Below are 144,179 nucleotides of genomic sequence, written 5' to 3' on the forward strand. Positions count from 1 at the left end.
TTTAAGCTGAACTTTTATCAACTTGATAAGGATTCAGCTTAAAGGCTATGTACACCTTTGGGGTAATTTTTATCATTACATTGTACTCATTTTGAGCTAAAAATCATTTTTTCGGTTGGTCTTTATTAAAAATATGGAGTCCTTTTCTCTGTACAGAGCTTAGATGCTCTACTAGCAGGATCTGAATTTTCTCTCCACTCCGTCAGGCAGGGAGCTGACAGGTTCCTTATCTCTACTCTCAGACCTTATAGACACTCATCAAAGCTCAATCCTTAACTTACTGATAAGAACATGTTTTAAATAAGTGTTTAGGACCTCTTAGTAATTTAAAGATAAGGTTTATTAGATGAAGAGCACAAAGTAAAAGTAGGATGCACATCGCTAGAAAAACAGTTTAACCCTTTGTGACAGACTAAATAAAAAAATTATCTTTAGCCCCAAATGAGTAAAAGGCAATCGTAACAAAAAATGGTTCCCAAAAGTGTACATAGCCTATAATAGAGTTTTTATAAGTTCTTGGACATGAAGACATAAGGGATACATACCGAGCTGTGGAACAGCTTCTCAGACAGATATTACTGTCAAGGTGAGATCAGTCTGTAGTATATGAAAAGCTGCATGGTGCAGAGGACAAATGGTTAAAAATGTTTCATAAGGAATAGGATCTATTGGAAAATAAGTGCTACGCTATTGTCACGGCCATGGTCATGGTCGTGACTCTTAAACCGCAAGCTGTTGCCTGCGGTTTGTATTTAGGTGTTCAACCACAGGTGAGGGCCGCTAGTGTGCTGCCTCACTTGTGGTTGCCGCGGGCAACAAGTTATGTTGTATTGTCGCAGTAGATCAGCCTGAGCTGTTGCTAGGCAGCTTGCTGCAATCTGCATGCGGTTGCACTTGGCAACTTGGTTTGTATGTGTGCACTTTCCTTGTCTGGTGTGCACGGGGTTTATTTGTGTGTATTCGACTACTTGGGCCTATAAAGCCTCAGTGTATAGTGCAGGTCAGAGGGGTGCTTCAGCCATGCTTTGCTGGAGACACCCTCCTGGTAATTCCACCGGCCAGTGGGGGCCACCCTTGTGGTCATACTGTCACGGCTGAGGACGGGGAAAATCCTCAGCCGTGCGATGCCCAGAGATGTTAAGGCTGCTCGGCCAGGACGACAGAATAGGGAGCAGGTCATCTCCTAACACATCCCTAAACCGTCTCTAACTCCTAGCTGCATGGGCCGACCTTGAAGGTAGGGGGGCCCATGCCCAGGAACCTCGGATCCCTACTCACCCTCCGACCGGTCCCTGAACTAGGAGTGAGGGTAAGACGACCTGTTCCTTCTGGACACGGAGGAACAGGAGTCTCACTGGCCAAGCTGCAATGAATGGGGAACAAATGCAACATACAGATATGGCAGGTGTACTAAAGCAGATCCAAGCCTACCTGCCACAGCCACGCTGACTGGAACCCGTGCATGACAACTGATGTCCACAAAACACTAAGGGACACAGCACACAAGACATATCACACAGGTAACCAGGACATCCATACACTGCAAAGAATAGGCATGACACACAAACACATCCACAGAACATTGTGTATAAAAATATATAAAAATAATTTTATGACCACAAGGGTGGCCCCCACTGGCAGGTTGAATTACCAGGAGGGTGTCTCCAGCAAAGCATGGCTGAAGCACCCCTCTGACCTGCACTATACACTGAGGCTTTATAGGCCCAAGTAGTCGAATACACACAAATAAACCCCGTGCACACCAGACAAGGAAAGTGCACACATACAAACCAAGTTGCCAAGTGCAACCGCATGCAGATTGCAGCAAGCTGCCTAGCAACAGCTCAGGCTGATCTACTGCGACAATACAACATAACTTGTTGCCCGCGGCAACCACAAGTGAGGCAGCACACTAGCGGCCCTCACCTGTGGTTGAACACCTAAATACAAACCGCAGGCAACAGCTTGCGGTTCAAGAGTCACGACCATGACCATGGCCGTGACAGCTATAATAAAAAATACTCTCAAAGGTCCCCCTAGCGTTTAGTTTGATTTATTTTATTCACTTATACAGTGCCAAAATATCCTGCAGATCTATACATAGATTGTTATTGCTTACAGTCTAAATTCCAAATGTTTTTTTCTTCTTTGGTATGTGTGAGTAAACTTGAGGAAACCAGCACAAACATTGAGAAAATATACTTAGTTCATACAGATGTTGTCCTTGGTCAGATTTGAGCCCAGGACCTCAGCGCTGCAAGGCAACAAATGGTACCAACTGAGCCACTATGCTGCATTTCGTTGTCTCATGTTGCCATTTTTAACTATTATTACACTATTAGTTTAGTTCAAATTATTTTATCTGAACAGTAACAAACCAGGTAAAGATATTTTTCCACCTAAAATACTTGCAAAAAAGTAAAGTAAGAAAGAAATGAGCAAGTATTGAAACAGTTTAGAGTAGGGCTGCAACGATTAATCGATGTAATCGATTATATTCGATAACTGGATTCGTTGTCGACGAATCCAGTTATCGAATAATCGCCGATTCGTTGCTATGCGGGCGGGCGGTCGCTGCATCTTTATTTTACCTTTTTACAATGACGCTCCTGTAACAGCCAGGCAGAGCGGACGGCGGCGTAACGTCACTCACTCACGTGACACGCCTGCTCCGCCTCCTTCATTCATGAAGTGGGCGGAGCAGGTGCGTCACGTGAGTGACGTTACGCCGCCGTCCGCTCTGCCTGGCTGTTACAGGAGCGTCATTGTAAAAAGGTAAAATAAAGATGCAGTGATTAGTCCGACTTATAAGCATTGGGGCCGGGGCTGTTATGGGGAGGGGGGTCTGTCTATGGCACTGCTATGGGGAGGGGGGAGGATCTGTCTATGGCACTGCTATGGGGAGGGGGCTCTGTGTATAGCACTGCTATGGGAAGGGGGATCTGTGCACTGTTATGAGGAAAGGGATCTGTGCACTGTTATGCCCATAACAGTGCACATATCCCCCTCTCCATAACAGCGCCACCCACAGATCCCCCTCTCCATAACAGCGCCATCCACAGTTCCCCCTCTCCATAACAGCGCCACCCACAGATCTCCCTCTCCATAACTGCGCCGCCCACAGATCCCCCTCTCCATAACTGCGCCACCCACAGATCCCCCTCTCCATAACTACGCCGTCCACAGATCCCCCTCTCCATAACAGCGCCGCCCACAGATCCCCCTCTCCATAACTGCGCCGCCCACAGATCCCCCTCTCCATAACTGCGCCACCCACAGATCCCCCTCTCCATAACTGCGCCACCCACAGATCCCCCTCTCCATAACTGCGCCACCCACAGATCCCCCTCTCCATAACTGCGCCACCCACAGATCCCCCTCTCCATAACTGCGCCACCCACAGATCCCTCTCTCCATAACTACGCCGTCCACAGATCCCCCTCTCTATAACTATGCCGTCCACAGATCCCCCTCTCCATAACAGCGCCATCCACAGATCCCCCTCTCCATAACTACGCCGTCCACAGATCCCCCTCTCCATAACTACGCCGTCCACAGATCCCCCTCTCCATAACTACGCCGTCCACAGATCCCCCATAATAGTGTCGTCCACAGATCCCCCATAATAGTGTCGTCCACAGATCCCCCATAAGTGTCGTCCACAGATCCCCCATAATAGTGTCGTCCACAGATCCCCCATAATAGTGTCGTCCACAGATCCCCCATAATAGTGTCGTCCACAGATCCCCCTTAATAGTGTCGTCCACAGATCCCCCATAATAGTGTCATCCACAATTTGTTTTAATATGGCCTTTGAACATCATTTTTCTAGTAAGATCATATAAACCTCTCTGTTTTGTAATTTTGTCGTTTTTCCCGATTAATCGATTAATCGTAGAAATTAATCGGCAACTAATCGATTATTCAAATAATCGTTAGCTGCAGCCCTAGTTTAGAGTCTCCCTTCAGAAGTAGAATCCAGTGTCGCTTCCCTGGCAGACAAGGCGTCTGTCTCACTGTTACAAGGTCAAACAAGGTGGAAGAGAAAACTGACATTCCTCTATAAATGCCTAGTGGGATGTATAATTGTACATAATTCAAAAACTTGGGCATACAGAGAGAAGCATACAGGTCAGGAAAATATTGTGCATTTTATCTGTGTAATGAGGGTTCATACTCCTTGAGACAACAGCGACTTCAAGCTGTGGTCCTATTTCAGACCTCTACAACAGTGCAAATTAAACCAAGAGAAGGAAAAGAAAGCAATCTAGTAACACTATTTCATCCCTGCGGAGTAAAATATATGGTGTGGAAAACCTTATCACAGATTGTTTCAAAAGTCTGCAAAGTGTTTAAAGCAAGAAAATGAGAGGGTATATGTGATATCAAACGAATTTTAGAAATTCTCTAAATATTTATATTCAAAAGAACTGTAAAGAATGACTCGAAGAAGATACATCGGACCAATTATTTCTGAACCTCAGCTTCAGTGGCGTACCTCCAATAGAGGCAGACCACGCAGCTGCTATGGGGCCCCTGGGGGAAGGGGGCCCGCAGTGGAGGATAGGCCCCGCCCACTAATTACACTTGTATGGCTACCTGAGAAAGTAAGAGGTGGAGAAGGACCTTTGGTGATGTCATCAACCATGTGACCAGTGCAGGAAGCCAATGAATAGCAGAGCAGCAGAAGTCTAAAGGACCTTTGGTGATGTCATCAACCATGTGACCAGTGCAGGAAGCCAATGAATAGCAGAGCAGCAGAAGTCTAAAGGACCTTTGGTGATGTCATCAACCATGTGACCAGTGCAGAAAGCCAATAAATAGCAGAGCAGAAGTCTAAAGGACCTTTGGTGATGTCATCATCGTGTGACCAGTGCATAGGACTGGTGAAAGACCTGTGGCATATCACTGTGAGGGGGCGGAGCTTCTGTGTGGTGCCTGCTGGAGGAGAGGTTAGTGGTGTTCTGGGATAACCCATAACATCCTAGAAAAGCTGGGAGTTGTAGTTTTGTCGTATTATATGTTTCTCAATGTAATTTAAACGTATGCCCTAGTACAGGCTGGTAATGCTGGGAGTTGTAGTTCTCTCTTATACCCCCTGGAATGTATACTAATGCCCCATAATAAGTCTGGCCATACTGGGGGTTATAGTTATTTATTTTTAAAGCTCTTACCTGGTACAACTAGATGATGTCCTATAATCTGGACATGCTGAGAGTTGTAGTTCTCTTTTCTTAGGCTGGATTCTCATCACAGTTTAGTTTTCCGTTTTGCATGCAGGACTTTTTTCTGTCTAAAATAACGGATCTCCGACAGAAATGGCATAAACGGATGCCAAATGTGCAGAACTGATGCTTGAAATACAGGATCATTTTTTTTCTTTATTTTTCTGTTCATCTGACGGATCAGAAGAACTGAAAACTAAACGGTGATATGAACCCGGCCTAATACTCTGTGTAATGTCTGCTTGTATCTGATCATAACAGCCTGGACATGCTGGAAATTGTAGTTCTCTCCACTTTCACCTCTCCCTGTGTTGCTCCCTAATTTCCAATAATAATCTGGTGATGATGAGACTTGTAGTTCCCTTGTCACTATTATAATGTTCTGCAGCAGCTGAGGTGTGTATTACTTGTTCACTTCTGTGCTGGTGACGGTCGCTGTTCTGCTGTCATAGGAGCAAATCAACGAAAATCACTGCAGTTCCGGATCTTGCACTTCATGGACGACAACACCTGACGGTTCCCGCTGACTATGATGAGATGTCAGGTTTCCATCTTCCAGGCTATAAAATTGTGTCCAGCATTTATGACCTGATCCACGAATGAGGCCCCAACACAGATGTGAACGAAGCTTTATATGTTCTGCAGCAGCTGAGGTATGCATTAGGAGGTTCTGACAGTTCATAAGGCAAGGGGGGATATGGTGGCACTGGTATACTATTATGCCAGCACCACCATAGCCCACCCCCCCCATGAGCTGTGCCTGTGTGCTGCTTATAGTGGACAGTGCCCTCAGACAATGAATGGGGACAATCAAAAGTGTTTTTTTTTCCGGTATTGAGACCCTATGACGGATCTCAATACCGGAAAATAGAAATGCAAGTGTGAAAGTAGCTCCTAATGTCTACACGGCTGCAACTGCTGGGGGTATGGCAGGGGAGAAGCCAGGGCAGGTGGTGGGATGGGCAAGTGGATGGAGTTAGTGGGGCCCCAATAAGATTCTTGCTATGGGGCCCAATGATTTCTATGTACGCCCCTGTTTCTAACATTTAGAAATAGCTATGATTCGAGGACTTCTTATACATAAAAGTTGCATTTGTTGTGTATATGAAAGTTACATTTGTTCTCATCCTCGCTGGAAATTGTTTGTGACTAGAATTAGAGGAGGGGCTCCTAGACATTAACATGTTGAAAAATAATTCTACAATTGTTTGTATATGACTTGTTATCTACTGCTTAGCTACAACTATCTGCGAAAAATGCTTGTTGGCAGGTGAGGAATAAAAATGTATTTTTTAGAAAAATATGGTATCCTACTATCCACCAATAAGCGTACCAACATTATAATTTTATGCATAAATCAGCAGTACATAAGAATACATCAATAAGCCATAACATAAATACCACCTACTTAATAATTACCTCTCTAGTGCCATCAAAAGTGCTCAGGGCCCTTCTAGATATGGACTAGACAGGACCTTTGCAGGTGTGCTTCACACTGAATCCACAAGGGAGCTGCTCTAAAGGCTCGATCTCTAGCCCTTATCTCAGAACTTCTGACAACTTATAATCATGAATTTAAGCTGAATTCCTCTCGAAACTATAAGAAGTTATCTATAATCAGTGCTTATGAGCTGTTAGGAAAGTATAGATAAGTGCTACAATCGAGCCATCAGAGGAGCTCCCTGACTGATTCAATGTGAAGCAGAGTGCCTTTTTATTCTAGTCTGCACATACACTGAAATAGAAACCTGGAGAAAAAAAACTGTTAAACATTTTTAACCACTTCCAGCCGGCCATTTGCCCCCCTTCCTGACCAGGCCTAATTTTGCAAATCTTACATGTGTCACTTTATGTGGTAATAACTTTGGAACGCTTTTACTTATCTAAGCCATTCAGAGACTGTTTTCTTGTGACACATTGTACTTCATCTTAATGGTAAATTTTATTTAATATGTTTTACCTTTATTCATTAAAAAATATCCAAAGTTAACGAAAATTTGAAAGAATTCACTGTTTTCTAAATTTTAATCTCTTTGTTTTTAAGACAGATAGTGAAGCCTCATAAAATATTCATTAATTAACATTCCTCATATGTCTACTTCATGTTGGCATCATTTTGGTAATGTATTTTAATTTTTTTAGGACGTTGGAAGGTTTAGAACTTTAGAACCAATTTTCGATTTTTTTTTTCACTATTGATTTCTCCTGTAACTGGGGCTGACATAGTAGCCCCAGTTACAGGGGAAATATACCCCCGAGAGAGGCTGTACAGCATTATACTATGCTGTACAGCCTCAGTGCAGGGCTGATTGAGGTCTATGGAAGACCCAACAGCTCCTGCACTCTCCCGGCCCGGCGGTCACATGACCACCTGGCCGGGACAGGAAGCGGCACATTGCTTTCTTGCTGAATACACAGAGCTAATTCAGCGCTGTGTATACAGCGATCTAGAAGGCAGGGACACCCAGGAACAGTCCCTGCCTTCTCTCTGGGGTGCCCTGCTGTCACTGACAGCGGGCCCCCTGCTCAGCAGCTGCATGATTAGCATGCAGCTGCCATCTCTGAAAAGACATTCAGAAACGTCCGATCAGAGATAAACCCGACCGCTCAGGATGTTTATAGTCAATGGGCGGTCGGGAAGTGGTTAATAAAGACCAGATGAAAAATTATTTTAGCCCAAAATGAGTAGAATGGAATAATTTTAAAAAATTACCCACAAAGGTGTCCATAGCCTTTAAGTCCTGTACATTGAAAGGGGTGGACCCACTCCTGGTTTGACTACTGATGCAAAATACTGAGTGTGAAACTTAAAATTATTCAAATATAAAAAAGTATATATCTCTTTCTCACTGGAAACTCCAACTCAGTAAGGGCAAAAATGGTACCAGAAAGAGCATATCTAAATAGAAATTGTGGAAGGAAAAATAGTACATATAAGAGAAGGCATGCCAAGAGATAGAAAAATACCCATCATAAACTATGCAGATGAGAGGCATGTAATTTCTGGCAGGACTACATACGTCTACAGTTGCATAAAGAGTGAATAAATAAATAATGCTGCCTTAAAAGCTATGTACACCTTCAAAGGTATTATTTTTATTTATTTTTCTGATTGCATTTTACTTATTTTGGCTAAAAATAATTATATTTTTTTCAATTGGTCTTTATTTAGCTTTATTGAGCTGTTCTGTTACAAAGCGTTAACTGTTTAGCTAGCTGTGTGAATCAGACTTTTTACTTTCACATTGTGCTGGTCAATAACCCTATCCCAATCTCTAATTTACTGAGAGATCATAAACACACATGTATTACTGCACATAATAGTCCAAGATCATGGTGACAGATTCCCTTTAACAATATAATCTCTTAGGCACAGCATCAGGTTGGTGTTTGTTTAAGTATATGTCACCACCAGACATCTGAGAAGCTCTGACAGACGTTCTTCAGAACCTCCTCCTTGAGGTTCCTTTTGTTTTGCTTTCGTTTTCTCATCTCGTTAGCCTCGCTCAGCTGTCATGTAGTTGCACTGATTGCATCCCTTTAAATCCCTTCCCATACTGCATCACTTTGCGGTTTATACAACTTCCTGGAGTGTGTGCATGCTGGATGCTACTACTGAGTCTTCTACAGATAAGTTTTGTTCATTCATTTGTGTTTTCCTGTTTGCTGGATCCCAGGTGACCCTGACTCCCTCCGTATCAAGTGTAGGGAGCCGGTGGTCGTGTTCTCTCACTATTATAGGGTGTTCAGGTGTTATACAGTCGAGGAACGAGGATATGCGATCATCTACCATTGAGATTTTTGCATAGGCTGAGCAGTTAGGGAGAGAGCCAGGTCTGTTGCAGGGCTCTCCCTTTGGTTCCTTAGTTTTGGATCTAGTCAGTCGGATCTTCATTTTGTGTCTTCTAGTTTTCTGTACACCTTCCGTGACAGTATAAATATGAAAGTGAACCTGTTACCATGAAAATGTAGTGTAAGCTACAGGAAGCATGTTGTAGAGCAATAGAAGCTGAGCAGATTGATATACAGTTTTTTGGGGAAAAGATTCAGTATAATTTCTGCTCATTCTGGGCTTTAAAGTCAAGGAGGCGGTCCTATCAGTTTTTGATAGCCTTCCCTCTATGACATACGTTATATACTTCAAAGCCCAGAATGAGCAGGAATTTAAACTTATAAATTACAAGTTTTACTGACTCTTTTTCTGCAAAACTATACTTCAATCTGCTCAGCTTCACCTGCTCTATGACAAGCTGCCCATAAATTAATTTGCCTTTTCATGGTGACAGGTTTCCTTTAAATGACCTTTTTAATCTTGTGATTCTAAGAGGGATTGTTTCCTGTGTGACACGTCTGGGGTACATATTTAGAATGCAGCTATTAGTAATTTTTTGTATCACTTGCATTAAAAGAACATCAAATATTTTTTTGTTTTGTAACCTTGATTTAATACTAATTTTTTATTTAAAAACATTTTTGTTTCTTCTCTTTTACAACCCTGTGAGGAATATGGATCATTATTTAATGGCAGCCATGATTTTTATCTGATTCACCTTGGCCAGTGTACATGCAAAATAAGTTCTCACTTCAACACTTGGCTTGTCAGATAGCAGAGGTAGTGAACTCCACAGGGGTCCTGGCTTCAAGCAAGCCACTTGTTTACAAATTCACATGTCCTCCAATCAGCCAGGAGCCAAGCTGGTGTATCAGGAACAATCTCTCAGCCCTTGCCCAGATCTATCATTTCCCCTTAGACATCATGAAACCGGCAATTTATTTTAAGGAATTATGAATCGCCCGGCCATCACAGGCACAAACCGGATCCATATTTGTGTCCCTGTGGCCACGATAAACAGGCCCGTGGTCATAGTCTGGTGGTAGGATGCCAGGGAAGAGAGATATACATATCTCCCCACAGACTAAATAATGGTACCATGCTTGGACTCTACTTGTAGCCAGAACCCAGGCGGATCTGTTGGTCCCAGAACCATCTCCCTGTGAACTTCTGGTCTGGAGCTATGAACCCTAAAGTGTTTTGTGGGTCCTTGAGCTGCCGGGATCAGCAGGGAGGGGGGTGCCCTTCCCAGAGGTTGGAAGCGCAGGGGACGGCTACAAGCGGGGGGTTCTTTTTCTGAAAGGGGGTCACATCGTGCCATGTGTTTGGAGAGACCTTGAAACTGCTGACATCACTGCCCCCACGTGACCGCAGCCAAGGACTATTCCACCATCATAATCCAAAGGAACATTCATCTACCCGGTAACTGACTTGTACTCTGTGTAATCCTATTTGTACCATACTACTTGTATTCGTAACCTCAGACCACTGTATAGATTCTTTGTATATAGTGTATTATCTAGTGTGCCCTTAAGGCGATTAAACATATAATTGAATCTTGTGCTGTCTTGTATCTCGATCCGTATTTTGGCCTAGTTATAAGCTACCGGGGGAAGCTGGTGGCAGATTTCCCGGGCTGAGGAAGCACTGTTTCACTGGGGCAGTGACCAGGTTCCCTCGGCTTGTTGCCTCTCTGTGCCCATGTGGACAGGAGGAGTCGGTGTAAACTTTACCAAGACTGACCTTACTCGCCCCTCCAGGAGGGAGTAATGTCACGCCTTGGTAACCAGTGACCATACCTTATCTTGTGAGCTCGACGTAGTTGACGTCAAGCGGGCACGAGGAGTGGTATTCCTTACAAACCCCAATTCCCATATTTTATTCACAATAGAACATAGAACACATATCAGATGTTGAAAATTAGACATTTTACCATTTCATGAAAAAAAATTACTGTATTTTTCACCCAATAAGAAGCACCTGCCCATAACACGCACCTAGGTTTTAAAGGAGGAAAATAAGAAAAAAAAAATTTCATTGGACCTCAGTTCAGACCCCCAATGTTAATCATACCTCAGTTCACAGCCCCAATCAGACTCAGAATGTTACTCAAACCTCAGGACAGATCCCAAATATTAATAAGTCCCCCAATCAGACATCAGATTAGACTTTCATATTAATAAGTCCCCCAATAAGGCCTCAGATCAGACCTCCATGTCAATGCCACCCAATCAGACCTCAGATTAGACCTCAATAAGTCCCCCAATTAGACCTCAGATCAAACCGCCATGTAAATGACCCCCAGTCAGACCTCCAAAAGCCCCCCAATCAGACCTCCATGTGAATGAGCCCCAATCAGATCTCTATAAGTCCCCTAATCAGATCTCAGATCAGACCTCCATTTGAATGACCACCATGCTCAGATCAGATGAAAAAACAAATCACCTCTCCTTACGCCAACTCTGCTCCTTTCATGCAGCACTCTTCTTCTTATTCTTGATGCGTGTTGTGACCCAAAGAGCGCAGCATGGGTTGCAAAGCGCAGATGTCCTTGCACTGTGCGCGGTCACAGCACAGTGAGCGACAAGACCAATAAGTGGTGAGTACAGAGCTCAGGAAGAGCTGCATTCACCACTTCCCGATCTTGCTGTCCTAATGAGCGGGCCCCTAATGGAAGCGGTCATTAGTATTCAGCCCATAAGATGCACTTATATTTTCCCCCCACTTTGGGGGGGGAGAAGTGTGTCTTATAGGGTGAAAAATACGATAACTCATGTAGAACATGACTGGTGTAGGAAGGAACAAGGGGTCGTCATTGATGGGCTTTATGTGTCACCGAGGTTCCTGACCTCAGTGAGGTAAGAGACTTTTTTTCCCCTGAAATGTCATTATTGCAGTCTGACACTTCAGCTGGATAGCATGGCTGTAAAGCTGATCCGGGACGGCTCTTACTGGGAGTAGCCAAAGTGCTGGGTGGGTGTTTACTCCCCACGTTCCAGGCTGGGTCTTATAAAAAGAAGTCAGCACTGTCAGGTGGGGTGGATTATCTTCCATATCACAGTGAAGCGGTGGAGTCTCTGTGTTTTGGGATCTGAAGATGTGTGCTATGCTAAAGGGCTGAGAGCCGCATGCTGGAAAACAGGCCCCTAAAGCCTGCTGGCTACCACTGATGAAAAACTGCTAACAAGGTGAATGTTTTGTTCTGTGGAGTTTCCATGGTGTGAACGAACACCAAGACTGTGAACTGTCATTTTGTTTTGCCTTCTCTGTGAATAAACACTGAACTGTTTAAGTTAAAGACTTTGTGGTTGCCTCTATACTGTGTCAGCTAACCTGCCTACCAGAGCAAACTCCCACAATTGGTGGAGGATGCGTGCAAATGCAGTGAGGTTGGCCTGAAGGCCAAAAGGTTTTTGTTTTTCCCGGGCACGGGTGTGTGTTCTATATTAAGCCGGCAAGTTTACAACCCGCGTCCACTGACAAAATGGAGGCGGTCATGAAAGCAGCAGCAGGAAACCAACCAGCTGCTATTACAGCATGTGATGGCATTACAAGCGGCAGGAGCATCTCCGAAACGTCCATGATGTCCAGAAAGCTGCCCCTGCAGACAACGTCGAGACCTATCTGGCAGTGTTCGAAAAGGTGGCTGTGAGGGAGAAGCTACCCCGAGACCAATGGGCTGAGTTTGTTGCTCCGTTCCTGGCATCCGGACCTCAGCAGGTGTTTTTTGACACCTTTTTTTAAAAGGTGAGATTCTGGCAAAACTGGGGGTGAATTTGTTTGTCCAGGCCCAGCGGGTGCATCAGTGGGAATTTAACCTGGCTGAACTCGCTAGACCGCAGTATTATTATCTGCTACACAGTTTGCAAAAATGGCTGCAGCCTGACATATTGACTCCCACTGCTATGTTGGATCGGCTGTTTGCGGATGTGTTTTGGAGGGCTTTGCCGTACCCTTTCCAGCACTGGATCGGCCAGGTGTCTCCGGATAATCCCTTGAAGATGGTCGACCTGGTGGAGTGCTACGAGGCCACCATAAATCTGCAGGGGGGTTCTTTTGGGAGGGGGCCAACTAAACCCCGGAAATCTCCACTCCCAACCCGGCGGCTGCTGCCATCCAAACCCGCCCGGGACGTAACCCCTGCAGACCCATCCCCGGTGGTCTGCTGGCGATGTCACAAGCCTGTCCCCATCAGGGTGAATCCATGGATACCAACTATGGCTACCGCTACTCATTGTATGCCAGGAAGCTGTGCGGAGGGAGCATATTGAACAGTTGAACACTGAACTGTTTAAGTTAAAGACTTTGTGGTTGCCTCTATACTGCGTCCGCTAACCTGCCTACCAGAGCGAATCCTCACACTAGGTATAAAAAGTCATGTGACAGTCACATGACTGGGTCTAAAAAAAAGAGAGGTAGAGAGGTAGAGTCTTATGGAAGCAAATATGAGCAGATGTTCACCAATCTACAAATAAAAACTGCTTCTGAAAATTGTGGCGATTCATTAATCTGGAAAAATCCATGTGTGCAAGAGACAAGGCTGACTGTCAATATTGAATGTTCATGATCTATGGGCCCTCAGGTGGCACTGCATTATAAACAGGCATGATTCTAAAGTAGAAATCACTTCATGGGCTCAGAAACACTTCCAGAAATCATTGTCTGTCAACACAGTTTGCTGTACAATCTACAAATGCTTAAAGGCTATGTACACCTTTGAGGCAATTATATTTATGATTGCATTTTACTCATTTTGGGCTAAAAATAAAAAATGTTCTACCTGTTGTGACATAGCAAGGGGTTTTGTTTGGGCAGGCAGGTATTTTCCTCCCAACATGGGCGGCTGGGCTGATTTCCAGCCAGATGAGATCAAATACTGAACAGGAGTTTAAGTGCCGGTCCGGGTTTTGGCAGCACCTGGCTGTCCTTTAAATAGGCAGCTGGGCTCAGCAGCTGAGTCTCTGTATTGGGATCTAAAGCATGGTGCTGTTCTGGAAGGCTGAGAGCCGCATGAGGACTGCACGCTGAGAAACAGGCCCCCCAAAGCCTGCTGTGAACTGCCGGGGATAAAACGGCTAGAAAGGTGACGTGACTGTTCTATGGACTTTGCATTGTGTGAATTTAACACCAAAACTGTATTAAGTCGTTTTTCTTTTGCCTTTTGTGTGAAATAAACACTGACATTTTGATTTACGAACTTGTTTTGCCTCTGTACTGCGTCTGCTTACCCTGCCTACCAGAGCAAATCCTCACACTGTGTAAAGCCTACTTTCACTTTCAGAGATAAGTAGAATGTTAGGTTAGCTGGCTGATAGGGCAGAGAGAAAGTATCCATAAACTCAAGCCCATGATGATTTTTCGCTCATATTGAGTACAATGCAATAATAAAAAAAAAATGCCCCCAAAGGTGTACATAGCCTTTAAAGCTGCATCATTCAAAGAAGCCATATGCCAGAATGATCCAGAAACACTGTCACCTACTCTGGGCCAAAGCTGATTTAAAATGGACTAAGGAAAAATGTAAAACTGTTCTACATAATCAGATGAATCAAAATTTTCTATTATTTTTGGAAACCACACATACTGTGTCTTGTGGACTCCATCGTGCAGTGTCACCCATCAAGTTCACAATTTGTTCTAGAGCAGTGGTGGAATCTCAATGAAATGGAAAAGGAGAGCCTACACTACTCACAAAAAGTTAGGGATATTTGACTTTCAGGTGCAATTTATGGAAAACATAAAAAGTTCATGTTATAGTGATAATGCTGAGGCATGGCATCCCTCTCTTCCTGAAGGGCAGCCCTCTGGTCATTGAGGTTCTGGCGTAGAGTTATGAGGCTCTATAGGACAACTCAGCTGATCCCATAGGTTTGCAATGGGATTCAAGTCTGGAGAATGTGCAGGCCACTCCATTTGAGGTACCCCAGTCTCCAGCAGCTGTTTCTTAATGACACAATGTGAGCTGGCACATTGTTGTCCATGAAGATGAAATTAGGCCTGTGTTGTTCATGCAGATGCACAATTACTGGATTAATGATGTTATTCAAGTAGTATGGATTTGTTACTATACCATTCAAAAAGTGTAGTACAGTTCTGTATTGACACACTGTAACACCACCACAACGCACCACCAAAGGCTCATCTAGTAACAACAGTGGTTGATGCATATTGCTCTCCTTGACATCTCCAACATCACTGGCAGCCATTATTTCTGCTCAGCGTGAATTGACTTTCATCAGTGAACAGCACTGAGGCCCACTGGTCCATTATCCAGTGTTGATGCTCCCTGGCCCATGCAAGACGATGATGCCTGTGCCTGGTGGTGTGGTCAGGTACCCTTGCAGGTCGTCTGGCATGCAGACCACTCTGACATAAATGGTTTTGAATGGTCTGACTTGACACCTGGGTGTCTCTCACCTCCATTAAATGTGCCTGTGGCATTCATCATCTGGTTCGGCAGGGCATTGTTCACAATCAAGTGGTCATCAGTGTGGGATGTGGCCAAAGGATGTCCACTTGTATGCCTTTCTGTGACTCTTCCAGTCTCTCTATTGCAACCTGCTGATGACACTCTGTGACACTCTAAGCTCAGAGGCCACTTCTGTCTAAGAAGCCTCGCAATAGTGAGGTACTGTTGATCAATTGTTAGATGTCGTCTTGTTCTAATTATGTCAAAATTTAAACAGCATGATGAGGAGGACTGTTTAAACACCAATTCTAATTTAACCAGGAAATTTATTGGGCGATTCATGGATGAAACACCTGTTGTGAATTTTGCCATTAAGCTCCTTGTTAGCAAATTGTGCAAAAAGTACTGAAATATTAAACAGTTGGACATGTGCATTCAAAAGTTTAGAGAAGGTCACATTAAGTTCACCTGTAAAGGTTAGAGAGGATTTTAGGGTTATCCTGAAATTTCAACCACAAACCAAATATCCCTAACTTTTTGGAAGTAGTGTATGGTGAAGCAACAACTGAGCAGAGATGAGAAAAAAAATATTATTATTTGGAGAATGAAAGGAAGACTTTTAGGACTTTATTTATTATTGATTTATTTGCATCTTGATAAATTTGGCAATCATTAATATTTGTTTAGTCCCACAGGTCCCAAGTTTGTTTTTCATAATTTATTTTATTAGCATTTTTATTAGTTAAGAGTATTCATTTTGCTTTCAAGTTGTCTGAGCAAAAATGGTATGCTTCACTATGAACAGTGTGCAATTAAGTGACAGCGGAAATAAAAAGTATTTTCAAATTGGTACCTAATTATATTGCAGTCAAAGTCATGAATAAATAACTTGTTCCTCACAAACAGTTTTTTCATACCTTATGTTCACTTACGATTAAAGTTGAATAAAATTAAAAACGCCTGTAAAGTCCCTTTTAAGAATGCAAGTCATACAACACAAACTCAGAGAACACAGCAAAGGAAATTAGATTCAAAATGGGTATTCCAGGTGTAGCAAGTTATCCTCTATCCACAGGATAACGGATAACTATTGTTGAGACCTCCACCGAACATGAGAATGGGAATCTCAAATCCTACAGGGTCCCTTAAATGAATGGAGCGGCAGGTCAAGCATACACACTGACACTCGATTAATCTCAAATTGTCTATGGTAGTTTTGGAAATAGCCGCATGGCAGTAGCAGCAGTGTGAATGCTCGATCTGCCAATTTTTTCATTTTGGGGGACCCTGCTGGGTATGAACGTCCCGTTGTTATAATTGGTAGGGGTCCTCAAAGTAGGCCTCCTTACCATCTAATAGCTATCCCTTATCCTGAGGATAATTTTCAATAGTTACAAATGCTAAAATGAGTTTAAAAAAAAGTAAAGAAAAAAGTAAAACTAATGTCATTAAAGGAGTTCTATGGTCTTGACATCTAGAGCTGATTTGAGCACTAAGAAGTAGATGCACTAAGACTAGTATTTAAATCCGCCATTCGCTGATTTAAGTGCTGATGCAAATTAATCTATATGTACAATGTACAGTGCCCTATGCCTTACCGAATTGCCGGTTATGCAATAAAAACATGTGCTAACTAATATATGTTATTAATGTACCTATTTCCATACCGTGCACCTTATATATGGTTTTAGCTGGTCTTATTATAAATTATACTTTATGTTTGAAATGGGGCTGCTATTTATTGTCATACAGAGTGGGTCACTATTATAAGTTACCACTGACATCCGCTGCTGATTGCGATGATTTACATGCAGCAATTGAGCACACAATTGTTGGGAAGGAAACCTTTCTTCCCCAAAAATTGCCTGCTCATTAGTGGAGATAAAGAGCTGCATTTACATGCAGCCATTACCTCCACAGTATGAGGGCGATGATGGCTGCTGCTATCACTCATCCTCATATAGCTGCATACAGTTCATCCCACAATACATGTCAACCAGAAGGGGTTAAACTAATTGTAATGTTAGACAAAAGGAACCTAATAATACTGTTATTTAACTTTAGCACTACAGTTATCTCAAGGCACCTTTACATGGGCCAATGAACGGGCAGTTATCGCAAAGTTGCATTCATAGGTAAAGGTACCACCTGACGAATATGCAAATGCTCATTTATCGGGTGAAAGCATCACTGGTGCACACTCCTAAATGATCATTTTTGGGTAGCAGATCATGCTGTCTAAACAGCAAACTGCTGCCTAAAGTCAATGAATATGTATGGGAACAAGTGACCACTGTAATGATTGCTGGCCCTCATACAGAGAAGATGATTGCTGCATATAAATGCAGCTCTCACTTTCTGTGATGAGCAGGCAAATATCGGGTATGATTGGATTATTTCCAATTATTGCCTTCTCTATCTGCCCATGTAGAGGGTCCTTTTGGAACACAATTGCCCATACAATTACTTGCATATTAGCAAGATTCTCAGTGACCTGACGTATGTCTTATTTTGGAGAATTGATAGATAGAATTGTGAAGGATTGGCTGATCTGTACATATAAAACACGAAAAGAAAAGTAACAACAGGAACCAAATGAACTCCATTATATACAAAATATATTAAATACTGCTTTAATATCATTATTATATCCTATAAAAGCATTTATATTTTAGATGGTTGACATGCCATAAACATCCCACCACTGGGATCTCCACCTGTAAGGCTACTTTCACACTAGCGTTATTTATTTCCAGCATTGAGTTACGTCCTAAGGGCTCAATATCGGAAAAGAACTGATCGGTTTTATCCTAATGCATTCTGAATGGAGAGAAATCCGTTCAGGATGCATCAGGATGTCTTCAGTTCAGTCTTTTTGCCTTTTCTGGACGAAGATGATACAGCAGCATGCTGCGGTTTTATCTCCATCCAAAATTTCGGTACACTTGACGGAATGCCAGATCCGGATTTTTTTCCCATTGAAATGCATTAATGCCGGCAAAACGGATCCGACATTGCAGTCAGACCGCAAAAAATGTGAAAATAAATAAATGCCGGATCCTTTTTCCGGATGACACCAGAGAGACGGATCCAGAATTTCAATGCATTTGTCAGACGGATCAGGATCTTGATCCGCCTGACAAATGTCATCAGTTTGCATACGTTTTGACGGTTCCGGCAGGAAGTTTCAGCGATGGAACTGCCTTCCGGAATCCTCTGCTGCAAGTGTGAAAGTACCCTAAGCAGAACAATGATCCTTTAACTTCTGTCTTATAAGCTGAGGATAAGAGGTGTCTGGGCATATGAATAGCCTCCTCATTGAAGTAAATAGAAGTATGCTTGCCTTTGCAGGTCTGCCCGAGAGTGGGGGTTTGCCAACCCTTTTAAGGTGCCCATACACATTAGACAGAAGCAGGTTTTGAACAATCATCTGGTGTTTGAACATTTTGCAGACACAGCCATACACATTTTAGTCCATATTGGCCATAACAATTCATGCTATGGTTTTAGTGGATACTATATCACCTAAATGGTGTGAGGAGGCTTATAGGCCAAACAACGCTCTTCTGGAACTCTGGGAAGAGGGTATGCAAATGAACTCTTAGTAAGCTCTGTCTCTAATGCCACCAGATGTAATGCAGCTATCCTATAAGTCAATGTTCAACCTTTTAAATGGACCTTGAGAAATGGCTTGGATAATAATTAAGCCACCACCTCACCTGAGACAAGGCATGTCTCAAGGCCTGTTTAAAAAGGCAAACTTTGACTTATAGGATAGCTACCTTACATCTGGTGGCATTAGAGGCAGAGCTTGCTAAGAGCTCATTTGCATATACTCTACCCAGAATTGCAGAGGAGCATTGTCTGGCTCCTCACACCATTTTGGTGTTCTCCATAAGGAAACATAGTAACACCAAATACTGATCTAGTCCTCTCAGCCAATTAAGTGCCTCTGCAATGGTGATGGATAATCATCCGAAAACAGCAGATGAGAGGCTGGTTTGATTATTATCCAAGTCATGTCTCTTGGCCTGTTTAAAAGGTTGAACATTGACTTATAAGATAGCTGCCTTACATCTGAGGGCATTAGAGGCAGAGGTTGCTAAAAGCTCATTCGCATACCATCTTCCCAGTTCATAATATTGGGTGACAGACTAAAGATCTTTGTGGGAATATCCTTTTAAAGCAAGCTCTTTTGTCTATGAATGTTTTCTCTTTGACTAAAGGCCTTCTATCCAAATGTTGGTCAAAAATTTCAAATATGGCCAACTACTTTTCAGATGATGATGGTCCATCATTAGTCAGCTAAAATTATCATTTGACAATTCACCAGATGAACAATAATTTTTGTTGAAATCCGTGCAATGAACCAACATTCATAGCTAATCCCTTCTGTTAAACAAAAAGAAAGGCATACAACACCCTTCAGTAAAGCCAAAAATCCATGTGCGCCCCTGCAGGAGCTGTGTCCAAATGGCTCCTTAGTGGAACAAAATAAAGAAATGGAGGCAACACCAATAAACCAGTGAAGAAAAAAAAATTCTTTTAGTGCATGTTGTGGCAGTCCAAATGCTTTTTAATCCCTTTTGTTAGCTATAGATTTACTGTGTATGACTATTACAGGTCACTGTTACTGTCAGGTCTAATTTATTGCTGTGGACTTAACCATGCAGTGCCCCAAGATTCAAGTAGTGGCACCATGACAGAGTGGGAAGGGTGGCAGCAGTGGCAATAACAGCGACAATAGTGGCCCCATGACAGAGTGGGGAGGGTGGCAGCAGTGGCAGTACCAGTGACAGTAGTGACCCCATGACAGAGTGGGGAGAGTGGTGGCAGCAGCAGTGGCAGTAACAGTGACAATCATGGCCCCATGACAGAGTGAGGCGGGTGGCAGCAACAGTCTTTACTTCTGACGGATAAAAAGAACAAAAAATAAATGGTGATGTCAACACGGACAAAAAGGGACAATAGTGGCCCCATAACAGAGAGGGCATGGGGGCCAACAGCAGTGGCAGTAACAGGGACAATAGTGACCCCATGACAGAGTGGGGAGGGGGGCAGCAGCAGTGGCATACAGCACAAGAAGGTGGTAGATCCCAGTAGTAGCAGAACCCAAAAACAACAGCGTGCATATCCTTTTAAAAATTTAACACGAAAAGCCCCATTGTAGGAATGGCAATAGTGGTAAGCAGGCGGATGGCAGTATCAGAATGGTGGAAACAGCATGTAGCCAGAAGTAACAGCCCATTTTGCTAAATATTCCGGTGTGGCAGCATATTAAAGTATGATCATAAGGAGCAGACTGATCTATTCTGTTGCATCAGGCACCTGCGTCTGGAAATCTGGGTTGATCCCTGCCTGATTCCTCTTTATGAAGGTTAGTCTCTCAACATTTTGGGAGAAGTTCTCTTAGAGGTAACAATGCCCCTTCCGCACTGAACACCCGCTCTGATGCCACATTACTGGCTGGGCAGGAAAGCATGCTCATGGCAAACTCGGCCAGTTGTGGGCACACTTCAAGTGTGCATTCCCAGTAGTCCAGGGGATCTTGGATTATGAGTGACAGGGTGCAGTCCAAGTTCAGATGGGTGGAAACATCACATATCAGGTGATATTGGAGAATATAATTTTGCCTTTGCAGCTCAAGGAGGGCGTGTTTTGCATGGTAAGAGTGGCTGAAGTGCATGTACAGTTTCTGGGAAATTTTTGACAGCTCTTGCAGTTCAGTGGAAGACTTGAGGAACCGGGAGACAATAAGATTGAAGATGTGCAACATGCGGGGCGCATGGGTCAGCCCTCCCTGACATAGCGCAGACATAATGTTTTTCCCCTTATCAGTAACCATGGTTCCTATCTCCAGTTGGCAAGGAGACAGCCAGTGTTCGATTTCTTTATCGATGATGTCGAGCAGTTCTTCCCCAAAGTGGCTTTGTTCACCAAGGCTGACCAGGTGCAGAATCGCATCACAACGCCTAGCTTTGCATAGGTGATATGCTGGAGGATCACTGTGAACTGTGCCTATAGGGAATGGTGAGCACAAGGTGGAGGATGAGGAGGCAGCGGAGGACATTGCCGCAGAAATCCCAGCATTACAACATTGAGGCAGCATTGCCATAACCTGGTCAAGTTGCTGGTGTGCCTAGGCAGGAGCCACATTTGCCCAGTGGGCTGTGAACGATATATATATTGTCCTTGGCCATAGTTATAAGTCAATACATCACCGCTGAGCATCAGAGCAATAGAGGACATTAAAGTTGATTGTCAAGGAATGACAGCTTCCATTCTGCTGATATTGTCGAGCCCTGACTGCTGGAGAGGGGGTGCCGGCCGGTGGGAGATGCAGAGGTTGCTGCATCAAACTGTAACACTAAATGATTGGCACGGTTTTCCCATGCCACTTTATGGAGACGCTCCATGTGTTAACGCAGAGTAGTCATGCAAATATTAGCACCCTGGCCGTGCTTCACTTTTTGCCTACATATCTTGCATACCGTCACGCTAACATCCCCCAGCAACTTGCTGAAAAAAATCATATATTAGATGGCCCTTTAATACTAAGGTACAGTAATTTTATGTATAAACTAACAAATTAACTGGGATTGTGGCAGCAGTTCAACAAGATACACACGGTGATTACACTTAATCTGCACTGTCCTTGCAGTCTCCCTATGCTCTCCCTATTCTCTCCATACAGTGTCTAAAAACTCTCTCTACAATCTCCCTACAATGTCTCTGCACTCTCCCTATACTCTCCCTATCCAATATTCTTCAATAAATAGCTTTCTGAAACACTGTCCCTAGCTCATAAGCGCTTGTCACCTATTTCCATAGGCTCAGCTCAAAGTGAAATGGCAGAGACCACTCGGGATGAGGCTTTTATAGGGCTGTGACATCACAGGGCATGGCTATCTGCTGATTGGCTGGCTGAACGGCATTATGGCTCATATAGCATTTCCAGGCTTCTTACTTTTACTTTGTAGCATGTGCAGCAGCCATTTTTGAAAAAAACGATTCCTTAACTCAGAGGACGAGGAAATTCAGATTCATGGCAAATCAAATTTTTCCTAAACTTCAGATTAAATTCCACTTTGGATGCTTCCATTTGCTGAACAATAATCTGTTCCAGTCTTATAGTTAACAATTACACTATTCTTATTGACGCCTTATGTACTGGTGAGTACAATGGGGGAGATTTATCAAACTGGTGTAAAGTAGAACTGGCTTAGTTGCCCATAGCAACCAATCAGATTCCACCTTTCATTTTCCAAAGGAGCTGTCAAAAATGAAAGGTGGCAACTAAGCCAGTTCTACTTTACACCAGTTTGATAAATCTCCCCCAATGACTTTTACACAACCCGTTCCTGAAACTTTCCTGACCAATCACTAACCTCTTAGCATGCAAACAGCTGTGGATCACCTCAACAGTTCTGCTGATCTGAACGCTGATATTAATTCTTTAAAGGTCTGTGACTGACTGAAGAAACCTCTGAAGTTAACATAGGAAGCATAACCATAGCAATCTATATTATCTGCATCCTCCATGAGTTTCCTCCTTCCTCTCATAGCCAGAACATTTCTTCCCATTTACACATTACAAATTAATAGCATGCCGGACTTAGCATATTTCCTAATGACCACGAGAAAAGTTATGCACATAATTGTACGAGCCCGAGACATTTTGAGGCGTTTTACAAATGCCGTCCGGGATGTTTATGTTAATGATAGGCCATTACTTTACCCTATTTTTTATTCTTCTGATGGCAAAAGAAAATGTAGAAGCAACAAATGTTTCAGTGGCAAAACTGAAAAGTTCTTATAATTTTGGCAAAAGCTTTCTTGGACTTAATAAGTGTAATGCCTGCGTTGGAACCTCAGCCTGCAAGAAGTTCTTTAAGGAAGAGATCAGGTCAGAATTTTGTTGTATCAAAATGTGTTCATATTTGTGAGATAAATGCATAGATAGATAGATAGATAGATAGATAGATAATATATAGATAGATAGATAGATAGATAGATAGATAGATAGATAGATAGATAGAGAGATAGAAGATATATAAATTAGATAGATATTAGATACTATACATATATAAAGATAGATCTGTAATAGATAGATAGATATGAAATATATAGAAGATATATAAATTAGATAGATAGATAGATAGATACTATATAGAAAGATAGATCTGTGATAGATAGATATTATATATATATATATATATAGATAGGTAGATAGATAGATCTGTGAGATAGATAGATAGATAGATAGATAGATAGATAGATAGATAGATAGATAGATCTGTGAGATAGATAGATAGATAGATAGATAGATAGATAGAAGATATATAAATTATGTAGATATTAGATACTATATATATATATATATATATATATATATATATATATATATATATAAAGATAGATCTGTAATAGATAGAAAGATAGATAGATAGATATGAAATAGATAGAAGATATATAAATTAGATAGATATGAGATAGATAGATAGATAGATACTATATAGAAAGATAGATCTGTGATAGATAGATATTATATATATATATAGATAGGTAGATAGATAGATCTGTGAGATAGATAGATAGATATGATGTCATCTTGTACTGTGATATCACCCTGTGCATTATTCCTGTACTCTTACTATGCACATTATATCTGTTATGTGACATCATTGTGTCAGCTTTATTTTCCTGGGGCAGCACAATGTACAGTACTCCACTATCATGACATCACCATTTGCACCATACTTTGACAGTAGCATTGCTAGGTGTTTTTACTGTGATGATACTATGTGCATTATCACTATGCTGTAGCATCATTTTTCTTGCTTTTTGTTATTTTGTGCATTATCCTTGTTCTTTAGAAAAAAAATAGACATGGGATAGATCGCAGACCAAGAGAATAAGCTTTTCATGTTTTGAACTCAATTGGAGCTGTTTGTAGTCATCACATGAAAACCTTTCTTTTTCTGGTGGTTGTCAGTGAATATCCAGTTATGTCAGAACCTTCCAGCTCCTAATTTCCCAACACGAACTGTAGCTGGATATTTCAACTATCGCACTTCCTGCTATTAGGACATAAATTATAAGACAGAAATAGGTACTTGACATTGTAAATCTGGCATGGATCCCGTGTCAAAAATCTGCCAGCAACAGCGTGGAATCTGACTGCTGTTATTTTCAATGGGAGACCACTCTGTTCATGTGGAATAGGTTTAAAGCCACGGCCAAAACAACAGCACAGTCTCACTGAAAACAATGGGAGGCAGTTTCTGCGCCTTACTACATTGAAGTGATTAGTCCATACTCTATTGCAGTCAATGGGGAAAAGCTAAAACGAGCTAGCAGGTTTTTGTGCTTTTTGGTGTAGTTTTTGTCTCCAGCGACAGCTCGGCCAACTGAACTGGAATTGTGTTTTTACAGCGGACTTTAGACATGTGAACATACCCTTTGACTTTCCTTAAAGGGGTTGTGTCAATTCAGCAAGTGGCATTCATCATGTAGATAAAGTTAATACAAGCCACTTACTAATGTATTGTGATTATCGATATTACCTCCTCTGCTGGCTTGATTCATTTTTCCATCATACATTGCTAATTTCCATGGTTATGACCACCCTGCAATCCATCAGCGGTGGCCGTGCTTGCACACTGATGCTGTGAGGAGAACATGTTATCTAAAGTGCAATCCTTGTGATAATAGTAGGTGTAGAATTTGGTGCACAGTATATAGCACTATTGTTCTATTGCCCACAGAAGACCATTGCATTGATTAGTGTAATTTGTACGTGCAGCAGTATTTGTCCAGCCGATTCTCTGCATATTTGCCGGATTTCGCCGGATCTCTGCCAGTCCCATTAATATTTAATGGGGCGGGTGGGCATTCAGGCGGCATCTGGCTGGACCCAGAACAGCCTTCCAGAGCTTTCAAATGCTAGTGTAAAACTAGACTTACATGAGCATAACTATAGGCAGATCAGCCATAGCACTTACTACGGGCCCAAAGGCGGGGGGGGGGGGGTGGTTGGGCATTGACAATCACTTGCAATAAATATTGTACCTTTTTGCGGGGAATCAACATGCCAACTTTTGGGTATTGTGTGGGTTTTCTCTCTGACAGTTAAAACCAGTTAAAACCATTTAGTAACACATAACCTTTTCTTATCATCTCTTTTTTATTTTCTGAACATTATTATGGGGGCTGCCATCTTGCCTGAACAGCATTTAGAAAGAATTAGGAAAATTGCTTTACGGCAGCCCCATGACCCATAGACACAATGGTCAGCAGGGGACCTCAGTGACGCCTATGGGAGAGTTTTCTAGACATGTTCTATGACCTGTGCAGAGGTCATTGTACAAGGGAAGAATAGATAAGCTCTGACGATCACCTATTGTGAATGGTGGATCCTGTCTTATCTGTAGGGATGAGCGAACTCGAACTGTATAGTTCGGGTTCGTACCGAATTTTGGGGTGTCCGTGACACGGACCCGAACCCGGACATTTTCGTAAAAGTCCGGGTTCGGGTTCGGTGTTCGTCGCTTTCTTCGCGCTTTTGTGACGCTTTCTTGGCGCTTTTTGAAAGGCTGCAAAGCAGCCAATCAACAAGCGTCATACTACTTGCCCCAAGAGGCCATCACAGCCATGCCTACTATTGGCATGGCTGTGATTGGCCAGAGCACCATGTGACCCAGCCTCTATTTAAGCTGGAGTCACATAGCGCCGCCCGTCACTCTGCTCTGATTAGCGTAGGGAGAGGTTGCGGCTGCGACAGTAGGGCGAGATTAGGCAGATTAACTCCTCCAAAGGACTTGATTAACTGATCGATCTGCAGCTGTGGATCATTGAGCTGCTGATCCTCAATTGCTCACTGTTTTTAGGCTGCACAGACCGTTTGTCAGTCTCATTTTTCTGGGGTGATCGGCGGCCATTTTGTGTCTTGTGGTGCGCCAGCACAAGCTGCGACCAAGTGCATTTAACCCTCAATGGTGTGGTTGTTTTTTGGCTAAAGCCTACATCAGGGTGAAGCTGTCACACCAAGTGCATTTAACCAGCAATAGTCTGTTCATTTTTTGGCCATATACAAAATCAGGGGCAAGCTGCGCCTGTCACCAAGTGCATTTAACCCTCAATGGTGTGGTTGTTTTTTGGCTAAAGCCTACATCAGGGTGAAGCTGTCACACCAAGTGCATTTAACCAGCAATAGTCTGTTCATTTTTTGGCCATATACAAAATCAGGGGCAAGCTGCGCCTGTCACCAAGTGCATTTAACCCTCAATGGTGTGGTTGTTTTTTGGCTAAAGCCTACATCAGGGTGAAGCTGTCACACCAAGTGCATTTAACCAGCAATAGTCTGTTCATTTTTTGGCCATATACAAAATCAGGGGCAAGCTGCGCCTGTCACCAAGTGCATTTAACCCTCAATGGTGTGGTTGTTTTTTGGCTAAAGCCTACATCAGGGTGAAGCTGTCACACCAAGTGCATTTAACCAGCAATAGTCTGTTCATTTTTTGGCCATATCCCAGTCTAATTCTGTCACTAAATCCATACCGGTCACCCAGCGCCTAAATACTAGGCCTCAAATTTATATCCAGCTAAATCTGTCCCTAGTGCTGTAGCTGGGCGAGTTATTTAGTGTCCGTTCAAGCACATTTCTTGTTCTGGGTTGAAATACAATTCCCAATTTAGCAATTTCATAATTTAGTGGTTCCTGCTATATCAGAGCTATTTGAAATCTATCCCAAAAAGGGTATATAATATTGAAGGTGCACATTGGGTCATTCAGAATAACTTCACACACACCCGCTACTGTGTATTTCCAAGTCTAATTCTGTCACTAAACCCATACCTGTCACCCAGCGCCTAAATACTAGGCCTCAAATTTAAATCCCTCTAAATCTCTCGTTACCCACCGCTGTACTGTTGTTGCTGGGCAAGATATTTAGTGTCCGTCAAAGCACATTTTTTGTTCTGGGTTGAAGTACAATTCCCAATTTAGCAATTTCATAATTTAGTGGTTTCTGCTATATCAGAGCTATTTGAAATCTATCCCTAAAAGGGTATATAATATTGAAGGTGCACATAGGGTCATTCAGAATAACTTCACACACACGCTTCTGTGCATTTCCAAGTCTAATTCTGTCACTAAATCCATACCGGTGACCCAGCGCCTAAATACTAGGCCTCAAATTTAAATCCCTCTAAATCTCTCGTTACCCACCGCTGTACTGTTGTTGCTGGGCAAGATATTTAGTGTCCGTCAAAGCACATTTTTTGTTCTGGGTTGAAGTACAATTCCCAATTTAGCAATTTCATAATTTAGTGGTTTCTGCTATATCAGAGCTATTTGAAATCTATCCCTAAAAGGGTATATAATATTGAAGGTGCACATAGGGTCATTCAGAATAACTTCACACACGCTTCTGTGCATTTCCAAGTCTAATTCTGTCACTAAATCCATACCGGTGACCCAGCGCCTAAATACTAGGCCTCAAATTTAAATCCCTCTAAATCTCTCGTTACCCACCACTGTACTGTTGTTGCTGGGCAAGATATTTAGTGTCCGTCAAAGCACATTTTTTGTTCTGGGTTGAAGTACAATTCCCAATTTAGCAATTTCATAATTTAGTGGTTTCTGCTATATCAGAGCTATTTGAAATCTATCCCTAAAAGGGTATATAATATTGAAGGTGCACATAGGGTCATTCAGAATAACTTCACACACACGCTTCTGTGCATTTCCAAGTCTAATTCTGTCACTAAATCCATACCGGTGACCCAGCGCCTAAATACTAGGCCTCAAATTTAAATCCCTCTAAATCTCTCGTTACCCACCACTGTACTGTTGTTGCTGGGCAAGATATTTAGTGTCCGTCAAAGCACATTTTTTGTTCTGGGTTGAAGTACAATTCCCAATTTAGCAATTTCATAATTTAGTGGTTTCTGCTATATCAGAGCTATTTGAAATCTATCCCTAAAAGGGTATATAATATTGAAGGTGCACATAGGGTCATTCAGAATAACTTCACACACACGCTTCTGTGCATTTCCAAGTCTAATTCTGTCACTAAATCCATACCGGTGACCCAGCGCCTAAATACTAGGCCTCAAATTTAAATCCCTCTAAATCTCTCGTTACCCACCGCTGTACTGTTGTTGCTGGGCAAGATATTTAGTGTCCGTCAAAGCACATTTTTTGTTCTGGGTTGAAGTACAATTCCCAATTTAGCAATTTCATAATTTAGTGGTTTCTGCTATATCAGAGCTATTTGAAATCTATCCCTAAAAGGGTATATAATATTGAAGGTGCACATAGGGTCATTCAGAATAACTTCACACACACGCTTCTGTGCATTTCCAAGTCTAATTCTGTCACTAAATCCATACCGGTGACCCAGCGCCTAAATACTAGGCCTCAAATTTAAATCCCTCTAAATCTCTCGTTACCCACCGCTGTACTGTTGTTGCTGGGCAAGATATTTAGTGTCCGTCAAAGCACATTTTTTGTTCTGGGTTGAAGTACAATTCCCAATTTAGCAATTTCATAATTTAGTGGTTCCTGCTATATCAGAGCTATTTGAAATCTATCCCAAAAAGGGTATATAATATTGAAGGTGCACATTGGGTCATTCAGAATAACTTCACACACACCCGCTACTGTGTATTTCCAAGTCTAATTCTGTCACTAAACCCATACCTGTCACCCAGCGCCTAAATACTAGGCCTCAAATTTAAATCCCTCTAAATCTCTCGTTACCCACCGCTGTACTGTTGTTGCTGGGCAAGATATTTAGTGTCCGTCAAAGCACATTTTTTGTTCTGGGTTGAAGTACAATTCCCAATTTAGCAATTTCATAATTTAGTGGTTTCTGCTATATCAGAGCTATTTGAAATCTATCCCTAAAAGGGTATATAATATTGAAGGTGCACATAGGGTCATTCAGAATAACTTCACACACACGCTTCTGTGCATTTCCAAGTCTAATTCTGTCACTAAATCCATACCGGTGACCCAGCGCCTAAATACTAGGCCTCAAATTTAAATCCCTCTAAATCTCTCGTTACCCACCGCTGTACTGTTGTTGCTGGGCAAGATATTTAGTGTCCGTCAAAGCACATTTTTTGTTCTGGGTTGAAGTACAATTCCCAATTTAGCAATTTCATAATTTAGTGGTTTCTGCTATATCAGAGCTATTTGAAATCTATCCCTAAAAGGGTATATAATATTGAAGGTGCACATAGGGTCATTCAGAATAACTTCACACACACGCTTCTGTGCATTTCCAAGTCTAATTCTGTCACTAAATCCATACCGGTGACCCAGCGCCTAAATACTAGGCCTCAAATTTAAATCCCTCTAAATCTCTCGTTACCCACCGCTGTACTGTTGTTGCTGGGCAAGATATTTAGTGTCCGTCAAAGCACATTTTTTGTTCTGGGTTGAAGTACAATTCCCAATTTAGCAATTTCATAATTTAGTGGTTCCTGCTATATCAGAGCTATTTGAAATCTATCCCAAAAGGGTATATAATATTGAAGGTGCACATTGGGTCATTCAGAATAACTTCACACACACCCGCTACTGTGTATTTCCAAGTCTAATTCTGTCACTAAACCCATACCTGTCACCCAGCGCCTAAATACTAGGCCTCAAATTTAAATCCCTCTAAATCTCTCGTTACCCACCGCTGTACTGTTGTTGCTGGGCAAGATATTTAGTGTCCGTCAAAGCACATTTTTTGTTCTGGGTTGAAGTACAATTCCCAATTTAGCAATTTCATAATTTAGTGGTTTCTGCTATATCAGAGCTATTTGAAATCTATCCCTAAAAGGGTATATAATATTGAAGGTGCACATAGGGTCATTCAGAATAACTTCACACACACGCTTCTGTGCATTTCCAAGTCTAATTCTGTCACTAAATCCATACCGGTGACCCAGCGCCTAAATACTAGGCCTCAAATTTAAATCCCTCTAAATCTCTCGTTACCCACCGCTGTACTGTTGTTGCTGGGCAAGATATTTAGTGTCCGTCAAAGCACATTTTTTGTTCTGGGTTGAAGTACAATTCCCAATTTAGCAATTTCATAATTTAGTGGTTTCTGCTATATCAGAGCTATTTGAAATCTATCCCTAAAAGGGTATATAATATTGAAGGTGCACATAGGGTCATTCAGAATAACTTCACACACACGCTTCTGTGCATTTCCAAGTCTAATTCTGTCACTAAATCCATACCGGTGACCCAGCGCCTAAATACTAGGCCTCAAATTTAAATCCCTCTAAATCTCTCGTTACCCACCGCTGTACTGTTGTTGCTGGGCAAGATATTTAGTGTCCGTCAAAGCACATTTTTTGTTCTGGGTTGAAGTACAATTCCCAATTTAGCAATTTCATAATTTAGTGGTTTCTGCTATATCAGAGCTATTTGAAATCTATCCCTAAAAGGGTATATAATATTGAAGGTGCACATAGGGTCATTCAGAATAACTTCACACACACGCTTCTGTGCATTTCCAAGTCTAATTCTGTCACTAAATCCATACCGGTGACCCAGCGCCTAAATACTAGGCCTCAAATTTAAATCCCTCTAAATCTCTCGTTACCCACCACTGTACTGTTGTTGCTGGGCAAGATATTTAGTGTCCGTCAAAGCACATTTTTTGTTCTGGGTTGAAGTACAATTCCCAATTTAGCAATTTCATAATTTAGTGGTTCCTGCTATATCAGAGCTATTTGAAATCTATCCCAAAAAGGGTATATAATATTGAAGGTGCACATTGGGTCATTCAGAATAACTTCACACACACCCGCTACTGTGTATTTCCAAGTCTAATTCTGTCACTAAACCCATACCTGTCACCCAGCGCCTAAATACTAGGCCTCAAATTTAAATCCCTCTAAATCTCTCGTTACCCCGCTGTACTGTTGTTGCTGGGCAAGATATTTAGTGTCCGTCAAAGCACATTTTTTGTTCTGGGTTGAAGTACAATTCCCAATTTAGCAATTTCATAATTTAGTGGTTCTGCTATATCAGAGCTATTTGAAATCTATCCCTAAAAGGGTATATAATATTCAAGGTGCACATAGGGTCATTCAGAATAACTTCACACACACGCTTCTGTGCATTTCCAAGTCTAATTCTGTCACTAAATCCATACCGGTCACCCAGCGCCTAAATACTAGGCCTCAAATTTATATCCCGCTGAATTTGAATACAATACATTGGGCCAAATAATATATTTGTTGTTGTGGTGAACCATAACAATGAGAAAAACATCTAGTAAGGGACGCGGACGTGGACATGGTCGTGGTGGTGTTAGTGGACCCTCTGGTGCTGGGAGAGGACGTGGCCGTTCTGCCACATCCACACGTCCTAGTGTACCAACTACCTCAGGTCCCAGTAGCCGCCAGAATTTACAGCGATATATGGTGGGGCCCAATGCCGTTCTAAGGATGGTAAGGCCTGAGCAGGTACAGGCATTAGTCAATTGGGTGGCCGACAGTGGATCCAGCACGTTCACATTATCTCCCACCCAGTCTTCTGCAGAAAGCGCACAGATGGCGCCTGAAAACCAACCCCATCAGTCTGTCACATCACCCCCATGCATACCAGGGAAACTGTCTCAGCCTCAAGTTATGCAGCAGTCTCTTATGCTGTTTGAAGACTCCGCTGGCAGGGTTTCCCAAGGGCATCCACCTAGCCCTTCCCCAGCGGTGAAAGACATAGAATGCACTGACGCACAACCACTTATGTTTCCTGATGATGAGGACATGGGAATACCACCTCAGCATGTCTCTGATGATGACGAAACACAGGTGCCAACTGCTGCGTCTTTCTGCAGTGTGCAGACTGAACAGGAGGTCAGGGATCAAGACTGGGTGGAAGACGATGCAGGGGACGATGAGGTCCTAGACCCCACATGGAATGAAGGTCGTGCCACTGACTTTCACAGTTCGGAGGAAGAGGCAGTGGTGAGACCGAGCCAACAGCGTAGCAAAAGAGGGAGCAGTGGGCAAAAGCAGAACACCCGCCGCCAAGAGACTCCGCCTGCTACTGACCGCCGCCATCTGGGACCGAGCACCCCAAAGGCAGCTTCAAGGAGTTCCCTGGCATGGCACTTCTTCAAACAATGTGCTGACGACAAGACCCGAGTGGTTTGCACGCTGTGCCATCAGAGCCTGAAGCGAGGCATTAACGTTCTGAACCTGAGCACAACCTGCATGACCAGGCACCTGCATGCAAAGCATGAACTGCAGTGGAGTAAACACCTTAAAACCAAGGAAGTCACTCAGGCTCCCCCTGCTACCTCTTCTGCTGCTGCCGCCTCGGCCTATTCTGCTGCTGCCGCCTCGGCCTCTTCCTCCGCCTCTGGAGGAACGTTGGCACCTGCCGCCCAGCAAACAGGGGATGTACCACCAACACCACCACCACCACCTCCGTCACCAAGCGTCTCAACCATGTCACACGCCAGCGTTCAGCTCTCCATCTCACAAACATTTGATAGAAAGCGTAAATTCCCACCTAGCCACCCTCGATCCCTGGCCCTGAATGCCAGCATTTCTAAACTACTGGCCTATGAAATGCTGTCATTTAGGCTGGTGGACACAGACAGCTTCAAACAGCTCATGTCGCTTGCTGTCCCACAGTATGTTGTTCCCAGCCGGCACTACTTCTCCAAGAGAGCCGTGCCTTCCCTGCACAACCAAGTATCCGATAAAATCAAGTGTGCACTGCGCAACGCCATCTGTAGCAAGGTCCACCTAACCACAGATACGTGGACCAGTAAGCACGGCCAGGGACGCTATATCTCCCTAACTGCACACTGGGTAAATGTAGTGGCAGCTGGGCCCCAGGCGGAGAGCTGTTTGGCGCACGTCCTGCCGCCGCCAAGGATCGCAGGGCAACATTCTTTGCCTCCTGTTGCCACCTCCTCCTTCTCGGCTTCCTCCTCCTCTTCTTCCACCTGCTCATCCAGTCAGCCACACACCTTCACCACCAACTTCAGCACAGCCCGGGGTAAACGTCAGCAGGCCATTCTGAAACTCATATGTTTGGGGGACAGGCCCCACACCGCACAGGAGTTGTGGCGGGGTATTGAACAACAGACCGACGAGTGGTTGCTGCCGGTGAGCCTCAAGCCCGGCCTGGTGGTGTGTGATAATGGGCGAAATCTCGTTGCAGCTCTGGGACTAGCCAATTTGACGCACATCCCTTGCTTGGCGCATGTGCTGAATTTGGTGGTGCAGAAGTTCATTCACAACTACCCCGACATGTCAGAGCTGCTGCATAAAGTGCGGGCCGTCTGTTCGCGCTTCCGGCGTTCACATCCTGCCGCTGCTCGCCTGTCTGCGCTACAGCGTAACTTCGGCCTTCCCGCTCACCGCCTCATATGCGACGTGCCCACCAGGTGGAACTCCACCTTGCACATGCTGGACAGACTGTGCGAGCAGCAGCAGGCCATAGTGGAGTTTCAGCTGCAGCACGCACGGGTCAGTCGCACTACAGAACAGCACCACTTCACCACCAATGACTGGGCCTCCATGCGAGACCTGTGTGCCCTGTTGCGCTGTTTCGAGTACTCCACCAACATGGCCAGTGGCGATGACACCGTTATCAGCGTTACAATACCACTTCTATGTCTCCTTGAGAAAACACTTAGGGCGATGATGGAACAGGAGGTGGCCCAGGAGGAGGAGGAGGAGGATGAGGAAGAGGGGTCATTTTTAGCACTTTCAGGCCAGTCTCTTCGAAGTGACTCAGAGGGAGGTTTTTTGCAACAGCAGAGGCCAGGTACAAATGTGGCCAGCCAGGGCCCACTACTGGAGGACGAGGAGGACGAGGATGAGGAGGAGGTGGAGGAGGATGAGGATGAAGCATGGTCACAGCGGGGTGGCACCCAACGCAGCTCGGGTCCATCACTGGTGCGTGGCTGGGGGGAAAGGCAGGACGATGACGATACGCCTCCCACAGAGGACAGCTTGTCCTTACCCCTGGGCAGCCTGGCACACATGAGCGACTACATGCTGCAGTGCCTGCGCAACGACAGCAGAGTTGCCCACATTTTAACCTGTGCGGACTACTGGGTTGCCACCCTGCTGGATCCACGCTACAAAGACAATGTGCCCACCTTACTTCCTGCACTGGAGCGTGATAGGAAGATGCGCGAGTACAAGCGCACGTTGGTAGACGCGCTACTGAGAGCATTCCCAAATGTCACAGGGGAACAAGTGGAAGCCCAAGGCCAAGGCAGAGGAGGAGCAAGAGGTCGCCAAGGCAGCTGTGTCACGGCCAGCTCCTCTGAGGGCAGGGTTAGCATGGCAGAGATGTGGAAAACTTTTGTCAACACGCCACAGCTAACTGCACCACCACCTGATACGCAACGTGTTAGCAGGAGGCAACATTTCACTAACATGGTGGAACAGTACGTGTGCACACCCCTCCACGTACTGACTGATGGTTCGGCCCCATTCAACTTCTGGGTCTCTAAATTGTCCACGTGGCCAGAGCTAGCCTTTTATGCCTTGGAGGTGCTGGCCTGCCCGGCAGCCAGCGTTTTGTCTGAACGTGTATTCAGCACGGCAGGGGGCGTCATTACAGACAAACGCAGCCGCCTGTCTACAGCCAATGTGGACAAGCTGACGTTCATAAAAATGAACCAGGCATGGATCCCACAGGACCTGTCCGTCCCTTGTCCAGATTAGACATTAACTACCTCCCCATAACCATATATTATTGGACTCCAGGGCACTTCCTCATTCAATCCTATTTTTATTTTCATTTTACCATTATATTGCGATGCTACCCAAAGTTGAATGAACCTCTCCTCTGCCTGTGTGCTAGGCCTAAATATATGCCAATGGACTGTTGCAGTGGTGGCTGACATGAAGCCTGATTCTCTGCTATGACATGCAGACTAATTCTCTGCTGACATGAAGCCAGATTGTCTGTTACGGGACCTCTCTCCTCTGCCTGGGTGCTGGGCCTAAATTTATGACAATGGACTGTTGCAGTGGTGGCTGACGTGAAGCCTGATTCTCTGCTATGACATGCAGACTGATTCTCTGCTGACATGAAGCCAGATCGTCTGTTACGGGACCTCTCTGCTCTGCCTGTGTGCTAGGCCTAAATATATGCCAATGGACTGTTGCAGTGGTGGGTGACGTGAAGCCTCATTCTCTGCTATGACATGCAGACTGATTCTCTGCTGACATGAAGCCAGATTGTCTGTTACGGGACCTCTCTGCTCTGCCTGTGTGCTAGGCCTAAATATATGCCAATGGACTGTTGCAGTGGTGGGTGACGTGAAGCCTCATTCTCTGCTATGACATGCAGACTGATTCTCTGCTGTCATGAAGCCAGATTGTCTGTTACGGGACCTCTCTGCTCTGCCTGTGTGCTAGGCCTAAATATATGCCAATGGACTGTTGCAGTGGTGGGTGACGTGAAGCCTCATTCTCTGCTATGACATGCAGACTGATTCTCTGCTGACATGAAGCCAGATTGTCTGTTACGGGACCTCTCTGCTCTGCCTGTGTGCTAGGCCTAAATATATGCCAATGGACTGTTGCAGTGGTGGGTGACGTGAAGCCTCATTCTCTGCTATGACATGCAGACTGATTCTCTGCTGTCATGAAGCCAGATTGTCTGTTACGGGACCTCTCTGCTCTGCCTGTGTGCTAGGCCTAAATATATGCCAATGGACTGTTGCAGTGGTGGGTGACGTGAAGCCTCATTCTCTGCTATGACATGCAGACTAATTCTCTGCTGACATGAAGACAGATTCTCTGTTACGGGACCTCTCTCCTCTGCCTGTGTGTGTGCTGGGCCTAAATATATGCCAATGGACTGTTGCAGTGGTGGCTGACGTGAAGCCTCATTCTCTGCTATGACATGCAGACTGATTCTCTGCTGACATGAAGCCAGATTCTCTGTTACGGGACCTCTCTCCTCTGCCTGTGTGTGTGCTGGGCCTAAATATATGCCAATGGACTGTTGCAGTGGTGGCTGACGTGAAGCCTCATTCTCTGCTATGACATGCAGACTGATTCTCTGCTGACATGAAGCCAGATTCTCTGTTACGGGACCTCTCTCCTCTGCCTGTGTGTGTGCTGGGCCTAAATATATGCCAATGGACTGTTGCAGTGGTGGCTGACGTGAAGCCTCATTCTCTGCTATGACATGCAGACTGATTCTCTGCTGACATGAAGCCAGATTCTCTGTTACGGGACCTCTCTCCTCTGCCTGTGTGTGTGCTGGGCCTAAATATATGCCAATGGACTGTTGCAGTGGTGGCTGACGTGAAGCCTCATTCTCTGCTATGACATGCAGACTGATTCTCTGCTGACATGAAGCCAGATTCTCTGTTACGGGACCTCTCTCCTCTGCCTGTGTGCTAGGCCTAAATATATGCCAATGGACTGTTGCAGTGGTGGCTGACGTGAAGCCTCATTCTCTGCTATGACATGCAGACTAATTCTCTGCTGACATGAAGACAGATTCTCTGTTACGGGACCTCTCTCCTCTGCCTGGGTGCCGGGGCCTAAATATCTGAGAATGGACTGTTCCAGTGGTGGGTGACGGGAAGCCAGATTCTCTGCTATGGAACCTCTCTCCAATTGATTTTGGTTAATTTTTATTTATTTAATTTTTATTTTAATTAATTTCCCTATCCACATTTGTTTGCAGGGGATTTACCTACATGTTGCTGCCTTTTGCAGCCCTCTAGCCCTTTCCTGGGCTGTTTTACAGCCGTTTTAGTGCCGAAAAGTTCGGGTCCCCATTGACTTCAATGGGGTTCGGGTTCGGGACGAAGTTCGGATCGGGTTCGGATCCCGAACCCGAACATTTCCGGGATGTTCGGCCGAACTTCTCGAACCCGAACATCCAGGTGTTCGCTCAACTCTACTTATCTGTCATTCTAATCCTGCCTTTACTGATATCACCTCTGTGTATACATAAGCTAGTAACTATGTTGATCTGTACAGACCAAGAAGTGGCTCCTATTAGTGGCCAGCGCAAAAATGCAGGATTTTATGGAAAATTAAAAATAACATCACCAAATATTCTTTAAAAATATGTTAAACATAAAAACATAATTTAAACATTAGGTCATTTTCTGATGACACATTTCCTGTAATTTTTGCTACTTATGCTACTAATTTTCTAATATTAGGTAGTGGGTATCTCAACTTATTTCGCTATGGTGCCCTATGAATCATAGTTACACCTCTGAGGACTTTGTTTCACTTATTTGTTTCTTTATGACTGAGCCACCTATGTGAGATCTGTTTTCAGGGACTGAGTACCCCAACTGTGTGGCTCACCAGACGAACCTTGAGTTAAGACATTCACATTGACAATATTGCAGACATTCTTCTTAGCAGTGCTCATTTTTATTGGACAATGCCAGTATAATTTTTCAGTATGAAACATATACCAGAAAATACTGGCAATTCCATTATATCTTGTTTCTCCTCATTAACTATGTCTCTTCTCTGTCTCTTCGTTGCTCACAAGGTTGGGGACCTGTGAATTCAGAGTCATAGCTAGGCTTGCCTTCACCCAGGACATAAACTCACTGTTTGCTGCCATGTATTTAAATGCCTTATCCAAGGCACAGAGTCTTCCTGGCTCCCCATCTAGCCCCCTGTCAGCTTCCCCCAGCTAAGTCCTGGTCTAGATTACTGTATCTCATTGTCAATGCAGTTTTAATATTCTAGCTATTTTCAGCTATAAGGTATTAGGAGCCTTTTTGTATAATCCTCTGGTATAAATGGTAAAATTCCAGGAGCGTCTATTGACCAAGCCTGTGGAGAGTATTTGTGATATAAGGACGCATGCAATCCCCAATATTATAAGCTTAAAAATTATGTAAAAATGTAACATACCAAGCATAACTTTATTTCTTTAGTATACTCTTAAAAATCAAAAAATGCTCCGACTGCTCCATGTGTTATACCACTGCGCTACCCACTGGGGGCCTTTTCTTCGCACTATTACAAAAAAAAAACTTAAGCTAAACTTTAACGTCAGATTGTGTACAAAACTAACAATTACCACAATTTGCTAAGTGATGTAGTTTTCTACCCTCTTTTTACACCTAAGTCTAAATCTGTAATATGTCTCTATCATATAATCTAAACTAATCTAATTTAAGATACTGTAATCTTTTCATCTAATCGCTGTTTTATAAGTGTCTATGAGTCATCTCCACAGTGATTTTAAAAAAGTGGCATTAATGCTTTTTCTACGTTGCTATTTATTATACTTGCTAATCTAAGGTTTTGTACTTTACCATTTACATTGTGGTAATGGGAACAGTGCTGGAAGGCGTGCATGTCCCACTCAGGTACCTCAGCTGGGTGAGACAGCTAAAACTCAGAGAGCAGCAGTCATCTCAGCAAAGCATAGTTTGCTAAGATAGTTTTGTTTATTAATTCTGGGCTGGATTTTAGTTGGATTGGCAGATAGGACTGGAAGTGGGATCTGCCAATCCACATCCTTCCAGGATGGGTATTCCCTTCTACTGAGGTGATCGCAGGTGAGGCCTGCTGTAATCAGGCTTGCATAAAGCAACTCCCGGTATGTCAGTCTGGGGGAGTGTTTTTGCGAAGCAGGGTTCTAGTGAGGCTCTGTGTGAGTGGTCCCAGCCCGGTTGACTGAGGGGCCACAAGGCTAGGCGATAGCCTGAAGTTTGGGGGGACCCAGCTGGAGTGATGGTCACACGGCCGGAGTTGGGAGGACTACTGGGCCACACTCCTCCATAAAGGTATTGGACTTATGACAACCTGGAGGTTGCGGGAATGTTAGGCTGAGAAAGCCGCATGTGACTACCATATGTGAACTGTGCTCTACAAGAGAGGTATTTATGTGTTTAGATAGAGCCCAGATGGGCAGGCTTTTATTTTGCACTGGTTTTGTCATTGGTGCAGTAAAGCATAGTTTTGTATGAAAATACGTGGTCTGAGAGGAATTCTGTGACAGTGACCCCCCCTAAGAGTAGACGATCCCTTACATTTGGTGGAGGATGCGGGCAGTATCCATGCTAAAAGGGCAACAAAGTGTTGCTAGGGACGACAGCAGGTGCTGCTGAAAGCTGTGCAGAGTTAAAGGGCCGGGAGCCTGTTTGTCTGGTGACAGCTGCTGCCATTCTGGACTGATTTTGCTGTATTTAAAAGTAAAGTGTGCAGTGATTTAAAGGGCCAAAGGCCTAGTAAAAGAGAGACTGAACTCTTTGAAAAAAAAATAATAATAATTTTTGTGTGGTGGTCACTATGAGGTCTGTGCAGACCCACCTGCAGCAGGACTGTGCAATGAATGCTTGTGTGATCAGAGGATCTGATACAGAAAGATCCTACGAGTTGGTGATTGGGGGAATCCCACTATGGGTCACTTTAGATTCCCACCAACAAGGGTCCCGGGTTATGCCCGAAGTACTGGACTTTCTAAAAAGGGGGCCAGAGACAGATGCCACTGACTATGGCCCTGTGCAATGGGAGCTCTTAAAATGTGAGACCCTGGAAGTGGAGTTTGTGCTCAGAAAAGACTTTCAGTTTTTTTGGCAGCTGGGGTGAAAGGGTCAGCCCCTAGAAAACACCAATTTACATTGCGCTGTATGCTAATGATAATGTTTCACACACATTGTGATGTCTTCCTCTGGCCACAAGAGGCCACTGTGTTGCTGAGTAAGAGAGAAATGAAAGTTGTTGGTTCCAGAGGATTTAGGAGGAGCGGAAGTTCCCGGGCAGAGAGAGCTGGAGTGCTGTGTCCTTGCTGAGGTCTACAGAGAGAGTCTGCTGTTGCGGGACAGAGCTACAGGGACTAGAAAGTGATTTTTTCCTGGCTGCTATGGGAAAGATCAACAGAGACTGCAAAGTGTGTTCCAGAGGAGCAAAGTGTTAAATTCAGAGAACTGTGACATGACGGGTTTCTCCTGTCAGAGCTAAACTATGTGGATGCCTGCACCTGCAATCTAGAGAGAGAGGAAAAGACTGCGCTGGGACAAGCAAGTGACCGGATCAGGAGCCAGACTGCACCTGCCTTCACGTACCAGACCAAGACAAGCAGCCATCTGCAGAACTGTGAGTAGGACATAGACCAGGAGACTGTGCATACAGGAGAATATTAGAGGAGAGTAGCTTGCATTTTGTATGTGTTTGCTGTTTAGAGCGCATTTTGTTTGGATGCAAAGTTCAGTTATCCTTCCTGTAAATTTATGTAAACCTGTTTACACTGTTTCTGTCATTCATCGATTGCACCTCTGGTGCATTGGCACAATACTGTTAATCCGATTTTCCGGACGTTATATTTTGCCCTTTAATAAAGCTGGTCTTTGCTTCAGCCTCCTTGTCTGCTGTACTGTATTTGAATCCTGCCCTGAGGTCTTTTCCTCCCCTGACCGCTACAGTGGAGAAGAGAAAATGCTACAAATTGTGTACCTGGAGTTCTGGAGGAACAGCAGATGTGTGTCGTTGCCAAGGGCAACCGTCAGAAAGAAAAGGAGGTGGAGAGCGGTGCGGCTCTCCGGAGATCCTATGTTTCCTGCACGTGTGCACAAAGTCTTAAAGGGTGCGGATAGAGTGACCGAAAAAAGACTGGAGTCAAGGCCAAGGCATTTCCCTTGGCAACTACTGCATCCTGGAAGAGGATGATGTCAACTGTAGAGATGGACGTATCGAATGTGAGAGGGACAAACCCGAGATGAAAGTGGGTAAGATCGCTCCTGTAATTGCTGGTGTAGCAGACCACGTGACAGTGAGCACAGGTCTGGAGGTTGGGCATGTTACTGACCGTGGCCCTGGTACATCAGAGACCGTGAACTGTGGTGTAAGCCGGCGGCAGTTGCTATATGCCGATCCGGGAGGTGTTGAGACACCGGGATTGGAGACTGCTAAGAAAATATGTGACATTGTGATAAATGGCAGTCCAGTTCGAGCGTTGTTGGATGCAGAAAGCCAGGGGAGCCTGGTACATGCCAACTTGGTAGCTGGGGACTATGTGCTGGACGCTCACGAGGGTAGTAAGGACTATCCAGTTGTTCTCACTAAGTGTGATACTCCAGTGGGAACTCAGACTTGTAAGTTTGGGGTTGCAAATGCGCTCATGCAGGATGTCATTTTTGGCCGTGATTTCCCCTTGTTTTGGAAGTTGTGGGGAAAGGGAATCACAAAACTCCTGCAGAACTTGTACCTTTAAGTAAAGTGACCATTAGAAACAGTGGTAATGTCAAGGTGCCAAGTGATTGTACCGAGTGTGCAGAAATGCATAATGAAAAAGTGATGTCATGTGAAATAGGTGATGATGATGATGACATGCCTTTTCTCTTGCAGGTTGTGATCAGGGGAGAACTGCCCCCTTTAGGTAAAAATGTGTATAATGAAGAAATACTGGTTGATGTTTTGATCACAGAAAGGGAAGCTACCATGTCAACGTCTTGCAAAATTAAGGTAGTTGCTAGTAGCGACCAGACAGTTATACCTGACGTGACAAGACATAAGTGGGGAGACATCAGCATAGGGTCTGAGAATTATACCCAGGCAGTGGAAGACTTCCTTGCAGGTCTGATCAACCAAAAAGGGCGTGTAGAAGAGCATGACCGACTGCTGGCAGAGGCCCACTACCAGCTGGGCGTGGCAGGTCAGTACGGCTGCAAACTTGAAGATGTTTTCGCCTGCTCCGCACAGTCCCTAGATACACTAGAGAAGGGACTAGCTGTTCTCGCAGAGCAACTGGAGAAAGCTCCAGAAGAGTCAAAGGAGGAGACTCAGAAAGAGATGAATAAACTAAAGGATCACGAGTCACAATTAGAAGTGGAAATTCTCCAACTTCAAGAGGAACTTGCAGCTTCTGATCGATCCAGACGTCATGCGGAGCAGGAAAGAGATAAGCTGGCTGATGAGGTTGCAAACAGCATCTCAGGAAAATCTGCTCTCTTCGATGAGAGTTGCAGTGATCGGATGGTGGATCTGGACCACGTGGACCACCGGAGACAAATTGTGTCTAAGTTGGAGAAGAAACAGAAGAAGTTTGACCAGACCCGGTATGCCGAAGAACGTGACCGAACGGAGACTGATGCTCGGGAGAAGGAGACCAAGGCCCTCTCCTTGGCTAGAGCCCTTATAGAAGCGCTTGAGGAGCGAGATGAATTTGAGAGGCTGAACTCAGAACAGAGATGGAAGATCTCATGAGCTCAAAGGATGATGTCGGAAAGAACGTCTATGAGTTGGAGAATTCTAAGCGTGTTCTCGAGCAGCAGGTGGAAGGAAATGAGGAATAAACTTGAAGAGTTAAAGGTAAGAGCTTCTCAAGATGACAGGTTGGCTTAATCAAAGGAAAATGAGAGCCTGTTAAGAATGGGTCTGGAGATGGTGGCGTCGTGGTGCCAGCCGAGGCAGAGAAGATGGAAGATGGTTCTGCGGAACCAGGTAATGTGGCTGATATGGATGCTTAATCCAAGAGACTCGTGGTAGTGAGTAGCCAGGACATGGCCATGAAAGACATTCCATCTGCCAGTCAATGTTTTCCAGAAAGCCAGCTGTCTGGGGAAGAAATATGAGGAGACAGACGACCAGCATGCAGATGTTGTATACTACTGCGAGATGGCTCTCCTAGAGCCTACACGAATGGGAAACAATATACTGGGTGACCCTCTGGAGGGAATGCCAGAAGACGAAGAGTCTGTTAAATATCCCGATGTGCCCAACCTCGATCAGAAAGAGGAGGAGGAGTTAAGAGTGCCAGTATATGATTCCATGTCCGAGAAGGATGAGAAGGCTAACAGAGTGAATGGAGACTCCATAGAGATAAAGGCTAAAGTAGCAGAGAACTCTGAAACTGAAGCCGAACCTGAAAAAACTCCTGCAGAACAGAAGAAAAAGATTAACCAGATGCGTTTAAAAGGAGTGAGCAGTGACGAGCATACTCTGCTGAAGGAGTTCTGCAAAGCCAAGGAGGAAGGGTCTGGACACAACCATGACAGGGAAAAACTGTGTGAAGTTCAGTCAAGAGCTGTAGCAGTCCAAGAAGGGACCTGAGCATGTGCGAGAGCCCGAGAAGAATTTAAAGAGAGTGCCTGTCGATTGGAAAAAAATATCTTCTGAAAGAAGTTTCAGAAGCCAAGACCGAAACACTGAGAGTAAAGAAAAAAGAAAGATGCAATATGTTGATAAAATCAAGAAACATAGGGAGCATGAGCGCAAGAATCAAAGAGTGCGAGGGCGTGTCATCGTCACTCGGAAAACAGTATCTGGCCATTAGTTGGCCACAGGAGCCCCTTAGGCATTTTCTACTGGGTAAAGAATCAGTGTTGGTGATAAACCAAGCTCTGCTGGCCTGGGTGTGGCAGAATAAAAGAAAAGAGGTGACACTGGCCACATCTTCCACAGGGCATGGTACGATGTGGTAAAATGCTGGTCTTAAGAAGAGGCGGGGGATATGTGGTAATGGCAACAGTGCTGGAAGGCGTAGATATCCCACTCAGGTACCTCAGCTGGGTGAGACAGCTAAAATCCAGAGAGCAGCAGTCATCTCAGCAAAGCATAGTTTGCTGAGACAGTTTTGTTTATTAATTCTGGGCTTGATTTTAGTTGGATTGGCAGATAGGACTGGAAGTGGGATCTGCCAATCCACACCCTTCCAGGACGGGTATTCCCTTCTACCTGAGGTGATCGTAGGTGAGGCCTGCTGTAATCAGGCTGGCATAAAGCACCTCCCAGTATGTCAGTCTGTGGGAGTATTTTTGTGAAGCAGAGTCCTGGTGAGGCTCTGTGTGAGTGGTCTCAGCTGGGTTGGCTGAGGGGCCACGAGGCTAGGCGATAGCCTGCAGTTGGGGGACCCAGCAACGCCTGCTGAAGCCACAGTCGCACAGCCAGAGTTGGGAGGACTACTGGGCCACACTCTCCCATAAAGGTATTAGACTTATTACAGCTTGGAGGCTGCGGGACTGTTAGGCTGAGAAAGCTGTATGTAACTACCATATGTGAACGGTGCTCTACAAGAAAGGTAGGGATGTTTTTTATGTTTAGGTAGAGCCCAGACGGGCAGACTTTTATTTTGTACTGTTTTTGTTATTGGTGCTTATGTCGCAATAATGTACAGTTTTGATGAAAATACGTGGTCTGAGAGGAAGACGATCCTTTATAACATTTTATTCTGTTCTTAAATGTTATAAATGCAGCAAGCACAAAATCGTGTTTTTAACTTTGCTTTTAAAAGTTTGAGACTAAAAATAATCCTATAACAATTTTTAAAAGTACATTACTTAAAGACATCCTGGTAGAAAAGCATTTTATTACTCATATATGCAATAGTCAATGCTGTCATGTGGCGTGTCGGTACATTCACAACTATTCCTGGTGGATCTACCCCATCCTGTTTCCATCAGATTCTTTGTGCTGTAATGGTAATGGTAATCTTCTAGATACTTTGGCTATAAAATAACTGCAGTCAGGGGTATAGCTTTATACATGGCAGGTCATTAAACCGCACTGCAGGCCCATGAACACTTTACATAGGCTGTAATGTATTGCTCCAAATCAACACTTTTTGTTTTTACATTTTAACAAAATTAGGCCCCTTGTACGCAACATCTTTCCTAGATTTTATTTTTTTAATCTAAAACATATTTGGCAGACATTTGCCAAAGTCTTCAGCATTTTAGCATAAGTTTCTGTTCAAAATCATCAATCCAACTTTTTGATATTATAGTAAAACTGAAATTACTCTATGGCTGAAATTAAGGCAATCACGTAAGATGAGATATAATAACGTTATTAAATACATAATAACTACATACTGTAAATACAGAACAGCCACAGAGTCACCATAAAAATATAACTTCAAAATAAAAATAATGAAAAATTATATTGGAGGAGGGAAGCCTTTACTCTACATACAGTAATACATATTTATATATGTAAAGGGTTTCTACCACCAGATTTTCACCTATTTAGCTGTCTGACACTAGCGATTCTGCTAGTGTCTGCTGTACCTAACCATGTTCATGTATTACCTTTGTCTGGAGCGGTTAAGCTTAAAAACATAGTTTTATTGATATGCAAATGAGCCTCTAGGTGCTATGGGGGCATCTTTTCAGCACCTAGAGGCTCCGTCTACTCACTATTTCTGCCGCCCAGTGCGCAGGCGCAGTGACTGTCGGACTGCTCCCTGCGCGTAATCGGTGCAGGTGCAGTGAAGATGCCAACGCAGGGAGCGGTCCGACAGTCACTGCGCCTGCGCCGAATACAGAGAAGCACATGGCGCAGGCGCGAGAATTCGGCCGAGAATGAGAGAAGTAGGCTGTCAATCTAGAGAAGAGGGGCGGGCTGGAGGGACGCATTGGGCGGCAGAAATAGTGAGTAGACAGGAGCCTCTAGGTGCTGAAAAGACACTCCCATAGCACCTAGAGACTCATTTGCATATGAAAAAAACAACTGTTTTTAAGCTTACCCGCTCCAGATAAAGGTAATACATTAACATGGTTAGGTACAGCAGACACTAGCAGATCGCTAGTGTCAGACAGCTAAATAGGTGAAAATCTGTAATCCAATAATTGGATCTAAAAGAGTGCAGATCCTGCATTTACGCATACATTCTACATAGGTCATGCCCACAAACATCGGTAACCTACTGCATGCAAGTCACAGTTAGTGAATACATCCTACAGCACATCCCGAAATGAATGAAGACCTCAGTCAAGATGAGTATAGTCCCACAATGCACCGAAAAATAAAGACCCAGACTGGACCGTCAAACATATAGAAACCTCAGACCAGATCTCAGAGTAAATACAAAGTCCCCGAATAAAAACAGACCAGGCCCTAAAGTAAATATAAACACCAAACCCGTCCCCTAATAGACTTCCTGAATAAAAACAGAACCCAGACCAGACCCCAGAATACAGACTGCAGACCCTGTAAAAACAAATCTCAGAATAACTACAGAACCAGACCCCCTATATCAGTGCAGATTCTTGAACAGTAGCCTATCCTAGTGGACACATTTGGGGTCATTGTACATTAAAGTTTTGTGTTATTTATTTTCACAATTGTTGCCACAAATGCAACGAAAAGCAGCAAATCCCTTTATGTGCCCTCCCCAATCTTTGTTTGCAAGGTGGTGCCCTAGCTTGTCACCTACCCATTGTCCCAGCGGTTGTTGCACAACACAATTTAGGCTATTTTCACATCTGCAGTTTCCCTTTTTTTTTCGCTAATGAGATCCGTCATAGCATCTCAATAGCGGGGGGAAAATGCTTCCGTTTTGTCCCCATTCATTGTCAATGGGGACAAAACTGAACTGAACAAAACAGAATGTACCTGAATACATTTCATGCTGTTTGGTTGGGTCCCCATCGGGGACAGAATAACACTGCAAGCAGCATTTTTCTGTCCACAATGTGGTGAGGAAAAAGACGGCTCACAATGTAAGTCAATGGGGACGGATCCATTTTCTTAGACGCAATATGAAACGGATCCGTCCCCCATTGACTTTCAATGGAGCTCATTACGGATTCGTCTTGGCTATGTTAAACACTTTACATCCGGGCCATTTCCCCCTTCCTGACAGAGCTTAATTTTGCAAATCTGACATGTGTCCCATTATGTGGTAATAACTTTGGACGCTTTTACTTATCCAAGCCATTCTGAGATGCAAAACATAGAAACATAGAAACAAAGAATGTGTCGTCAGATAAGAAGTATTAAGAACCATTTGGCCCATCTAGTCTGTCCAATATACTAAATACTATGGATAGCCCCTGGCCCTATCTTATATGAAGGATGGCCTTCTGCCTATCCCATGCATGCTTAAACTCCTTCACTGTATTTGCAGCTACCACTTCTGCAGGAAGGCTATTCCATGCATCCACTACTCTCTCAGTAAAGTAATACTTCCTGATATTACTTTTAAACCTTTGCCCCTCTAATTTAAAACTATGTCCTCTTGTAGCAGTTTTTCTTCTTTTAAATATTCTCTCCTCTTTTACCTTGTTGATTCCCTTTATGTATTTAAAAGTTTCTATCATATCCCCTCTGTCTCTTCTTTCTTCCAAGCTATACATGTTAAGGTCCTTTAGTCTTTCCTGGTAAGTTTTATCCTGCAATCCGTGTACCAGTTTAGTAGCTCTTCTCTGAACTCTCTCCAAAACGCTTGGATTAAAGCTACTGCCCCTGCCCTGCTGCTGTCACGGACAGCATACAGAGCAGTAATGTCGGCAAGGGACCAATCAGAGTGGTCCCCTGCCGGCAATCGATCCGATTGGCTAGTCTAACCAATCGGATTGCGGCAGTGTTAAAATGCCAGTTTCATGCTCTGATCTGCGCTCTGATGTGCCTGGTGCCCCCCGATCTCCCGATCTGTACCTACCCCTGAGCGCCTCCATCCCCCCCTCCCCTATGAGCCCTGCCTCTGCCATCTGTCCCCACCTGCCCCTGATGCTGTTCTTCCCCGCCACCATCCATATCGATGTATCCTGCTCCTGATGCGGTCCCCCCTCTATGCATCCTGCTCCATCTGTGCCCCCTCAATGCTGGGTGCACCCCCCCCCCCCCTGCGCGCTTTCCAGCGGTCCCCCTGCTTTATTTAATGTCGGCGTATGCTGACACTCTGCTGTAACTCCTTAGATGCCGCTGCAGCGGTATCCATGAGGTTAATAGAGGGAGGGGGCTCCCTCTATCAACCATCCGGGTTGCCGCGCTGCGATGGCAGCGCCCGATGGTTGCCGCGGCAACCTGATGCTTTGCAAAGGCGTCCGGTGTTGCCACCTAGAGGAAATCTGATAGTATTATACTTTGCAATGCAAGAGCATTGCAAAGTATAGTACAGCCATCAGCCCCACTGGATCTTCAAGATCCAAGTGAGACTTGATAAAAAAAAATATGTGAAAATGATAAAAGTAAAAATAAATAAATAAATAAAAATGTAAATTAAAAAAATAAAAAGGACACATATTACATATCACCACATCTGTAACAACCGTCTCTGTAAATATATCACATGACCTAACCCCTCAGATGAACACCATAAAAAAATAATATATAACAGTGCCAAAAAAGCCATTTTTGTCACCTTACATCACAAAAAGTGCAACACCAAGTGATCAAAATTTGCGTATGCCCCCAAAATAGTACTAATCAAACTGTCACCTCATCCCGCAAAAAATAATACCCTATTTTAGACAATCGCCCAAAAAATAAAGAAGCTATGGCTCTCAGACTATGGAGACAATAAAACATCATTTTTTTGGTTTCAGAAATGCTATTATTGTTTAAAACTTAAATAAATAAGGAGAAGTATGCATATTAGGTATTGCCACGTCCGTAACGATCTGTTCGCTAAACATGACCTAACCCCTCAGATGAACGCTGTAAAAATAAATAAAAGCTGTTCCAAAACAGCCGATTTTATAGTCACCTTGCCTCATAAAGTGTAATAATGAATTATCAAAAAATCATATGTACCCAAAAATGGTACCAATAAAAAACTCTTTCTGCAAAAAACAAGCCCCTGTACAAGGCGATACGCAGAAAAATAAAAAAAATATGGCGTTCAGAAAATGGACACACAAAAACATAATTTCTTTTTCAAAAATGCTTTATTATGTAAAACTGAAACAAACAAAAAGAGTAGACATATTTGATATCATTGCGTCCGTAACAACCTGCTCTATAAAAATAGCACATGATCTACCCTATCAGATGAATCTTGTAAAAAAATTAAATAATAAAACATTGCCAAAGCAGCCATTTTTTAGTTACCTTGCCTCACAAAAAAACGTAATATAGAGCAATTAAAAATCATATGTACCCCAAAATAGTACCAATAAAACTGGCACCTTAACCCCTATTCCAAAATAGGGTCACTTTTTGGGAGTTTCTACTGTAAGGGTGCATCGGGGGGGGGGGCTTTAAATGGGACATGGCATTTAAAACCAGTCCAGCAAAAGCTGCCTGCCAAAAACCATACAGCGTTCGTTTCCTTCTGCGCCCTGCCGTGCGCCCTTACATCAGTTTACGACCACATGTGGGGTGTTTTTGTAAAATTTAGTTTAGCTGTTAACCCTCAGTGTGTTAAAGAAAAAATGTAATAAAATGGAAAATCTGCCAAAAAAGTGAAATTTAGAAATTTCATCTCCATTTTCCTTAATTCTTGTGGAACACCTAAAGGGTTAACAAAGTTTTGTAAAATCAGTTTTGAGTAACTTGAGGGGTTTAGTTTCTACAATGGGATGATTTTGGGGGTTTCCACTATACAAGCCTCACAAAGTGACTTCAAACCTGAACTGGTCCTTAAAAAGTGGGTTTTGGAAATTTTCTAAAAAATTTGCAATTTGCTTCTAAACTTCTAAGCCTTCTAACGCCCTAAAAAAATTAAATGACATTTCCAAAATGATGCCAACATAAAGTATACATATGGGAAATGTTAAGTAATAAATATTTTATGAGGTATCACTTTCTGTTTTAGAAGCAGAGAAATAGAAAATTTGACTATCATGAAGTACAATGTGTCACGAGAAAACAATCTCAGAATGGCTTGGAGAAATAAATGTGTTCCAAAGCTATTACAACACAAAGTGACGAATGTCAGATTTGTAAATTTTGACCTGGACACTGGTGCATCAATGACCCTTGGTCATGAAAGGGTTAACATTCCCTATGTGTCTACTTTATGTTGGCATCATTTTGTAAATGTCATTTTGTTTTTTTAGGACGTTATAAGGCTTAGAATTTTAGAAAACCCACTTTTTAAGGACAAGTTCAGGTCTGAAGTCACTTTGTGGGGCTTACATAATGGAAACCCCCATAAATTACCTCATTGTAGAAACTACACCCCTCAAGCTACTCAAAACTGATTTTACAACCTTTGTTAGCCCTTTAGGTGTTCCACAATAATTAAAGAAAAATGGAGATGAAATTTCTAAATTTCACTTTTTGGGCAGATTTTTCATTTTAATAATATTTTTTCTTTAACACATCGAGGGTTAACAGCCAAATAAAACTCAATATTTATTACCCTGATTCTGCGGTTTACAGAAACACCCCACATGTGGTCGTAAATTGATATAAGGGCACACGGCAGGGCGCAGAAGAAAAGGAGCACCATATGGTTTAATAAATAATAATATAGCATTTTTAAAACAAATATTATGTTTTTGTGTCTCCATTTTCTGAATGCCATATTTTTATATTTTTCTGCCAATCGTCTGGTGCAGGGGTTCATTTTTTGCAGGAAGAGTTTTTTATTGTATTAGGTAATAAGAATCTTCACACTGGACTAACATTTAAAATTATCAGCTAAGCCTGCTGTCTGTGTGGTGATTTTTTATTTTTTTTAATGGTAATTATAGCGTCTTGGGATCCTGGTGGAGGTGCTGCTTTCTGTCCAAATATTTGGATTACTTAGCTCTGCTTGGCTGCTTTATATTTTTAGCAGCCGCCACAGATGCTAGCTAATACCAGCTCTGTTGTGCCACAGTGCTGTGGTCCTATCTATTATTGACAGTGGCTAGTGCACAGTTTCCCACAATTCCCTATCTGACTGCTGCTCAACTTTCTCCTATTAGCTGAAACACTGCAGGCTATCGCTGTTTAAAACACATGCTTTACAGCACTCTGCCCCCCGACATGTTTTGCCAATTTAACTTGGCGTCTTCAGGGGATCGGGCAGTCTGAAGACGCCAAGTTAAATTGGCGAAACATGTTGGGGGGCAGAGTGCTGTAAAGCATGTGTTTTAAACAGCGATAGCCTGCAGTGTTTCAGCTAATAGGAGAAAGTTGAGCAGCAGTCAGATAGGGATGCAGATATTAAAAGCTGAGACTTTTGCCAATATATTCCTGTCAGGAAGATATCGGAGCCCACATGCACCACGTCACGGCTCTCAGCATGGCAAGGGGTCCTACCACTACGCTACCTATGGTGTGAACAAGGTCTGAAGGTGATGTAATCCAGCTCACAGCCAAGCTTCCACACAACCGCCTAGCAGGACAACTAGTGCAATGTGAACAAAGCCAGACTGTAAGCCACACCCATATCAGACCATGTGATGGAGGCTACCAGGTGCAAAGGAGAGTGTTTAAATGCCAGGTAAAGGCACATACACTACATATAAAACAAGACAAAAACACAGAAATATAGTGGCAAATCTGGGGGAGCTGCTCAACCCCTAACACTGTAGCGTGTTTTTCATTGGGGGAGCAGCCCCACCGCATGTGGACCGCAGCAAACGACTATCCCCAGCAAAAAATATTCTGCATACGGTGGAGGATGTCGGCGCGGTCCACATGCACCACAAAGGCATCCTACACAAAACGGAGCATTGTGCGGATGAAAATATAATCATAAATCACAGAAAAAATGCACCTGGCATTTAAACACTCTCCTTTGCACCTGGTAGCCTCCATCACATGGTCTGATATGGGTGTGGCTCACAGTCTGGCTTTGTTCACATTGCACTAGTTGTCCTGCTAGGCGGTTGTGTGGAAGCTTGGCTGTGAGCTGGATTACATCACCTTCAGACCTTGTTCACACCATAGGTAGCGTAGTGGTAGGACCCCTTGCCATGCTGAGAGCCGTGACGTGGTGCATGTGGGCTCCGATATCTTCCTGACAGGAATATATTGGCAAAAGTCTCAGCTTTTAATATCTGCATTTTTGACTAGCCAGTATAGTCAGTGGCATATCCGTTTGGTGCATTTTTTCTGTGATTTATGATTATATTTTCATCCGCACAATGCTCCGTTTTGTGTAGGATGCCTTTGTGGTGCATGTGGACCGCGCCGACATCCTCCACCGTATGCAAAATATTTTTTGCTGGGGATAGTCGTTTGCTGCGGTCCACATGCGGTGGGGCTGCTCCCCCAATGAAAAACACGCTACAGTGTTAGGGGTTGAGCAGCCCCCCAGATTTGCCACTATATTTCTGTGTTTTTGTCTTGTTTTATATGTAGTGTATGTGCCTTTACCTGGCATTTAAACACTCTCCTTTGCACCTGGTAGCCTCCATCACATGGTCTGATATGGGTGTGGCTTACAGTCTGGCTTTGTTCACATTGCACTAGTTGTCCTGCTAGGCGGTTGTGTGGAAGCTTGGCTGTGAGCTGGATTACATCACCTTCAGACCTTGTTCACACCATAGGTAGCTTAGTGGTAGGACCCCTTGCCATGCTGAGAACCGTGACGTGGTGCATGTGGGCTCCGATATCTTCCTGACAGGAATATATTGGCAAAAGTCTCAGCTTTTAATATCTGCATTTTTGACTAGCCAGTATAGTCATTGGCATATCCGTTTGGTGCATTTTTTCTGTGATTTATGATTATATTTTCATCCGCACAATGCTCCGTTTTGTGTAGGATGCCTTTGTGGTGCATGTGGACCGCGCCGACATCCTCCACCGTATGCAAAATATTTTTTGCTGGGGATAGTCGTTTGCTGCGGTCCACATGCGGTGGGGCTGCTCCCCCAATGAAAAACACGCTACAGTGTTAGGGGTTGAGCAGCTCCCCCAGATTTGCCACTATATTTCTGTGTTTTTGTCAGCAGTCAGATAGGGAATTGTGGGAAACTGTGCACTAGCCACTGTCAATAATAGATAGGACCACAGCACTGTGGCACAACAGAGCTGGTATTAGCTAGCATCTGTGGCGGCTGCTAAAAATATAAAACAGCCAAGCAGAGCTAAGTAATCCAAATATTTGGACAGAAAGCAGCACTTCCACCAGGATCTCAAGACGCTATAATTACCATTCAAAAAATGAATCTCAAGCAAACACCTTACCAATTTAACTGGACAAAAATCCGAACCTACCCAAGAATATAATCTAACTACTTGACCCCTGCCATACTGATCAGTTTTAGACCTTCTGATAACAATCTCAACTTTAACATCTGAAAACTCCAAACCCGATACACTATTACGGCTCGCAGCCACTAACTCACTAACCCTAAAAGCCCCGAAAAAGGCTAACACGAAGGCTGTACGAAAAAGCAACACTTCACTTTGATCCCTACATACGTCACCCAAAACCTTGCAAAGGTCCCCCAACAAGGAGATAGAAATTGGCCCCCTAGAATCCAACTTACCAACACTTTTCCTGTAACCCTTCAACGACTGTTTAATCTGAAAAAAGGAAGATAACGGTCTCTCACCTTGCAGTTTCTGGAAAAACGAAACACCTGCCACCACCCTAGCAATAGATGAAGCCGCCAACTTTTTATTAAACAAACTAATAACAAACAATAAACTGCAACTTAAAACATTCCCTTTAATATCTTCAGAACATGCATTTATGAAATACAACCAATCCCTCCATGCGGCAGAGTAAGCTGCCCATGTTCTCGGGGCTAAAGACCTCTCAATAGCTGCAGACATCAGTCCCAAATCAAACCCCACAGATGTTGAGGACACGGGCTCCCATCCAGATCCGCCTCCGGAGCTAACTCCCGGAATCTCAGGAACTGTGAACGAGTCAAAGAATCAGCCAGCACGTTAGAAGGCCCTACAATATATTTTGCTTTGATCCATATATTAAACTTCATACAAAATAAAACTAAATGCCTTAATAACTTTACCACTACATCACATTTGGAGAGAGTATTGACCGCAAAACAAACCCCTTTGTTATCTGTGTGTAATAAGATTCTCCTATCCTTAAACTCATAACCCCAAAGAACAACTGCAACAATAACCGGAAAAAGCTCTAATAAAACAATATTCCTTGTGAGTCCATTATCCACCCAGGAAGCTGGCCACTTCACAGCTGACCATTTACCGTTCCAGAATGCTCCATAACCACAACTACCAGCCGCATCCGTAAATAACCCTAAAGCGTCTGAACTCAGAAATTCCTCCTGCCAGCAACTAGAACCATTAAATTCCTGAAGGAATTCTAACCAAACACCCATATCCTCTTTCAAGCATTTAGTCAACCGAATATGTGAATTAGGTGACCTAAGACCCCTAGTTGCAAAATACAATCGACTAGAAAAAACCCTACCTATGGGAATAACCCTACAAGCAAAGTTAAGGGATCCAAGAAGAGATTGCATCTCTTTCAGCGTACATTTCTTCTTACCCAACAAAGACCAGAGCAACATCCGGATTTTTTCCAATTTAGCCTCTGACAGGCGGAATTCCATGCGACTCAAGTCGATAACTATCCCGAGAAACTCTAAACAAACACAAGGGCCAACAGTCTTCTCCTCAGCTATTGGAATACCAAAACAAGAACAAATATCTAAAAACCTAGCTAACAGATCTGAACAAGCACTAGAATGAGAAGGACCAACAAACAAAAAATCATCTAAATAATGAAGAACACCATTAAAATTTAAATCATACTCAATAACCCACTGAATAAATGAAGAAAATGCTTCAAAATAATAACATGACAATGAAAAACCCATCGGCAGGCATTTATCAAAATAAAAACGACTGTCAAAATGAAAACCTAATGAGTTGAAACCATCTGGGCAAACAGGCAATAAACGAAACGCAGATTTAATGTCTGCCTTAGCTAACAGGGCATCTTTGCCGAAAGACCTAACTAATGCTAAAGCGCTATCAAAAGAGGCATATGACACAGAAGCCCTAGATTTATCTACCATATCGTTCAAAGAGCCTTTCTCTGGGAACGACAGGTGATGAATCAGCCTAAATTCACCAGGCTCCTTCTTTGGCACAACGCCCAAAGGAGAAAGCCTAAAATTAATAAACGGCGGCTCTGTAAAGGGGCCCTCAATCCTCCCCAAGTCCAGCTCCTTCTGAATCTTTCTACGGACTACCTCATTATGTAAATTTACAGATTTTAAATTCTCAACCCAGCAGCAGCCAACACCAGAAAAATGTGGCACTTCAAAACCATACAGAAAACCATTAAAAATTAAATCAGCTTTCTGACGGTCTGGATAAAGAGCGAGCCATGGTTGCATTTCTGCCAACTTCACTGGACTCAATGCTTTTTGCCACCTGTTCCCTAACGTTTGGCTGCTGCTGGCCCGACTGGGAGTTCCTTTTAAAGCAACGGGACATAGGATGGGTCCCCCCACAAAAGGAACATTCATGCTTAAAATGACAGTTATGCAGCGGCGACACCGGCGGCTTCGCTAGTATAGCTTTTTGTGGCAACATTAAATTTACCCAGAGCCCAATGTCCTTCACACCCCATTTAAGAGATGGATGGACAGCTAACTTTTGGCGGAACGTCTCGTCGTATTGAAACCAAGCCATCCCGCCAAAATTCCTGTAGGCCTCAATAACAATATCCAAATGCTGGAACAGTCCCGAACACAGCTCAGAATGCTTCTCCCCCAAAACCGCAGCATAAACACAAAAAGCTTGAAGCCAATTGTTAAATGATCTAGGGGGAAAGCGTTTCTTTTCATCCTCTAATTTTTCATCCTTTTTAAAAGCTCTATCTTTGGCGGACGGCAATAACGCCATTAATTCAACGTACTCCATCCGCCAAATACGCTCTTTCATCATAGCACTAAGATGATAACCCAACGGAGACACTTCACAGACTAAAGCCTCCTTCAAACAAGTCTCTTTAACCCCTGTACCCTTCTCCAACACAGGCACAACATTGTCAACATTATTAACACCAGACGGAGTAACCACCGTACTTTGACCACTGCTCCAGACATCTGAAGCCGCATGAACCGTTTGCCTGCTAGAAAACTCAGCTAGCAGCTTAACCAAATTATTTAAAACAGACGATTCAGACAAAGGGACAACATTGACATTCTCACCCATTAGCTGACCCTCCTGGCGTGGACCAGAGGCTAAAGATGATAGGTGTGGTAGTCTTCCTAGGGGGCCCGGAGATGGCTCAACCAACAGAGGTGGGAGCCTCTCAACAGGCAGCCCCTGTAGATCATTCAGGCTGCATCCCTGCTCCACTTCATGCTGCAGCACCACACTGGCAGCATCTTGATGACGTTCCCCACCAGTAATAGCACAAGCTGTATATCCTGGCTGGCCGCTCTGCCCTCCTGACTCGATGCTCCTGGAGGACCGACGGCTTCTCTGTACAGCTGCTCCTCTCTGACTGCTGCTGCGCCGACGCCCCGCCCCCGGGGGAGGAGTATAAGCGCTCCTTACCCTTCTAGCTCTTTTGCCAGGCAGCGCTGCTGACTCCTCCTCCCGGAAACGGCTGAGGGCTTCTCCGGCTGAGCACTGCTCCGGCACTCTTCTTCCAGCTGGAACCGGCCTATCTTCTTCCAGATGCGGCGGCGGCGGCTCCAGGGATGGCGGTGGTGGCGGCAACATCGGGGTCCCCAGCGGTGGTCCAGACGAACTCGGCTTTATTGTTTTATTTTTTATTTTACTCTTTGTGTTCCCAATAAGGTCATACAAGACCTCTGGGGGACATTTACCTTCACTTTTTTTTTCCCTATTGATTTCTCCTGTAACTGGGGCTGACATAGTTGCCCCAGTTACAGGAGAAATACACCCCCCATAGAGGCTGTACAGCATAATACAGCACCGTACAGCCTCAGCGCAGGGCTGATCGAGGTCTGTAGAAGACCCGACAGCTCCTGCACTCTCTCGACCCCAGCGGTCACATTACCGCTGGGCCAGGACAGGAAGCAGCATAGCGCTTCCTGATCTGTATACACATCACTCACTAAACGCTGTGTATACAGTGATCTAGGTGGCAGGGAAACCTGGGAACTGTCCCTGCCTTCTCTCTGGGTTGTCCTGTTGTCACTGACAGTGGGCCCCCCACTCTGCAGCGGTACGATTAGCGTGCAGCTGCCTTCTCTGAATGGACGTTCCAGAACGTCCATTCAGAGATAAACATCCACCCATTGGATGTTTATATCCTATGGGCGGATGTGAAGTGGTTAAAGATGATACAACCGGATCCATTCATAACAGATACAGACGGTTGTATTATCACAACGGAAGCGTTTTCACTGATCCATGATGGATCCAGCAAAAACGCTGGTGTGAAAGTAGCCTAAAAGTAAAGCATGTATGAACTGCAAAATCTTAATTAACTGCACCCAAGTGGGATTTTACACAGTGCAATCATACAAAATATACAAAATAATGCAACATACTATCCAGTTGTAAACATAACTATAACAAAGAGATACAGGCCTCTGATTCCCACCCATAGCTTTTTCTTAGTACCACTGCAGTATTGCAGGGCATTACTGTGGAGCTGAAGGTAGTAGGTTCAGAAAAGGACAACCAAGGTAATTAAATGAACTAGTGGACTTAAGTACCAAGACAGGTTGTCAATTTTGGGATTATGGGTGATCTAATTACAATGTACAAATATATGCAAATATCTTGCTAATCATCTGTTTATACCTAGGCCTGTAACAACGACAAGATGGCATCTAGGTCTAGACGAAAGAAGGTTTCACAGAGATTTTTTTACTGTAAGAGCAGTGAGACTATAAAACTCTGCCACAGGAGGTTGTGTTGGTCAATTCATTGATAAAGTACAAGAAGGGCTTTGATGCCTTGCTTTAACCCTTTCTACCCTGGGCCAGTTTTCACCTTCCTGCCATTTTTTGCAAATCTGGCATGTCTCAGTTTATGTAGTAATCCCTTTGGAACACTTTTACTTATCCAAGCCATTCTGAGACTGTTTTCTCATGACACATTGTACTCAATGACAGTGGTAAAGTTGAGTCAATATATTATCCTTTATTTATTAAAAAAAAATCCCAAATCTACAAAAAATTTGGAAAAATTCACCATTTTATAAATTAGAATTTTTCTACTTTTAAGACAGATAGTAATGCCTCATAAAATAGTTATCAGTCATCATTCCCCATATGTCTACTTTATGTTGGCATCATTTTGTGAATGTCATTTTATTTTTTTAGGACGTTAGAAGGCTTAGAAGTTAGAAGCCATTTTTTCTAAACCATTTATTAAGCACCAATTCAAATATAAAGTGATTTTGAGGGGCTTACATAATGGAAACCCCCCATAAATTACCCCATTTTAGCCACCTCATAGGAGCTTTGCCTTCCTCTGGTTGCTCTTTCTCTGCCTTCCTCAACAGAATTTTAGGTTGGACTTGATTATCCTGTCAATTATGTAACTATTTAGGTAACTATGTAACTAATAGGATCAACGGAACTGGATGACATATGCATGATCTCTACAAGCAGGCAGATACAGAGACATCTTCTTGTAGCTTTGAATAGATTTCTGGTCTGAGAAATAACACCCCCTTCTTTCTCACTAGGTTTCAGAACTGGCTTGCTCCACATCTGCAGCTTCCCCCTCCCGATCTTCAGAGTTACTTTGGGAACTATAGTGATGATGGAGAAAGCTGGAGACCTGTTGAGATATCTCGGATGTCTAGTAAGAGGCAACATGACTTGTCTGACCAAAGGATCTGCAACAGTTTCACCAAGAGAAAAACTTGCAGCATTGAAGGGATGCTAAGGAGGACAGAGAGGTTTCAGAAGTGGATGGCAGCTAAACGTCTAACCCCAGATTTAGTGCAAGTGGGTGTTCTATCTAAATGAAAACGTATCTGTAAAGAATAAATCAAGGCAACTTGACTTACTGTAGATTTCTTGAAAACGTTTCACTCGTTCTTCCAACGAGCTTTTTCATTTCTGAGTGACTGTACAAAAATTCTGGGAATAAATATGTAACTGAATCAACATCTGGTAATTATTCCCAGCATTGGGTCAAAGGTGTTGATTCCATTATCCTAATTGGAGTCAGTAGGTGATGAAGCTCGTTGGAAGAACGAGTGAAACGTTTTCAAGAAATCTACAGTATGTCCTGTTGCCTTAATTTATTATTTACAGATATACCATGACCTGGATAAATGAGAACCTTCACAGACATAAATGAAAACGGTACAGTATGTTTCACTAGTAGAGAACTGTGCATGCAGAAATTCTCTAACATGCATCTTTTCATGGATTTGCTATGTTAGTTAGTGAAGACCTGCTACTACTGTCTTCTTTTACTAGATTGCTTCAGTTCCTATATTTCTTATAGAATTACTGTATAAGAAATTCCCAAATATATACATTTTTATACTCCTTACCTTTTACAGACATTCATGCCCACTTTCTGGATTTTAGTGCTTTAAATGCCCTCCAAATCACGGCTTATATGACTGAAGACATTGGGGGTCATTTATTAAGACCAGCGCAGGCCTCTACATAATTTTGGCACATACAGCGCCTGTCTACGTGTAAGACAGCTTCCTTGCTGGCTTACATTTAGACCATCTTTTACGCCTAAAACAAGCATAGAAAATCCTACCCCGTCCACACCACTAACAGTTGCGCAGCAATCTACGCCAAAAATACACCTAATATAGGCATATTTCTGAATAATAAATAACCCCATAATTACCAGCTTTTCAAGCCATCCTGCCACAAATGTATCCCTGAGTCCTAGGTCTAAAGTATGCATGAACAGGTGGGCTTACTGAGAGGACACACACAAAAAGTCAGTGTAGTCTCTTGGTATCGTGGCCATAATTCATAAACTAAAATACAGCCAGAGTATTATTAAAACTTGCCTTGTACATGGACTGTGTAAGAGTATTCAGGTGATGCTAGGCTTGCAACAAAGGAGTTGGGAGTTATACTGTCCTCCTCATCTCAGCCAGAAGAAGAATATGTAAGCTTACAATTGTCAAGCCCTGAAGCACTAGGATAGGAGAGGTAGTGCTAGGTGTGAACTCCTGTAAGCGAATAATTTTGCTTTTTGAAGAAATTTCACATGGGCAATGTTTTCATAACAGACAACATCCGGACAGAAACCTGACCCATTCATTTCATTGGGCATATGCAAATGAGCATTGCTTTTCACTGACCATCGGTCTATTCGGGAAAAATCTGTCACCAGTGACCTACCAAATAAACCATTTTCAAGTCCCCGTTCCCGAGTTATGATTACTTTTCCTTAATATATAAATTAGGCCTTTAGTGCAATGGTGGCTTCACTTTTGCTCTTGTTGCACCCAAGCTCCCCCAATTTTTATTTTTTTGCAAATTTTTATCGTTTGCTACTATGATTTTGAAAAAAAAAAAGACTGTTCTGGCATAGTTTATTTTATTTATTTATTTATTTTAAGCGTTCACTTGATGACGTGATAATTTTATAGAGCCAGTCATTATCTATTATTATCTACTTTTTACTATTGTAAATGGCTTGATTAGGGGATAGGGGAAAGTGCACTTCCATGTATGATGGCGCGTGTGTACTACAGGAATAGGACTTGCCGAGAAGAACGTTGCAAATGTAGTGCGCACGCGCCGTCATACATGGGAATGCACACGCGTGGGATCTCAGTGCTACAGTGCTGTTAATCAAAGGAATAGGGGGCGTTTTTATTACATGAGGGGGGCACTAACAGGCAGGAAGGCGTCGGAGATGCGGTGCTCAGAAGGAATAAGCACGCCTCCGAGTGCTCCGTTTGCTCATATACATATTTATAAAAGTGCATTTTACAGTCTAATCGGACCTCAAATAAGGGATTTTACCAGTGTTTTGAGCCCTACCTGCCTATATATTTTGTAGGGTATACATGAATCAGGTGACAGAGCCTCTTAAAGGGGTTAAAGGGTCAGTTAAATAAACTTGACAACACACAGACAGCATCAGTGTGGGGTTTGATTTTCACTGATGGTTGCTTGGAGATGCTCATGCACACGACTGTTGGGTGTTTTACAGTCCACAAATCACGGATCCGCAAAATATGGATACCGGCTGTGTGCATTTCACATTTTGCATAATGGAAGGGACCGACCCTAACTGAACAGTCCTACACCAAAAAAATAAATTAAAAAAATGAACAAACAGAAAAAAATAAGCTTGTGTGCGCGAGCCCTTAACCTCTTACGGACACAGGGCGTACATATAACGCCCAGATGTCTGAGCCCTTAGGGACACAGGGCATACATGTACGCCCTGTGTATTTCCAATCACCACCACGCAGAGGGCGGTGATTGGAACAAGGTGCCTGCTAAAATCATTTAGCAGGCCCCTTGTGACAATGCCGAGAGGGGTCCAGTGACCACCCCGTATCGGCGATCGCTGCAAACCACAGGTCAATTCAGACTTGCGGCTTGCAGCGTTTCCGGGTCATTCGGATCTCCGGTGACCTGATGACCCGGAATAGGAGGGTGATCGGTGGTGTAATATACACCACCAATCACCCTCCGTAGATCCTGTGAGGTGGCAGTGACGCCACCTCTCAGGATCGCCTGTAATTGGCTGGATGGGGGGATAAAGTCCCGGAGCTCCGCTCTCCCCGCCCACAGACTCTTGTGTGAGTGAAGAGCACTCCCGACCGGGCCTGTATACTGTGTGGGGGCCTGTATACTGTGTGGTGGGCTGTATACTGTGTGGGGGGCTGTATACTGTGTGGGGGGGCTGTATACTGTGTGGGGGGGCTGTATACTGTGTGGGGGGGCGTATACTGTGTGGGGGCCTGTATAGTGTGGGGGCCTGCATAGTGTGGGGGCCTGTATAGTGTGGGGGGGTCTGTATACTGTGGGGGGGCTGTATACTGTGGGGGGGGCCTGTATAGTGTGGGGGGCTGTATATTGTGGAGTGCTATACTGCTGTACTGTATACTGTGGGGGTCTGTATACTGTGGGTGCGGTATAGTGTGGAGTGCTATACTGCTGTACTGTATAGTGTGGGGGGCTGTATCATGTTTTGTTTGGGGTGCTGTATACAGTGAGGTGTTGTATACTGTGAGGTGTTGTATACTGTGGGGGTGCTGTATACTGTGGGCTGCTATACTGCTCTACTATATACTGTGGGGTACTGCATAGTGTGGGGTGCTAAACTGCATACTGTGTGGTGCTGTATACTATAGGGTGCTATACTGCATACTGTGGGGTGCTAGGGTGCACTGTAACACTAGGGTAAGCCGAGCCCCGGTCTTCTTCCTGCAGAGCGGTGCCCACTTCCAGCCTGAGCCCAGCTGCCCAGAGCACTGATCCTGAGCTGGAGTCTTCAGACCTGGAAGTATTTACAGTCATTCACTGTACTCTACCAGATGTGTACATTTTTTGTGTGTGTGTTGTGGTGGAGGGCGTGATTGCCTGCTAAGGTGTGGGAAGGCGGGATCCAGGGGGCCCAAGTAAATTTTTGCCCAGGGTCCAATCAATATTAAAGATGGCCCTGAGGACGAGGATGACCTCACTTTCTTGTTGTCATCCTCGTTCTCCTCATCATCTAGTGATGATGATGAGCCCCCAAGGCGGCGGAGACCCTGTGGCCCACACTAGTATGAGCAGCCCTGGGGCTCATACTAGTTTTCCGGCCCACCATGCAAGTCCACCTGAGCCCCCTACCGGTAAACTTGCTTGGAGTACCCCCAGAGGATTTTGAGCCCGTGATTCCTGACTTTGTTGGCCAACCAGGAATCCAGATTCGCACAGTGGGCTTCACTGAATATGACTTTTTTAGTTTTTTTTTTCAGTGACAACTTTGTGAATCTGATGGTGGAGCAAACGAACTTGTTTGCCCAACAGTTTATTGCTCAACACCCGGGCTCCTTTTTGGCTAGGTCCGGTGGCTGGACTCCGGTCAGTGCAGCCAAGATGAGGACATTTTGGGGCCTCATGCTGCACATGGGCCTAGTAAAAAAAAACAGTGTCAGGCAGTACTGGAGTGGGGACATCCTCTACCAGACCCCACTTTACTGTATGGCCATGACACATTGCCGTTTTGAGGCCATTTGAAAATGCCTGCATTATGCAGATAATGCAGAATGTCCTCCCTAAGGGGATCCTGCCTATGACCGCCTGTACAAAATCAGTCCGGTCATCGATCACTTCGGGGCCAAATTTTTGGAGGCCTATGTACCTGGAAGGGAGGTCGCTGTTGATGAGTCTCTTATTGCTTTCAAGGGGAGACTCAGTTTCCGCCAGTACATTCCCACTAAGCGGGCGAGGTATGGCGTGAAGCTGTACAAACTTTGTGAAAGTACCTAAGGGTACACTTACAAGTTTCGTGTGTACGAGGGGTGCGATTCCCGTATTGAACCCCCAGAATGTCCCCCCACTCTGGGTTTTAGCGGGAAACTCGTGTGGGACCTTATGCACCCACTGCAAGATAAGGGTTACCACCTGTACGTGGATAACTTTTATACTAGTAGCCCCTTGTTCCAGTCCCTCGCCGCCAGATCCACGTCCGCTTGTGGGACCGTGCGGTAAAGTCAGCGAGGCCTCCCTACCCACCCACCCCCCCAGGTACCTATCCCCAGGGGTGATAGCCTAAGACAACTTGTACACATTGCGAAATGTGTAGTTTTTCAGTGCAGATTCCCATGCGGATAAACCGCAGCATAGTACAATTCCAGCAAAGTGTATGAGACTGCACAAATCTCATGTAGAGTTCACAGATTTTTTTTTGTGCGGAAATTGACCTACAGTGAGGATTTTTCACACAAAAAAGATTTGTGTGAAAAAGATTTACTCATAATAAGGGCTTGTTCACACGACCGTATGGCTTTTTCAGTGTTTTGCAGGCTGTTTTTAATGGATCAGTTTTTCCGGTTTTTGTTTCCGGTTCCATTTTGTTTTTCTGTTCCGTTTTTAGCCTTGGGCTACTTTCACACTTGCGGCAGAGTGATCCGGCAAGCAGTTCCGTCGCCTAAACAGCCGGATCCGGCAATCTGCATGCAAACGGACAGCATTTTTAGACGGATCCGAATGCGGATCTGCCTTACAAATGCATTGCAGGAACGGATCCGTCTCTCCGCATGTCATCCGGAGAAAAGGATCCGTTATATATTTTTTCACATTTTACCGCATTTGCGCATGCAAATGACGGATCTGGCAATGCGGTATTTTTAATGCATTTCAATGTAAATGTAAATCTCAATGTAACTTAATGCCGGATCCGGCATTCCGGCAACTGATCCGGAATTTTGGACGGAGATAATACCGCAGCATTGACTGAACTGAAGACATCCTGAACAGATTTCTCTCTATTCAGAATGCATTAGGATAAAACTGATCTGTTATTTTCCGGTATTGAGCCCCTAGGACGGAACTCTATGCCGGAAAAGAAAAACGCTAGTGTGAAAGTACCCTTAGGCCCCTTTCACACGGGCGAGTATTCCGCGCGGGTGCAATGCGTGAGTTGAACGCATTGCACCCGCACTGAATCAGGACCCATTCATTTCTATGGGGCTGTTCACATGAGCGGTGATTTTCACGCATCACTTGTGCGTTGCGTGAAAATCGCAGCAAGCTCTATTTTGTGCGTTTTTCACAAGGCCCCCATAGAAGTGAATGGGGCTGCGTGAAAATCGCAAGCATCCACAAGCAAGTGCGGATGCGGTGCGATTTTCACGCACGGTTGCTCGGTGACGATCGGGATGGGGACCCGATCTTTATTATTTTCCCTTATAACATGGTTATAAGGTAAAATAATAGCATTCTTAATACAGAATGCATAGCACAATAGGGCTGGAGGGGTTAAAAAAAATATAAAAATAATTTAACTCACCTTAATCCACTTGCTCGCGCAGCCTGGCTTCTCTTCTGTCTTCTTCTTTGCTGTGTACAGGAAAAGGACCTGTGGTGACGTCACTCCGGTCATCACATGTCCGGTACCAAACATGCCGATTTTTCTCACGCGCGTGCAAAACGCATTACAATGTTTTTCACCCATTGTTTTGATACTTTGGAGAGAGTTCAGAGAAGAGCTACTAAACTGGTACATGGATTGCAGGATAAAACTTACCAGGAAAGACTAAAGGACCTTAACATGTATAGCTTGGAAGAAAGACAAGACAGAGGGGATATGATAGAAACTTTTACATACATAAAGGGAATCAACAAGGTAAAAGAGGAGAGAATATTTAAAAGAAGAAAAACTGCTACAAGAGGACATAGTTTTAAATTAGAGGGGCAAAGGTTTAAAAGTAATATCAGGAAGTATTACTTTACTGAGAGAGTAGTGGATGCATGGAATAGCCTTCCTGCAGGAGTGGTAGCTGCAAATACAGTGGAGGAGTTTAAGCATGCATGGGATAGGCATAAGGCCATCCTTCATATAAGATAGGGCCAGGGGCTATCCATAGTATTTAGTATATTGGGCAGACTAGATGGGCCAAATGGTTCTTATCTGCCGACACATTCTATGTTTCTATGTTCTATGTTTCCCACAATGCCCGTGTGAAAGTGGCCTTAGTGAATAGGAATCTGTCTTACCAGAAAATAACCACTAGATGTCAGACTTAAATAAATAAAAAACTGATTTATTAAGGGATAATAAATGAGGGGTAAATTAAATATAGAATTTGCCAATACACCTGTTTTTTTTTTTCACTTCAAAAAGGCCGAGCTTAGTAAATGTGCCGCTATATGTTTAATCTCGCTCATGTGAAAGAGCACTGAGCTACATCATTTGCAATGAAAATTATAATGTTGCATTAGTTATTTCACGTAACTTTTATTTGCTTTTGGTTTTATGCGTTAATATTTGTTTTATTTCATAGCCTAAATGTTAAATAACAATTAGTAGAGCAATCATCCAAAATTATATGGTTTTCCTGCTGTTTATGGCAATATCCATGACTTATAATGACACCTAAAAAGGTATCAGTGCAAACAACAAAGCAAACAAAAAGCTTAAGCAACAACATAAACTTGGCACTATTGCCGTGAGGCTCATAAAATGCTCTGCGAAAGTTTCACTGCAAGAAACGTGTTTGAACTGATTGAATCCGCCATCTGTTAGGTATGCATATTAGATAGTTATTGTCTGTTCTCGCTATTTTGGTGAAATTCCTGATTTCACTTTTGTAAATATTTTGATTGCTCGCATTTACATCAAATTTGCTTGAGAATCTTATAGTAATTACAGAAGTAGCTAATGAGGACATGTGCAAAATGCAATTAGCATAACTTTGAGAAAAAGGAGCCTTGGCTATATAACATTTTAAGTAACATTTCCTGAAAAGGCAAGCTGTTTGCTTTCTCAGCAATTAGTCAAAGACGCATTTGATGTGATTTGAACATGACTGAAGTATTTGTTTAATAATAGTCAACATGTGGCATTAGTAACAACATATCAGGATGTGCCGGCATAGTGCCCTATAATCAATGCTCTGATTAGTCCTGTGTAGGGATGAGCGAACTCGAACTGTATAGTTCGGGTTCGTACCGAATTTTGGGGTGTCCGTGACACGGACCCGAACCCGGACATTTTCGTAAAAGTCCGGGTTCGGGTTCGGTGTTCGTCGCTTTCTTCGCGCTTTTGTGACGCTTTCTTGGCGCTTTTTGAAAGGCTGCAAAGCAGCCAATCAACAAGCGTCATACTACTTGCCCCAAGAGGCCATCACAGCCATGCCTACTATTGGCATGGCTGTGATTGGCCAGAGCACCATGTGACCCAGCCTCTATTTAAGCTGGAGTCACATAGCGCCGCCCGTCACTCTGCTCTGATTAGCGTAGGGAGAGGTTGCGGCTGCGACAGTAGGGCGAGATTAGGCAGATTAACTCCTCCAAAGGACTTGATTAACTGATCGATCTGCAGCTGTGGATCATTGAGCTGCTGATCCTCAATTGCTCACTGTTTTTAGGCTGCCCAGACCGTTTGTCAGTCACATTTTTCTGGGGTGATCGGCGGCCATTTTGTGTCTTGTGGTGCGCCAGCACAAGCTGCGACCAAGTGCATTTAACCCTCAATGGTGTGGTTGTTTTTTGGCTAAAGCCTACATCAGGGTGAAGCTGTCACACCAAGTGCATTTAACCAGCAATAGTCTGTTTATTTTTTGGCCATATACTACATCAGGGGCAAGCTGCGCCTGTCACCAAGTGCATTTAACCCTCAATGGTGCGTTTGTTTTTTGGCTAAAGCCTACATCAGGGTGAAGCTGTCACACCAAGTGCATTTAACCAGCAATAGTCTGTTTATTTTTTGGCCATATACTACATCAGGGGCAAGCTGCGCCCGTCACCAAGTGCATTTAACCCTCAGTAGTGTGGTTGGTCAAGCTATCACACCAAGTGCATTTAACCAGCAATAGTCTGTTCATTTTTTGGCCATATACTAAATCAGGGGCAAGCTGCGCCCGTCACCAAGTGCATTTAACCAGCAATAGTCTGTTCATTTTTTGGCCATATACTACATCAGGGGCAAGCTGCGCCCGTCACCAAGTGCATTTAACCCTCAGTAGTGTGGTTGGTCAAGCTGTGACACCAAGTGCATTTAACCAGCAATAGTCTGTTCATTTTTTGGCCATATACTACATCAGGGGCAAGCTGCGCCCATCACCAAGTGCATTTAACCAGCAATAGTGTGGTTATTTTTTGGCCATATCCCAGTCTAATTCTGTCACTAAATCCATACCGGTCACCCAGCGCCTAAATACTAGGCCTCAAATTTATATCCCGCTAAATCTCTCGTTACCGCTGTCCTGTTGTGGCTGGGAAAGTTATTTAGTGTCCGTCAAAGCACATTTTTTGTTCTGGGTTGAAATACAATTCCCAATTTAGCAATTTAAAAATTTAGTGGTTTCTGCTGTATCAGAGCTATTTGAAATCTATCCCTAAAAGGGTATATAATATTCAAGGTGCACATAGGGTCATTCAGAATAACTTCACACACCCGCTACTGTGCATTTCCAAGTCTAATTCTGTCACTAAACCCATACCTGTCACCCAGCGCCTAAATACTAGGCCTCAAATTCATATCCAGCTAAATCTGTCGTTAGTGCTGTAGCTGGGCGAGTTATTTAGTGTCCGTTCAAGCACATTTCTTGTTCTGGGTTGAAATACAATTCCCAATTTAGCAATTTCATAATTTAGTGGTTTCTGCTATATCAGAGCTATTTGAAATCTATCCCTAAAAGGGTAGATCATATTGAAGGTGCACATAGGGACATTCAGAATAACTTCACACACCCGCTACTGTGCATTTCCAAGTCTAATTCTGTCACTAAACCCATACCTGTCACCCAGCGCCTAAATACTAGGCCTCAAATTTATATCCTGCTAAATCTCTCGTTAGTGCTGTAGCTGGGCGAGTTATTTAGTGTCCGTTCAAGCACATTTCTTGTTCTGGGTTGAAATACAATTCCCAATTTAGCAATTTCATAATTTAGTGGTTTCTGCTATATCAGAGCTATTTGAAATCTATCCCTAAAAGGGTATATAATATTCAAGGTGCACATTGGGTCATTCAGAATAACTTCACACACACCCGCTACTGTGTATTTCCAAGTCTAATTCTGGCACTAAACCCATACCTGTCACCCAGCGCCTAAATACTAGGCCTCAAATTTATATCCAGCTAAATCTGTCCTTAGTGCTGTAGCTGGGCGAGTTATTTAGTGTCCGTTCAAGCACATTTCTTGTTCTGGGTTGAAATACAATTCCCAATTTAGCAATTTCATAATTTAGTGGTTTCGGCTATATCAGAGCTATTTGAAATCTATCCCTAAAAGGGTAGATCATATTGAAGGTGCACATAGGGACATTCAGAATAACTTCACACACACCCGCTACTGTGTATTTCTAAGGCCCCTTTCACACGGGCGAGTTTTCCGTGCGGGTGCGATGCGTGCGGTGAACGCATTGCACCCGCACTGAATCCTGACCCATTCATTTCTATGGGGCTGTGCACACGAGCGGTGATTTTCACGCATCACTTGTGCGTTGCGTGAAAATCGCAGCATGCTCCTCTTTGTGCGTTTTTCACGTAACGCAGGCCCTATAGAAATGAATGGGGTTGCGTGAAAATCGCATGCATCCGCAAGCAAGTGCGGATGCGGTGTGATTTTCACGCATGGGTTCTAGGTGACAGTCTATTCACTGTATTATTTTCCCTTATAACATGGTTATAAGGGAAAATAATAGCATTCTGAATACAGAATGCTTTGTATAATAGTGCTGGAGGGGTTAAAAATAATAAAAAAGTTAACTCACCTTCTCCTCTTGTTAGCGCAGATGCCGGTCTGTTCTTTATCTGTGGGCTAAAGGACCTTTGATGACGTCAGATCACATGCACCATCACCATGGTGATGGACCATGTGATTGGAGCATGTGATCTGACGTCACCTCAGGTCATTCAGTCCACAGCTAAAGAACAGAGTGGAATCTGCGCGAACAAGAGAAGGTGAGTTAACTTTTTTATTATTTTTAACCCTTCCAGCACTATTATACAAAGCATTCTGTAGTCAGAATGCTATTATTTTCCCTTATAACCATGTTATAAGGGAAAATAATACAATCTTCAGAACATCAATCCCAAGCCCGAACTTCTGTGAAGAAGTTCGGGTCTGGGTACCAAACATGCGCGATTTTTCTCACGCAAGTGCAAAACGCATGACAATGTTTTGCACTCGCGCGGAAAAATCGCGCATTTTCCCGCAACGCACCCGCCTCTTATCCGGGCAAAAAACATGACGCCCGTGTGAAAGAGGCCTAAGTCTAATTCTGTCACTAAACCCATACCTGTCACCCAGCGCCTAAATACTAGGCCTCAAATTTATATCCTGCTAAATCTCTCGTTAACGCTGTCCTGTTGTGGCTGGGAAAGTTATTTAGTGTCCGTCAAAGCACATTTTTTGTTCTGGGTTGAAATACAATTCCCAATTTAGCAATTTCATAATTTAGTGGTTTCTGCTATATCAGAGCTATTTGAAATCTATCCCTAAAAGGGTATATAATATTCAAGGTGCACATTGGGTCATTCAGAATAACTTCACACACACCCGCTACTGTGTATTTCCAAGTCTAATTCTGTCACTAAACCCATACCTGTCACCCAGCGCCTAAATACTAGGCCTCAAATTTATATCCTGCTAAATCCCTCGTTAACGCTGTCCTGTTGTGGCTGGGAAAGTTATTTAGTGTCCGTCAAAGCACATTTTTTGTTCTGGGTTGAAATACAATTCCCAATTTAGCAATTTCATAATTTAGTGGTTTCTGCTATATCAGAGCTATTTGAAATCTATCCCTAAAAGGGTATATAATATTCAAGGTGCACATTGGGTCATTCAGAATAACTTCACACACACCCGCTACTGTGTATTTCTAAGTCTAATTCTGTCACTAAACCCATACCTGTCACCCAGCGCCTAAATACTAGGCCTCAAATTTATATCCAGCTAAATCTGTCCTTAGTGCTGTAGCTGGGCGAGTTATTTAGTGTCCGTTCAAGCACATTTCTTGTTCTGGGTTGAAATACAATTCCCAATTTAGCAATTTCATAATTTAGTGGTTTCTGCTATATCAGAGCTATTTGAAATCTATCCCTAAAAGGGTATATAATATTCAAGGTGCACATTGGGTCATTCAGAATAACTTCACACACACCCGCTACTGTGTATTTCCAAGTCTAATTCTGTCACTAAACCCATACCTGTCACCCAGCGCCTAAATACTAGGCCTCAAATTTATATCCTGCTAAATCTCTCGTTAACGCTGTCCTGTTGTGGCTGGGAAAGTTATTTAGTGTCCGTCAAAGCACATTTTTTGTTCTGGGTTGAAATACAATTCCCAATTTAGCAATTTCATAATTTAGTGGTTTCTGCTATATCAGAGCTATTTGAAATCTATCCCTAAAAGGGTATATAATATTCAAGGTGCACATTGGGTCATTCAGAATAACTTCACACACACACGCTTCTGTGCATTTCCAAGTCTAATTCTGTCACTAAATCCATACCGGTCACCCAGCGCCTAAATACTAGGCCTCAAATTTATATCCTGCTAAATCTCTCGTTAACGCTGTCCTGTTGTGGCTGGGAAAGTTATTTAGTGTCCGTCAAAGCACATTTTTTGTTCTGGGTTGAAATACAATTCCCAATTTAGCAATTTCATAATTTAGTGGTTTCTGCTATATCAGAGCTATTTGAAATCTATCCCTAAAAGGGTATATAATATTCAAGGTGCACATTGGGTCATTCAGAATAACTTCACACACACACGCTTCTGTGCATTTCCAAGTCTAATTCTGTCACTAAATCCATACCGGTCACCCAGCGCCTAAATACTAGGCCTCAAATTTATATCCCGCTGAATTTGAATACAATACATTGGGCCAAATAATATATTTGTTGTTGTGGTGAACCATAACAATGAGAAAAACATCTAGTAAGGGACGCGGACGTGGACATGGTCGTGGTGGTGTTAGTGGACCCTCTGGTGCTGGGAGAGGACGTGGCCGTTCTGCCACATCCACACGTCCTAGTGTACCAACTACCTCAGGTCCCAGTAGCCGCCAGAATTTACAGCGATATATGGTGGGGCCCAATGCCGTTCTAAGGATGGTAAGGCCTGAGCAGGTACAGGCATTAGTCAATTGGGTGGCCGACAGTGGATCCAGCACGTTCACATTATCTCCCACCCAGTCTTCTGCAGAAAGCGCACAGATGGCGCCTGAAAACCAACCCCATCAGTCTGTCACATCACCCCCATGCATACCAGGGAAACTGTCTCAGCCTCAAGTTATGCAGCAGTCTCTTATGCTGTTTGAAGACTCCGCTGGCAGGGTTTCCCAAGGGCATCCACCTAGCCCTTCCCCAGCGGTGAAAGACATAGAATGCACTGACGCACAACCACTTATGTTTCCTGATGATGAGGACATGGGAATACCACCTCAGCATGTCTCTGATGATGACGAAACACAGGTGCCAACTGCTGCGTCTTTCTGCAGTGTGCAGACTGAACAGGAGGTCAGGGATCAAGACTGGGTGGAAGACGATGCAGGGGACGATGAGGTCCTAGACCCCACATGGAATGAAGGTCGTGCCACTGACTTTCACAGTTCGGAGGAAGAGGCAGTGGTGAGACCGAGCCAACAGCGTAGCAAAAGAGGGAGCAGTGGGCAAAAGCAGAACACCCGCCGCCAAGAGACTCCGCCTGCTACTGACCGCCGCCATCTGGGACCGAGCACCCCAAAGGCAGCTTCAAGGAGTTCCCTGGCATGGCACTTCTTCAAACAATGTGCTGACGACAAGACCCGAGTGGTTTGCACGCTGTGCCATCAGAGCCTGAAGCGAGGCATTAACGTTCTGAACCTGAGCACAACCTGCATGACCAGGCACCTGCATGCAAAGCATGAACTGCAGTGGAGTAAACACCTTAAAACCAAGGAAGTCACTCAGGCTCCCCCTGCTACCTCTTCTGCTGCTGCCGCCTCGGCCTATTCTGCTGCTGCCGCCTCGGCCTCTTCCTCCGCCTCTGGAGGAACGTTGGCACCTGCCGCCCAGCAAACAGGGGATGTACCACCAACACCACCACCACCACCTCCGTCACCAAGCGTCTCAACCATGTCACACGCCAGCGTTCAGCTCTCCATCTCACAAACATTTGATAGAAAGCGTAAATTCCCACCTAGCCACCCTCGATCCCTGGCCCTGAATGCCAGCATTTCTAAACTACTGGCCTATGAAATGCTGTCATTTAGGCTGGTGGACACAGACAGCTTCAAACAGCTCATGTCGCTTGCTGTCCCACAGTATGTTGTTCCCAGCCGGCACTACTTCTCCAAGAGAGCCGTGCCTTCCCTGCACAACCAAGTATCCGATAAAATCAAGTGTGCACTGCGCAACGCCATCTGTAGCAAGGTCCACCTAACCACAGATACGTGGACCAGTAAGCACGGCCAGGGACGCTATATCTCCCTAACTGCACACTGGGTAAATGTAGTGGCAGCTGGGCCCCAGGCGGAGAGCTGTTTGGCGCACGTCCTTCCGCCGCCAAGGATCGCAGGGCAACATTCTTTGCCTCCTGTTGCCACCTCCTCCTTCTCGGCTTCCTCCTCCTCTTCTTCCACCTGCTCATCCAGTCAGCCACACACCTTCACCACCAACTTCAGCACAGCCCGGGGTAAACGTCAGCAGGCCATTCTGAAACTCATATGTTTGGGGGACAGGCCCCACACCGCACAGGAGTTGTGGCGGGGTATTGAACAACAGACCGACGAGTGGTTGCTGCCGGTGAGCCTCAAGCCCGGCCTGGTGGTGTGTGATAATGGGCGAAATCTCGTTGCAGCTCTGGGACTAGCCAATTTGACGCACATCCCTTGCTTGGCGCATGTGCTGAATTTGGTGGTGCAGAAGTTCATTCACAACTACCCCGACATGTCAGAGCTGCTGCATAAAGTGCGGGCCGTCTGTTCGCGCTTCCGGCGTTCACATCCTGCTGCTGCTCGCCTGTCTGCGCTACAGCGTAACTTCGGCCTTCCCGCTCACCGCCTCATATGCGACGTGCCCACCAGGTGGAACTCCACCTTGCACATGCTGGACAGACTGTGCGAGCAGCAGCAGGCCATAGTGGAGTTTCAGCTGCAGCACGCACGGGTCAGTCGCACTACAGAACAGCACCACTTCACCACCAATGACTGGGCCTCCATGCGAGACCTGTGTGCCCTGTTGCGCTGTTTCGAGTACTCCACCAACATGGCCAGTGGCGATGACACCGTTATCAGCGTTACAATACCACTTCTATGTCTCCTTGAGAAAACACTTAGGGCGATGATGGAAGAGGAGGTGGCCCAGGAGGAGGAGGAGGAGGAGGAAGAGGGGTCATTTTTAGCACTTTCAGGCCAGTCTCTTCGAAGTGACTCAGAGGGAGGTTTTTGGCAACAGCAGAGGCCAGGTACAAATGTGGCCAGCCAGGGCCCACTACTGGAGGACGAGGAGGACGAGGATGAGGAGGAGGTGGAGGAGGATGAGGATGAAGCATGGTCACAGCGGGGTGGCACCCAACGCAGCTCGGGTCCATCACTGGTGCGTGGCTGGGGGGAAAGGCAGGACGATGACGATACGCCTCCCACAGAGGACAGCTTGTCCTTACCCCTGGGCAGCCTGGCACACATGAGCGACTACATGCTGCAGTGCCTGCGCAACGACAGCAGAGTTGCCCACATTTTAACCTGTGCGGACTACTGGGTTGCCACCCTGCTGGATCCACGCTACAAAGACAATGTGCCCACCTTACTTCCTGCACTGGAGCGTGATAGGAAGAAACACTTGTTTAGTGTTTTACGTATCGTAGATTCACTAACAGAGATCTTAGCATATGCCAGAGACTTTTGTAAGTCTTTAGCTGACACTCTAGGATTCTTCTTCACCTCATTGAGCAGTCTGCGCTGTGCTCTTGCAGTCATCTTTACAGGACGGCCACTCCTAGGGAGAGTAGCAGCAGTGCTGAACTTTCTCCATTTATAGACAATTTGTCTTACCGTGGACTGATGAACAGCAAGGCTTTTGGAGACAATTTTATAACCCTTTCCAGCTTTATGCAAGTCAACAATTCTTAATCGTAGGTCTTCTGAGAGATCTTTTGTGCGAGGCATCATTCACATCAGGCAATGCTTCTTGTGAAAAATCAGTATTGGTATCCTAAATATCTGGATATGAGTAGTATTGCTGTTATATTTTATATATACACACACACAGATATACCCACACACACATGATGATATCATCAAAGGTCCTTTAGCCTTCCATTACTGTATTCCAAAAGTCTTTCATACTCTGGTATATTGATCTATACCTAGTGGTCATTGTACATCACTGTTTTGTTGCAGTTTTTGCTGTCAATTGCAGCACAAACTGCAGTAAAACCGCAATGTACAATAATCCTCAAATACACAGTCACAAAGATGTCTGCAGGGCTATGCAGGGTGAAAGGTTAAATTGCCGCCCCCATGCTGTCCTAGCACAGTGCCGCCTCACATTGCCTAATTAGTGATGTGCCCCTGGGCAGACTATAATCTACAGCAGCCTTCTAGCTACCGTAGATTTCTGTCTAAATTCACACCAGAAAACTGGCATAAATAAAGATAAATGTGCTGGCCCTGCTGCGCCACCTTCTCCCCGCCTTTTTTTTGCTACTTCAGAAAAGTGGCAAAAAGTTACAGATTTTGCCACAAATAGGCCCCATGCAGACAAGCGTTTGTCACGCTGCGAGTCCTCAGCACAGCTCCCAGCCTGACCTCCAAGCACTGCTGGGGTCGCATAGCATTATATTAATTTATGATGCTATGTAACCCTTACAGTTCTGGAATGTTTAAGATAACACTAGCTGCATGATGTCAGTGTTATCCAATACATTCCAGAACTGTAAGGCCTCTTTCACACGGGCGTCATGTTTTTGGCCCAGATAAGATGCGGGTGCGTCGCAGGAAAATGCGTGATTTTTCAGCACGAGTGCAATACATTGTAATGCGTTTTGCATGCGTGTGAGAAAAATCGTCATGTTTGGTACCCAAACCCGAACCCGGACTTCTTCACAGAAGTTCGGGTTTGGGTTATGTGTTGTGTAGATTGTATTATTTTCCCTTATAACATGGTTATAAGGGAAAATAATAGCATTCTTAATACAGAATGCATAGTACAATAGGGCTGGAGGGGTTAAAAAAATAATTTAACTCACCTTAACCCACTTGCTCGCGCAGCCCGGCTTCTCTTCTGTCTTCATCTTTGCTGTGCACAGGAATAGGACTTTTGATGATGTCACTGCGCTCATCACATGGTCCATCACATGATCCATCACCATGGTGATGGATCATGTGACGGACCATGTGATGAGTGCAGTGATGTCACCACAGGTCCTTTTCCTGTGCACAGCAAAGATGAAGACAGAAGAGAAGCCGGGCTGCGCGAGCAAGTGGGTTAAGGTGAGTTAAATTATTTTTTTAACCCCTCCAGCCCTATTGTACTATGCATTCTGTATTAAGAATGCTATTATTTTCCCTTATAACCATGTTATAAGGGAAAATAATAATGATCGGGTCCCCATCCCGATCGTCTTCTAGTAACTGTGCGTGAAAATCGCACCGCATCCGCACTTGCTTGCGGATGCTTGCGATTTTCAACGCAGACCCATTCACTTCTATGGGGCCTGCGTTGCGTGGAAAACGCACAAAGAGGAGCATGCCGCAATTTTCACGCAACGCACAAGTGATGCGTGAAAATCACCGCTCATGTGCACAGCCCCATAGAAATGAATGGGTTCGGATTCAGTGCGGGTGCAATGCGTTCACCTCACGCATTGCACCCGCGCGGAAATCTCGCCCATGTGAAAGGGGCCTAAGGGTTACATAGCATCATAAATCAATATAATGCTATGTGAACCCCCATCAGTGCTGGGAGTTCAGGCGAGGCGCTGCGCTGTGGACTCGCAGCATAACAAACGCTCGCCTGCAAGGGGCCATATAGTGTGTGAAAAATCTTGTTTGTTATGCCACTACTGTGGCATAAAAAGAATAATAAATGTCCCCCTACATTTCCACAGGGGAGGTAACTGTATTGGAAAAATGTGAATGTTCCAGTTTCCCTTCAAATGTACAATGCTCATCTGTTCAGTTGGGAAAAGTACTAAGAGCTATGCGCATCTTTGCATCACTTTTTTTAAATGTAATTGCATTGCAGGCTGCTCAGTCTTGTTCAATGTGAAAACTGTCAGGTGGCTCGGTCTATAGCCCCTCTTTCTGCTGTACTGAAGGATCTTCTAAGCTGACACATTTTTAACGTAAGTCTATTTAATTAGGTTGTAAAGATGTCAGATTTTTCAGTAGAGTACAAATAATCACTAACTAATGAGCCATCAGTCTGATGGATTTTACCATGAACAGGACTCAGCAGTCTACAATGTATTTGAACACATGCAGGCTGCAGAAGACAAATGCCTGATAATTTTTTTTTAATTAAAACCAATTACAAAAATGTTTTTTATTCACGTAATGGATGTAGTCCAATATAAAATTGATCCAATTCCAATAGCCTTTAAAGAAGTATCCCACCTCGACATTTTGGCGTATTGACAGGATATACCATAAATGTTTGATTGGTGAAAGTTTCACATCTGGCACCCACTCGTGTCTTAAGAACAGGGCTTCACTATGAATGGAAAACCAGTTGAGCATGCTCTCCATTCCTGTCATGGCCCTGTTCTTGAGAAAGGAGCAGGTCCCAGAGGTGGGACAGGCACCTATCAAACATTTCCTATTAAAAGGACAACCCCATTAGGATATTTTTTATGTAGACGTGTGGTGAAGACTTTAATCTATTTATGCGCCTGAAATCAACATAATCTTGTTATTAAAGGAAACCAGTCAGAGTTATGCTGCCCTCCCTGAGGTGATGACAGATGCGGTCTGTCACTGCAGCATCTCCAAGGACTTACTGTATAATGTGGCAGCATGTGTCTGAGAAGAGTCTGACTTATTCATAAGCTCCTGCAATCCTGCCTTTCCATAGGAAAAGACTGTCAATCAGCAGGTAGGTAGAGGAGCTCAAAACCAATCCAGAGTCTTATTTGACAAATGACTCTCTTCAGGTGTACACTGTCAGCATTATATTGTACATTAAAGGGGCTATTTCATGGTTTGTGCAAAAAATGAAAATCAGACATCATATAGTAGTACATCATGACAATGTCTTTTTAACTAAGCTAGAACCAACCCTGTACCAAACATGGATCCAGAGATCTCGTTCAATGCTCTGCTTGATTTATTTCAAGCTGGCCTGTCAATGGGGTGGGGGTTGTGTCCTTTCTGCTGCAGCTCAGGAAGTGTGTCCTTTCTGATATAGCGCTCTTCTTGTGACTGTCACAGTTACTAACAGTAGATACAGCTGGTGTCAGTGGAAGGAAGAAACTGAGCAAGTGCAACCACCTTAGCCATGTTACTATGGCGTTATGCCGATACATGTTTTTTAATACATTTTTAATGACATGTAATTGCAAAAGTATTCAGATCCAGGTGCTGGCTTGACAGATATAAAATATTAATGAGGCAACACTTTAAAATCTGCACAACTACTTAAAGGAATTGTCCAGGAATTAAGAAATGAAAATACTTAAATATTACTTTATTATAAATATATTCCCAAATATATTTTAATAGTTATAATGGCTTTATTTGTCTAGGGAGCAATCATTTGGAAAAATAAAATGGCCGCCATCCTATTAGTACCCACAGAACCAGTCCTAATCACAGAGGAGGACAAGTTACTTCACAAGACTGAGGTAAAGAGTTTCCTCGTCCTCCTCTACTACTTGTCAGGGATCCAGAATACAGCTGGTAAGATCTTTAGGCTACTTTCACACTAGCGTTCTGCTGTCCGCTTGTGAGCTCCGTTTGAAGGAGCTCACGAGCGGAGCAGAACGCTTACGTCCAGCCCTGATGCAGTCTGAATGGATGCGGATCCGCTCAGACTGCATCAGTCTGGCGGCGTTCAGCCTCCGCTCTGCTCGCCTCCGCACGGACAGGCGGACAGCTGAACGCTGCTTGCAGCGTTCAGCTGTCCGCCTGGCAGTGCGGAGGCGTGCGGAGGCGTGCGGAGGCGTGCGGATCCGTCCAGACTTACAATGTAAGTCCATGAGAACAGATCCGCTTGAAGATGACACCATATGGCTCAATCTTCAAGCGGATCTGTCCCCCATTGACTTTACATTGAAACGGATCCGCTCAGGCTACTTTCGCACTTAGAAATTTTTCTAAGTTATTAATGCAGACGGATCCATACTGAACGGAGCCTCCGTCTGCATTAATATGATCGGATCCGTTCAGAACGGATCCGATCAAACGCAAGTGTGAAAGTAGCCCTTAGCTGAATCTCTGTAGGAATACAGTTCATGAGGAGACATGAAGTACAGAGGATGGACAGGACAGACTGTGGTAATGTGGTACTGCTGCTCATTACCCACATCCCCACCTTCCTCTCTGTACAGTACTTTATGTCTCCTCATGAACTCCATTCCTAAAAGAGATTTAGCTGAAGATCTTATCATTTGTATTCAGCATCATAATCCCTGACAAGTAGTAGATGAGGATGAGGCAGCTCTTTAGCTCAGTGTTGTGAAGTACCTTGTCCTGCTGCGTGATTAGGACAGGTTTTGTGTGTACTAATAGGACAACAGCCATTTTGTTTCTCGAAATGATTGCTCTCTAGAAACAACGAGCCATTCTAACTAATGAAAGCTATTTGGGAATATATTTATTATAAAGTAATATTTAAAGTATTTTCATTCTCTTAATATCCCAGAGAACCTCTTTTCAAAACCTACTTAAAAATAGACTCTGGATTGGTCTTGAACTCCTCTACCTACCTGCTGATGACTAACCACTGAAGTCAGCAGGTCTCTATGACAGGTTCTCTTTTAATACTGTATATTACCTTACTATAAATTAATATATATATAGTTATGATGGCGACCTAAAGTGAACTCTGAGGTGCTTCTTTTCTTCACTAACAGGCTTCATCTACTTTCTGTGTGCATGTCTTTATCTATAGAAATCAGCTTGCATCCTGGGGAAGTGGTCATACGTAAAACCGCAAACACTAAGAAATACACCTCTGGGTTTCACTTATAGGTTACAACTGCATACTACTCTATCTTTCCAAGAACTGTAATATCCTGTCCTATCGAAAACCCAAGCAAATACAGATCTTCTTTTTCTATAAACATTCATATAACACATCTAATCACCAATGATTTTTGTGTTTGTCAAATACCTTTACCTCTCTATCTATAGGCAGCTTGGCATGAAGCTATGTCTGGCTATACATACCTATACTACAAATGTACCATTACATGGCAGCTATTAAAATGAGTGGTCAACCATGTAATACATAGATGGGCCAGATCCATCTGTGAGAGCTGCTAACTGCTTTGGTTCATAGGTTCACAGGGGGTCCTGGTCCTAAAGGGCTGTCTTTATGAGGCAAAAAAATCTGGTGCTAGACTGGTAGACATTCCATTACCTGGAAAACAAGATGGCAGCAAAAACCTATTTTCTAATGAAAAGGTTACACATTTATAAAATGATATAAAATGTTGTGCACTATATGGATGCTCTTCACTTAGCTTATATTGTCAGACTGTGAATATCATATGTGTGTATCTTAATAAAAATGGCACTCCATTAATATTCATAAGAGGTTTTACCTCTACAGAAAAAAACATTACTTCTTCAGGGGCCTTGCATGGTAATTCCTTAGGCTAGGTTCAGATTTAGTCTTTCTGTTCTGCTATAGGAACAGAGAAACAGAATCCCCAGATTGGGCACCAATGGCACCAGACAGATCCTATTGAATATGATGGGGTCCGTATGGATTCTGCCATTTTGCTGGATAAAACACCATTTCTGCAGCACTAGTTTGTTCTTTTTTGCCTGAATCTGTGACAAGGGCTCCTGCCAGAACCTCCACCACAGATGTGAACCTAGACTTTTCACTCCTAAGTTAGCTTGCCTAAAATATGTCTCATTGGCACACCAGAAAAGTAAGAGATAGAGGACCTGTCACCTCTCCTGACATGTCTGTTTTTAGGAACTACTTGCATTCCCCATGTAATAACAATTCTGAAACATCTATTCTCATGAATCAATGATGCGCCATTCCTTTATTATTTCTACTAGAAGTTATGAATAAATTCTAGCAGTTTGAAGGTCCAGATAGGTGTCAGCAGTTGGGGGTGTACCTTCACTGTCTGAGACTATCCAATTAGTGCTAGAGACCTAACTGCAGGAGACAGAAAAGAGATGGACTCAATAAAAATTCTACAGGCCCGTACATGCATTTCAGTATTCAGGTATTCCGGACCACCCCTACTATACAGTAAAGATACACTGCAAAGACTTACATATACTCAATTTATTTAACAATACTTGTCATTTTCCTAAAGATCTGGATTTAAAAAAAATTGCAGCAAAAATTGTATCTAAATTGAATATGTGAATCCAGCCTACGTAAGCTGGGTTTTGATTCTTGTTATGGGCAACAAAATCAGTTTTTCTGTTTTGATAAATTTAGCCATAAAAGGAAGTGCAGGTGGCATTCGGAGAAAGCTGCACAATATTAAAGGGATTCTAACTACAAGACATTTTTTCATAACTAAACTGTCAAATTTATTAAAGTGTAGCTGTCATTTCATTTTTCAATTTTTTCATTTTTCACATTAGTGAAGGGACAGTGAGCAAGTACTTAACCCGATTTATTAGGGAAGTACTTTATGTTAATTTTTATTAGAAAGCTGTATGCGAAGTCTCCACTTAGCAACACTAGCTGAGGGTTGCTAAAAAGAATCCGTCTTCAATGTTCTAGTGAATGCTAAAGATGCTTCTCAGCCTGCCTCTGACCTCCCTATCCTAGTCTCTGTCTCTATAAACCAGCCCTTCCTCCCTAAACATATACCGTAATAGAGCTTACTAAAAATGATGTAACATGTTTCCCTGCAGTTTACCTGCTGCCAGCAGTACCGCTACCTTCCCAGTGCACCTCTGGTTAGTGCTGGGACGATAAGGAAAAGAGCTGAGCTGCAGTGTTCAGCTCTGAGAGTAAGTATACAGGAACAAAGTACACTTACTGTCAGCACTGTGTGAGCACAGTGGCCCTATTCTACTACCTATCTTTCCAGGGTGTCTCCAGTTAGCACTGAGAATATAGGAAGAGGAGCAGGGCTGCAGTGTTCAGCAGTGACAGTAAGTGTACTATGTTCCTTCATACTTAGTGCCAGCGCTGCACACTTCAGCCCTATTTTCTCAGTGCTAACCGGAGATGCACTACAGGGGAAAAGGGGAGAGTATCAGCAGATAAACTGCAGGGAACATGTAATATTAATTTTAGTAAGCTATATTACATTTTTAGGAAGGTAATGCAGCTGGGCCAGGGAAACCAGAAGCAGGCTGTGAAGCCTAACTCTGCATCAGAAAGATATCTGGTATCTTACATGTTCAGTAATGATTCTGGTTAGTTCCTTAGAGGGCTGCTAGTTGGAGACTTTACATATGGTTTTGTAATAATAAATTAACACATTAACATATTTACAAAAACACTATTGCTACACATATAAAATGACAGTTAGACTGTAGACATAATTACAATATTTTTAACAAAAGTCTCATTTAGAAATTTACAAAACATTCCTGAATCCTTAGCAGTCCTATACTTGAGAAGGGCCATTTTCCCTAAGCCAATGTTCCTGAGATGTTGCTTGTAAATGCATTTACACTGTTAATAGGAAGACACACTCCACTGCCAAAGCCTTTCTGAGCTGAAATGTGTGCTCTGCAAGGGAATGAGCTCTGGTATAAGAAAACACTAACACCTAATTAGAACTGTACGTACTGAGCTGCAATGTTAGAGCTCCAATATGGCTGCTCCATTACATTGCTAATGAAAAGCTACTAATGCACCTCAAGCTCCACCAAGATATGATCTAACATGGTGGAACGAGAAGTGTTTCTTTAGGGATACTCTCCATTTTTTTTAGTATTGCCATTTATCTAAAAATATTCATACACACATAAGGCCAAATGTAAATAGGTACATGTGGTGCAGCAGGACTTTGAGAAGGGTACATTCACACGACCATATAATTTTATCCGCATCTGCATCCGTTCCGCATTTTGCAGAATAGATGCGGATCCATAGGGTGAATAAAATGTGCAGACAATGTTCAGTATGTTGTCCGCATCCGTGTTTCCGCATTTTTAGTCCGCAAAATATGAAGCTTGTACTACTATTGTCTGCACAGATCGGTCCGCAGCCCCATTCAAGTCAATGGATCTGCAAATTACGGATGACATACGGAATGGTTTCCGTATGTCATCTGTTTTTTGCAGGAACTTTTTTCTGTATTATTAAAGGCCTTAATTCTTTATTTTTTTTTCTCTCTCTCTTTTTTTTCCTTCCGTTTTTTTGCGGACCGTTAAAAACGAAAGACATACGGAACACGAACAGAAGTGATTCGTCAGAAGAATGCGGACACATGGTTCCGTTATTTGCGGACTTCAAAACGGAATGGATTACACACGGTAGTGTGAATGGACCCTTAGGGGTCCATTCACACGTCCGTAGTGTATTGCGGATCCGCAATACACCCAGCTGGCACCCCCCATAGACCTGCCTATTCTTGTACGCAATTGCGGACAAGAATAGGACATGTTTTATTTTTTGCGGAGCCGCGGCCCAGAAGTTCTGGGCCGCGCTCCGTAAATGCGGATGTGAAGAGCACATAATGTGCTCTCCGCATCCATTCCTGCCCCATTGAGAATGAATGGGTCTGCACCCGTTCCCAATATTGCGGAACGGATGCGGACCCATTTGCGGACGTGTTAGGCCCCTTTCACATGGACGAGTATTCCGCGCGGATGCAATGCGTGAGTTGAACGCATTGCACCCGCACTGAATACCGACCCATTCATTTCTATGGGGCTATTCACATGAGCTGTGATTTTCACGCATCACTTATGCGTTGCGTGAAAATCGCAGCATGCTCTATATTGTGCGATTTTCACGTAACGCAGGCCCCATAGAAATGAATGGGGCTGCGTGAAAATCGCAAGCATCCGCAAGCAAGTGCATTTTCACGCACGGTTGCTAGGAGACTATCGGGATGGGGACCCGATCTTTATTATTTTCCCTTATAACATGGTTATAAAGGAAAATAATAGCATTCTGAATACAGAATGCATAGTCGCGGGTGTTCCCGCAACGCACCCGCACATTTTCCCGCAACACCCGTCTGAAAGAGGCCTTAATGGACCCTTAGGTCCCTTTCACACGAGCGAGTTTTCCACGCGGGTGCAATGCGTGACGTGAACGCATTGCACCTGCACTGAATCCTGACCTATTCATTTCAATGGGTCTGTGTACATGAGCGTTGTTTTTCACGCATCACTTCTGCGTTTTGTGAAAATCGCAGCATATTCTATATTCTGAGTTTTTCACGCAGCCCTGGCCCTATAGAAGTGAATGGGGCTGCATGAAAAGCGCATTGCATCCGCAAGCAAGTGCGGGTGCGATGCGTTTTTCACTGATGGTTGCTAAGAGATGTTGTTTGTAAACCTTCAGTTTTTTATCACGCGCGTGAAAAACGCATCAAAACGCATTGCACCCACGAGGAAAAAACTGAACAACCGAACGCAATCGCAGACAAAACTGACTGAACTTGCTCGCAAAATAGTGCGAGTTTCACTGAACGCACCCTGAACGCATCCGGACCTAATCCGTCACGCTCGTGTGAAAGGGGCCTTAGGCCTCTTTCACACGACCGTGACGGATTGGCTCCGGATGCGTTCAGTAAAACTCGCACCATTTTGCAAGCAAGTTCAGTTCAGTTTTTTCCGCGCGGGTGCAATGCATTTTGATGCGTTTTTCACGCGTGTGATAAAAAACTCAAGGTTTACAAACAACATCTCCTAGCAACCATCAGTGAAAAACGCATTGCATCCGCACTTGCTTGCGGATGCAATGCGTTTTTGACTAAAGCCCCATTTACTTCTATGGGTCCAGGGCCGTGTGAAAATCTCAGAATATAGAACATGCTGTGTTTTTCACGCAAACCAGAACTGATGCGTGAAAAAAAAGCTCATGTACACAGACCCATTGAAATGAATGGGTCAGGATTCAGTGCGGGTGCTATGCGTTCACATCGCGCATTGCACCCGCACGGAAAACTCGCTCGTGTGAAAGGGACCTTAGATCCCCACCTATAATGCTTTTACATTGCATTTACAGTACTGATCTCCTCATATGGGGGTGAGACTCCTTTACATGGGCTAACTGTGCAGGCAATTAGCAAGAACCCACCATTCAGTCCTGATTTACATGCAGCAATCATCTCCTTTGTATGGGGAAAGTGATTAGTCACTGTTGTGATCGTTCCCCTCCCCATACATATTCATGGTTTCTGGGCAGTAGATCGCTGTTTACATAGGACAATCGTCTGCCCAGAAGCTATGATTCTGATATCCGCATCAATGATTCTTTCACCTGATAAATGAGCGTTTGCTCCTCTATTAGGTGAGATGTAGCACCCTTAGGCCTCTTTCACACGAGCGTGTCCGGATAAGGTCCGGATGCGTTGCGGCAAACCCGCGCGAGTAGGTACCCAATTGCGATTGCGTTCCGTTGTTCAGTTTTTATCACGCGGGTGCAATGTGTTTTGCACGCGCGTGATAAAAGACTGAATGTGGTACCCAGACCTGGACTTCTTCACAGAAGTTCGGGTTTGGGTTCGGTGTTGTGTAGATTGTATTATTTCTCCCTATAACATGGTTATAAGGGAAAATAATAGCATTCTTAAGACAGAATGCTTTTCTTTTACCATGGTGATGGATCATGTGACGGACCATGTGATCATCGCAGTGACGTCATCAAAGGTCCTTTTCCTCACAGATGAAGACAGAAGAGAAGCCGGGCTGCGCGAACAAGTGGATTAAGGTGAATTAAATTATTTTAATTTTTTTAACCCCTCCAGCCCTATTGTACCATGTTATAAGGGAAAATAATAATGATCAGGTCCCCATCCCGATCGTCTCCTAGCAACCGTGTGTGAAAATTGCACCGCATTCGCACTTGCTTGCGGATGCTTGCGATTTTCACGCAGCCCTATTCACTTCTATGCACAAAATAGAGCTTGCTGCGATGTTTTACGCAACGCACAAGTGATGCGTGAAAATCACCGCTCATGTGCACAGCCCCATAGAAATGAATGGTCCGGATTCAGTGCAGGTGCAATGCGTTCACTTCACGCATTGCACCCGCGCGGAAAACTCGCCCGTGTGAAAGGGGCCTTAGGCTACTTTCACACGACCATATATATTTTGAGGTCCGCAAAACACAGATCCGCAAAAAATACAGATGACGTCCTTTTGACATCCATATTGCATCCTTTTTTTTGCTGATCCATTGTAACAGTCAGTGCCTATTCTTGTCCGCAAAACGGACAAGAATAGGACATGCTCTATATTTTTTCCAGGGCTACGGAACAGACATACGGATGCGGACAGCACACTGTGCGCTGTCTGCATTTTTTGCGGACCCATTGAAATGAATGGGTCTTCATCTAATCCACAAAAAAAATTACGGAACGGACACGAAAACAAAATACGTTTGTGTGAATGTAGCCTTACAAAGGACAATTATTGGGAATGAGTGTTCACACTTATCTGATCTGTCTGGTATCTAAAGTATCTCTCTCTTAACCATCTATATCTATCTATCCCTGTGTAAACCTGCCATAGATAATATGTAAATTAAATAGTATTTGAATATAACACATACAGCACAAATAGCTAAGACATATTCCCATGAATACCCTCTCCTACTGGGATGGTGCTGAATTTCTCTCCCAGTCCAGCCTTGGTTCTTATTGAAGGAGAAATGTAACCATGCAATATATAACATATCCAATAGGCACCAGTGCCTCTGCTCTGTCCTGCAACAGCTCCTGACCCCCTGTGCTGCTGCCGTGGATGACCGAAAAAGAGAAGCTTATACAGATAACCAGGCAAATGGGTAGGATTGTTTTATAGGTTGTGTTTACAGTGTGTGAATGAATAGAGGTAGTACAGTATATACACTCACCTAAAGAATTATTAGGAACACCATACTAATACGGTGTTGGACCCCCTTTTGCCTTCAGAACTGCCTTAATTCTACGTGGCATTGATTCAACAAGGTGCTGATAGCATTCTTTAGAAATGTTGGCCCATATTGATAGGATAGCATCTTGCAGTTGATGGAGATTTGAGGGATGCACATCCAGGGCACGAAGCTCCCGTTCCACCACATCCCAAAGATGCTTGATTGGGTTGAGATCTGGTGACTGTGGGGGCCATTTTAGTACAGTGAACTCATTGTCATCTTCAAGAAACCAATTTGAAATTATTTGAGCTTTGTGACATGGTGCATTATCCTGCTGGAAGTAGCCATCAGAGGATGGGTACATGGTGGTCATGAAGAGATGGACATGGTCAGAAACAATGCTCAGGTGGCCCGTGGCATTTAAACGATGGCCAATTGGCACTAAGGGGCCTAAAGTGTGCCCAGAAAACATCCCCCACACCGTTACACCACCACCACCAGCCTGCACAGTGGTAACAAGGCATGATGGATACATGTTCTCATTCTGTTTACGCCAAATTCGGACTCTACCATTTGAATGTCTCAACAGAAATCGAGACTCATCAGACCAGGCAGCATTTTTCCAGTCTTCAACAGTCCAATTTTGGTGAGCTCGTGCAAATTGTAGCCTCTTTTTCCTATTTGTAGTGGAGATGAGTGGTACCCGGTGGGGTCTTCTGCTGTTGTAGCCCATCCGACTCAAGGTTGTGCGTGTTGTGGCTTCACAAATGCTTTGCTGCCTACCTCGGTTGTAACGAGTGGTTATTTCAGTCAACGTTGCTCTTCTATCAGCTTGAATCAGTTGGCCCATTCTCCTCTGACCTTTAGCATCAACAAGGCATTTTCGCCCACAGGACTGCCGCATACTGGATGTTTTTCCCTTTTCACGCCATTTTTTGTAAACTCTAGAAATGGTTGTGCGTGAAAATCCCAGTAACTGAGCAGATTGGGAAATACTCAGACCGGCCCGTCTGGCACCAACAACCATTCCACGCTCCAAATTGCTTAAACCGCCTTTCTTTCCCATTCTGACATTCAGTTTGGAGTTCAGGAGATTGTCTTGACCAGGACCACAACCCTACATGCATTGAAGCAACTGCCATGTGATTGGTTGACTAGATAATCGCATTAATGAGAAATAGAACAGGTGTTCCTAATAATTCTTTAGGTGAGTGTATGTCCGTGTACAAATACAGTATATACAGTACAGACCAAAAGTTTGGACACACCTTCTCATTCAAAGAGTTTTCTTTATTTTCATGACTATGAAAATTGTAGATTCACACTGAAGGCATCAAAACTATGAATTAACACATGTGGAATTATATACATAACAAAAAAGTGTGAAACAACTGAAAATATGTCATATTCTAGGTTCTTCAAAGTAGCCACCTTTTGCTTTGATTACTGCTTTGCACACTCTTGGCATTCTCTTGATGAGCTTCAAGAGGTAGTCACCTGAAATGATCTTCCAACAGTCTTGAAGGAGTTCCCAGAGATGCTTAGCACTTGTTGGCCCTTTTGCCTTCACTCTGCGGTCCAGCTCACCCCAAACCATCTCGATTGAGTTCAGGTCCGGTGACTGTGGAGGCCAGGTCATCTGGCGCAGCACCCCATCACTCTCCTTCATGGTCAAATAGCCCTTACACAGCCTGGAGGTGTGTTTGGGGGTCATTGTCCTGTTGAAAAATAAATCATGGTCCAACTAAACGCAAACCGGATGGAATAGCATGCTGCTGCAAGATGCTGTGGTAGCCATGCTGGTTCAGTATGCCTTCAATTTTGAATAAATCCCCAACAGTGTCACCAGCAAAGCACCCCCACACCATCACACCTCCTCCTCCATGCTTCACGGTGGGAACCAGGCATGTAGAGTCCATCCGTTCACCTTTTCTGTGTCGCACAAAGACACGGTGGTTGGAACCAAAGATCTCAAATTTGGACTCATCAGACCAAAGCACAGATTTCCACTGGTCTAATGTCCATTCCTTGTGTTCTTTAGCGCAAACAAGTCTCTTCTGCTTGTTGCCTGTCCTTAGCAGTGGTTTCCTAGCAGGTATTCTACCATGAAGGTCTGATTCACACAGTCTCCTCTTAACAGTTGTTCTAGAGATGTGTCTGCTGCTAGAACTCTGTGTGGCATTGACCTGGTCTCTAATCTGAGCTGCTGTTAACCTGCGATTTCTGAGGCTGGTGACTCGGATGAACTTATCCTCCGCAGCAGAGGTGACTCTTGGTCTTCCTTTCCTGGGGCGGTCTGCATGTGAGCCAGTTTCTTTGTAGTGCTTGATGGTTTTTGTGACTGCACTTGGGGACACTTTCAAAGTTTTCCAAATTTTTCGGACTGACTGACCTTCATTTCTTAAAGTAATGATGGCCACTCGTTTTTATTTACTTAGCTGCTTTTTTTCTTGCCATAATACAAATTTATAAGGCAAGAAATCCCACTTACTAAACCTGACAGGGCACACCTGTGAAGTTAAAACCATTTCAGGTGACTACCTCTTAAAGCTCATCAAGAGAATGCCAAGAGTGTGCAAAGCAGTAATCAAAGCAAAAGGTGGCTACTTTGAAGAACCTAGAATATGACATATTTTCAGTTGTTTCACACTTTTTTGTTATGTATATAATTCCACATGTGTTAATTCATAGTTTTGATGCCTTCAGTGTGAATCTACAATTTTTATAGTCATGAAAATAAAGAAAACTCTTTGAATGAGAGGGTGTGTCCAAACTTTTGGTCTGTACTGTATATATAAGCTAACTAACTATCTAATGTAATGACACAGCAAAGCACAGAACACAGCAATGTCACTGCTGTCTCTCTCAGAACTGCAAAACACTGCAGGTTCTTATATAGTAAGGAGTAGGCAACTTTCCTATTGGTTGGGATGTTGCTACGCTCAGACAAAGACATTGCAGCCTTCTCATTGGCCCACAAGCAAGAAGCAGGGAGGGATCATGGGTTCAGAAGAAAAGAAATCTAGAATATTCACGAATACGAATATATAGCACTATATTCTACATCTTCGCAAATTCTCTAAGAGGCAATATTCACGATTAAAATTCGCGATTCGAATATTCGCGCCCAACACTAATGCCCATCAGGCACACCCTGATGGTGCCCATCAGCATAGCACTGACAATAGAATACTCTGTACTGCATAAGCAGGGCAGTATATTATTGCAGCGATCAGAAGATCACCTCTTGTGGGTCTACTAAATGGTTGAAAAAAAAAATTTACAAACAAAAATCACTGTTAAAAAATACAAATTTTTTTCATTGAAAATTTTATTCCCCTCTACATATTTGGTATTGCTGCATCCATATGACCTGCACTACACAGTTAGGGTGGGTTCACACTAGCGTTATGGAGTCCGTTATGGCTCTCCGTAATAACAGGGTCATAATGGAACATAACGGAATCCATAGGATGGAATGCAAAACGGAAGCCTTTAAGAGTAATTCCGTTTTGCTCCGTCCTGATAGAAGTCTATGGGAAAACATAACGGATCCGTCTGGGTCCCATTATGTAAGACGGAAAACAAAGTCCTGTCGACAGGACTTTGTTTTCTGTCTTGCATAACGGGAACCAGACGGATCCGTTTTGATTCCCATAGACTTCTATTAGGACGGAAAGCAAACGGAATGCCTTTTAATGGGCAGCAAAACTGATTCGTCCTTCAGTCCATAGTGTTTGGTGGTCCGCAAAACATGGATACTGGCCCGTGTGCGTTCTGCAATTTGCCGACCGCATGTGGCCGGCACTGTGATAGAAATGCCTATTCTTGTCCGAAATTGCTGAGAAGAATAGGACATGCTCTATCTTTTTTGCGGGGCAGCCGAACCATTCATATGGTTGTGTGACTAAGCCCTAATCATGCAATTTATCCTCCAGGTGAACGCCAGAAAAAAGAACAATGCCAGAATTGTTGTTTTTTGCTTATTCACCAACAAAAATTTTAAAAAGCGATCAAAAAGTGTTATGCATCCCAAAAGGAAACCAATGAATACTACAAGTCGTCTCACAAAAATCAATCCTAACACAGCTCTATAGACAGAAAAATGTAAAAGTTATGGATCTTGGATTGCAGCGATGCATTTCATTTTTTTTTTGTAAAAAGGGTTTTTATTGTGTAAAAGTTGTAAATCTTGAAAAGTAACTGCATGTATTTGGTATCACTGTCATTTTACTGACCCAGAGGATAAACTTAGTGTTTTATTTATGCTTAAAAATGAATGCTGCAAAATTTATAACAAAAACTCATACTTGCAGTATTGATGTTTTTTCCTATCTTCTCCAGAAAGAGTTAATCCAAGTTAATCAGTAAATTATGTGTACACAAAAATTGTGCCATTAAAAACGACAACTTGTCCTCAAAAAGCAAGCCCTAATCTGGCTGCATTGATGGAAAAAGAAAAAAAGTAGCTCTTGGAAAGAGACAATAAAAAAATTAAACACATTGCTTGGTCACTAAGCCTTACAATGCATGCAGGGGGAAGAAGGGGTTTATGGGGTTTTCCAAGAGTAAGAACAGACCTCCCAGAATGGCCAGTGAAAATTATACTTTCCTGGTTCCCGGCGCTCAGTTCTGTGTCTAACGATCCCGGGCCGCCACTTCCTCTCCCGTTCATCAACATCCGTCAACATCCGTCAACTTCCTCTCCCGTTCATCAACATGCGTCAACGGGGAGACACATGACTGCTGCAGCTAATCACTGCAATGGTGACCTGCTCCCCTTGTGTCACATGACCAGTTGTAACATAAGAAGGGCAGGTCACTGTTGCAGCCAGTGATTGGCTGCTGTGGTCATGTGTCAATGGATGTTGATTTCAGACAAACTGAAATCAGTGAGAAATGGAAAGGTGGCCCCTCCAATACAGAAAAGGGCAGCATTCATTTCTACAAGGTAATGACCTAATCATTTTGCTGCGCTCATGACACAGATAAATTCCATGGAAGTTTAAAAATAGGAGATTTTATTGAAAAAGGTGATATATTGTGAATTTTCACACATTTCTAAGTCAGTTTGTTAATGTCTACTTTTGGATAGAAATGGTTCACACCTAACAGCGAAAAATGTGTCTCGGAGAGCAACTGTTCCTATCTGCAGAGATGCACTTTTATTTTACACAGCACTGCATAAACGCTGTTTGCATATTTACTGCTTTAAATGTAAGAATTTTAGTAAGCCAATATAAAAAGGCACTTATACAATTTTAAAGTAGAACCAACCAAAGAAGAGCACTCGCTGTAATAGCAATATTTTATTATTATACTTATATAGTGCTTCAAAAAGGTATTCATTCTCCTTCAAATTTAATACATTTTTTCACGTTATACCCACAAACCAAAATGTTTTTTATTGAGATTTTATGTGATAGACGAACACAAAGTAGAAAGTGTCTGTGAAGTGAAAAGAAAATTATACATGGAATTTACTCTCAGTATGACTACACCTGTTCTATGAAGGCCTCAGAGGTTTGTTAGAGAACATTAGTGATCAGACAGCATCATAAAAACCAAGGAACACACCAGACAGGTCAGGGATAAAGTTGTGAAGAAGTGTAAAGGAGGGTTAAGTTATAAAAAAAAAATATCCCAAGTTCTGAACCTATCATGGAGCACTGTTCAATCCATCATCCGAAAGTGGAAGGAGTGGAAGGAGTATGGCACAACTGCAAACCTACCAATACCTACCTAAACTGACAGCTATCCACAAGACAACTATAAGTTGTGTTCTTCACAAGTCTGGCCTTTATGGAAGAGTGGCAAGCTGTTTTTCAAAGCAAACCATATGAAGTCTCGTTCACAGTTTGCCACAGGTCATGAAGGGGACACAGCAAACCTGTAGAAAAAATTGCTCTGATCAGAGGAGATCAAAGTTGAACTTTTTGGCATAAATACAAAAAGCTATGTGTGGAGGAAAACTAACATTGCACATCACCCTGAACACACTGTCCCCATGGTGAAATAAGGTGGTGGCAGCATCATGTTGTAGGGATGCTTTTCTTTACCATGGACAGGGAAGCAGGTCAGAGTTCATGGCAAAATGAAGCTAAATACAGGGAAATCCATAAGAAAAACTTGGTAGAGGCTGCAACAGTTTTGAAACTAGGGAAGAGGTTCACCTTCCAGCAGGATAACAACCCTACACATACAGACAGAGCTATAATGAAATGCTTTAGATGAAAAGGGTCATTCTCTGGATAGGTCATCATCAGTGTCTGGGGAGGGTCCAACACCATCAAATGGGAACCCCCGCCGATTAGCTGTTTGAGAAGGCACCAGCACTCTTGTGAGCGCCACTACCTCCTCGAAGCTTACCATGCTGCGTATTTGATAGCAGCTGTGCTTGGTATCACGCTCAGCCCCATTCGATTTTATGGGGCTGAGCTGCACCCAGGCCACGTGACAGATTAACTGTCACTGGCCTAGGAGAAGCTGTGAGAAGGCCGTGGCACTATTGCGAGCATTGGTGCCTTCTCAAACAGCTGATTAGCTGGGATTCTGGGTGTGGAATCCCTACCAATCAGATGCTGATGACCTATGCAAATGAAACTACAAGTCCCAGAATGCTCAATTCACTTCTATGGGAGTTGTGAGAACAGCCAAGCACGTTTGCTAAGAGCTGTAGTTTTTAAGGAAGCTGGCGTGCCAAAGGTTGCTGATCCCTGGTCTATCACATAAAATCCCAATAAAATACATCTAAGTTTGTGGGTGTAACGTGAAAAAAATGTAAAAAATATATTAGAGGGGCTATCTTAGATTTTAAAAAATGTCTTCTTTTTCCTTCAGGCCACCGGCACACAATGCGTACATAAGATCTGCGCAAATTTCTGTGCAGATTTATGTGCATTTCTGCAACATATCTGCATCAAAATCCGCAATCTAGTGCTGATATTAGATGTGGTTTTGATGTTTTTATATATGGAAATTAGCTTCTAGGAGCAGTGAGGGCATTGCCCAACCAAGGTGTAGACACGTTTCAAATATGACCAAGAGAAATGGGAGGCCCCCATAGCAAAATTTTAAATGGCTTAGCAAATGGTCTGAAAATTTTAGTTTTAACTTTTCAATAAATCTGCTGAAATTGCCCAAATTTTGTTTTTACTTTCTCACTATGGGATATTGAGTGCAGATTGGTGGGGGAAAATTTTACTTTTTTATTTTAGCACAACTAAACAAAATGTGAAAAAGAGAAAGGGTCTAAAGGCTTTCCAAATACACTGTATGTTGCTCATGAATTGAGTATGGAGGCCTCGTGGTGAGCACGTCAATGCTGCCTTTGCTGTGGAGAGACTCACTGTCCCAACTGCTTGTGTGATGATCTGGGGAGCCATGACATGTGACAGTCACCCCTAGTAGTGATATGATATGAGGGACACTAACAGCTCAGTGATATGTGCAGGACTATTTGTGGCCACATGTGTTGCTTCTCATGGCAGGGCTTCCACCAGGTATTTTTCACCCACACACAGCAAGGTTTTTCCTGGAACGTCTCCTTCCTTGTCCTGCTTGGTGACCAGATTTATCGCCAATCGAGCATTTATGGGACCAGCTGGGATGCCAGCTTCAGCAATAAAGGAGTGTGTAGGATCTACAGGCTCAGGAGCCACATCTGTAGGTAAATGTGCTGCAGGATACCATACCAAACCTGTGGGCCTCCATGCCTAACCGTATCCAGGCTAGAGGTGGCCCAACAGAGCACTAGAACCTCCTTTCAACTGTAGTTTTCGTCAATAAATTTATCCTTTTTCTGTAATATTGTAATCATATACATATATCATCATTACTAGAGATGAGCAAATCGATAGTTGACAAAGTGGAATTGGATCTGAATTTCTTCAAGCCTCATGGTAACAAATCACATTTTTTCCTAAAATGGCTGCTGCATGTGTGAGGACATGGAGCAAGGAACTCTGGGAACCCATAATGTCTTGCATGCAGCCAATCAGCAGCTAGACAGCCCTGTGATGTCACATCCCTATAAATAGCCTCAGCCATCTTGGAGTCTGCCATTTTCCAGTGTACTTAGTGCAGGGAGAAAGATTATTTAAGGTGTAGGGAAAGGATAGGGAGGAATCATTCCACAGCATTTATGTAGAACAGGGTTTAGTAGGGGAGGTTACAGCCTGGGTAATAGGAACAATCATATTACACCTTGCTGCACTGACTGGGGATTAGTGTTGGGCGAGCATGCTTGGCTGAACCCATTTTTCACTCGAGCATCGCGATGCTTGGCACATCGTGGTATTCGGCCGAACACCGCGTGTGCTCGAACGCGATGCTCGAGTCTCCTCCCCACACGTTTGTTGGCTGCTATTAAGCACCAACCTGTGCTGTACCAAAATGAGCAGGGGCGTGAAAACTAGCAACCTCACCACCACCAGCATGATCCGCCACATGACATCAAAGCACCCTAATAGGTTGGCCGAACGCCTGGGTCCACAATCAGTGTCTGCGGGTCACACCACTGCCTACTCTTCCCCTGTGTTATGCGCTGGCCAATCCCCTGTCCATGACTCAGGCCCGGATGCCTCCCGCCCTGCACCTGGACCTTTGCAAACACCATCAGCTAGAACATCCATTTCTGTGTACCAGAGCAGCGTACAGTTGTCTGTACCCCAGGCCTTTGAACGAAAGCTACATTTCCCTTACGGCACACTGGGTGAACGTTGTGGAGGCCGGGAGCGAGTTGTACCCTGGGATGGCACAGGTGCTACTGATGCCAAGGATTGTGGCCCCTACTTCCATCAGGATTTTCGCCACCACCTACATTAGTGGCTGCAACCTCCCCTTCTCCTCCTCCACTTCTACCACAAAATGTTCTCATCTTGCAGCACCAGTCAGCCATCGGTCAGTAGCTGGAAGCAGTGTAGCACTGCAGTGGGGAAGCGGCAACAGGCCGTGCAGAAACTAATTTGCTTAGGTGACAAACAGCACACCGCCGCAGAGCTGTGGCAGGGTATAAGGGAACAGACTGAGCCACTCAACCTACAACAAGGCATGGTTGTGTCTGATAATGGCCGTAACTTGGTGGTGGCTTTGGAGATTGCCAAGCTCACACACATACCATGCTTAGCCCATGTGCTACTGGTGAAGGTGCGCCGCGTGTATGCCCATTTCCAAAAATCATCTACAGCTGCTGCCGTTCTGGCAACGCTGCAGCAGCACTTGCAATTGCAAGCTCACGGACTGTTGTGCGACGTGAGCACGTGCTGGAACCCTACGTTCCACATGTTGGCCAGGCTTTGTGAGCAGCAGAGGGCAGTAGTGGAATACCAGCTGCAATGTGAGCGGTGATGCCGCTATTAGCGTAACCATCCTACTTCTGTGTCTACTGAAACTATCGCTGCTCACAATGAAGGCAGATGCTTTGCACGTGGAAGAGGTGGAAATGGGGGAATACAGTAAACAGGGTGATAGCAAGACCACCTTCAGTTTGTCTTCTCATTGCGAATTGGATGATGATGATGAGGAGGAGGAGCTGGAGTTGCCTCCGCTACAGAGGGTAGTACCCATAGGAGGTTTATTCCATCTGTTCAGCGTGGATGGGCCGAAGAGGAGGAAGGGGATGAGGAGATTGAGAGTCATCCTCCTGATGAGGACAGAGAAGTTTTGTCTGTTGGGACTCTGGCACACATGGCTTATTTTATGTTATGCTGCCTTTCTCGTCAACCTCGCGTTACACACATTTTGGTCAACACCAATTACTGGTTGTTCACCCTTCTCAACCCCTGCTACAAAGAGAACTTCTCATCTCTTATTCCTGTGGTGGAGAGGACTAGCAAAATGGTGCAATAGAAGGTCCTTGTGGAAAAATTGCTCCCAAAATTTCCAGCTGACAACGCTGGCAGCAGAGTACGTAGTTCCTTAGGCAACTGAGGATGGGAGACAAGGGGAACACACAGCAGTTCCAACAGAGGCAGGGCAACACTCGCCAAGGCCTGGGACAGTTTAATGACACCCCGCCAGCACATTAACCCTGATGCGTGGCCTAGTGTCACAAGGAGGGAAAAGTTTTGGAAGATGATGAAGGAGTACGTAGCAGACCGTGTCAGTGTCCTCAGTGATCACTCTGTGCCTTAAACTATTGGGTGTCCAAGCTAGATACGTGGCACGAACTAGCTCTCTATGCCTTGGATGTGCTGGCCTGCCCTGCTGCCAGCGTTTTGTCAGAGCGGGTATTTAGTGCTGCTGGGCGCATAATAACTGATAAGCACATCCGCCTTCAACTGAAAATGCTGATAGGTTGTCTCTTATCAAAATGAACAAGGCCTCGATTGCCCCTGACTTCTCTACTCCACCAGAGGAAAGCAGCTGAACATCAAGGCACTTTAAATGTGGCTTTTATGGTGTATTGAATACACTGTATTCCCATGCACCCATTCCACCACAAAAAGGGTATATGGTTCAATCTTCCTTTTCTCGTCCTCCTCCTCCTCCATCATATCAACATGCTTATTAGGCTGCCCTCGCTCCTAATTTTTTAAAGGGTCAGCTCAGCAGCAGACCCTCACCCCTAATTTTTTAGATGGTCAAATCAGCAGCAGGCCCTGACCTCTAATGTTTTAGATGGTCAGCTCAGCAGCAGACCCTCACCCCTAATGTTTTAGATGGTCAGATCAGCATCAGACCCTCACCCCTAATGTTTTAGATGGTCAGATCAGCAACAGACCTTCACCCCTAATTTTTTAGCAGGTCAGCTCAGCAGCAGACCCTCATCCCTAATTTTTTAGATGGTCAGATCAGCAGCAAGCCCTCACCCCTAATGTTTTAGATGGTCAGCTCAGCAGCAGACCCTCACCCCTAATGGTTTAGAAGGTCAGATCAGCAGCAGGCCCCCGCCTCTAATGTTTAGATGGTCAGCTCACCAGCAGACCCTCACCCCTAATGTTTTAGAAGGTCAGATCAGTAGCTGACCTTCACCCATAATGTTTTAGATGGCCAGCTCAGCAGCAGACCTTTACCCCTAATGTTTTAGATGGTCAGCTCAGCAGCAGACCCTCAGCCCTAATTTTTTAGATGGTCAGATCAGCAGCAGGCCCTCACCCCTAATGTTTTAGAGGGTCAGCTCAGTAGCAGACCCTCACACCTAATTTTTTGGATGGTCAGCTCAGCAGAAGATCCTCACCCCTAATTTTTAAGATGGTCAGATCAGCAGCAGACCCTCACCCCTAATGTTTTAGAGTGTCAGCTCAGCAGCAGACCCTCACCTCTAATGTTTTAGATGGTCAGATCAGCAGCAGACCCTCGCCCCTAATGTTTTAGAGGGTCACTAGCAGGCCCTTGCTCCTAATGTTTTTGAGGGTCACCCCAGCAGGCCATCAATCATAATTTTTCAAGGCTGTGTATGATGCCCTCCTATGTGTAATAAAGGGTGTATTGGAGTGCTGTTTCTTTGTAATTTTTGGCTGCCATTTCACTTAGTGCATAGGCTTTATGAGTGTAAGAGTCCTACTACCTGAACAATTGTACCACAATGTGAATGAGGCTCTCCTTTATGTGAAATATAGGTTGTATCGGAGTGCCTCTTCCTTGTAATGTTTGGCAGCACTTGCACTTTATATACAAGTAAATATACAGGAAAGAATGTTTTCTAACAATTTTTCCTCTAAAATCGATTTTATCTTCGGTTTGGTGCGTATTATTGTCAGTCTGTAAAAGTGGCGTAGTACTCGGATTAACATCGTTCCCAGCAGCGACCTGGGAGTCCAAGATGCATCCAGACATCCTCCCCATGCTGTTCCTGAACCATTTCGGTGGTGTTTCCATCAATTTCTGACCTTTTCCTATGAACCAGACACCCTCCCCTCTTCAGAGCAGGGGGTGTCTGGTTTAATGCTCGGCTTCTCCCTTTGACTATTGTGCTCGAGTGCTCTGTAGGTCACCAGAGATTCCCAAAGTGTTCTACTCAAGCACCTGAGCACTTTGGTGCTCGATCAACACTACTGGGGATCCAAATTGCCATTATACACCTCTGTTATTCTAGCAAACCGTTCTTGTTATTGGGGTGCAAGTGCTGTTTTATACAGCCATTAAAAGGGTTTATTACAAGAAAATATCTCTACGTCTTATTTGCCCTTGTGAGTTGCAGTTGCGGTGCATGTTCTAAAGCATTTTTTTGCTTGTATTAGTGGGAAAAAAGGGCTTATTAGCATGTATTAGTGGCACACAAAAAAAATTATTTGCCGTTCAGTGGTAGCAGTTATATATTCTAAAGCTCTTTTTGTCGTGCATTAGTGGCAAAATAAAAATATATTTGCCGTTCAGCGGTGCAGTTATATGTTCTAAAGCCTTTTATGGAGTGTATAAGTGGAAAAAAGAAAAATATATTTGCCGTTCAGTGGTGCAGTTATATGTTCTAAAACCCTTTTGTGGAGTGTATAAGTGGAAAAAAGAAAAATATATTTTCCGCTCAGTGGTGAAGTTATACAGTTGTGTTCAAAATTATTCAACCCCCACTGAAATTGAGTGTTTTGGCCAGTTTGACATTGATTTTGATCATTTCAATCTTAGTACTTAGTACAGCATCCTTTTCCAGTTATAACAGCTTTTAAACGTGAAGCATAGCTTGACACAAGTGTCTTGCAGCGATCTACGGGTATCTTCGCCCATTCTTCATGGGCAAAAGCCTCCAGTTCAGTCACATTCTTAGGCTTGCGCGCTGCAACTGCTTTCATTAAGTCCCACCAGAGGTTCTCAATCGGATTTAAGTCTGGTGACTGCGATGGCCACTTCAAAATGTTCCAGCCTTCAATCTGCAACCATGCTCTAGTGGACTTGGAGGTATGCTTGGGATCATTGTCCTGTTGAAAGGTCCAACGTCTCCCAAGCCTCAGGTTTGTGACGGACTGCATCACATTTTCATCCAATATCTCCTGGTACTGAAGAGAATTCATGGTACCTTGCACACGCTGAATCTTCCCTGTACCTGTAGAAGCAAAACAGCCCCAAAGCATGATTGACCCCCTGCCATGCTTCACAGTAGGCGAGGTGTTATTTTCTTCATAGGCCTTGTTCTTCCTCCTCCAAACATGCCGTTGATCCATGGGCCCAAACAGTTCTAATTTTGTTTCATCAGTCCACAGAACACTATCCCAAAACTTTTGTGGTTTGTCCACATGACTTTTGGCATAATGCAGTCGACTCTTCTTATTCTTTGTAACAGCAAGGGGGTGCGCCTGGGAGTTCTGGCATGGAGGCCTTCATTACGCAGTGTGCGCCTTATAGTCTGAGCTGAAACTTCAGTACCCACATCTGACAAGTCTTTTTTCAGTTCCTCAGCAGTCACACGGGGACTTTTCTTCAATTTGCGCTTCAGGTAGCGCACAGCAGTCAAAGTCAGCATCTTCTTTCTGCCACGACCAGGTAGCGTTTCAACAGTGCCCTTTGCCTTGAATTTGCGAATGATGCTTCCTATGGTGTCTCTTGGTATGTTTAACATCTTTGCAATCTTCTTATAGCCATTGCCCTTCCTGTGAAGAGAAATCACCTCTTCTCTTGTCTTCCTGGACCATTCTCTTGACTTCACCATGTTTGCAAACACACCAGTAAATGTCTAGAAGGAGCTGAGTATCACAGTCCTTTTAAATCTGCCTAATTGGTGCTTATTATGCTTGATTGCTGCTCCTTGACATCCACAGGTGTTTTCAATACCTGATCGAAAACACTTGAATGAACCTCTGTTCTTAAGAGTGGTAGTTTTTAAGGGGTTTAATAATTGTGTCAATGAAGAAATCACACAAAAAAAAACATTTAATACTGTATTACAAAAACAATTGATGTCATTTTAGTTGCTTTTGGTTCTTTAAAAAGTCCTTGTAAGATTTTATTCTGAACACAATTACAAATGTACCCTAAATTCCCTAAAACCCTTTACAGCATTGGGGGTTGAATAATTTTGAACACAACTGTATGTTCTAAAGCCTTTTGTGTCATGTATATGTGGGGGAAAAAAGGGCCTATTTGCCATTCAGATTCAGCGGTGCAGTTACATGTTCTAAAGCCTTTTGTGGAGTGTAAAGGTGGGAAAAAGAAAAATATATTTTCCGCTCAGCGGTGCAGTTATATGTTCTAAAGCCTTTTGTGGAGTGTATAAGTGGAAAAAAGAAAAATATATTTTCCGCTCAGCAGTGCAGTTATATGTTCTAAAGCCTTTTGTGTCATGTATAAGTGGAAAAAAATTAGGGCCTATTTGCCGTTCAGCGGTGCAGTTATATGTTCTAAAGCCCTTTTTTGTGTATTAGTGGCACACAAAAAAGTATTTGCCGTTGTGTGTTGAAGTGAGAAAATTACAGCCATTTTTGGTGTGTATTAGTGGAAAAAAAGGTTAATTAGCTATTGTGTGGTGAAGTGAGAAAATTTGACTTTTTTGGGATGTTTTAATTGACTTTGTATTTATTTATTTGATCTAACAGTATTATGTCAGACAGAGAATTGCCAGGCCGTGCACAGGGGAGTGGCAGAGGCCTAAATGTTTCTGGCGCAGGCACAGGTCGCAGCAGAGTAAGGGGGCATTCGTCAGACACAACCCTTATTTGGCATGGCTTGGGAGCAGGCCCTGTGCCCTCAACCTGCCTCTGTCCTTTTCTATTCCCTCACCAGGAGAAGTATTATATGGTGTGGGCTCAGCCCCACTATACAGCAAGGACGAGCTACTAAAGGACAGTCAGCAGCTACTGGCCAGCCAAGATGTGGAGGAAATATCCGCTGCTTTCTCCGCTAGGTGGGCAAGTAGTGGTGAGGAGACTGTTGTGGGAGCTGGTGAGGCCGTTGAGGAGGACATCAGTGACATGCAGACAGTACTCGATGATGATGTAGCTGAGAGCCGGGAGAATTAGGGGCTTCATCATCATCATCGGGAGAAGAGGGTGGCAGCTTGCCTGTGAGGCAGCGGCGGAGCCAGCAAGTCGCTAGCGTGGCCAGGAGTAGGCAGGGTGGCAGTACTGGGAGGTCAATAGCCAAACGTGCCCGGGGTACACCACCCGCTTCAGAGGAGTCTACCTGCCCCAAAAGTAGTGGTGCACGGGTTCACAGAAGCAGCGGCGGTAGCAGTCAGTCAGTGCATAGTGTTGGGGGTAAAATCACCTACTCGGCGGTGTGGCAGTTTTTTGTTAAGCCGCCAACAGCTCCAGCTCCATCAGCAGCAACTTGAGTCTAGAATGGCTGATGAGCAGCTTTCTTCACCTACCTAGTGAAGAAACTACTCACAAGCATGAGCAGCTAGTCCTGGAGCAGGATCTGAACCAGCAGGTGGTGGCATACTTGGACAGTATCCTGCCGCTCCACATTGAAGATCAGCTGGACTACTGGGCAGCCAAACTGAATTTGTGGCCACAACTAGCAGAGTTTGCCCTGGAAAAGCTGTCCTTCCCAGCCAGTAGTGTGGCATCAGACCGGGTGTTTAGTGCTGCGGAGGCCATAGTTACCCTAAGAAGATCTCGCCTGTCCACCCAAAATGTGGAGACACTGACCTTTGTCAAGATGAATCAGCTAGGATTTCCACCCACTAATGCCTGATGCATCAGACTAGATCATCCATGGTGCCACACCAACACTTTGACAAAAGAGACCTGTTTCTCCTGGCTACCTGCCTCAGCTACTATTCTGATGCTGCCACCTGCCTGATGCCACACATCTGATGCCAAGTGCTCCTTCTTTCACCCACCATCTTAAGCTGGTACTCGTATTGCCCCCCCACCTCCCCACTCTGTCACCTTGCCACTCTGTGGTCTCCTGATGCTGCTGTCACCTCCCCTCTATGTCAGTGTCACGGACGTTTCCGTGGCAGGTACCAGGAGATCAGAGAGACTAGCAACTTGTGGGTTAAATTGACAAGTTCACTGTGGATCTGATTGTGTCTGTGTTTTGGTGAATGCCACACCCCTTGCTTTAGGTGTTGCTTGTTGGTTATTTACTTTTCCCATGAGTAGCCGCTTCTCGCTCTTTGAGGTGCGGTTTATAGATTTTTTTTCTGCCTTCTAACTAGCTGGTCAGTTGTACTCTGGTTCTGGAGTTGCCAGTTTTCTACTTTCAGATAAGTCTTGTCTTTTTTATTGTTTTGTGTTTGTCATATTTCCTGTTGTTTGTATCTAGGCCTTAGACAGAGACTTCCATTCGTCCATCTGGGGAGGAATGGGTTATCTCTGGTCCTAACCTCATTCCAGGGCCTTATAGGGATATAAGGGCCTAGGTATACAGCATATGAGTATTCCTACCTTCAAGGTCTATTCATATTGATAGGTAGTTAGGGCCTGGATTAGTGTTGTTCAGGAGGTGACCTGTTCCTTCCCTAGTTTCCAGGCCCAGTTACTGTTCCCCTTCTCTCCTGTGTTTAGTGTGGAGTTTTTCCCCTTACTGATCGTGACAGTCACCTTACCACTTTATGGTCTCCTGATGCTGCTGCCACCTCCCCACTCTGTCACCAGTCACTTTGTGGTCTCCCGATGCTGCTGCCACCTCCACACTATGTCATCTTGCCACTCTGTGGTCTCCTGATGCTGCTGCTGCCACCTCCACACTGTCATTGTGCCACTGTGTGGCCTCCTCCTGATGCTGCCGCCACCTCCAGACTCTGTTATTAGGCCACTCTGTGGTCTCCTCATTCTGCTTCCACCCTCCCCACTTCATGACTCGGCCACTATTTTGCCTTTCGGCCTGGCTGACTTCATCATTTATTTGACCCTTCTTCTGATCTGTCAGAAGGGAGGAACAATTAGACACACAACGGATCCTGTCTGTGTAGCAGCTATAAGGCCTGTATAGTCCAATAAGACTTGACTTGTGATTTGGTAGCCAAAAGAAGGAGTGGGTACAAAACATAGAAGACATGCAAATATTCTATTCACGTGTCATCTCTGTTTTGGATCCACTCCTGTTTTTTTGGCATTAGCAATACTGATGGATTACTGACCAAATGCTGACCGAGTAAAGGCGGATGCTCAACAGACAGGATCTGTTTTTTGGGGGTTATGGTTCTGATGGATCAGAGGAAGGGCAAAATAATCAGTGTCATCAACACAAACGTACTGCTGACACCCTCTCCACTCTGTCGGGGGCTCTACTTGTTTAAGCGTTTAATAGAACAGGTTCTGTAGACATCTATGTGGAATCAGCTGACGACGGTGTAAATGGAGTGTGCTTCTTCTTGGCGCTAACATCGACCTGTAAGTCTGAGTTCATAATTGAGTTATTTGGTCGTTTTGGCCCTGTGACTGCCCAAATAAGTGAAGTGTGCAGTGATTCTAAGAGCAACGCCTGTCATCTGCATGTCATACTGAGTATTATTTCACTACCACAGCAGACTCCCTATGCGTGTTACTGCAAGGCACAGTGTTCTAATCCACTATAAAGGCTCTCTGTAGCCAGGAAATAGCCGTTTTTTTTTACGTAATTCACCGCAAATAAATTCGGATTGAACCAAATTTTTTCTAAAAATTCGGCAAACCGGCCGAATCGAATTTTTTAAAAATGTGCTCATCTCTAATCATTAAAGTTAGACATAGAAAGTTCATTAATTCCAACAACTTCTTCTTGGACCATTATTTCTTTTGTCAATGAATGTACATTGGGAGATTTTACCAGAGCATGCATTGAACATACACTGCATATAGACTGATGGTCTAGTTATCATTATTTGTAATTAGTTTGCGATCCGATTATTCCTTCCATTATTATGTCTTCATTATGTCTTCTTGCTGATCTATCTTTTCTAGGGTCTACCAGTTCAAGTTCTTCGCTGCCCCTCCCAGCGTCTTTTAGATAGAATAATCCGGCGCTATAGTGAAGTGTTTGATGCTGGTAGCGTGTATATGACCCACCTGACAGACAAGGACAGATTGAGGTTGCTGTACACACTCTCAGTTAATACGCACCCAATTGTTTTACAGGTAAGCTTTGGCTGTTCTATAGTTATCATTTATATTGTACCATATCAGTAGCCTGTACATGGCAAATTTTCAAATGTTTTCACTTGATAATTGTGATAGGAGACACTGTATTGCGTGATAAAGATATTAGAGAAGAAAAGGAGGATGGCTAAGGTATAGCCAAAAGGATGCATGTACCTGGATTACTAATACATGGGTTAAAAGAACACATCTCTGTTTCCCCATTACGAAATTGGGTGCTGCCTCTTTTTCTTCTCTTGCATCTAAGGCCTCTTTCACACTTGCGTTGTCCGGATCCGGCGTGTACTCCACTTGCCGGAATTACACGCCGGATCCGGAAAAACGCAAGTGTACTGAAAGACGGATCCGTCTTCAAAATGCTTTCAGTGTTACTATGGCACCCAGGACGCTATTAAAGTCCTGGTTGCTATAGTAGTAGTGGGGAGCGGTATACTTACAGTCCGTGCGGCTCCCGGGGCGCTCCAGAATGACGTCAGAGCGCCCCATGCGCATGGATGACGTGCCATGCGATCACGTCATCCATGCGCGTGGGGCGCCCTGACGTCACTCTGGAGCGCCCCGGGAGCCGCACGGACGGTAAGTATACTGCTCCCCACTACACTTTACCATGGCTGCCAGGACTTTAGCGTCCCGGCAGCCATGGTAACCACTCTAAAAAAGCTAAACGTCGTATCCGGCAATGCGCCGAAACGACTTTTAGCTTAAGGCCGGATCCAGATCAATGCCTTTCAATGGGCATTCATTCCGGATCCGGCCTTACGGCAAGTCTTCAGTTTTTTGGGCCGGACCAAGAAGCCCAGCATGCTGCGGTATTTTCTCCGGCCAAAAAACGTTCCGTTCCAGAACTGAAGACATCCTGATGCATCCTGAACGGATTTCTCTCCATTCAGAATGCATTAGGATAATACTGATCAGGATTCTTCCGGCATAGAGCCCCGACGACGGAACTCTATGCCGGAAGACAATAACGCAGGTGTGAAAGAGCCCTAAAGAAGGAGCTACAGTGGACATAGCTCCATTGGGGCATGCACCTACTTTTTCCTGTTTTTGGACTTATCAAGTGGTGCTGTATACATTTTTTCTGTGATAAATAGCTTGTCAATTAATGAATCTCCATCTCTGACCAGGATTTGTATCTAAAACTAAGTCTAAAACGCTTGGTGCTGATTCATTAAAAGATGATGTACCATTTCCTGAGGAAACTGTACAGTGATCTGAAATAAAGAAGAGATCATTACTTACCTGGCAGGTCCCAAACCACTGCTCCAGTTCTCTCGGCTGGGATTAGTTCACCCAGCTGCAGTGCTGATGACCACTGCAGCCAATCACTGTCCTCAGCAATGTACTGAAGAAGCCAATGATTGGCTGCAGCAGTCATATGTTGTTGGCATGATGTCACAGCTGCAGCCAGGCAAACAATTCTAGGCTGAAAGAACCAGAGCGGTGGCACAGGATCTGCCAGATAAGTAATGACCACTTATTTATTGCAGAGGGATCCCCTGTGTTGTCTACTTAAGCCCTTTAATTAATCTCAAAATCCTTTGTTTAGTTGTAATGAGGCCTACTGAAAATGATGTGGACTCAGTGGCTCACTAACAGATTTGGTGAAGAGCTAAAGCAGGGACCAAGGACTAAGGGATTGTAAAGTCCCTATCACACCTGAAGATAATTGTTCTGATTATCGTATGACTGGCATTGTAATACTGCTGCCGAGCGCGTTTATCGGGTAATCGGTATCTTTTTAGCTGGTTTAAAAATCCTCAGCAAACAGTGATTCAGTATGGGGATGAGCGATGCATGTGTGTACTAGTATGGACCACCTATAAGTACTAGTGGGTACATTGCTCTGTCTAAAAAGGAGATATAAGCAACATTTGTTAGGGTACAACCACACGGCGCCATTAGGCCACAGCTGCCTGATATTTAACTTATGAAGATAGGCAGTCTGAATTCACAATAACTGTGCTGCCTAATTGGCCGTGTGGTTCTTGACCACAGCTGGTCGTGACCTGCTGTGGTCAAATTGAAGGTTCAAGGTCTTATTCATGCCTGTATACTGAAGGGTACGATCACAACCGCACTGTGTTATCACACCCTACAGTGTACAGGCATGAATAAGACCTTGAACCTTCAATTCATTTTCTCTGTTGCCTATGGCATATTCCACAGCACTGTACAGAGATGGTCACTATTGACGTCAGTCCTCATTTGGTCTCACAATCTTATTTCTCTATCTTAAACACACACTAGGGTTACTATTATAGGACTGCAACTAACATGCGTTTGGAGGGTGTGATAAAACTGAAACCACGGGGAAAACATATAACACTCTTATCGTTGGTTGGAACTTTTCATTCACCGTGATATACATTTCTCTGTGAAATATCCTGCATTAAAATGTGGTCACTGTTCTTTCAGATCTTCCCGACAGCAGAGGGATGGCCTTTTTTACATTATTTAGGTTCATGTGGGCGGTTGTTTGTGAGTGCAAGCACTCTGACATTGTCATCCTTCAATATCTCTGGTTCGGACGTGGCAGCGGACCTGGCATATCAGCTTCTGCAAATCATTCACCACTTAAGCGCCAACGACCTGAATTATTTCTTCTACTTCACATCTATTGATGAAACTACTTTTGGAATATTTAGAGATGGTCGCATGTTTATAAGAGACACAAGTAAGATGGGCATTATTGACAAACAGCAAGGTAAGTCCATACCATCCGTGACCATTTACTATTTCAGAGGACTAAAGCCTTTGTTTACATTTCCTTGTCCATTTGACGTCTGTGACAAAAATCTGTCCGTGTTTTATCTGTGAAAATGTCCATGAAAAATCTGTTTGGCCCACTATTAGTTTTTTACACTCCGTGTGTCATCCATAATCCACGGACACTGCTCAGCTGAAAATTTAATTCCAGAGTATCTCCTATCAGTGGTCTGTGAAAAACAGACCAAGCATGGATGCCATCCATGCTGTGTCAGTGATTTTTAATGGACCTATAGACTTCAATGGGCATGTATAGTCCACATCACTGACCAAAGTAGTGCATGTCTACATGATTTTTTATTAAAAAGTAAAAAACTACTGTTGTGTGAACAGACTCAATAAAATCAATGGGCACATGACAATTACGGGGATGGCAATCTTGCCTGAGATGTTCTTAACAGCATTTACAAAGCGTTAATTTTTTTTTTCTTTACGGCAGCCCCATGGGCCATAGACACAATAGGACAGGGGAAACCTCATTGACTTGTATGTGAGAGTTTTTTAGACATGCTCTGTGACTCGTGCAGAGGTCATTGTACAAGGAAAGAATAGATAAGCTCAGACAATACCCTATTGTGAATGGTGGATCCTGACTTATCTATAGACAGAGGTGATATCATTACAGGCAGGAGTAGAATGAGATAACTGCAGTAAGGTTATCTGTATAAACCAAGAAGTGGCGCCAATTATTAGACATAGTGGGCAGTGCAAAAACTGCAGGAAAATGGCAGTGCGTCTTATGGGGCGAATGCTGCCATTTTTACACTGATACACTGCCGACTGCAAGCTACACAGCGCGGCCAGTGTGTGTATCAGGGAGGGAGGGGCTGGGGGCTGGACTTTAGTTTTGTAATGGCAGCGGGGCATGGTGCAGTAACTGTATTCTATTGCACCGGGCCCCGCTCACTGTACTAATGGTATCTACTGTAACTGCAGGCAATGTTTAACTATAAATATGTTCGATCCAGCAGCCTTTACTTACGATCATAGCAGGCTGGAGGCAGGGTGGGCACTGGCAGCGTAAATTCCTATGTCACGTTCCTGCTCCGCCCACTTTATGAATGAAGCAGACGGCGCAGGCACGTCACGTAGGAAGTTAAGCTGCCAGTGCCCGCCCGCCCAGCCTCCTGTCTCCAGCCTGCTATGATCGTAAGTACAGGCTGCTGGATCGAACATATCTATAGTTAAACATTGCCTGCCTGCAGTTACAGTAGATACCATTAGTACAGTGAGCGGGGCCCGGTGCAATAGAATACAATGACTGCACTGGGCCCCCGCTGCCATTTAAAAACTAGTGAAGATGCCAGCCCCCACCCCCTGTATTAGGGGGCATTCACAGTGGCTGACACTGTTATGGGGGGATCTGTGGATGTCAAATAGCATAAGATGGTATTTATCTGTCATCCACAGATCCCCCCCATAGCAGTGTCATGCCATCCACAGCTGCCCCCATAACAGTGTGTCACGGCGGGAAGCGGGGAAACCCCCCCACCATGCAATGGCAGTGGCTGCAACGCCAGATAGCAGGGCACAGGGAGCTGGACACCACCTAAAGTAACCCTGAGCTCTCCCTGGACTCCTAGCGCATGAGCCGCCTCAGATGGTAAGGGGGCTCATGCTCATGAACCTAGGACCCTACTATCCCTGTAATGCCCTAGACTTAATGACAGGGCAGAGACCACCCATTCATCCTACACCACGGATGAAAAGGTGTCTCTAGAGGCCCAGTGGCAGATAGGAAGCAAAACCATGGGATAAACAGTACAGCAGGTAAGTTACACAGCAACATAACTATGCTATCCACACTTACCTGCCGTAGCCAAGATGGAATGCAGCTCACAGTCTTGTCGTCGCTTAAACCCCTCCAGGAAAGCACGCCCCTTTCGGAGCCAAGACACCACCAGAAAACCTCCATACACCAACCACACCAATACAACATACACCAGGTGGGGGAGGAAAACAGAGACACACCGGAGGGGACACACAGCCAGGGCAAGGAAACAATATAATAAATAAGGGTGACTCACACAGACACAAAGACATACCGCCAGGGAGCAGAGCTCCTACTCAGGCAGACAACAAAATAAGACTGACCACAGGCTCCAACACACCAACATATAAAGAGGCCTGAGGTCACACCCGCCACACTTAGCAGACACACCTAAATTAACCCCGTGACAACCAAAACGGGGAAAACACCAACTAAAGGAAGGTGTATGTGCAAACAGAAAACTACTCGTTGCCCCCGGCAACCAGTCTGCACGCAACAGAGTCACAGTCAAACATCAGTTTGACCGTGACACAGTGCCATCCACAGACGACCCCATAACTGTGTCAGCCACAGACCCCCATAACAGTGCCATCCACAGACTCCTATAATAGTGTCATTCACAGGCTACCATTAGTTCAAAGCCCACCAAAAGCACACCTTTTGGTTCAAATTTTTTTTTTCTTATTTTCCTCCTCAAAAACCTAGGTGCATCTTATGGGTCGGTGCGTCTTATAGGGCGAAAAATACGGTAAATATAAAAACTGACTTGGAAAATTAAAAATATCATCAAAAATTATTTAAAAATATGTTAAACCTAAAAACGTGATTTAAACCACAGGTCATTTTCTGATGACATATTCCCTTTAAATTAGGGGAGATTTACATTGCTTCTTCTGTTCGGTGCTAATGCCTTTATATTTAAGATCTCTTCACTTTTAATTGCAGATCAATCAGAGTACGAAAGGAAAAATGAAGAAACCGATGTTTTCAGCTGCCTATCATCTGATTGTCCACCAACGCTTTTGTCTTGTGCCAATATTACTGAGAAACAGAACATTATACTAGTATGTAAGGATCTCCTGCCTTATTTAATAGCAGGGAAATTTCCTGATTTTACCCAAAAGAAAATTGACAGACTTCTTAAAGATTGCCCAAATAACATTGCCAATGACCAGGAGGCAAGGACATTTACTAATGAACTAATGGAGATTCTGAGACCTTGGAGAAGATGTGATGCCAGATTTGCATACAGATATCCAGACTGTAAATATAACAGTATTACTTAGTGTGAAATATTAATGATAGTTTTTCAAGATGCTCCATTCCCAAATAAGTGTGCACATAGAAGGTACAGGGCATATGCCTATTCCCTTGAGAGCGCCACCAAATAATACACCTTTATTAAATGATATGTGCACTATTCAATTTTGAAGCCCTAAAATTCTGTACTAATTACATAATATATTTGTAAAGGCGAAATCTGTTTTTGCATGGACGAATTCAATCACAATGGCTGCATGCAACCCCCACTAGATGGTGCTAACTGCAAATGCATGTCTACAGATATCATTTATTTAATAGGAGCTGTATAAATCTGTATTCAGTGTGTTCCTCCTAGTGGTGGCTGCAGGTAGTCATTATTAAAGGATATGCCATCTAGGTCAGAGAAATGTGAGTCCCACCTCTGGCATCTCCTCCTATCTCCAGAACGGGGGGCCCCAGAAGTGAAGGAGAGAGCACCACACATGGGTAATCACTGCTATGGAAGTTCCGAAAATAGCCAAATGAGGGTGCTTGGCTATTTTGTGAAACTCCCACAGCAGTGAACGGACGGTGGCCACGCCTGCGTGGTGTGCTCTCCTTCACTCCTTTTCTTGCGGGTCCTGTTCTGGAAATAGTAGCGACTCTTAGAGGTAGCACCGACACTTATAGTTAATACAGTTGAAAAAAAACCATAAGTCCATCAAGTTCAACCAAGGGATAGGAGGGGACACGTATCCTAGAAGGAAGTCAGACTCAGATTTCTACACATTCTTTTGAATATACAGAGCTAAAAAACTCATTTAGTGACTCTGCCTTTTCCTTATCTTCAGTGACTACTCCCCCCTCCTTTTACCATTATTTAGGAGTCCTACCTGCTCAGAACTTGTTTTTTTTAGCATTTATATATTTAATGAATTTTTGGGGATTTGTTTTGCTCTCTTTTGCCACCTACTGTTCGTTTTGTATTTTTGCTAATTTTATCTCCTTTTTACATATTTTGTTACGCTCTTTGTAAACTTCAAAGGCTACATCTGACTCCTCAGATTTGTATTTTTTAAATGCCCTTTTTTTGTTATTTATTGCCCTTTTTACAGTAGCTGTAAGCCATGGGGGGAGTTTAATTTTAGCCATTTATACTTGTTACCTAAAGGAATAAGTTTTTAGTGCAGTTACTCAATGTGGATTTAAAGGGAGTCTGTCATCAGCATTTCACTTTTTTAACCCTTCCTATAGCTCCCTAGCATGCTAAGGCTACTTTCAACTAGCGTTCGAGCGGATCCGTTCTGAACGGATCCGCTCATATTAATGCAGACGGTGGCTCCGTTCAGAACGGATCTGTCTGCATTATAACTTAGAAAAATTTCTAAGTGTGAAAGTAGCCTGAGCGGATCCGTTCAGACTTCACATTGAAAGTCAATGGGGGACGGATCCGCTTGAAGATTGAGCCATATGGTGTCATCTTCAAGCGGATCCGTCCCCATTGACTTCCATTATAAGTCGGAACGGATCCGCTCGCCTCCGCACGGCCAGGCAGACACCCGAACGCTGCTTGCAGCGTTCAGGTGTCCGCTCGCTGAGCGCTGGCAGACGGATGCATTCTCAGTGGATCCGCCTCCACTCAGAATGCATTAGGGCCAGACGGCTGCGTTCAGGGCCGCTCGTGAGCCCCTTCAAACGGAGCTCACGAGCGGACACCTGAACGCAGGTGTGAAAGTAGCCTTACAGTTAATAAAAACGTTACCTCTCGCATCAATCCTGGACTTATAAAGATCGTTTTTGATGGTTTTATAATATATGGAAATGAGGGATCACAAGTGCCCAGGGGCGGCGTTACCCTCGTAGGTGCCCTGCTAGCTCAGCCTTTTCATTGCTTCCCCCGCCCCTTCCTACTCTCCGCCCGCCCATCCTTTCCCTCTGACCGCCTATCTACCAACTTGTTATTCCGCCAAGATCCCGCGCCTGTGCACTCATTCCTTTGGCCGGCGCATGCGCACTGCGATGCCCATTCCTTGTACGGCATGACAGTAATTAATGCGCATGAGCCGATGGACCGCCTCCTTTGTTGTGTTTTCGCGTCGTTAGCCGGCGCATGCGCAATAGTTACTGTGATGCCATACAAGGAATGGGCATCGCAGTGCGCATGCGCCGGCCAAAGGAATGAGTGAGCAGGCGTGGGATCTCGGCGGAATAACAAGGTGGTAGATACGCAGTCAGAGGGAAAGGATGGGCGGGCGGAGGGTAGGAAGGGGCGGGGGGAAGCAATGAAAAGGCTGAGCTAGCAGGGCACCTACGAGGGTAACGCCGCCCCTGGGCACTTGCGAGCCCTCATTTGCATATGTTATAAAGATCGTTTTTGATGGTTCTATAAGTCCAGGATTGATGCCAGAGGTAAAGTTTTTATTAACTGTAAGCATGCTAGGGAGCTATGGGAAGGGTTAAAAAAGTAAAATTCTGATGACAGACTCCTTTTAAAGCTCTCCCATTTATCCTCAGTATTATTATGAGACAGTAGCTGCTCCCAGTTTATGCCCTGAAATGCTGCCCTCAACCCAGGGAAATTAGCCTTTATAAAATTCAGTGTTTTTGCTCTATCTGACAGAGTTTGGTTCTTATAGTGTAGGGGAATAAATGAAAACAATGGTGTGGTGTTAAACAGGCAGGAGGTGCTCAAACCCATATGCAGTTGTGCATATTTAAACAGAGGAGCAAAACCTGCACTTATGGCCCGTTGCTAATGGCGATCCCCAGCAAAAATGCATACAGTGGAGGATGCCTGTGGCGGACCACAAGTACCACAATAGACATCCTACACAAGATAGCAATTATGTGGATGTGATAACAATATAATAATAGCAAAGACAGGTGCATTCTGCAGACTTACTAAGCCCTAAAACTGATGATAAAATTGAGAGATTAGCCAACATGTCCTACGGTGTAGGACATGTCTGAGCCCGAGCACCGCACCAAGGTTTCTCAAGTTGCTCGGGTCCTAACACTCGCCTACCTGTGCCATATGGGCAATACCAGGAGTCAGTGGGCAAATTACAGGAGCGTGAGGTCCGACTCACAGACAACTCACCAGTTACCTCCAGCATGAAACCATGCTAGCAATGGGAGGAAGGAGGATTCTGTGAGTCCCAGTCAAGACTGGCTGATATGGCCCAGGCCTCACAGGTGCACCTGAATGTAACCTGTGGATGGAAAACAGGCTGATTTAAATTGGAGTTTATACACCTCCAGATATCTCTATATGCAAATAAATGAAAACAATGGTGTGGTGTTAAACAGGCAGGAAGTCCTCAAACCCATATGCAGTTGTGCATATTTAAACAGGGGAGCAAATTTGCCCACTGTAATTTGCCCACTGGCTCCTGGTATTGCCCATATGCATTGGCACAGGTAGGTGAGTGTTAGGACCCGAGCTACTTGAGAAACCTTGGCGTGGTGCCCAGGCTCAGACATGCCCTCCTAGTAAGACATGTTGGCTAATCTCTCAATTTTATAGTGTAGGGGAAATATAATTATATTGTGGTCACTATTACCTAGTGTTTCTTGAACAGTAACATTTCCAATAAGCTCTGCATCATTTGAAATTACCAGATCCAACAGAGCATTGCCCCTAGTGGGAGCTTCTATAAACTGGTCCATAAAGTGGTCCTGCAGCAAGTTGAGGAATTTTCTTCCCTTTGTGGTTGAGGCAGAATCATGACCCCAGTCAATGTCTGGGAAGTTAAAATCTCCCATTATGACCACTGTACCAGCCGCTTGCTCTATTTGGTTATACAGTTGAGCTTCTATCGCCTCTGCGATGTTGGGGGGTCTATAGATTACACCAAATATTATTTTTTCACTGTTTAAATCCCTTTGAACTTCAACCCATAAGGTTTCCACATCCTCACCCACAATTGCCTCTATCACACGTGTATTCACACTTTTCTATTGACCCGGTCTTTCCTAAATAGTGTAAAACCCTCAATATTAACAGCCCAGTCATGCGAAGAGTCCAACCACGTCTCAGCCACACCAACTACATCTATGTGTTCTTCTAGTACCATAGCCTCCAGCTCCCCTATTTTGCTAGCTAGACTTCTGGCATTTGTGAAAATACATTTTAAATTACTATTACCTGTAAAGTGAATATCCGTGTTTTTTTGGTTACCTTGGTAGATGTTTGTATATGGCAGGTTCTTGTTACCAGCAGCTCAATTTTTCATCGGTGTACAGTTCTGCTCCCTACTTTCCTCACTAACCGCAGCCCCTACTAAATCCCCACTGTCCTTTCCTATATTCATTTTCTATCTACACTATCTACCCCCTTATTAGTATGACCCCTACCCTCCCCCAGATCCTAGTTCAAAAGCTTCTCCAGCCATCTAACCATTTTTTCCACCAGAGCAGTTGCATACTCCCCAGTGCAGCCCATCCCTACTGTAGAGCCTGTAACCGACAGAGAAGTCGGCCCAGTTCTCCATGAACCCAAACCCTTCCTTCCTGCACCAGTTTCTAAACCACTAATCTAACTCCCTAAGCTCCTGTTGTCTCTCTGGCGACGCTCGTGGCACTGGTAGTATTTCTGAAAACACTACCTTGGAGGTCCTGGACTTGAGCTTCTCTCCTAGTTCCCTAAAATAATTTTAAGGACCATCTATCTCCCCCTGACTTTGTCATTGGTCCCAATGTGTACCATGACCGCTGGGTCTTCCCCAGCCCCACCCAGCAATCTGTCAATCCAATCTGCAATATGCCAAACCCGAGCACCTGAAAGACCACACACTGTCACACATTCACGGTCTCGACCCTGTCTGTCCTCCTAATTATAAAGTCCCCTACCACGAGCATCTGTCTAACCTTTGCTGCACTCCTTTCCCCATCCTTCCTGCTGCGGTCATCCTCCTGGTTGGTAGGAGAAATTCCCCATCGGCAGTGTTGCTGGCCCTGGGCTTACATCCCTAATATCAGCCAGACAGGCATATTTACTAGGGCATTTCTGCTCAGGACTAGTCTCCCTGGCACTTTTCCCTCTACCCCTTCTTCCTACATTAACCCAACTGCTGACCTGATAGTCCTGATCTTGCCCTTCTCTTCCCACCTCCATTTCACTCACCCCAGTCAGTGCCTGCACAGTGAGGTCTAAGCCTCTCTCCAGGTTTGCAACGCCCCTAACTATTTCAAGCTGCCTATTTAGATACAAGATCTGGGCTTCCAAATATGCAACACAATTGCATCTAGTGCAAATGTATTCACCCTCGAATGGCTCTTCAAGGCATGCATACATTGCACAAGACACACAATTAGTAGTATTGTTTGTGGAGCACATGCTTAAATGGGGGTGAAATTATCTGACATTGATGGCATACCCTAGCGATATGCCATCAATATCTGAGATGGGAATGCCCCTTTACCAAGTCATGACAAGGGGCAGTTCAGTGCTGGGCCTCCTCTCACCTTGAGCACCAAAGCAGTGACATCCAGTACTCTGTCTCTTTGGTAGGTACACATCTTTTCCGTAACTTTTCAGTTGCTCCTTTGTACCACAGGGTTTGGCACTGTAATTTCTCTGAATGTAAATGCATTTGCAGAATATCTCAGGTCTGGCGAATCAATTCTTGGTGCCCATGTCTACAAAATGTAGATTCTACAAGCACATCATTTTACTTTATGGCCGCAGAATTGCTCTATATGTTCATGTTGGTACATATGTTCAATTCAGTAAAGCTTGCAAGAAACTTACACAGTCTTCAATACTTACATTTTACATTGGCTCTTTTTGGCAGTCCCATAGCAGTAAGTGTAGAGCACGGCGCACAAGTGCAGTGCTCTCATTCACTTTGGGAGCCCCATTCTGGACAGGGCCGGTTCTAGGTGAAATGGGGCCCTGGGGCGAAAAACAATAAGGGCCCCCCCCCCCCCATGACACTCGATGACTTTTACAGAAGAAACTGTATATTTTGGGGCACAGTGTAGCGGTATACTGTATATTTTGGGGCACAGTGTAGAGGTATACTGTACATTGTGTGGCACAGTGTAGCGGTATACTGTATATTTTGGGGCACAGTGTAGAGGTATACTGTACATTGTGTGGCACAGTGTAGAGGTATACTGTATATTGTGTGGCACAGTGTAGAGGTATACTGTATATTGTGTGGCACAGTGTAGAGGTATACAGTATATTGTGTGGCACAGTGTAGCGGTATACTGTATATTGTGGGGCACAGTGTAGCGGTATACTGTACATTGTGGGGCACAGTGTAGAGGTATACTGTACATTGTGGGGCACAGTGTAGAGGTATACTGTATATTGTGGGGCACAGTGTAGAGGTATACTGTATATTGTGTGGCACAGTGTAGAGGTATACTGTATATTGTGTGGCACAGTGTAGAGGTATACAGTATATTGTGTGGCACAGTGTAGCGGTATACTGTATATTGTGTGGCACAGTGTAGAGGTATACTGTATATTGTGTGGCACAGTGTAGTGGTATACTGTATATTGTGTGGCACAGAGTAGCGGTATACTGTATATTGTGGGGCACAGTGTAGCGGTATACTGTACATTGTGGGGCACAGTGTAGAGGTATACTGTACATTGTGGGGCACAGTGTAGAGGTATACTGTATATTGTGGGGCACAGTGTAGAGGTATACTGTATATTGTGTGGCACAGTGTAGCGGTATACTGTATATTGTGGGGCACAGTGTAGAGGTATACTGTATTGTGTGGCACAGTGTAGAGGTATACTGTATATTGTGTGGGCACAGTGTAGCGGTATACTGTATATTGTGTGGCACAGTGTAGAGGTATACTGTAATATTGTGTGCACAGTGTAGCGGTATACTGTATATTGTGTGGCACAGTGTAGCGGTATACTGTATAGTGTGGGCACAGTGTAGAGGTTATACTGTATATTGTGGGCACAGTGTAGAGGTATACTGTAATTGTGTGGCACAGTGTAGAGGTATACTGTATATTGTGGGGCACAGTGTAGAGGTATACTGTATATTGTGTGGCACAGTGTAGAGGTATACTGTATATTGTGTGGCACAGTGTAGAGGTATACTGTATATTGTGTGGCACAGTGTAGAGGTATACTGTATATTGTGTGGCACAGTGTAGAGGTATACTGTATATTGTGTGGCACAGTGTAGAGGTATACTGTATATTGTGTGGCACAGTGTAGAGGTATACTGTATATTGTGGGGCACAGTGTAGAGGTATACTGTATATTGTGTGGCACAGTGTAGAGGTATACTGTATATTGTGTGGCACAGTGTAGAGGTATACTGTATATTGTGTGCACAGTGTAGGGCGGTATACTGTATCATTGTGGGGCACAGTGTAGAGGTTACTGTATATTGTGGGGCACAGTGTAGAGGTATACTGTATATTGTGTGGCACAGTGTAGGTATACTGTCTATTGTGTGGCACAGTTGTAGAGTGTTTTTGTGTGGCCAGTTGTCGAGGTATACTGTATATTGTGTGGCCCAGTGTAGAGGTATACATGTATATTGTGTGGCACGAGTAGCGGTATACTGTATATTGTGTGGCACAGTGTAGAGGTATACTGTATATTGTGTGGCACAGTGTAGCTGGTATACTGTAATTTTGGGCACAGTGTAGAGGTATACTGTACATTGTGTGGCACAGTGTAGAGGTATACTGTATATTGTGTGGCACGTGTAGAGGTATATTGTATATTGTGTGGCACAGTGTAGCGGTATACTGTATATTGTGGGCACAGTGTAGCGGTATACTGTATATTGTGTGGCACAGGGTAGCGGTATACTGTATATTGTGTGGCACAGTGTAGAGGTATACTGTATATTGTGTGCACAGTGTAGCGGTATACTGTATATTGTGTGGCACAGTAGTAGCGGTATACTGTATATTGTGGAGCACAGTGTAGAGGTATACTGTATATTGTGGGGCACAGTGTAGAGGTATACTGTATATTGTGGGCACAGTGTAGAGGTATACTGTATATTGTGTGGCACAGTGTAGAGGTATACTGTATATTGTGTGGCACAGTGTAGAGGTATACTGTATATTGTGTGGCACAGTGTAGCGTATACTGTATATTGTGTGGCACAGTGTAGAGGTATACTGTATATTGTGTGGCACAGTGTAGAGGTATACTGTAATATTGTGTGGCACAGTGTAGCGGTATACTGTATATTGTGGGCACAGTGTAGAGGTATACTGTATATTGTGGCACAGTGTAGAGGTATATTGTGTGGCACAGTGTAGAGGTATACTGTATATTGTGGGGCACAGTGTAGCGGTATACTGTATATGTGTGGCACAGTGTAGAGGTATACTGTATATTGTGTGGCACAGTGTAGAGGTATACTGTATATTGTGTGGCACAGTGTAGCGGTATACTGTATATTGTGGGGCACAGTGTAGAGGTATACTGTATATTGTGGGGCACAGTGTAGAGGTATACTGTATATTGTGGGGCACAGTGTAGAGGTATACTGTATATTGTGTGGCACAGTGTAGAGGTATACTGTATATTGTGTGGCACAGGGTAGCGGTATACTGTATATTGTGGGGCACAGTGTAGAGTATACTGTATATTGTGTGGCACATGTAGAGGTATACTGTATATTGTGTGGCACAGTGTAGAGGTATACTGTATAGTGTGGGCACAGTGTAGCAGGTATACTGTATATTGTGTGGCACAGTGTAGCGGTATACTGTATATTGTGTGGCACAGTGTAGAGGTATACTGTATATTGTGTGGCACAGTGTAGAGGTATACTGTATATTGTGTGGCACAGTGTAGCGGTATACTGTATATTGTGGGCACAGTGTAGAGGTATACTGTATATTGTGTGGCACAGTGTAGAGGTATACTGTATATTGTGTGGCACAGTGTAGAGGTATACTGTATATTGTGTGGGCACAGTGTAGAGGTATACTGTATATTGTGGTGGCACAGTGTGAGGGTATACGTATATTGTGGGGCACAGTGTAGAGGTATACTGTATATTGTGTGGCACAGTGTAGAGTATACTGTATATTGTGGGGCACAGTGTAGAGGTATACTGTATATAGTGTGGGCACAGTGTAGAGGTATACTGTATATGTGGGCACAGTGTAGAGGTATACTGTATATTGTGTGGCACAGTGTAGAGGTATACTGTATATTGTGTGGCACAGTGTAGAGGTATACTGTATATTGTGGGCACAGTGTAGAGGTATACTGTATATTGTGGGCACAGTGTAGAGGTATACTGTATATTGTGGGCACAGTGTAGAGGTATACTGTATATTGTGGGCACAGTGTAGAGGTATACTGTATATTGTGTGGCACAGTGTAGAGGTATACTGTATATTGTGGGCACAGTGTAGAGGTATACTGTATATTGTGTGGGCACAGTGTAGAGGTATACTGTAATATTGTGGGGCACAGTGTAGAGGTATACTGTATATTGTGGGGCACAGTGTAGCGGTATACTGTATATTGTGTGGCACAGTGTAGAGGTATACTGTATATTGTGTGGCACAGTGTAGAGGTATACTGTATATTGTGTGGCACAGTGTAGCGGTATACTGTATATGTGTGGGCACAGTGTAGAGGTATACTGTATATTGTGTGGCACAGTGTAGCGGTATACTGTATATTGTGTGGCACAGTGTAGAGGTATACTGTATCATTGTGTGGCACAGTGTAGAGGTATACTGTATCTTGTGGGCACAGTGTAGAGGTATATGTATATTGTGTGGCACAGTGTAGCGGTATACTGTATATTGTGTGGCACAGTGTAGAGGTATACTGTAATATTTGGTGGCACAGTGCTAGAGGTATACTGTATATTGTGTGGCACAGTGTAGAGGTATACTGTATATTGTGTGGCACAGTGTAGAGGTATACTGTATATTGTGTGGCACAGTGTAGAGGTATACTGTATATTTGTGGGCACAGTGTAGAGGTATACTGTATATTGTGTGGCACAGTGTAGAGGTATACTGTATATTGTGTGGCACAGTGTAGAGGTATACTGTATATTGTGTGGCACAGTGTAGCGGTATACTGTATATTGTGGGGCACAGTGTAGAGTTACTGTATATTGTGTGGCACAGTGTAGGTATACTGTATATTGTGTGGCACAGTGTAGAGGTATACTGTATATTGTGTGGCACAGTGTAGCGGTATACTGTATATTGTGTGGCACAGTGTAGAGGTATACTGTATATTGTGTGGCACAGTGTAGAGGTTACTGTATATTGTGTGGCACAGTGTAGAGGTATACTGTATATTGTGTGCACATGTAGAGGTATACTGTATATTGTGTGGCACAGTGTAGAGGTATACTGTATATGTTGTGGCACAGTGTAGAGTATACTGTATATTGTGTGGCACAGTGTAGCGGTATACTGTATATTGTGTGGCACAGTGTAGCGGTATACTGTATATTGTGGGCACAGTGTAGAGGTATACTGTATATTGTGTGGCACAGTGTAGAGGTATACTGTATATTGTGTGGCACAGTGTAGAGGTATACTGTATATTGTGGGCACAGTGTAGAGGTATACTGTATATTATGTGGCACAGTGTAGAGGTATACTGTATATTGTGTGGCACAGTGTAGAGGTATATTGTATATTGTGTGGCACAGTGTAGAGGTATACTGTACATTGTGTGGCACAGTGTAGAGGTATACTGTATATTGTGTGGCACAGTGTAGCGGTATACTGTATATTGTGAGGCACAGTGTAGAGGTATACTGTATATTATGTGGCACAGTGTAGAGGTATACTGTATATTGTGTGGCACAGTGTAGAGGTATACTGTATATTGTGTGGCACAGTGTAGCGGTATACTGTATATTGTGGGGCACAGTGTAGCGGTATACTGTATATTGTGGGGCACAGTGTAGAGGTATACTGTATATTGTGGGGCACAGTGTAGAGGTATACTGTATATTTAGGAGCCAAATAAAATTTTTAGTCGCCAAATCGAAACCGAATGAAAATTTTGGTATCGTGACAACGCTACGCCGATCAGATCGGCGTAGGGTTGTTTCAATACCAAAATTTTCATTCGCTTTCGTCACCATAAAAAAGTATTGCGATACTCAATCCCACGCAAAAAAGCCACGTGCATTTCGCATTTTATGAAACGTTCGGCCCGTAATTGAACAGTCCTATCCTATTTTTTGGGGTGACAAGGTGACAAAAAAATGGCGAATGCTCACCGCATAGGAGATATTTTTTAATAATTTAATAGTTTGGACTTTTCGGACGCAGCGCTATGTGATATGTTTATTTATTGTATATATTTTTATATGTAAAATTGGGAAAGGGGGGATTTAAACGTAATATTTTAGAGTACTTTCACACTAGCGTTTTTCTTTTTCGGCATAGAGTTCCGTCACAGGGGCTCTATACCGGAAAATAACTGATCCGTCATATCCCCATGCATTCAGGATACATCAGGATGTCTTCAGTTCAGTCATTTTGACTGATCAGGCAAAAGATAAAACCGCAGCATGCTACTGTTTTATCTCCGGCGAAAAAAACTGAAGACATGCCTGAAGGACGGATCCGGCATTTTTCCCCATAGGAATGTATTAGTGCCAGATCCGGCATTCAAAATACCGGAATGCAGGATCCGTCCTTCCGGTCTGCGCATGCCGGTAAAAATGTGTAAAAAGATACAAGACGGATCCGTCTGTCTGCATGACAAGCAGAGAGATGGATTCATTCTTGCAATGCATTTGTGAGATGGATCCGCATCCGGATGCATCTCATAAATGCTTTCAGTGACATCCAGATCGGTGGCTCCAACGGGCAGTTACGACGACGGAACTGCTTGCCGGATCACACTGCCGCAAGTGTGAAAGTAGCCTTAGTGTTTGTGTTTTATTTTTACTTACTATTAGCCCCCTTAGGGGCTGGAACCCTTGTCCTATTTACCCTTAGGCCCCTTTCACATGGGTGAGATTTCTGCGCGGGTGCAATGCGTGAGGTGAACGCATTGCACCCGCACTGAATCCGGACCCATTTACTTCTATGGGGCTGTGCAGATGAGCGGTGATTTTCACGCATCACTTGTGCGTTGCGTGAAAATCGCAACATGCTCTATGTTGTGCGTTTTCATGCAACGCAGGCCCCATAGAAGTTAATGAGGCTGCATGAAAATCGCATTGTATCCGCAAGCAAGTTCGGATGCGGTGCAATTTTCACGCTTGGTTGCTAAGATGAAAGTCTATTCACTGTGTTATTTTCCCTTATAACATGGCTATAAGGGAAAATAATAGCATTCTTTAATACAGAATGCTAAGTAGAAGGTCAATATAATAAACATTATATACACCCCACTATAATAAACATTGAGAGCGCCCCCCCAGTATAATAAACATTGAGAGCGCCCCCCAGTATAATAAACATTGAGTGCGCCCCCAGTATAATAAACATTGAGAGCGCCCCCCAGTATAATAAACATTGAGTGCGCCCCCAGTATAATAAACATTGAGAGCGCCCCCCAGTATAATAAACATTGAGCGCGCCCCCAGTATAATAAACATTGAGAGCGCCCCCCAGTATAATAAACATTGAGTGCGCCCCCAGTATAATAAACATTGAGAGCGCCCCCAGTATAATAAACATTGAGAGCGCCCCCCAGTATAATAAACATTGAGTGTGCCCCCCCCAGTATAATAAACATTGAGTGCGCCCCCCAGTATAATAAACATTGAGAGCGCCCCCCCCCAGTATAATAAACATTGAGAGCGCCCCCCCAGTATAATAAACATTGAGTGCGCCCCCCCAGTATAATAAACATTGAGAGCGCCCCCCCAGTAAAATAAACATTGAGAGCGCCCCCCCCCAGTATAATAAACATTGAGAGCGCCCCCCCAGTATAATAAACATTGAGAGCGCCCCCCCCGTATATCAAACATTGAGTGCGCCCCCCCAGTATAATAAACATTGAGTGCGCCCCCCAGTATAATAAACATTGAGTGCGCCCCCCCAGTATAATAAACATTGAGTGCGCCCCCCCCCAGTATAATAAACATTGAGAGCGCCCCCCCAGTATAATAAACATTGAGAGCGCCCCCCCCAGTATAATAAACATTGAGTGCGCCCCCCCAGTATAATAAACATTGAGAGCGCCCCCCCTAGCCAGTATAATAAACATTGAGTGCGCCCCCCCCCCAGTATAATAAACATTGAGTGCGCCCCCCAAGTATAATAAACATTGAGAGCGCCCCCCCCAGTATAATAAACATTGAGTGCGCCCCCCCAGTATAATAAACATTGAGAGCGCCCCCCCAGTATAATAAACATTGATAGCGCCCCCCCAGTATAATAAACATTGAGAGCGCCCCCAGTATAATAAACATTGAGAGCACCCCCCCCAGTATATCAAACATTGAGAGCACCCCCCCCAGTATATCAAACATTGAGTGCGCCCCCCCAGTATAATAAACATTGAGAGCGCCCCCCCAGTATAATAAACATTGAGAGCCCCCCCAGTATATCAAACATTGAGTGCACCCCCCCCCCCCCCCCCCCCGTATAATAAACATTGGTGGTGCAGTGGGCAGTGCCAATGAGGGTTAAAAAAAAAAATTAACTCACCTCCTCCAACTGCCGGTCTCCTGTTCTTTCTTTAGGACCTGTCAAAGGACCTGTGGTGACACCACTGTGGTCATCACATGGTACATCATATGATCCATCACCATGGTAATGGACCATGTGATTAGCTCAGTGACGTCACCACAGGTCCTGAAGAAAGAACAGAAGACCGGCAGCTGCGCGATCAATTGGAGGAGGTGAGTTAATATTTATTTATTTTTTTCACCCTCATTGGCACTTCCCACTGCTCCTCCAATGTTTATTATACTGGGGGGGGGGTGCACTCAATGTTTATTATACTGGGGGGGGGGGGCGCACTCAATGTTAATACAAATACAGGAGGCGGGTGCCGGAATGAAATAGCCGGCACCCGACCTCTATGATAGGGGGCTGCGATCAGCTGCAGTTAACCCCTCAGGTGCCGCTCCCTGTCATAGAGGTCGGGTGCCATCTATTTGATTCCGGCACCCGCCTCCTGTATTTGTATTACAGGTCAGTTTTCTTCATTGGTGGCGCAGTGGCCACAGCCCCTCCCCTCCTATCCCTCTTCTTACTGGCGGAGGCGGCGGCAGCAGCAGCACAGGGGGGAGGGAGAGAGCCCCCCTTGCCTCTATGGAAGCGCCGGCCCTGCCTAAAGTTAGTTGCGGGCCGGCGCGGGGGGCCCCTAAGGACTCGGGGGCCCGGGGGCAATTGCCCCCCTTGCCTCTATGGAAGCGCCGGCCCTGATTCTGGAGACAGGTGGGACCTGCACATATCTGACACCTATGGCACATCCTAGCGATATGCCATCAATGTTTAAGACGGGTCAACCCCCTTACTGCTAGACGTATAATGCTTAATACTAGGCTTTTTTATTTGTAAGTCATATTCATTTTCGAGAAAAGTGTTCTGTAATATTGCATGATGAAATGCCTACTTGAATACAGGCAAACATAAGAGTTTAAAGGGCTATTCCCATCTCAGCCATTCATGTCCCTGTCGTTACTCTCTCCCATGCCCTAATTGATAGCACCAGGTATAGCACCAAATCTTGCCAGCATCTTGTGCAGATGCTGGCAAGATTTCATTACCAGGCATGCAGAATATATGAAATCATACAGATATGTGTAAAGTGACGCCAAGTGCCTTTTACCAGATGCTGGATTGTCTTTCAGGGTTTTTTCTGATTGCCAGATTGATGACTTCGCCAGGATTTTTTCTAGACCAAATACAAGACCATTAGTGCCCTCTCCAGCACTGGTTGAACAACAAAACCCATACCTAGAACAAAGAGTGTAGTCTGAAAGCTGTGTAACTATAGTTCATAGGGCTCCATAGAAAAATGAGATGGGGCCCCTACCACCTAGTGAAAAAAATTAAAACAGTATCATAGCTAGCAACAATTAAAGGTATGTATTAAGGATGAGCAAAGTGGTTTGATTTGGCCTGAACTTCTCAACAGGGGGAGAGAGACTAGCACAGAAATGTGTGTTTGTCAACAATATATGTATTGTCTAAGTGGTACTCTTTTTCATTATGGAGAGACCATGGTACGCCACATACACAGTACTGTAGGCCAGACGATGCCCCTACTATGCCAAGTACATGTGTGCAGTATTGTAAGCCAGGCAATGCATCTAGTACATTGAGTACAAATGCGCAGTATTCTAGGCAAAGCCCCTCTGGGTTTCTGGGAAAGATATTCAAATTAAAGGGGTTCTGCACTTTCATTTAACTAAAGATCTATCCTCTGGACAGATCATCAGCTTCTGATCGGTGGGGATCCGACAGCTGTTTGAGAAGGCAGCGGCGCTCCAGCAGGGTCGCGGCCTTCTCACTGTTTACCGCCGGCCCACTGACGTCACGACTAGTATCAACTAGCGTGGGCGGGGCTAAGCTCTGTTCACTTGAATGGAGCTTAGCCGCACCCACGCTAGTTGATACTAGTCGTGACGTCAGTGGGCCGGCGGTAAACAGTGAGAAGGCCACGGCGCTGCTGGAGCGCCGCTGACTTCTCAAACAGCTGATCGGTGGGGGTCCCGGGTGTCAGACCCCCGCCGATCAGAAGCTGATGATCTATCCAGAGGATAGATCATCAGTTAAATGAAAATGCAGAACCCCTTTAACTTTTCTAAACCTATCTGATGCCGGCAAATGTTAGACATGATAATTTGCATATATTATACCCAGAAATTCAGAGGAGTGTTGTCTAGCCTACAATAGTCATCACATATATCAACTGGTCTCCATAATAGAAATAGTACCCTCCCAGAGGTTCTCTGTAAACCTTGCAGCTAGAAAGCTTACACTGCTCTCAATGAAGCATGCCAGCTAGTTTGCTTTCTAGACAGACAAAAGAACCAGAATGTCTCAAGAAAGACTTGTCTTACTTTGTTGTCTTGCTTTCTGGGGTACTCTTTGGGGTGTTCTTTATCATTAGGGAGATTAAAAAATGGTCTTTTAGAAAGAGAACTAGCTTACATGTTTTATTAAGAGATATATACATTTTGTAGGATGTTACAATTATCTTGTTTCAGTTGAATGTTACTTTGGATGTCTCTCTGGTGAAATAAAGTTGCTACAGGCATTGTCTGCTTTTTCTATACAGGTCATTTATGCTCAGGTGAACAGTAGACAGCAATAATTATACCTACTTGCTGCTGCATAGCAAGTAGGTAAACTCTAAGAAGAGCACAGCAACAATATGCACGCCATATTACTTTTACACAGAGATGCTTATGTACTGAAGAAAGAAAATAGCTGAAATCAGCCTCACATTTACAAGTAGTTCAAAGAAAAATAAAATTTCCTTAGGGAGGAACCCCATGGTACTATTTCTATTATGGAGACCAGTTGATACATAGTGCCGACTATTGTAGGTTAGACAACGCTCCTCTGGATAAAATGTATGCAAATTATCATTTCTAATATCTGCCAGCGTCAGTTATGTTTTGGAAAGCTAATTTAAATGTTTTTCCCATCACCTGCCCTACAATGCTACACACACATATTCAGCATACCAGGCACATCACCTGGACTACAATACTGAAATGTTTCCACCGGGATTCAAACTCCCAACCTTGTACATTAGAGGCAAGAACATTAACCACTACACTATACTGGACTACAATACTGTGCACACATACTTGGCATAGTAGGGGCATCACTTGGTTTACAATACTGCATACGCGTAAGAGTACCCCCCTTAGACAACGCATATATATTGTTGAGAAACCCCACAATAGAGCAAAAAGGTACAATGTTCTTGCACCTGATTTTGCCTCTCCCAGGGTAACCTTTAGGCAACTAAAGGCCATTTTTTTATTAGCTAATGTCCATGAGTCCAGCATCAGTTGGACATCAAATAACAATGATGTGCATGGCAGGATTGCAAGGAGAAAGCCACTGCTCTACAAAATGAACATTGCTGCCCGTCTGCAGTTTCTAGACTTGCCAGAACACTACTGGAACAATGTTTTGTTGATGGATGAGGCCAAAATAAAACTTTTTGGTTATATGAGAAGCCTTAGTCTGGAAAAAGGAAAACTGCATTCTAGCATAAAAAACTCATTCCATCTGTGAAACATGACATGAAGGTAGCATCACAAAAGAAAATGTGAATATCTGATGCCTGACAAAGTAATCTGCGGGAATTATTCAAATTATATACAATCAAAATATGTATTTAAATGTGTGGCGCATTAGAAAAGAAACTGACTGCAGAACTGGTGAACTGTAAAAGATAAACAGCCTTAAATTGATGCACACACAGCAGAGTCCGGATTGACTACATATGACTTGTGACTGACATTTCTTTTTTATACCTGAATTCTGTTCTAATTTATCAGTTTCAAAAAAGGGATGATTACTGGCTTTCAGGCCAAGGGTGGCAGTATTTCTGAAACTGCATCGTTTGTGAACTGTTTGCGTGCTGCTGTGGTCAATGTGTATCTTAAGTGGACAAATGGCACCATTGCTAAGTGACATGGAAACTGCAGAGCACCATGTGTCATTGATGTGAGAGGAGAACAATGCCTGCTATGAAGGTGCACAAGGGAGGACTGAGACGCTACAGTGGAGCAGCTGAACTCCAAAATGAACCAGGCGGCTGACAGTTGTGTGTCTAAAAACAACAGTTGAGCGAACCCTACTGTGTATGGGGCTCCAGAGCAGACAATGGTCACTGCACCTCTGCTAGCAAAGTTGCATTGGCAGAAAAGGCTCCAATTTTTGCAGCAGTAAAGGAATTGGACCTCTGCTGATTGGCAAAGAGCTGCCTTCTCTGATGAGTTACGTTTTCTTCTTTAGTGGATGGACATTGGTGTGTCAGGCGAGCAACATCAGAAAGCAACCACTCACTGCTGGAAGAACACAAGTTGGTGGTGGCAGCGTTATGGTCTGGCGAATGATTTTGAGGTATTCTTCTGGCCCATGTGGAAGGCACTCTTAACCAGTTTGGGTATGAATCCTTCTTTGCAGATCACATATACACACACATGCTGAGTCAACCAACTTCTGGCCCCTGTGAACAGGTATTCCAGCCCAGGATGATTGGACTACATTCCATAGTTCTTTTCTATTTCTTGGTTTTGCCTCAGAAACGAAATTTTTGATGTCACCCCACAAGTTTTCATGTACACAAACTTAATTTTTGTCTGCATCCGATCCGTATTTTATACAACTAAGCTCAACTAATGAGCAACTAAACACCTTGCAGGATTGAACTGATCCCTTGTTTAGGTTAAATCAAGACAATAAATCCATTTTTTTTTGTAGGAATGGTATTATGTCTCTAACATAAAATAAGTAATAAAAGTACATAAAAGACATTCAAATGCTCCATAGACATGATACAAGATGGAAACATATAAACATGTGTAATTTTGTTAACTACAGGGAGTGCAGAATTATTAGGCAAGTTGTATTTTTGAGGATTAATTTTATTATTGAGCAACAACCATGTTCTCAATGAACCCAAAAAACTAATTAATATCAAAGCTGAATATTTTTGGAAGTAGTTTTCAGTTTGTTTTTAGTTTTAGCTATTTTAGGGGGATATCTGTGTGTGCAGGTGACTATTACTGTACATAATTATTAGGCAAAAAAACAAATATATACCCATTTCAATTATTTATTTTTACCAGTGAAACCAATATAACATCTCAACATTCACAAATATACATTTCTGACATTCAAAAACAAAACAAAAACAAATCAGTGACCAATATAGCCACCTTTCTTTGCAAGGACACTCAAAAGCCTGCCATCCATGGATTCTGTCAGTGTTTTGATCTGTTCACCATCAACATTGCGTGCAGCAGCAACCACAGCCTCCCAGACACTGTTCAGAGAGGTGTACTGTTTTCCCTCCTTGTAAATCTCACATTTGATGATGGACCACAGGTTCTCAATGGGGTTCAGATCAGGTGAACAAGGAGGCCATGTCATTAGATTTTCTTCTTTTATACCCTTTCTTGCCAGCCACGTTGTGGAGTACTTGGACGCGTGTGATGGAGCATTGTCCTGCATGAAAATCATGTTTTTCTTACCTTGCAGACTTCTTCCTGTACCACTGCTTGAAGAAGGTGTCTTCCAGAAACTGGCAGTAGGACTGGGAGTTGAGCTTGACTCCATCCTCAACCCAAAAAGGCCCCACAAGCTCATCTTTGATGATACCAGCCCAAACCAGTACTCCACCTCCACCTTGCTGGTGTCTGAGTCGGACTGGAGCTCTCTGCCCTTTACCAATCCAGCCATCTGGCCCATCAAGACTCACTCTCATTTCATCAGTCCATAAAACCTTAGAAAAATCAGTCTTGAGATATTTCTTGGCCCAGTCTTGACGTTTCAGCTTGTGTGTCTTGTTCAGTGGTGGTCGTCTTTCAGCCTTTCTTACCTTGGCCATGTCTCTGAGTATTGCACACCTTGTGCTTTTGGGCACTCCAGTGATGTTGCAGTTCTGAAATATGGCCAAACTGGTGGCAAGTGGCATCTTGGCAGCTGCACGCTTGACTTTTCTCAGTTCATGGGCAGTTATTTTGCGCCTTGGTTTTTCCACACGCTTCTTGCGACCCTGTTGACTATTTTGAATGAAACGCTTGATTGTTCGATGATCACGCTTCAGAAGCTTTGCAATTTTAAGAGTGCTGCATCCCTCTGCAAGATATCTCACTATTTTTGACTTTTCTGAACCTGTCAAGTCCTTCTTTTGACCCATTTTGCCAAAGGAAAGGAAGTTGCCTAATAATTATGCACACCTGATATAGGGTGTTGATGTCATTAGACCACACCCCTTCTCATTACAGAGATGCACATCACCTAATATGCTTAATTGGTAGTAGGCTTTCGAGCCTATACAGCTTGGAGTAAGACAACATGCATAAAGAGGATGATGTGGTCAAAATACTAATTTGCCTAATAATTCTGCACGTAGTGTATAGTGGCTCAAAAGGACCAAAACAGAAAACTACTGGCATAGCAATATATACAGGTGAAACTCGAAAAATTAGAATATCGTGCAAAGTTCATTTATTTCAGTAATGCAACTTAAAAGGTGAAACTAATATATGAGATAGACTCATTACATGCAAAGCGAGATATTTCAAGCCTTTATTTGGTATAATTTGGATGATTATGGCTTACAGCTTATGAAACCCCAAAGTCACAAGTCTCACGTACCCTTTGCTCAGGGGGTATGGATTAATTAGCCGACTAGAGTGTAACACTTTGAGCCTAGAATATTGAACCTTTTCACAAAATTCGAATTTTAAGCTGCATTAATGCAATTCCTTTTAATTTGCATTACTGAAATAAATGGACTTTTGCACGATTTTTATCATAAATTTTCAGTGAAGACAAAGACAAATTTCAGCAGAGTGAATGAACTTTTTAGCAATTCTTAGTCGCACATGGCAGAAAAATTCTGCAACTGAAATTGTCCTGTAGTGCAGGTTATGCTGCAGATTTTCATAGTGTGTTGCACCCTTTCCAATGCAACTAGTGAAATCTCTGCAACAAGAAATTCAGCAGCAATTTTTTCGGCTACAGATGACAAGCAAATGCGGCAGATTTTCTGCTGTAGAAATTTCATGGCTACCCTTCAGTAACTGTACTAGGCAGTAAAACATCAGATACCATTTTAACTGGCATTAGAATCCATAGGTTCAGTTCTGTTCAAAATGATAGCAGTGTATTTAAAAAAATGAACAAAGCTAAAAATCCTTCTAATAGCTTCTATTTCCATACACACAAATGCATTGGGAACACTACACATTCTATTCCAAATCAAAACATGAAGAAAATATATTAGATTTGTGTTGTTCCTCTAAAAAAATATAGAAGAAAAGTGAATATTAGACTGTTCAAAAAAATAGCAGTGTTTGTATTCATCTTTACAAACTCAAACATTCACTATATAAACTGAAAACATTTGCAGATTTTGCTTTCCTTTGAATCACTTAACTAATATTTAGTTGTATAACCACTGTTTCCGAGAACTGCTGTACATCTGTGTTACATGGAGTCAACCAACTTCTGGCACCTGTGAACAGGTATTCCAGCCCCAGATGATTTGACTACATTCCACAGTTCTTTTCTATTTCGTCGTTGTCTTGTTGGAATGCCCATTTCAAGGGCATTTCCTCTTCAGCATAAGGCAGCATGACCTCTTCACAAATTCTGATGTATTCAAACTGTTCCATGAACCCTGGTATGCGATAAATAGACCCAACACCGTAGTATGAGAAACATCCCCATATCATGATGCTTGCGCCACCATGTTTCACTGTCTTCACAGTGTACTGTGACTTGAATTCAGTGTTTGGGGGTCGTCTGACAAACTGTCCCCGGCCACTAGACCCAAAAAGAACAATCTTACTTTCATCAGTCCACAAAATGTCTCTTTAGGCCAGTCAATGTGCTCTTGGGCAAATAGTAACCTCTTCAGCACATGTCTTGTTTTCAACAGTGGGACTTTGCGGGGGCTTCTTGCAGATAGCTTGGCTTTACATAGGAGTCTGATAAATTGTAACAGTACTCACAGGTATCTTTAGACCTTCTTTGCTCTTCCTGGAGCTGATTATTGGCTGAGTCTTTGCCATTTTGGCTATTTTTCTATCTATTTGAATGGTAGTTTTTCATTTTCTTCCACGTCTTTCAGGTTTTGGGTGTCATTTTAAAGCATTTGCAATCATTTTAGCTGAGCAGCCTATCATTTTCTGCACTTCTTTATATGTTTTTCCCTCTCCAGTCAACGTTTTAATCAAGGTACGCTGTTCTTCTGAACAATGTCTGGAACAACCTATTTTCCTCAGAATTTCAGAGAGAAATGCACTATCCAGCACGTACAACATTTGCTGCCTTAATTGCCACCTGTTTTTCAAAGAATGAATGACCTCACTAATTGAACTCCACACTGCTATTATTTTGAACATGCCCCTTTCAATTAGTGATTTAATTATAATGAATCAGCAGCAGGCATGTCATGACTGTTGGGTCTGTTGGATTTCTATTACTCTACTACACCTGCTAGTAAATTTTTTGCCATAGAGAAATATCATTTCTCCCAAAAACAGTGATTGATCAGGTTAGTGATGTCTGACTGCTATTATTTTGAACACAACTGTATGTGTCTTGAACCCTTTATGGTTCACTCTGATGACCCATGACTGTTCATCATAAAATGTGGATGACACAGCAGTTGTGGAATTTATTCAGAACAATGATGAGATATAGGGCAAAGGTGAGACATTTTGTAGAATGCTGTGGTAATAATAATTTGATCCTGAATACTGATAAGACTTAGATGTTAGTTCAATAATAGAAATGCACTATTCATTATTCCAAATGTTAGATAAAAATGCGCAGCAGCGCAGATGAACTTGGGTAACTCGATCAAAGTAGCAGAAGTAATTGACCACAGTTAATGGAAACAATGTCCTTTAGAAGTCAACAGAACTAATTCAGCAACTAATCCGAAAGCAAGATAGCTGTAAGTTCGTATCGCTAATGGGCAACTTTGTACCTCCTTTATAGCGCACACAGTGAAGCTGTTCAAATACCGAAACAAACTAATATGCAGCGGCATCCTGCTGCATATAGATCTCAGCGGCGTCCCGCTAATATAGCTGTATAATAGGCTTGGGCACACCGACCTCAGTGTCGGAACGGTCTTACCCACTTGGTGCGACCCCGGCCGTCCTGCAGTGTTCTATGGAGTTTTCCTTTCGCCCCACAGGGTTTGGTTTGCCGCGTGGTAGATCAGCGCACGTGAGTCCGCCGGTTTGGCTTCGGACCCGATGTAATGATGCTTTCCACGCGGACCTTCAGCAGACGTTCGGCACCGGTCTTAATCCTATACGTAGTGCACTACTCGTTAGAAAGATGGGGGGGGTCTGACCAGACGTGTTTCGGGGTTGGAGTATCCCCTTCTTCAGTGGTAATCAGACCACCCCCCCATAAAGCTCTTTTATATGGTGGAGAGGCTAGAGTTAAAACCAGGCATGGATCATCAAACCGGAAATACTCTCAATTTTTTGTTTTTTTGTTTTCAACATATAAGTGTCATTTTGCCCCTTCTCGAATACCAAATATCCAACATAGTCATTACTTCTTTGCTGGTTCCTTCACTCTTTGATTATCCGTACATTTTTAATTGGATCTGTGATTTTGTCCTTGCTTTATAAACCGCAGCTTAAATTGCTGCGATATACAGACGTGGACAAAATTGTTGGTACCCTTTGGTCAATGAAAGAAAAAGTCACAATGGTCACAGAAATAACTTTAATCTGACAAAAGTAATAATAAATTAAAATTCTATAAATGTTAACCAATGAAAGTCAGACATTGTTTTTCAACCATGCTTCAACAGAATTATGTAAAAAAATAAACTCATGAAACAGGCATGGACAAAAATGATGGTACCCCTAGAAAACACAGAACATAATGTGACCAAAGGGACATGTTAATTCAAGGTGTGTCCACTAATTAGCATCACAGGTGTCTACAACCTTGTAATCAGCCATTGGGCCTATATATATGGCTCCAGGTAATCACTGTGTTGTTTGGTGATATGGTGTGTACCACACTCGACATGGACCAGAGGAAGCAAAGGAAAGAGCTGTCTCAAGAGATCAGAAAGAAAATTATAGACAAGCATGTTAAAGGTAAAGGCTATAAGACCATCTCCAAGCAACTAGATGTTCCTGTGAGTACAGTTGCACATATTATTCATAAGTTTAAGATCCATGGGACTGTAGCCAACCTCCCTGGACGTGGCCGCAGGAGGAAAATTGATGACAAATCTAAGAGACGGATAATCCGAATGGTAACAAAAGAGCCTAGAAAGACTTCTAAAGAGATTCAAGGTGAACTTCATGCTCAAGGAACATCAGTGTCAGATCGCACCATCCGTCGTTGTTTGAGCCAAAGTGGACTACATGGGAGACGACCAAGGAGGACACCATTGTTGAAAACGAATCATAAAAAAGCAAGACTGGAATATGCCAAACTACATGTTGACAAGCCACAAAGCTTCTGGGAGAATGTCCTGTGGACAGATGAGACAAAAATCGAAGTTTTTGCCAAGGCACATCAGCTGTATGTTCACAGACGAAAAAATGAAGCATATCAAGAAAAGAACACTGTCCCTACTGTGAAACATGGAGGAGGCTCTGTTATGTTCTGGGGCTGCTTTGCTGCGTCTGGCACAGGGTGTCTTGAATCTGTGCAGGGTACAATGAAATCTCAAGACTATCAAGGAATTCTAGAGAGAAATGTACTAGCCAGTGTCAGAAAGCTTGGTCTCAGTCGCAGGTCATGGGTCTTGCAACAGGACAATGACCCAAAACACACCGCTAAAAACACCCAAGAATGGCTAAGAGGAAAAAATTGGACTATTCTAAAGTGGCCTTCTATGAGCCCTGACCTCAATCCTATTGAGCATCTTTGGAAGGAGCTGAAACATGCAGTCTGGAAAAGGCACCCTTCAAACCGGACACAACTGGAGCAGTTTGCTCATGAGGAGTGGGCCAAAATACCTGCTGAGAGGTGCAGATGTCTCATTGACAGTTACAGGAAGCGTTTGATTGCAGTGATTGCCTCAAAAGGTTGCGCAACAAAATATTAAGTTAGGGGTACCATCATTTTTGTCCATGCCTGTTTCATGAGTTTATTTTTTTACATAATTCTGTTGAAGCATGGTTGAAAAACAATGTCTGACTTTCATTGGTTAACATTTATAGAATTTTAATTTATTATTACTTTTGTCAGATTAAAGTTATTTCTGTGACCATTGTGACTTTTTCTTTCATTGACCAAAGGGTACCAACAATTTTGTCCACGTCTGTATGTGCGCTTTCTGCTGCTAATAGTTGTCTTAATTTTTTCAAGGCGATTATATCTTGGACTAAAGGTTAAACGAATTTAACACAAACCTGTTAAGGTAAAACAGTTTAGAAGACAGTATATATTAACTTGAAAATAAAAATAAGAACATATATATCTGTATGAAATCTAAAAATATGTAAAAAATATAAAAAGTTCGGGACTCAATTCCCTAATACAATAATCTTGTTAAATATATGCATATTCCAAACGCTATATACACTAAGAACAATTATATCCGAATGATGACATAAATAAATAGTCATGGAATTATAATTTTTAGGGTTGTTATTTCATATTATACTTAATCCCACTACCTATGCGGGACCCTCCATCCGGAATACGCGAGTGCCTTGAAGGCCCACTGCCGAGGGTAAAGCCCGCTGAGCCGTGACCTCCGCTGAGGGTGACCTCAGCGGAGGTCACCCTCGGCAGGAGGCCCCCATCCGACCCTACAAGAAGCCAAATAGCTCGTACTCCGCATTCAGGCCTCCCGGAATCATGGTCTCCATTTCAAAAATTCTCTGTGTCTCCATCCTAGAAATCTTGCTAATGTGGTTGCCTCCTCTCCAACTCCTGGGTACCTTATCTATAGCAGCAAATTTTAAACCGGATGGGTTACTATTGTGGGTAATTTTAAAATGTTGTGACAATGAATGGGTTTCTACCCCTTTTTTTATATTTGCTACGTGTTCTGCAACCCGTTTTCTAAGGGTTCTTTTGGTCCTGCCTATACATTGCAGTTTGCACGGACACTCGATAATATAAACCACATTCTCTGAATGGCAGGTTAGTAGTTCCTTTATAGTATGTCTGAACCCATTAGTTGTTGAGGTGACCTCCTTAGTGTGTTTAATAAAGGAGGTTACTTTACAATTACTGCATTGCCCACATCTGATAAATCCGATCAAATTAATCCATTTCTGTATAGATGGTTCTTTTGACCTATCTTCCCTAACAGTTGGTGCTATTTTATTACCCAGGTTGGGTGCTTTTGTAAAAACAATTAAAGGTTTGTGAGGAATAATTGTCCCCACCACCTTATCCTATTTAATTATATCCCAATGCTTGTATATAATGTTTTTGACTTTTTTGTGGTCGCTGCTGTATGGTAGGATCATTTTTAGCTGGTTTTCCTTTTTAACTTTTTCTTTATCCACTGTTTCCTTTTCTGCAAAAAACTCTGCTCTCTCCATATTTCTCACTTTAATCAGAGCTGACTCTAAAATTTCCTCAGGGTATTCCTTATTTAAAAATTGTTGCTTCATTTTCGCCGCTTCCAGTTCGAATTGCTCCGCTGTTGTGCAATTACGCTTGAACCTATGAAATTGGCCCTGAGGAATATTTAAAAGCCAACTTGGTAGGTGACAGCTGTTAAATAAAATATAACTATTACGTGATGTTGGCTTTGTGTATGTACAGGTCTTTATTGTCCCATTTTCGACGTAAATTTTCAAGTCCAAAAACTCCAAACTTTCAGTACTATTAGTACCTGAAAATTTGAGGTTAAAACTGTTATCGTTAATAGAGTTTAAAAATACGTTGAGTTGCTCGGGTCCTGATCGCCAAATAAAAAACACATCATCAATGTATCTCTGCCAGAGCACCAGGTCCGTCCCCAGTTTGGGGGCCACAATTTGCTCCTCCCACTCGGCCATGAATAGGTTAGCATAACTGGGGGCGAACCTGGTGCCCATGGCAGTACCCCGAGTCTGTAGATAAAAGGCACCGTTAAAATAAAAATAATTGTGCGTTAAAATAAAATCAATGCCTTCAGTTAAAAATTCTATTTGTTGAAAATTCAATCTATTTTCTTGTATTAATTGTTTTTTAACGGCTTCCTTTCCCTGTCCATGGTCTATGACCGTATACAGGGATTGGACATCTAATGTGCCCATTATCCAATGCTCCTTGAACTGTATGTTTTCTATTTTTTTTATAATTTGTGTTGTATCCTTTACGTACGAGGGTATTTTTTTAACTTTAATTTAGAGTAAAGAATCAATATATTGGGAAAGGTTCGCCGTTAATGAGTCGATGCCTGAAACTATAGGGCGTCCTGGCGGATTATTTTTATCCTTGTGTATTTTGGGGATACAATAAAAAACTGGTATCCTTGGATATTTATTTAAAATAAAATCATATTCATCAACATTTAAAATTCCAGTATCTTTCCCCCTTATACAGAAGTTTTCCAAATCCCCATAAAATTGATCTGTCGGGTCTTTTGTCAACTTTTGATACGTATTAGTATCTGACAATTGGCGTAAACATTCTGTGTTGTATTTCTCAACATCTTGAATTACAATTGACCCGCCTTTGTCCGCCGGGCGAATAACAATATTTTTTTCCCTTTGTAACGATTTGAGTGCTAAATGTGATACGTTGTTACGTTTATATTTAGTGTCGATTTTGATCTTTTTGATGTCTTTCATCACGTATTCTCTAAAACTCGTCATTTCACGGCTCGGCGGGCTTCCCCCTCGGCAGTGGGCCTTCAAGGCACTCACGTATTCTGGATGGAGGGTCCCGCATAGGTAGTGGGATTAAGTATAATATGAAATAACAACCCTAAAAATTCTAATTCCATGACGAATTATTTATGTCATCATTCGGATATAATTGTTCTTAGTGTATATAGCGTTTTGAATATGCATATATTTAACAAGATTATTGTATTAGGGAATTGAGTCCCGAACTTTTTATATTTTTTTACATATTTTTAGATTTCATACAGATATATATGTTCTTATTTTTATTTTCAAGTTTATATATACTGTCTTCTAAACTGTTTTACCTTAACAGGTTTGTGTTAAATTCGTTTAACCTTTAGTCCAAGATATAATCGCCTTGAAAAAATTAAGACAACTATTAGCAGCAGAAAGCGCACATATATCGCAGCAATTTAAGCTGCGGTTTATAAAGCAAGGACAAAATCACAGATCCAATTAAAAATGTACGGATAATCAAAGCGTGGAGGAACCAGCAAAGAAGTAATGACTATGCTGGATATTTGGTATACGAGAAGGGGCAAAATGACACTTATATGTTGAAAACAAAAAATTGAGAGTATTTCCGGTTTGATGATCCATGCCGGGTTTTAACTCTAGCCTCTCCACCATATAAAAGAGTTTTATGGGGGGGGGTGGTCTGATTACCACTGAAGGAGGGGATACTCCAACCTCGAAACGCGTCTGGTCAGGTCTGACGTCATTTCTAACGAGTAGTGCACTACGTATAGGATTATTAAGACCGGTGCCGAACGTCTGCTGAAGGTCCGCGTGGAAAGCATCATTACATCGGGTCCGAAGCCAAACCGGCGGACTCACGTGCGCTGATCTACTACGCGGCAAACCAAACCCTGTGGGGCGAAAGGAAAACTCCATAGAACACTGCAGGACGGCCGGGGTCACACCAAGTGGGTAAGACCGTTCCGACACTGAGGTCGGTGTGCCCAAGCCTATTATACAGCTATATTAGCGGGACGCCGCTGAGATCCATATGCAGCGGGACGCCGCTGCATATTAGTTTGTTTCGGTATTTGAACAGCTTCACTGTGTGCGCTATAAAGGAGGTACAAAGTTGCCCATTAGCGATACGAACTTACAGCTATCTTGCATTCGGATTTGTTGCTGAATTAGTTCTGTTGACTTCTAAAGGACATTGTTTCCATTAAAGGGGTTGTCCAGGTTCAGAGCTGAACCTGGACATCCCTCCATTTTCACCCCCGCAGCCCCCCTGACATGAGCATCGGAGCAGTTCATGCTCCGATGCTCTCCTTTGCCCTGCGCTAAATCGCGCAGGGCAAAGGCATTTTTCTGAGTTCCGGTGACGTACCGGGGCTCTCTATGGGGCTGACAGGAACCCCGGTGACGTTACCAGCACTGATGGGCGGGATTTGGCTCTGCCCTAGCCAGTAAAACGGCTAGGGCAGAGCTAAAGCCCGCCCCTCAGAGCCGGTGACGTCACCGAACACACTGCTGGGCGGAAGTTACCGCCCGGCAGTGTGTTATTGTAAACACAAGAGCCTGTGCCCTGCGCGATCTAGCGCAGGGCACGGGAGCGCATCAGAGCATGAGATGCTCCGATGCCAGGCTCAGGAGGGCTGCCGGGGTGAAAATAAGGGTATGTCCGGGTTCAGCTCTGAACCCGGACAACCCCTTTAACTGTGGTCGATTACTTCTGCTACTTTGATCGAGTTACCCAAGTTCATCTGCGCTGCTGCGCATTTTTATCTAACATTTGGAATAATGAATAGTGCATTTCTATTAATGAACTAGTATATTCGCTGCTATTTAGGACTATTGGTGATTTTAATGAGTGTACCGTCATATTTATTTATCATTTATTAATTTTATAGATACTGGTGTATGACCGTTTTAACAAATAAATATATGGCTTAATATCTTGAGGTGTGCCCAGTCTTCCATATATTGCTATTATATTTCCTTGAGTAGTGGGGTGTTACTACTCGACCGCGGGCACCCCGTTTTGGTGGTCTCACAAACCTGCGCGTCTGACTACCTTTGAAAGACTTAGATGTTCGTGATTGATTTTAAGAGAAAATAATCCATGCACTTCCCGATTTTTTTGAATAGAAGCCAATCAATGTCTGCCTTTTCTGTGGTGGCAAAAAAAAGAATTATTTCAGCCTATCTCAGGACTTATTCTTGCCACTTTCTGTTGAGGCACAATAGAAAGTGTTTTACCCTTTCAACCCCAGGCCAGTTTTCACCTTCCTGCCCAGGCCATTTTTTGCAAATCTAACATGTCACTTTATGTGGTAATAACTTTAAAACGCTTTTACTTATCCAGGCCATTCTGAGATTGTTTTCTCGTCACATATTGTACTTCATGACAGTGGTAAAATTGAGTCCAAATATTTTATTTATTAAAAAAAAAAAAATTTACCAAGAATTTGTAAAAATGTGCACATTTCAATTTCTCTACTTTTATAATAGATAGTAACTCCAAAAATAGTTATTACTTTACATTCCCCATATGACTACTTCATGTTTGAAATAATTTTGTGAATGCTATTTTATTTTTTGGGGACGTTAGAAGGCTTAGAAGTTTAAAAGCAAATATTTTTAAGTACCAGTTCTGGTCTGAAGTCACTTTGTGAGGCTTGCATAATAGAAACCACCTGAAAATCACCCCATTTTAGAAACTACACCCCTCAAGGTATTTAAAACTGATTTTACAAAAGTTGTTAACTCTTTAGGTGTTCCACAAGAATTAATGGAAAATGGAGATGAAATTTCAGAATTTCTCTTTTTTGGCAGATTTTCCATTTTAATAAAAAAAATTCCACTAACAAAGCAAGGGTTAACAGCCAAACAAAACTCAATATTTATTGCCCTGATTCTGTAGTTTACAGAAACACCCCATATGTGGTTGTAAACTGCTGTACGGGCACACGGCATTGCGCAGAAAGTAAGGAACGCCATATGGTTTTTGTAAAGCATATTTCACTGGGATAATTTAAGTTGCCATGTCATATTTGAAAACCCCCTGATGCACTCCTAGAGTAAAAACTCCAATAAAGTGACCCCATTTTTTAGAAACTAAGCCCCTCAAAACTGATTTTACAAACGTTGTTAACCCTTTAAGTGTTCCACAAGAATTAATGGAAAATGGAGATTAAATTTCAGAATTTCACTTTTTTGGCAGATTTTCCATTTTAATCAATTTTTTCTACTAGCAAAGCAAGGGTTAACAGCCAAACAAAACTCAATATTTATTGCCCTGATTCTGTAGTTTACAGAAACACACCATATGTGGTCGTAAACTGTTGTACGGGCACACGGCTGTGTGCAGAAGGAAAGGAACGCCATATGGTTTTTGGAAAGCAGATTTCACACTGGGGTAATTTTAAGCTGCCATGTCACATTTGAAGACCCCCTGATGCACCCCTAGAGAGGAAACTCCAAAAAAAAGACCCCATTTTGGAAACTATGGGATAAGGTGCCAGTTTTGTTGGTACTATTTTAGGGTACATATGATTTTTGGGTGCTCTATATTACACTTTTTGTGAGGCAAGGTAACAAAAAATTGCTGTTTTGGCACCGTTTTTATTTTTTGTTATTTGCAATATTCATCTGGCAGGTTCGATCATGTGGTATTTGTATAGAGAAGGTTGATACTGACGTGACAATACCAAATATGACAACTTTTTTGGTTGTTTCAGTTTTACATAATAAAGCATTTAAAAAATATATATTTTTTACTGTCTCCATATTCTGAAAGCCATAGTTTTTTTTTTTTTTGGGGGTCTTATGTAGGGGCTAATTTTTTGACATGATGGTTTGATTGGTACTATTTTAGGGTGCGTATGACTTTTTGATCACTTGGTATTACACTTTTATTTTAGTGTTCACCTAAGGGGTTAGGTCATGTGGTATTTTTATAGACCAGGTCGTTACAGACGTGGCGATACCTAATATGTCTACTTTTTTAAAATTTATGTAAGTTTTACATAATGATAAAAAATTTTAAACAAAAAAAAATCATGTTTTAGTGTCTCCATAGCCTGAGAGTCATAGTTTTTTCAGTTTTTGGGCGATTCTCTTAGGTAGGGTATAATTTTTGCGGGATGAGATGATGGTTTGATTGGCACTATTTTGGGGTGCATATGACTTTTTGATCGCTTGCTATTACACTTTTTGTGATGTAGGGTAAGAAAATGGCTTTTTTGACACCGATTTAATAAAAAAAAATTACGGTGTTCACTTGAGGGGTCATGTGATATTTTTATAGAGCAATAGAGCAGGTCCTTACAGACGTGGCAATATCTAATATGTCTACTTTTTTTATTTATTTAATTTTGCGCAATAATATAATTTCTGAAACAAAAAAAAAATCATGTTTTACTGTCTCTATAGTCTGAGAGCCATAGTTTTTTCAGTTTTGGGCAATTGTCTTAGGTAGGGTATCATTTTTGCGTGATGAGATGACGGTTTGATTGGCACTATTTTGGGGTGCATATGACTTTTTGATCGCTTGCTATTACAATTTTTGTGATGTAAGGCAGTGTTTCCCAACCAGTGTGCCTCCAGCTGTTGCAAAACTACAACTCCCAGCATGCCCGCACAACCAAAGGCTGTTCTTTTTTCCCTATTTTTTATTTTTACTTTATTTTCGGAAAAGAACGCTTTTTTTTTTCACTTTTTTTTTTTTCACTTTTTTTTTTTTTTGTCCCACTCTGGGACTTCAACTTTTGGGGGTCTGATCCCCTTTACAATACTTCTGTATTGTAAATCATTGGCTGTAAGTGTATTACCAGTTTAATACACTTACAGCCTGCTTGCCTGTGAGATCCAGGGGGCTGGATCTCACAGGCTCTCACGGAAGTAAGTAAGGCACCCGGCTGCCTTCCCTGCCATCGGGTCCGCGTCACAGCAGCGCGGGGACTCGATTGATACTCCCTCCCTCCCCATACATCGCACATACCACAGTCAGCGCGGACCACGGCACATCAAAGGTTAATGCGCTAGCATTGGTGCTTTCACCGATGCCGGCGCATACAGCAAGGGTCCAGCTATCAGTCACTGCCGTACCCCTGCCGATGATCGAGCGGGCGCAGCTCCTGCACCCGCCTGATTAGCCCACTGTAATAGTACGGCGCTGGGCGGAAAATCATGTCCCGCTGCGCCGTCCTACGGTACTGGTCGGGAAGGGGTTAAGCAGCAGCATATCTCTCTCTCTCTCTTTGTTAAGCCTCATTCACACGTCAGTGTTTCACGGACATGTGTTGTACGTGTTCTCCACGGACAGCACACATCCCTATTCATTTTAATGCGTGTATTCAGACATCAGTGTTTTAGCACAGTCCGTGGGTACGTTTTTATTTTAGCACGGATGCATGCTCTATTTTGTCCGTATCCACGGATCCATCACGCCCATTCTGGGTCGGTAAAAAAACACGGATTCAATCCGTGTTTCACGGATCATTAAGAAGAGATTCTTTGAAAATTATTTTTCCGCTGTTCAGTGTCAGTGAAACACGGATGCAACACAGACAGCAATAAACAGACACAGGGACCCAACAGGGATGCATCACTGACCACCTGTTTACGGATTTGAGCACGGACACGGACGTGTGAATGAGGCTTTATAAGAGCTTCAATAATACAAAAAAAAAAATGCCTTCAGGAGAGTGTTCGGGCAACTGAAAAGGTCATGTGTAATAATCATCACGTGAGTATTTCAGAATAGGTAATACTCATAGTTGTAACAATTATTATGTGCAATTTTTAGTAAGTGCACTATTTATTAGCTGTACTTTACCTTTTTTTGATTGGATACTTTATTTTATTTAATAAATACAATAGACCGCTTATTACACAGTATACACCCCTGCCAAATAAGACTATTTCATAAGACGTTACCCCCATTTTACCCCTGGTGGAGCGAAGTAATAAAAATTGTTTTTTTTTAAAACCTGCAACCATCTACCAGATAGACCACAATTTAGACCATACTTCTGATTTATTTTGGGAAATGTATCTAATCTTTTCATATGCCTTCAATTTTGTTAACCAAGCTGAGCCAGTTATTAATGTCAGGAGCGGCTCTGGTCATCCACCCACGTGCTATAATCCCTCTAGCCAACAGAAACACCATAGAAATAAGCTTGAGTTTTAGGTTGAACCCTGATCTTTCTCTATATTCCCTAATATAGCCACTTGAACA

General features: G+C 43.6%; 1 protein-coding gene across 1 annotated transcript; it reads left to right on the top strand.

Moving 5' to 3' along the window:
• Positions 1–23,112: 23,112 nt before the first annotated feature.
• DIPK2B (divergent protein kinase domain 2B) lies at positions 23,113–111,476 on the top strand. Its single transcript, XM_044283596.1, has 5 exons — positions 23,113–23,372; positions 58,686–58,950; positions 104,540–104,713; positions 107,153–107,441; positions 110,220–111,476. The coding sequence occupies exons 1-5, from the start codon at positions 23,161–23,163 to the stop codon at positions 110,558–110,560; spliced, it is 1,281 nt and encodes a 426-aa protein (XP_044139531.1). The 5' UTR covers positions 23,113–23,160; the 3' UTR covers positions 110,561–111,476.
• The last annotated feature ends 32,703 nt before the right edge of the window (positions 111,477–144,179 follow it).

Source organism: Bufo gargarizans, chromosome 3, assembly GCF_014858855.1.
Source record: "Bufo gargarizans isolate SCDJY-AF-19 chromosome 3, ASM1485885v1, whole genome shotgun sequence".
NCBI classification, from domain to species: Eukaryota; Metazoa; Chordata; class Amphibia; order Anura; family Bufonidae; genus Bufo; species Bufo gargarizans.

What these genes read in the sequence shown, in the direction of transcription:
- DIPK2B (XM_044283596.1), top strand. Translation starts at nt 23,161, where the DNA reads ATGCCGTCCGGGATGTTTATGTTAATGATAGGCCATTACTTTACCCTA. An exon ending in TAACCCCAGATTTAGTGCAA is followed by an intron (nt 58,951 to 104,539) that starts GTGGGTGTTCTA and finishes TATCTTTTCTAG; the next exon opens with GGTCTACCAGTTCAAGTTCT. An exon ending in CATTATTGACAAACAGCAAG is followed by an intron (nt 107,442 to 110,219) that starts GTAAGTCCATAC and finishes TTTTAATTGCAG; the next exon opens with ATCAATCAGAGTACGAAAGG.